This window comes from Maniola hyperantus, chromosome 9 (genome assembly GCF_902806685.2).
Source record: "Maniola hyperantus chromosome 9, iAphHyp1.2, whole genome shotgun sequence".
In the NCBI taxonomy this organism is placed as follows: Eukaryota; Metazoa; Arthropoda; class Insecta; order Lepidoptera; family Nymphalidae; genus Maniola; species Maniola hyperantus.
Genome location: NC_048544.1, coordinates 15,785,983 through 15,912,153, shown reverse-complemented (window position 1 = coordinate 15,912,153; position 126,171 = coordinate 15,785,983). Strand labels below are relative to the sequence as shown.

The window sequence follows — 126,171 nt, the reverse complement described above, 5'->3', positions numbered from 1 at the left end:
GCCGTTGTCCACGTGCTCCGAGAACAAGTAGTAGCCCAGCAGCGAGTACGTCGCCACGAAGAACATCAGCAGACCTGGAACCGAACGTCACAACTGTTGACACGCGTTCAAATGGTCGGCGGTGATCCAAAACGAAACGGATGTTCCTATGAGCCATCTGATACCCTGTCTGTCCGCATGACCTGCCCGCTCCCATCGATAGCGACTGCAGCCTGCAAGGTCAACGGCACGTTTAAGGACAGCATCTAAAATGAAGAACAAATACACAAACAGATAGACGCGTACCTAGCATGTCGATGATGGGCGGCAGCGACTGCAGGATCTGGCGGATGAAGCGCCGCACGCCGCCGCAGTGGCGCGTGTCCACGAGGAAGATGGGGCGCAGCGCGCGCGTCACGCGGAAGTGCGACGACTGGCGACACAGCACCACCACCGCTTCTAGAACCATGATCAGGAGGGTTATCCCCTGCAACAATCGAAACGATCACTTACTTCAGAAGCCTCGACAAGTCTACGCGCTCGGGGATGCGGGCGACTGAACCTACTCCCGATGGAATATTGTCGTACACTCACACAAAAGCCCCGAGGGGAAGGCAGTTGTCGGTTACGTAACGGTTATGTAAAATAAATTTTCAGTTTCAAGTTCGATCTGAAAGATTGTAACTGAAACAGTACCTAGGTAGTTGTTGTAAATATTTGGTACGAGAAATATGGAATACTTCCCGTTCACGTGATGTTGATTCAAGTAACTTCTACTAACTTGAACTTAAGTCGACGATGTACATCGGTATACCTTTAACATGGTCCTCTTGTGCTTGAGGATGGTCCCCCAGCCGATCCACTTCAGCTTGAGGTGCAGCTCGATGCCGATGACGGCCAGCGCCAGCAGCTCCACCGAGCCGTGCGCCCACACCGGCAGCTGCAACACTCACACCACTGCACACTTGCACACCACATCCACAACAATCGCCAAATTGTTGGCAGTCCACGCATGTCAAACAAAAGGCGTCCAATTAACATTTCTAGCGGTGGCTATTGGGGAACTGGGAAGCGAGCGTGATCTTTCAAAAATTGTGAAAAGGAACAATACCTATTGCATTTAACATCAGGGACATCTGGAGTATGCGGTACAATAGAGGTTGTTGCTGCTGGTCGCAACGGGTGAAGCAGCGGACGAGGGCCTTAAGGTCTCGTCGTAAGCGGTAGTCTCGGTTGAACAGCATTAGACAGTGAACAGGTCAAGGCCAGTACCACTTAACACGCCAGCTTGTTCTTTGGGTATCGTGGTTTTTTTTTGTAAGATGGGTTTACGTTAGGCAACGCTTATTATGCTGACGGCAATCCATGGACGGAAGGGCATTTCGCCGATCAGCGTTTCGGCAATCCACGGACGGAAGGGCATTTCGCCGATCAGCGTTTCGGCAATCCACGGACGGAAGGGCATTTCGCCGCTCAGCGTTTCGGCAATCCACGGACGGAAGGGCATTTCGCCGCTCAGCGTTTCGGCAATCCACGGACGGAAGGGCATTTCGCCGCTCAGCGTTTCGGCAATCCACGGACGGAAGGGCATTTCGCCGCTCAGCGTTTCGGCAATCCACGGACGGAAGGGCATTTCGCCGCTCAGCGTTTCGGCAATCCACGGACGGAAGGGCATTTCGCTGCTGAGCGTTTCGCGCGCGTACTTTAGACATCGATCACTTGAGGATATCAACAGTTACCGTTCTGTGACTTCCCCAAAGCACCGAACCCTACTTCTACCCAACACAAGCACATATGTCGTACGACAGAAACTCACTCTGAAGGCGGGCACGGCGGGGTCCTCGGTGAAGGCGAGCAGGATGAGCACGAGCGAAGCGAGCAGGTCGAGGCCGTGGTAGCAGGGGTTGTGCACGCGCAGGTAGGCCGGCAGCTCCTCGGGGCTGGACGGGTGCGAGTCGAACTTCTCGTTGTTCAGGCCTTCCTGCGGGGTGTAAACAACCGAGCCTAAGCATTCGTCAGAGATACTGACGACACCCGAAAGACTTAACAACAAAAATTCATGACACAGACGGGCACACCACAGTTACACTTTTATAATAAAATCCCGCAAACTATTTTGGACTTACCTTTGCACAAGTTTAAAAAATCTATTAAAAATATGCTCCTGAAAAAAGCATATTACACAATTGAAGATTATCTAAATGATAAAAGAGCGTGGATTTGACCTGCAGCTCGTTCCAGCAACGCACAAGACTGCAAATACTATTTTATACATGGCATAATCTTGTACCTATATCAAATATTTGAAAAGAGCAACCGCCGAGTTTCTTGCTGGTTCTTCTCGGCAGGAAAGGCATTCCGAACCAGTGGTAGATGCATCCGACTATTCGTAAGCACTTGTAAAAGTTTATACGAATAAAAAAGATTTTCATTTTCACATAGGCCTCAACACCACAGTGTCTGCGGCTTAACTACATAAACCGTGTACCGCCCGCCCGCCCCCAGTCCGCACACAAGGGCGGATCCAGGGGTCACGCCCCCCCCCCCCCTGGGCTGCGTCCAGGACCTAGGTGGACCACTAATTAAAATTGTTAAACATAATGTTTTTTATATTTTTAAATACCTAGATTTTATGTAAGTTGTCGAGATGTCACATTTCCTGTGCCGTGCCGTGTGATGTTCTTCAATGATTGAAGAACATCACACGGCACTTGCCCAGGGCCCACGATCGATTGGGGCCCAGTAGTCCCTGCCAGATCACCAAACTATAACAGACCAACCGATATTTTAATACCCAAAAACATATTTATTTCGATAAAATCAACGGTCAAAAAAGCCATCTCAAACAAAGGACCGCAGAGATGATTGTTAAATAGTCAAGACTGACTTATATCCGATCATTATTGTCTTTACTAATAACGATAGAATGCTAAGAAGATAGCAAATGATAGAATATTTCATTCTTTTTCACACTTTTTAAAAAATTCCCGACCGTAAAAACCTCTAAAAGTAAAAAATAATATGTATTATATACCTATAATGTATCGGTCGGATTGGTCCTTTACGTTTATTATTTATAGTAAAGTTTTTATTATCCAAGCGCTCGTTGCATCTGGGGACCCCTAAAGATAATAGAACTATTTTTTATACAACAGATGACTTTATAGTTTTTAGTACATTTCTGGCATTTATCTATATCGTAATACAATATTTCTGACATTTATCTTTTCTTTTTTTGTAAATAATGTCATAAATTTTGCGCTCGCTTACAAATCCCTTCCGAGATGCAAGCTATCACTGAGTAGTACCTACCTACCTACATTTGGCCGTGAAAAGTACCTAACAAGATGATAGACAGACAGAAAATTTCGCGCTCGCTTCGCTCGCGCTTTTGTTCTGTAATAGTTGTTGCCCGCCCGCAACCTTGTCCGCATTGATTTAGGTTTTCAAAAAACCGTAGGAACTCTTTGATTTTCCGCATAAAAAGTGTATGCAGGTTTCCGGGATGAAAGCTTTCTCTTTGTAGTACCGAAAAGATAGACCGTCAAATAGTTTCGATCGATATTTGACATTGACAATTGACAAGTGAACTTGAAGTTTGTGTGAATGAAAAATTCGTTATTCATGAGTCATTATAAGACATTCGTATCAGTAAAATCATCGTAAAAAACAGACAAATTTTGTGCAAATTATGTAGTGTGTGATTCAAACCAGTGTTTCAAAAAACGAACATTTAAAACTAAATTCAGCACGGGTAATTATAGTGTGAACAGTAACAGATAAGTAGATAGACACGCTTTCGCATTTATATTAGTACTTATGATTTTTTCGTAAATATATGAAAATTTCGCGCTCGCTTCGCTCGCGCTTTTACTCTATATTGGTTGATGCCCGCAACTTCGTCCACATAGTTTTAGTTTTTTTAAATTTCCGTGAGAACCCTTTAATTTTCCGGGATAAAAAGCCGTTTGCGAGTGTAAACTATCTCTGAATAGTACCAAATTTTGATTTAGAATATGGACTTTGAAAAGATAACAGATAGATAGAAACATTTGCATTTATAATACGTCTAGAACGTGACTTTCTTTGCCTATTCCAAGAAAATAGTACCTACTCTGTCAAGATCATAGGGGCCCCGTTATTCTAATGTGCCCAGGGCCTCCAATAGGTTAAAGACGGCCCTGCGTGCGGGTGTGCGGGGCGTCCCCCCAACCCCCGCTCGTCATACCCCGATTACCAACTCGACCTGTCGCAAGAGGTCGAGATGTTGTGACTTGACCACGACTATGTGACCCCCCCCTGGCACCAAAGCTGGATCCGCCCTTGTCCGCACAGGACTATATACCTCTAGGTAGATGGCGGCCTCGTGGTAGTTCATCTCCCAGTGCTCGTCCTCGGTGCATGGCAGGCCGCCGTGCAGCGACGAGCGGCTGCCCAGCTCCAGCGTGCCGTCCCCGCCTGCGCCGTCCACGCCGCCCTCCTCCGGCCCTGCGCGACTGTCTGCAACACACCGTATGGCGTGGCAGACTTGTGCGACGAGCGATCACCACCGCGACACAGCACAGTCGCCACTACAGGGGCGCAGCCCTAATGTTGACCTAGAGCATACTATAACTTTGCTCAGACTTTATAGTTGAAGAGAGCCAGACTTATACCAGACTCTGGTATAAGTCTGGCTCTCTTCTCTTGTCTATTTTTTGTAAAAAATCCATGTCCGCCATCTTGGTTTTGAAAATTAATGTCATCATCAAAATCAGCATCCTGGAAAACCCTGAAAACGACACCAATGTCTATTTTTTGTAAAAAGTTCATGTCCGCCATTTTGGATTTGAAAATAAATGTCACGTTTAAAATCAGTATCTTTGAAAAACCAGAAAACGACACCATGTCTAATATTTTGTTAAAAGTCCATGTTGGATTTGAAAATAAATGAAATCCCAGAAAAGTGCACATTCAGTTAACACTTGTTACACACGCAATATTATGTAGGTGTGACTCAACGGGACAACAGTTCTGAAAAATTCCCATTGAGTAACAGTGTTACTCAACGGGACACACAGACGGGACAACATTTCCAAAAAAATCTCGTTGAGTCACAGTGTTACTCACGGGGGTTTGACTCAACGGGAATTACCTACCTACCAAAGACATTTAAGTAAAATGTCTTTAATGTAATTAAGTACCTACAAAGATTTTTTCGAGGTTTATGAGACGATTTGCAATTTTTTTTAATCAACAGCTGAAGTTTCCGTGGTGGTCCCATAAAAATTTCTAGATCCAACTTAATCCTGATGCTGCAGGGTTACTGCCCGCCTGAGTTATCAAGATTAAGGACGTGTTAATAGTGTTTTAATATTGTAGGAAGCAAGCAACGACTCTATGTTTGAACTCAAAGTCCCAACTCTTCAACCCAGATGATGGAGGGTACAGCACTCCTAAATTACAGTGATTCAGAAACTGCGGATGATGCAATATTATTTAAGGTACCAAGCATAGACTACATCATCGAACTCCGGATCCCAACTCCTCAATCCTCATGCTGCAAGATACTGAACTCAGAAGCCGTGGGGATTTAAGAATTTCTGATGGTGAATAGATATTTTAGGTATCAAGCAACGGCTTCACGATGACACTCCCAGTCCGAAGTACTCTAACCTGATGATGCAGGGTACAGCACTCCTAAACTATAGAAATTCAGGAACTGTTCCTGGTGAATTGATATTGTAAATTCCAAGCATAGACTTTGTTATTGAATTCCAAGTCGCAACTCTTCAATCTTGATGCTGCAAGGTACTGAACTCCTAAGTCGTGTGGAGTTGGAAAGTTTTGCTGGTGAATTGATATTTTAGGTGCCAAGCAAAGACTAGGTAGGTAACTACTTACACTAAAAAGCTTTGAAAATAAAAATTGAATAAACTGATTTGTCTATATCAGGTAGGTACTTACCTATAGTGTTCATTGTATCTTGTAGTAGGTTCCTACCTACTTCACTATGACTAGGTATATGAAGCTGTTGGTACCTAGTTACATATCACAATAAATGTAAAAATAGATATCCGAGTGTCAACAACTTTCAGTTTTTAAACTCCGCTAATAAAATGGAAGTTGCATGGATGTAAGTCATTTCTGAATTCCGTACAACTTGCACCGACTACCTGACACCTGTGGCCTACGTTATCAATCTGTACAAATATTGACGGTATAAACTATAATGCTACCTAACTACCTAACTAATTACTAAATCAAGGATCGTAGGATCGTAGAGAAACTTTATAATGTGAGTAGACAGTAGGTAGGTACCCACGCCACACCTAGCTGTATAACAAGATATGTACCTACCCATCAGTCGTAAGTAACGCTTGAATTATTCATAAGTCGATAGTGTAGAAATCGAATATTTTTTTGTAATAAAGAAATAAAAAAACATTGTTTCTGCTTCGATTCTAAGAATACCACTAGCCCCTGGCTTTATAATTTGTTGATAATCATTATCATTTATTTCGCTCGAATATGGTAGGTAGGTACCTACATGTAGGTAGTAGGTCGGTAATTATATATTTACATTTGTTGTGATTTAATCGCCTGCATTGGATCCGTAATAAAAAGAACGGCTTGTTAGACATCGTACCTGTAGGTATATTTGCTAATTGAATTATCGTAAATACCGAGTGACTGCAGAGGCAGACAAAACAAAATTTACATTCATGTCACATTTCAGGTAGGTAGGTATATCTATTTATTCTTATAACTGAAATTTTTATTACAATCCTAGTCTACGTAATATTTGCGGAAACTAAAGTTATTCTATCATGCATTACTAAGATTAGCACAATGCATGTTCGTTGTAACTTAACTTAGGTACCTATTCTATCATGCATTAAAGATTAGCATGATGCATGTTTGGTAACTAAAGTTATGCTATCATGCATTACTAAGATTGGCACAATGCATGTTTGTTGTAACTAAAGTTATTCTATGATGCATTAAAGATTAGCATGATGCATGTTTGTTGTAACTTGTAGTTTACAACAAACATGCATCATGCTATGCTATGTTTAGTATTAAAGTTATGCTATCATGCATTACTAAGATAACTTTAGTTTCCGGAACGTTATGTAGAATAGGACTGTAATAATAATTATTACAGTTGCAAGAATAAATAGGTAAATAAATTCATGTAAAGTGTAAACTTTGATCTGTCTCAAGTCGATCAGTATACATATAGTATTTACCATAATTCAATTGGCAAATATACTGTTTCTAATTATCCGTTCTTTGCTATTAAATTTTACCAGGCGCGTGCACTAAGATTCGCAATTCACCACGTTGAAGAATATTTTATTTGAATTAATAAATACTAATTAAAATAAAAGTAATGCGCTCTTACCCATTGGTAAAATAATTCCTTGAGTTTCTTGAAGCATTTACTTTGAACTAGAGCTATAATACATTTATATTATTATGGTAATGGAAAAAGAAGACACGGAAGGCAGAAAACTCACAAAACTGTTTTGAAGAAAACGAAGGAAGAACTGAACAGCCATCTGAGGAAAGTAACATAACTAATGGGGATACAAAGGAAAAACCTAGATTCATATCTATTTTGTGCAAAACTAAGGACATTTTGCTGGGGGAAAAGTCGACAGATGAGAAGATTATTTCAGTAGTGAAACTATTTTTTGAGTGGATAGCATCATTTATTTGTGAGGTAGTAAGTAACGGAGAGATGATTAGTAAATTCTTTAACGGTTTGTTTAATGGGTAGTACAACCTTCAAGAATTTTGTGATTAATATAGCGCAATGGAATGCACAAAGTGTGTCACCAAAAAAGCAGGATTTGGAGTTATTATTAAATCGCGAAAATATCCACATTTGTATTTTGAGTGAAACTTGGTTAGAATCAAATAAATTGTTTAAACTTAAGGACTATAATATTTATAGAAAAGACAGATCTGATTGTTATGGCGGAGTTGCTATAATAGTACATAAATCTATAAAAAGTCAAAATATCCCAATTGATGTCAGTAATCCAGGATTTGAAATTGTCTCGGTAAGAATTTTAAACTGTGAATGTTTAAAAGTTGTTTCATCGATATATTGTCCATCATCCGTTTTAACATCACAAAGTGACTGGGATGATATATTTTTAAGGTTCCCGAGTAAATCAGTATTGGCGGGGGATTTCAACGGGCATCACACAAATTGGTCTTGTAAAAACGACACTAGGGGATCTCAGATATATGATGCATCATTTGACAATAATTATATTTCGTTAAATAATGGTGCGAGCACTAGGATCAAATTAGTTATAATATTCTACAAGCCACTTCACCAGATATCACTTTTGTTACTGCTGATATTGCTGTATATTTTAAATGGCAAATCACGAATGAAAATTTAGGTAGTGATCATATTTTATTAAGTATAGTTTGGAGTATGGAAGTAGAGCTACTTTTGTAAAACAAAGGAATTTTAAGTTAGCCAATTGGCAAGAATATCGACTTGCTTTAAAGAATAGTTTTGATCAGCCACCTGAAAGTCGTAGCTGTGTTCAAAGTATGTATGACTACTTTGTTAATGAGATTAATCACGCAGCTAGCAAAAGTATTCCCATGAAAAAAATATGTGCGGATCCTTTAAAAAAATTTCAGCCTAAACCCTATTGGGATCCATCACTATCACGCGCTATAGCTGAACGTAGATTAGCATTGAAAAATTTTAGGCGTAATCCTATTCCAAGTAATTACGATAAATTAACTTCAAAAATAGTAGAAGTGCGACGATTAATAAAACGTGCCGCAGCTAAAGACTGGCAAAGATATTGCGGAGAAATTGATGAAGTTACAGATAGTCCGACCATGTGGCGTAAAATGCGCTGGGTTAAGGGTGTAAGAAGCAGTCGTTATCAGGCCCCAAGTGACAAAAAAGAGGAACTTTTACGTTCTTTAGCTCCAGATTTTGTGGAGTGTCCGCCGCCTTTACTGATTTCTAATAACCCTACATTGGAACAAGATTTTTCAATTAATGAATTTCGGCATTGTTTAAAAAAAAAGGACACTGCCCCGGGGGATGATGGTGTTACTTACTCTATGATATACAATTTGCCTCTAAATGGTAAGCTGTACTTAAAATTTATAATCTAATTCTTGGTCAAGCTTCTATCCCAGAACAGTGGCGTAGTATTAAAATTATTCCTATTCCTAAAGAAAATCGAGATCCTAATTTAACTCCGAAGTTGAGGCCTATTTCATTAATTTCATGTATATGTAAAATTATCATTTGATGTTAACGAAACGATTGGAGTGGTTTGTCGAAAACAAGAAAGTAATACCATCATCGACTACTGGTTTTAGAAGAGGTCAGTCATGTATGGACTGTCTGACCCGTCTTGTGTCACATATACAGATAGGGATGTCAAAAGGTGTTTCCACACTGGCTTGCTTTTTAGACATTGAAAGTGCTTATAATAATGTCCTTATTGATAAGCTAGTTATGATTCTAGATAACCTAAAAGTGGGTGCAAAGATATGTAGATATTTATGGGAGTTTTTAAGTAAAAGATACCTAAAAATAGAGGATGACAGTGAAAAGGAGACATCTTTTATAAGGTGGGCTAATAGAGGATTAGCACAGGGAGACCCTTTAAATCTCCCTGCTTTTTCAACATAGTCACTTCTCAAATATGACAGGAATAAAAAATGTAAATGTTTTGCAATACGCGATGACTATGTTGTTTATGCACAACTGATAACTTAGTGTTAGCAATATTAATGTACAAAATGCTCTCACAAATATAGTGGATGAATGGAACAAATTGGTTTAGAATTGGTCATCCTAGTAAGACTAAATATTGTGTATTCACTAGAAAAAGAAGAATAGCCAATGTTACATTAGAAGTTAATGGTCTTAGGATTGATATGTAGATTGTCTCAATATTGGGAATATGGATCGATAGTCATTACGGTGGAGCAAGCATATCAATGAAACTAGAGAGGAAAACGATTGAAGACCTTAAATTTATTAAAAATATTAGCAGGCGCGTCGTGGGGGTTACATCTAAACATTGAGACGATTTACATTGCATTAATCCGTAGTCGAATTGATTATGGCTGTTTTCTTTTTGATAATGCGCTGAACACATTTATTGAAGTTATGATAGAGTACAAAATGCCGCATTGCGTGTTATTGGTAGTTTTCATTAAAACTACACCAATTCACGTAATGGAATGGGAACTATCCATTCCTCCACTTTATTTACGTCGTCAGTATTTAGCTACAAAATACTGTTTGAAAGCTAGAGCTCAGGTCTCATAATACTACTATTGATTTACTAAAGGAACTATCCAACTTTTGTCAATAGCTTATTGGGAGAGGAAGAGAAACAACCTTTATTGGTTAAAGTCTATAATAATGTTAGGGAGCAGAAAGTTTATTCATGTAATCCTCTTCCTATGTTTTTATTAATACTTGGACATCAAAAATTGATACAAATTTTATATCTACGAAATGAAGACGTAACAGAGTCTAAAGAGAATACTTGTAGTAATAGTTTAAAATATAAAACACTGGATATGTTACATACTAAATATAATGGGTGGCATAAAATATACACAGACGGGTCTAAAACCAGTGACGGGCTTGGAGCAGCTTTTTTTGATCCTGGTCACAAGGTGAAAGAAATGTTTAAAATAACATCCGATATCACAATTATGTCCACCGAGCTCTTTGCAATCTCGGAAGCAATTTCATATGCTACTAAGATAGGACTAAGAAAGTTCGTTATCTTAACGGACAGCAAAAGTGCATTGCAGCATATAGCTCGATGCGCCTCCTCTGGTGTAAGAGGTGTTTCGATAGCATATGATATTATTAGGAAATTCCTACAGCTTTCTAGCAGTGGTTTGTCTATGAGATTGCAATGGGTTCCGGCTCATACCGATGTGAGAGGTAACGAGGAGGTCGATAGAGTAGCCAAATGTGCTACTTTATCGGGAACTGAAGTATTTGTTATTCCAGATCACACAGAAGTACTATTAGAATATAAATTACAGATCTATAATAATTGGAAAAAATATTTTAACGAAACATCAATATCAAAGGGAGTATGGTACAAAACAATACAAAAGGAACCTCCTCGTATACCTTGGTTTGCTAATGTTAAGTTGCGTAGAAAATTGGTAGTGGTAAGCTCTCAGACTACGTTCCGGGCACACTCCACTAAATAGCTTTAAATATTTAATGAAGAAGGTAGACTCAAAAAATTGTTCAACTTGTGGTTTAATAGAAGATACCCACCATCTATTGGTGGAGTGTGTGCGGAGTGAAGAAATGCGAGCCGCAATGATGGACTCGGTTTTGCCTTATTTATCGGATGTGGGTATTTTCCAAAGCGTTCTCGCGGTGCCTTTTTCCACGGCCGCGAGAGCTCTTTTTAAATTTATTTTAGGGATAATAGAAACGTAAGAATATTATGGTAAGTACTAAGTTAAATTAGAGAGAAGTGTGATTGGGGTACTATGGATCTGACATAGTCACGTGGTGATTGAAAGATCCCAAAAAATTTAGAATAAAAAAAAAAAAAAAAAAAAATGGTAATGGAAGTGAATAACTCTGTACTTTCACATGATGGTGTCCACGAGTCGCTGGTGCTAATGGACTGGACACTATGGAGCAGAACGATGTGACGAGGACGAGCTCGCCGCGGCGCGCGGCGGCCGGCGACAACAATGACACTTGCACATTGAGATTCCTACCTACTTGCAAATTACCTATTCCGCTATTCCGCGACCTCTCATAAGTCTCGCGACACTAAAATCTAAACGCTCTCATTTTAATGCCTAGTACAGTTAGCTATGTAGGTAGTTACCTAAAATATTTGTTTAATTACCTAGGTAGGTACTTACAAGTCATTAAATACAGGTAATTTTAACATTACTTTTACACGTATGTACCTACCTAACAAAGAAGGAATAGCAGGTGAACTTGAACAAATTCATTATAAGTTTTAGTAAGTAGGTACAAACTCAATTAAATTGTAACAAAAACTTACACGATTTAAGCGTATACCAGTAATCCTGTAATGTATCGGGAAGTTGCACAAGTCTCATCATTGTGTTGTCACTTGTCACTGAACGTTGCAGTTGAACACCACGCGGCGCGCGTTACGTGTATCTCACTGTCTCAGTAAACTGTATCGCCTAATATCAGTTGCTCAACAGATTAACTTCTGATAACGGATAAATATGATTCATCTCAATTTATTGCGTTCTTCACACTCGAAAAATACCCTCATGTATTGCCACAAACATTTGAGTACTTATCTCGTATTGTCTACCACAGATTGTCTACGGAGTAGGTACGTAGGTATCTATTGTTTTCTTATGACTTCGAGACATTTTTAAAATTACTATTACCTACCTACCTTCCTACATAATATCATCAAAAATTGCGAAACCGTCAAATCAAAACAAACCAATCAATCTTTATTTGCTCAAATGTAGGTTTACAAGATGTTTTACAATTGACTTAAATAGTATCACTACATTTGCCACGCAATGGCATGTAAACATGTATTTACGTCGGGCTTGGAACACGTTATATGTATGTAGATTGTAGGTGAACCTGCGTACTTCATTACTTATACCTCGAAAAAGTAACATTACTATACCAAGTGGGGTATCATATGAATGTAACATTACTATACCAAGTGGGGTATCATATGAAAGTAACATTACTATACCAAGTGGGGTATCATATGAATGTAACATTACTATACCAAGTGGGGTATCATATGAAAGTAACATTACTATACCAAGTGGGGTATCATATGAAAGTAACATTACTATACCAAGTGGGGTATCATATGAAAGTAACATTACTATACCAAGTGGGGTATCATATGAAAGTAACATTACTATACCAAGTGGGGTATCATATGAAAGTAACATTACTATACCAAGTGGGGTATCATATGAAAGTAACATTACTATACCAAGTGGGGTATCATAATATGAATGTAACATTACTATACCAAGTGGGGTATCATATGAAAGTAACATTACTATACCAAGTGGGGTATCATATGAATGTAACATTACTATACCAAGTGGGGGTATCATATGAAAGTAACATTACCTATATACCAAGTGGGGATCATATGAAAGTAACATTACTATACCAAGTGGGGTATCATATGAAAGGGCTTTAACTGAACATTCTAAAACAGATTTTTATTTATTTTTATGCATAATGGTAGTTTTTGATTTATCGTGCAGAATGTCGAAAAAAATATGACTGTAGTACGAAACACTCACGAGTCTGACTCACACTTGGCCGCTTTTTAGGGTTCCGTAGACGAATGGCAAAAAACGGAACCCTTATAGATTCGTCATGTCTGTCTGTCTGTCTGGATGTATGTCACAGCCACTTTTTTCCGAAACTATAAGAGCTATACTGTTGAAACTTGGTAAGTAGATGTATTCTGTGAACCGCATTTAGGTTTTTACACAAAAATAGAAAACAAACAATAAATTTTGGGGTTCCCCATACTTAGAACTGAAACTCAAAAAAAAATTTTTTTCATCAAACCCATACGTGTTGGGCACTGTTGGGGTGTCTATGGATAGGTCTTCAAAAATGATATTGATGTTTCTAATATATATTTTTTTTAACTCAATAGTTTGCGCGAGAGACACTTCCAAAGTGGTAAAATGTGTGGCCCCCCCCCCTGTAACTTCGAAAATAAGAGAATGATAAAACTAAAAAAAATATATGATGTACCATGCAAACTTCCACCAAAAATTGGTTTGAACGAGATCTAGTAAGTAGTTTTTGATTTATCGTGCAAAATGTCGATAAAATACGATTGTACTATGGAACCCTCAGTGCGCGAGTCTGATTGGCACTTGGCCGGTTTTTATACATTTTTTTTTTAAATACACATAATAAATGAACAACATTTTATACCTACATTAAGTTTTAGTGGGAAATTAGATGAACTGATAAGTAAATAAGGATGTTAGATTAATACTTGTTAGTTTACACTGTGCGCCGTGCGGGGTTGTAAGTAGTTTACAGTTTACACTGTGCGCCGTGCGGGGTTGTAAGTAGTTTACAGTTTACACTGTGCGCCGTGCGGGGTTGTAAGTAGTTTACAGTTTACACTGTGCGCCGTGCGGGGTTGTAAGTAGTTTACAGTTTACACTGTGCGCCGTGCGGGGTTGTAAGTAGTTTACAGTTTACACTGTGCGCCGTGCGGCGTTGTAAGTAGTTTACAGTTTACACTGTGCGCCGTGCGGGGTTGTAAGTAGTTTACAGTTTACACTGTGCGCCGTGCGGGGTTGTAAGTAGTTTACAGTTTACACTGTGCGCCGTGCGGGGTTGTAAGTATTTTACAGTTTACACTGTGCGCCGAGCGGGGTTGTAAGTAGTTTACAGTTTACACTGTGCGCCGTGCGGGGTTGTAAGTAGTTTACAGTTTACACTGTGCGCCGTGCGGGGTTGTAAGTAGTTTACAGTTTACACTGTGCGCCGTGCGGGGTTGTAAGTAGTAGGTACAATATGTAGTGATTGTCAAATGAACTTGGGTGTTATGTTATAAAGCACTAGCTAGTGCCTGAGGCTGCATGGATTCAGGTTTTTAAAAATCCTGTGGACACCTGAGGATAAAAAGTAGGCTATGTTACTCTCCAGGTCTTTTTCTAAACTGATACAAAAACTCACAATGATTCATTGCTCGATTATGTCATGATTCAATTATTGTTAATCCTATCCTTACGCTTGAAGGAAAAAAATCTAGATACTTGTTATACAAAAGGAGAAACTGACTGACATAATATAGCTTAACCTACTGGGGAACTCCACATTTTGCTTGTACATTCTATCATAATAAAGATCTTCATTAAAAGGTTTTTTATAATATCCACCAAGTGAAGCTGTATAACAGGTTAAAAGTCTAAAATAAATTTCAAGCAATTAATGTGAGAGTGTGTGAGATGACATACCTACACAATACTATGTTAAGCAAATATAGTCCAAACAATTTGTTTTATAATTTATAAAGTGCTTATCATAAAATAAACTGAAACTTTTAAATTGTGGTCGCAGCACTGCTAGGATGTTACATCACTTGGGCCTACTAATTAATCTTATCTTATTTATATCATTCTCTAAAATATCATGTGCACATTGCTGGCATCATACGTAATCAACTAAGCCTTATTGCCTTCATTTAGATTTATTATAGGAAATCAAGCCATCACCATGGCGGCTGTGAACCGGACCCAGCCGGCCCGAGGGCACAGGTGCCGTACTATAACTACATACACATTAGGAATTCATTTTAATGCCATCTATTAAGGTCCCGTTTAATAAGAACAATGATTATTATGTTACGTGTGCGTAGAGGCTTTGTGCAAATCTAGAGCATGCGGGCAAGCAGCTACACATGCATATTGTGGTTTGTTATAGCCGCCTGAAGCCGGTCGACCGTTAGAACAATGTTTATTCCTTACATATTTAGGTTCATCGAATTCATGAGTCATACCTAGGCTACGTCATTATCCCTTTTATGGCACTGAACGGATCACTCTCGCAGCGCGGACATCAGAGAGATGATAAATAATTAAGGTAGGAAATTAAACAAATGGTTTAATATGCATTAGAAAATGTATTGTTAACAACAAAAGCGATTACATGTAGCGGTAACTACTGTGCAGTGAAAAATGTGAGCTTCTCGTTTACTTGTCACGTTGGAGCCGTAATTGTTGATGCTGGTGTTCGCGAAGTCATCACTGAACCTTTTGTAGCCGTCCGAGGGCGACGACGGGCTCCGCAACGAAGCCATTACCGATTACTGATTTTAATTTTACAAAACTCAAAAGCATAATTTATTAATTTGACAGTTGACACAAGACGATTGAGAGTTGAAAGGTCAGTGACCTCTTGACATTTCATAGTTCACTGTGGGCATGTGGGTTTCGTTCATAAATGGCTCGTAAAACATTATTATTTATTATGCTGACAACATGATGATTTTTTTTTGATTTCTCAAAAATGATTTTAATTTTTCGGTCAAAGTTTTACTTTTATCAGAACGATAGTGTAAAATAAGAATTTATTGAGGTATTATAAAACAGGTAAATAACGAAAATTTTACTTTTTAACACGTTCTTATTATCTACGACACCACTGACTTGACATCTAACGTCAGACAACCACTGCATCAATCATTATTGCTATCTCAATTGTTCCGATTGGCTGAATTTGTGCGATTCTTGTTGCAACAATGCATTGTGGCCAATAGTGAGCGAGCATTAACCAATCAGAGATGATTGCGATCGTGACATTGTAGCTGTCAAACAACCGCGGTAGGCTGTCAACCGGTGCTGTCAACTTCTCTTTCTTTTATTTGTCGGTGTTCTCTTTTTCGATCCCGGCTGAAGTGTGAGTTGTTATTGTGTATTTTCAAAATAAATCCATAAAAATAAAGATAATTAGTGAAGATTCGGACTTTTTCACGTATGAATATTCATTTTTAATTCATTAATAAGTGATACCGTGTTCTATTTCTATTCTGGGATGCATCGAGAGTGATATTTTACGGTAGAAACTTTGACGTGAGAAAATGTTTTGATGGTTTTTGAAATTAATAATTTTAAGTTATCGGGTGTCTTAATTTAATCGTTCGCAAGTATTTGAAACTTAATAGTGTTCGTTTACGCAGCTATATTGTGTATTATGAGAGCACCAGTCATAGATATAATATAACCTGCACAGTCAGGTGGCGCCTCAGTCTGAGGGTTGTTTTTGTTGTAGAATGGCTCCTCCCACATCCAAGGCGGCGGCCAAGGCTCCCGCGGCGCCCGTCGGCGGAGTCCAGAAGGCCAAGCTCGGCAAACCTAGAAATTATGACTTGGGCAATGGTGTCGTGAGATTCTCAAAGACCAAAATGTTCCACAAGAAGGTAAGCTTCCGATTTACGTTAATGTACCATTAGTCGGTAATCCAGAATTTATAAACGCATTCAAGTTCTACAGAAAGTAAAAATTGTGTCCCTCCCAACTCCAACATTGTAGGATCACTGAGAGGGGGCTTGTTATACTATCATTATACACTTTACTGATATTATCGAGCCAGCACGGTGGCAGGGTGGCAGGGATCGTTATCAGTGCCGTGTCTGAGTCTGTGAGGAGAGGTCCCACATACTTAAATCTAGAATATATATTTGTGTTTACTTAATGTTATTAAATAGTACACCATTGTAATGTAGCAGCAGATAAAGTGTGGGTGCACTCCCATTGCAGGCCAAGTACAAGTTCATCGGCAAGAAGCACCCCAAGGCCCCCACGGACAAGAAGCCCACGGTGGTGGTGAAGCCCATCGGCGGGGAGAAGAACGGAGGCACCCGCACCGTGCTGCTGGCGCGCCGCAGGTCCTTCTACCCCACACAGGACAAGTGAGTGCTGCTGTCCTTTGATCATTGATGACATATTCACGACGACAAGTTGCTAGGATACGATTGGCATTGCATTCAGTTGAGTCGCCCGCGAGGTAGTGTAGGAGCTGCATTGCTTATGTAGCATTAGCTTGTCTAAAGAGCACCTGAGGTTTTTGCCAGATCCTCTCTGTAGCACCTGATCTCCACACCAACTGTAAAGTCTTGACATCGGGAGTGGCAGAAGTTGTCTCTCTTCTTCATCGTAATATTCTCGGCAGAGTGCCAGTGGTCACACAAAGTGACGCAGATGCCACGCACCTACTTAGCATTGGCCACTTCTCCCTGCTGGCCGACAGTGGTACACTGGTGCCTGCCGGTACCCTCCACCTTGGAGTCAATGGAGTCACTCTCACACCAAGCCTCAAGTGAAGTAAATGTGTTTGACTTCAGGATCCGTAAGGTGGCGCACCACAAGACGTTCAGCAAGCACGTGCGGCGCACGCGCGCCAGCCTCACGCCGGGCACGGTGTGCATCCTGCTGGCGGGGCGCCACGCCGGCAAGCGCGTGGTGCTGCTGGCCGTGCTGCCCAGCGGCCTGCTGCTCGTCACCGGCCCCTTCGCCTACAACTCGTGCCCGCTGCGGCGCATCCCACAGCGCTACGTGATCGGCACCAGCACGCGCGTGGAGCTGGGCGCCTTCACGCTGCCGCCGCACCTCGACGACAACTACTTCAAGAAGAACAAGCGCTCCGCCAAGCGCAGCGTCAAGCGCAAGGAGGGCGAGGACATCTTCGCCACCAAGAAAGAGGTGAGTCAAGCCTTTCAACGTTCTGTATCTCTAAGGAAAGAATCACTCTGTTTTCTGTCTGTACGTTGAGACCCATCATAAGATCAAAACCTATAGGGTACTTCCCGTTGACCTATAAGCGGTGATAGCCTAGGGGTTAGGTTGTCCACCTCTGAGGTTGGGGGTCTGATACCTTTGGGAGGAAACCCGGAATATTGAATGAATGCCGGTAGTCGTTCTGAGATGCCGTAAGGTTCCCATGTCTGTACGAGGGGTCGGTTGTGTTGCAGAAGTACGTGCCGTCGGAGCAGCGCAAGGCGGACCAGAAGCTGGTGGACGAGCAGGTGGTGAAGGCCATCAGCGCGCGCCCCGACCGCAAGGCGCTGCGCGGCTACCTGCGCGCCGCCTTCGGCCTGCGCTCCAGTCAGTTCCCGCACCGCCTGCGCTTCTAGACACCCAATATACTGACTAACACAACCTGCCGCTGTTTCATTGCCACTCCTCGCGCTATATGTCCCATCGGGGTACGGTGTCCGATCATGGGAGGTTTATTCCCATTGAGTCACATACCCGTGTGTAACACTAACTCAACGGGAATTTTAAAAAAATAGTTGTTCTGTTGAGTAACACCTATATTGCGTGTGTAACAAGTATTGTATTGTATTTAACTTAGTGTTAACTGAATGTGCACTTTTCCCGGATGTCATTTTCTTGTGTCGCTTTCAGGATCCAAGATGGCGGACAAGGCCTTTTTACAAAAAATAGACACTGGTGTCGTTTTCGTGGTTTTCGAGGATGCTGAATTTGATCCAAATAAATTTCACTATCAAAATCAGTATCCTCGAAAACCACGAAAATGACATCCGGGAAAAGTGCACATTCAGTTAACACTTGTTACTCACGCAGCAATATGTAGGTGTGACTCAAAGGGAATTTTTAAAATAGTTGTCCTGAGTAACTGTTACTCAACGGGACAACTATTCCCGCTCCCATGGTGGGGGTACGGTATCCGATGGTATGCACGCGCCCCGAGGCTCGATTCACTGGGATGTGAGCAGCCTCGCGATCACCGCGTCTTCATCGGTCCTGCTGGCGAGGTCGCCGGCAGCCGCAGGGACTTTGCGATTTTGTATTGTGTTTGTTGAGTTCATTCTAAAAATGCTAAGTGATTAATTTTATTTAAAAAAATGATTTTCGATCTCTGAAATTTTAACTTAAGAGTTTCAGGAGCACCCCCTTTACTGCCCTCTATCCCAATGAACGGTATTGTATTCTATAGCAACCCCAAGAGCGGTTACGCACTTCATCCGATCCGTGAAAATACGTTCCGTCCGAAGTAGTCGGCACGAAACTAGATGTTAATAAAAGATGTTATGGTAGAATTTATTTTTTTTTTAGTCACCAGACATAGTGTATTACTTTACTCTATGATGTTAGTTTACGCACAAGAGCTGCCTTCCGCCATCCGAGTCTCAAATTCGGAAGAAATATTCGGACCGAAGTAGCCTCAGGTCAAGTGTCCCCTTTGTTCTTGTTTGAATAGGTAGGTACCTATGTATTCTAAACCTTTGTTCTCCAACAGCGCCCTCCTATCAATGTCATTCAAGTGCCAAGAGAGCCTTGTCGCACTGTAGGTACTGTTTGTACAAACGCTTTCGCATTACCTCGGATTTTCGGAGCTTGGATTTGGATCTGAGATCGGATTGGTGCGTAGCAACATCTAAGTTCGGTCCGAGTTTTTATATCCGTATTTTCACGAATTTAGATCATGCAGTGCGTTACCGCTCTTAGCGAGTGTACCATTTCCAGTGTATTACTGTACTCTATGGTGTTAGTGGATCATCGTGCGCTCCTAGTTTATGTTGATAGCTGTACCACTTCTACCGTAGATAGAATAATAGGTAGATGTAAGTACTGTGTAACCGCGTATGAGATAGCGATAGCACGACGTAACGATGAATGACACGACAATTATTACCATTGTTTAGTAGTTAGTCAATATTTGTATTAGTTAACCGATCAACAATATTTGTATTAAACGTTTTTTATGTGAAAACAAGTAACTAAATAACTCGTGAGAAATACAATTACGCCACGAATTCTCAAAGTTTGTTTCGCAACTAAAGTTGCATGCCTTGTACCCAGTGTTTCCATATGTAAATTGAGAATTACCGTGTTCAAGGGTTAAAATTACGGTGTTTCTAGATTAAATTACGGTGGATTAGCTAAAAGAATACCGTGTAAATTACCGTGTCATTTTTAAAAGAAAAAACGTCACGAATTAGCTTTTTAATCAACTATTAATATTATTCTGAATCTGACTCTCCTAGCATAGCAATATCTTTTTCATATACGGATTTATTTATAATAATATTTTGTTAAATCTCATTAGTTTTACATTTTACTCCTTCCTAATTGCTTGAATAAGGACGAAATACTACTATTACGCAGTATATTATGAATTTTTAACGTGATTTTGTATTACGGTGACACGGTCAAGGTAATGGCCATATTACCTTGACGGTAGATTAGGGCTGAATTACGGTGCATCTACGGTAATTACCGTGTACATGGAAACACTGCTTGTACCTATGTAAGTTGTATGTATTTTTGAAAAAAACCAGTTACACGCTAAGGGGAAAAAAATAGGTTAGCTGCGTCTCTGTTTATCACATTAGTAACTTTATCTGTGCCCTCTTTTTAGTGTGAATGAGAAAGCAAACGTTCCTGTATCTACCTTTATTACTCTATCTACGCCTTCGACTAATAAATTAGAGTGAGACCCCGGGTGGTATCCGTCCTCTCGTTCTCGCTCAGCAGTCGAAGCGAAAGGGTGAATTGAAACTCAGAGATGGGAGCACAGTGGGTGTATTGTAACTCGTACAAGCGACAACATCAGTTGCAGGGGCACGTTCACTTGTACTTGAGCGGCGTGTGCCGACGCGCGGCGCCGCGTGCCGCCCGCGCCGTGCCGCCCGCGCCCGCGCCGTGCCGCTCGCGCCACTCCGCCTCCAGCCGCACGAACGCGCCGCCTGTCACCACTACAACACTACACAATTGTTGCTGATGCTACAACACCTACCTTCTACTCTTGATAACTCCATCATGTCTCTATACTCTACACGGAAACATGTTAGTATGGGGATGGGCCTCTCTCTGTTACGTAATGCCATATAAATGACAGAGACGAAAATCTCATTTTGAGTCGACATAAATAAGATTATTCACAATCTAAGCCCCCCTACTAGCAAAAATTGTCTGTCAGATAAAGTTGAGACGCGCGCCCGGAAGCAGTCCGCTCGTACATTTTTGCACCACGCATGGCATTCACTAACCGACAGTTTGATAGATTTGTCTATTTTGCACCACGCATGGCATTCACTAACCGACAGTTTGATAGATTTGTCTATTTTGCACCACGCATGGCATTCACTAACCGACAGTTTGATAGATTTGTCTATTTTGCACCACGCATGGCATTCACTAACCGACAGTTTGATAGATTTGTCTATTTGCACCACGCATGGCATTCACTAACCGACAGTTTGATAGATTTGTCTATTTTGCACCACGCATGGCATTCACTAACCGACAGTTTGATAGATTTGTCTATTTTGCACCACGCATGGCATTCACTAACCGACAGTTTGATAGATTTGTCTATTTTGCACCACGCATGGCATTCACTAACCGACAGTTTGATAGATTTGTCTATTTTGCACTCAAGTCTGAGTAGTTCTCACGCGGCACAAGAGTTCATTCACCCCGCTCGGTCGAAGCAGGAGGCAGCAGGCAGCAGGCAGCAGGCAGGGGTGCCACACTCAGGGGCCTTCAACCGACTGCTTGTTAGTTACGCTCTTCACTTTTAATAACTTTTTTTACAGTTGACATTTCTCTACCATGTTGCAACTTGCAGTCGAGTCTTATAATAATATTTAGGACTTTGTACTAAAAGAGGATGCTTATTTTTTGTAATCGATAAACTTTGAAACCACTGAACTGATGACCAAAAGACTTGGGGTAACATTTTATATATAAATATATAACTCCGATAGAAGCTGGGCGGATCAGCTAGTATGCAATAAAAATACCTAATCATTCAACCCTCTCGGTAAAATCCGAGTAATCTCGCTCGCTTCTACTTTGTTGCGTTTTTGACATTGTCAGCTAGTGGGTAAGGGTATAGTTAGTAGGCACCGACCGGGATGCGCGCGCGTCTTGGACGCGTGGTGGTGGCGACGCACGAGCGCGGCGCGCATGTGCGTGGCAGCGCGCTCCTCGAAGCGGCGCTGGCCGTCCTGGTTGCTGCGCGCCGACTGCGTGCACAGCCACACGCGCCCCGACACGCGCCCGCCGCGACGCGCCCTGCACGCCACGAGCCACGCAACATACATAAGTTGTCAACGTCAAAAGAATCAAGTCAGCAACAAAGGAGGGAGTCTCACATGGTCCTGGCGGGTGGTGGCGGCGGACGCACGCGCGCGCGCGACTGGCGCGGCGCGTCCTCGTCGCTGGCGCCGCTGTCGGAGCTCTGGTCGCTGCGCTCGGAGTCGGACGGCGCCTCGCTGCCCGCGCCCTCGCCGTCCTCCGCGCACGCCGCGCCGCCGGCACCTTGCTTGGCACACAAGCCCACATCTTCAACACTACTTAGCACACCCAGTGCTCGACTAGTGACCGCACGATCTACTCGATGATGCAACTCTACCGTGGCAGGCTAAACGAGCTTTTACACTAATTCGTGAAGTGATAAGAAAATACTAATTGTCCAGACGGTAGACAGTACAACTATTGAGTTAACCAACTTTACCTACGAGAGATTTGACATATTTTTGCACGGCCATCTCCAAACCGAGAATCGCGAACTGAAGCAAAGTAAAGCTAAACTAGCCAATTATACTAATACTACTTACTTGAAATTTCAATTGAACTAAACTTAAGATTATGTAAAGCGTAAATGCGCATTTTAGTTTGGTCCTTCGAGCCGGACTCACCTTATTTTTCGGAGACTCTTCTTTGGCCGGCTTCGGCTTGCCCTCGCGCGTCTCGGGGGACGCACAAACGCCACTCGAGCCGCAGCCGGCCAGCGACTGCGCGGACGCGCGAGTCGTACCCAATACAGGTGAGCCAGGCCGCGCGTTCGCTGTGCATGTGTCCATTTTCACGGGATGCATGTTTCGACGCGAGTACTTTGTAACTATGGCTATTTTGCATTTGCAGCTAGGTATTGTACTAGTGGCAAACGCTGACAGTTGCTTGGCGAAGCTTTGTCGTTATTTAATCGACGATGAACCGCTGTGGTACTTACTGGGAAATATTTCCGATCTCTCCATGTTTCAAATTTTTTGTAAGCCGATTAATCGACGAGGTATTTTTTCACGAGCCTAACATTCGCCCCATAATATGGCATTTAAACGAAATTGTACAACTATGTACTTGAATCTGAAAACGTAATCATAAATCAGAACAGGTTTCCGCTAAACTCTTTGCAGTCAAAAGTAGAAGCCGCTTGCAGATTTTTAAATGAAAACATACTCATATATATGGGTATTATAGGTAGGTACCTAGGTAGGCACCAATTTTCGCAGGAAAGAAACTGCGTCGTGAAGAAAGACCTCGTATTCATAATTAGAATAGCATTTATATACATTAGGCCAATGTGGAGAGCGTATTTACAGCGGTTTTGAATTTTATTTTACGCAACCAGCGAGGGAGACGACGTGCTAAAGGCATAGATTCATTTCTTATCACGTATGTTTACGTCTATGGACTGCGACCGTTTTAAAGGTTAAATATTTAAGCTAAACATAAGCTGATTTATTTATCGATTGATTGAAGTTCAATGGTTTCGAGTAATAATCAATTGCTCAATCATAATAACATTTACTTTAGCGATAGCACATCGTCTAGATTCCTCTTAACAGTGGGTGTAAGATAGCGCCTAGTCTCACGGTTGAACTTGTTATTGCTGGTGTAGAGCTTCCCGAGCAGGCCGAGCGGCTGCCGCGGCGGCGCCAGCTGGATGCCCTCCCACCAGAACACCTCCTTGCACTGCAGCCGACCGCCTGACTCGTCACCCGAATCTGTTTAAAAAACATTCCTAAAGCAACAAAGCACAGAACAGATTATAGGACAGTACAGTATGTAGCTTTGTGGGTATTTTTGTGTTGGCTTATTGGTGTCCTCTTGACTGCCAAAATATTCAATCAACAAATAAGGTATCGTTGGCTTTGTTTTAGATGTCTGAGTGTCATCCACCTCAAGTCTCACGATATGATGAATATGACCTTAAAATATACGTCTGAAAAAATAGCGTTGTTTTATTGAGTTTGGTTTAAATGATTATGTATATTCCAAAATAATATATTATAGTTAACCAGCTGATACATGCACGCAACTTCGTCCACGTAGATTTTGTTTTTAAAATCCGTGGGAACTCTTTGATTTTGCGATATAAAAAGTAGCATACGTATGTCACTCTCCAGGTCTATATCCATGCAAAAACCACATATCGGATTCATAATATGGATAGTGATTTGTATACATACCCGGCTCGACGGACAAAAGAATAACACGAATATGAATCGTTCGGCCGTGGTGGTAGTTTTAAGAAGTAGTAAATTTAGATTACTAAGCTAGACCTCTGGGCACGAGCTTGGTGAGCCGCTCGGGGAACATGAGCTGTGGCGGGCGCATGGCGATGATGTCGCGGAAGCTGCCGTACAGCCCCAGCACGGCCGCGTCGCCCGCCAGGCGCTCGTCCGGCAAGTGCTCGCGGAACTGGCAACCCTGAGCAGATACACGAAGATCATACCTACTGCAAGCTGCAGTTGGTTTCACAACTAAACGATAGTGGAGGAGAGGCGTCTGCACACAAGTCATGGATGTTTCATCAGTTAGTTCGGAGAGGTCAGTCGGTTACCGTGTTCCTGGTGAGGGTCTCGAAGCGGTAGGCGCGCTCGCCGCAGCAGGCGTGGCGGCCGGCGGCGAGCGGCGCGCGGCCCTCGCGCGCGAACATGTGCGGGCCCTGCTCGTGGTGCGAACACCACTCCATCTGCACACACGAATCACTTCAATCCAGCGAGTACAATTATCATGGTTCATACGCTTTATGTCGAAAATCGGAAATCTTACTAGAACCGAGTTGCATTCAAGTGTACTTAAGAATTTTGAAATTCGATTGAACCGTGTCCAATTCTGCTGTTCAGGAAAGATTCTACTTATAGTGTACGAAGGTAGAATTAAAGGCATAAGAATTTTATGTGTACTCTTGCACGAACCTTCAAATGAGTAGCATGTCAGTTAAACGTACAATGCTATACTTACAGGAAACATTCACGGATAGTGTAGTGTGTCGGAGCATATCTAGGCTAAAGATTCTGTTGAAGGAATGTTATGGTCGCCAAGTGTTCTAGGACTGAGGAGGATTAGGTGGTGAGTGCGCCTGTCGGGCAGACACCACGGGCACCTGGTAGGCCGGGAAGAAGGAGTCGCAGAGCTGGCAGCGCAGGAAGTGGCAGTCGGCCCACAGGCGCCAGTACACGCGCCGCCACGAACGCTGCTCGCCGAACAGCCACGTGATGTACTCGTTCAGGCTCCACGATACATCCCTTGCATTTCCAATCACGCAATTATTTCATTTTATTACAACAATAACATCAAATAAGTTTGTTACAAATTCACAAATTTGAATAAAATTGATATTCTAAAATCGATATAATAATAATTTCGATGTGATATAGCTTGAGGATGTGACCAATGACCATAGTTGTGGAAAATGAATGGTTAGGTAGAGAGTTGATTCTGTGTGTTGAGTTCGCGTACTTGGTGTGCGAGGAGATGACGTTGCCGCGTCGGTCGATGCGCATGCTGGCGGGCTGGCACGGCACCTGCTCCGCGATGTGCCGCCCGAGGAGCTTGTTGCATCTGTAATCATTTCCTAATCAAAACTTTAACTAAAGCAGAGACTAGATAGGTATCTACGTACATAGAATGAAAACCTTAGAATTGAGATGCGTTGAATGTGTTATGACACAATCATTTTTGCAGTTAAGTGAACTTACTTACTGAACCTTAACTTTTCCTGGAATCGGAAAAGTTAAAGTTCAGGAAGTTAAAGACTAACGCCCCTAGAATAGCAAACATTGACTGTCGAACGCAGGAGTATGATAAGCTCGACGTTACTTGCTGCACTTGAAGAGCGTGGCGAGCGTGGCGTGGTGGCCGCGCAGGTTCTCGGGCACGAGCTCGGCGAGTGACAGGATCATCTTGCAGTAGAGCCGGGACTGGATCTTGTCCTTGCGGTCGCGGATCTGACTATCGAACGCAGGAGTATGACAAGCTGGACGTTACTTGCTGCACTTGAAGAGCGTGGCGTGGTGGCCGCGCAGGTTCTCGGGCACGAGCTCGGCGAGTGACAGGATCATCTTGCAGTAGAGCCGGGACTGGATCTTGTCCTTGCGGTCGCGGATCTGACTATCGAACGCAGGAGTATGACAAGCTGGACGTTACTTGCTGCACTTGAAGAGCGTGGCGTGGTGGCCGCGCAGGTTCTCGGGCACGAGCTCGGCGAGTGACAGGATCATCTTGCAGTAGAGCCGGGACTGGATCTTGTCCTTGCGGTCGCGGATCTGACTATCGAACGCAGGAGTATGACAAGCTGGACGTTACTTGCTGCACTTGAAGAGCGTGGCGTGGTGGCCGCGCAGGTTCTCGGGCACGAGCTCGGCGAGTGACAGGATCATCTTGCAGTAGAGCCGGGACTGGATCTTGTCCTTGCGGTCGCGGATCTGACTATCGAACGCAGGAGTATGACAAGCTCGACGTTACTTGCTGCACTTGAAGAGCGTGGCGTGGTGGCCGCGCAGGTTCTCGGGCACGGGCTCGGCGAGTGACAAGATCATCTTGCAGAAGAGCCGGGACTGGATCTTGTCCTTGCGGTCGCGGATCTGACTATCGAACGCAGGAGTATGACAAGCTCGACGTTACTTGCTGCACTTGAAGAGCGTGGCGAGCGTGGCGTGGTGGCCGCGCAGGTTCTCGGGCACGGGCTCGGCGAGTGACAGGATCATCTTGCAGTAGAGCCGGGACTGGATCTTGTCCTTGCGGTCGCGGATCTGACTATCGAACGCAGGAGTATGACAAGCTCGACGTTACTTGCTGCACTTGAAGAGCGTGGCGAGCGTGGCGTGGTGGCCGCGCAGGGTCTCGGGCACGAGCTCGGCGAGTGACAGGATCATCTTGCAGTAGAGCCGAGACTGGATCTTGTCCTTGCGGTCGCGGATCTAAGTATCGAACGCAGGAGTATGACAAGCTCGACGTTACTTGCTGCACTTGAAGAGCGTGGCGAGCGTGGCGTGGTGGCCGCGCAGGGTCTCGGGCACGGGCTCGGCGAGCGACAGGATCATCTTGCAGTAGAGCCGAGACTGGATCTTGTCCTTGCGGTCGCGGATCGCCTCGAGCTCTGCGTTGGTGTACATCGCTGCTAGTCTGCAAATATTCAGGAGCCAATACCTTTCAGACGTATTCATGGTTCGTAATGTTTTCTATTTAGTATAGTATTTTGTCATACCTGTTCAACAAGGCGTCGCTCAAGCAGGCCAGGTTAGTGGAAGTCTTGACGATGTCGTTCATGTGCGCGTGGCAGTAGATCAGACAGTCGTGCAACAGAGGCTCCATCTAACGGATTAATTCACTTAAACGCCCAAGAACAAATTAATAAAATATGCCGGGCCCAGCCAACAAATCCAAAATATAATTCCGGGGGAATTCTTTGGTTTTCCGGGATCAAAGGTAGCTTATGTTATTTCCCGACATGCAAACTCTCTCCGTCTCTTTTGTCAAAATCAGTTGAACATATATTCCGTGAAAAAATAGCAGACAGACAGACACACTTTCGGATTAATAATAAGTATGGAAGTATGGATATGGATAATTGGTGCGAAAAAATAATAAAACCCCACAATTGTATTGCGGCCCGCGCGCCGTTCGCTTGGCAACCCCTGTACTGTTTGACTACACAGACTAAAGGAAAAGATAGACAGGAAATAGGCTGTAAAAAATAACGAAAAACATAATGGAGTAAATACAAAAAAAAAAAAAACTGTCTTCGAAAACCACTACAAAGTAAAAAAAAATTTTTTTTTCTACACTTGTATGTAACTAACTATATTGAAGTCGGGCGAGCTTCACGCTTTGATTGCTAGTTTCTTTTATTATGTCGCCCGACTTCATACATACATACACGTGTACAAACAAAAAATATTTTTTATACTTTGTAGTGGTTTTGGAAGTCGGTTTTTAAATATTTTTTATTTTCTTTTAAACTTTTTAGTATAAGTAGTTGTGGCGAAACGAAACGTCTGTGACGCCAATGACGTATGTCATGTTTTGGCGGCATTCGAAAAGTGACAGATGTCAATACTGAGAATTATTCACGATTCGGTTTCCCGCGCTAGTCGTCACAAATATAATTATTGTTCTGAGAATTTAGATAATTATGTAGTATATTGTATATGTTAACCTGTGATATGTGAACTATAATTTGTACGTGCTATCTCGCTCATAATTAGCGCGTAATTTAGTACATGGCGCGGAGGCAACGACCAATAGGCGACGGACACGCGCTATGATTGGCCGAGTGAGATATTTCGCGCCATTCTAAAATAAGATCTTTGTGCAGGTACAGCGGCGTAACTTATAGTGGTATCTAGTACTGTAGATATAGAATTGGTTGATTGAAAAGCTGTGGCCAATAGTTACTCTTCGACGTCCTACTGCGGTGAAGTGGTCGCGGGTTCGGTTCCCGGCGGACTCACCTGCAGGAAGGAGGCGGACACGAGGATGGGCACGACGTTGTGCGCGTCCAGCAGCGGCCAGTCCGCCACCAGGATGCTGTCGCGCTTCACCCAGCGCATCAGCCACTCGAAGATCTGTTCAAAGCAATCTTTACAAATCATCCTCACCAGTATCAACCGTTAGACGTCCACCGCTGGACATATAGGACTTTCACACGCTACGGTCTTGTGCCACCTGAATCCAAGAGATCCATACGACTCGTTTCATATCCTTTGTCCACCTAGTGGGAGGGTTTCCTACGCTGCGTTTTCTGGTGCGAGGTCGCCATTCCAGCACCTGGGGAGTCCCACGACTATCGGATTTTCGAACTATGTGCCCTACAGTTCAGCTTCGCAACCCGTCGAGCTGTGTCGGTTACTCGTGGCTTTCCTGCGGATCGCAAATTACAAATAGTAGGTACCTTTTTAATCCAATAAACTTTTGCTCACATAAATTTATTCTCAAAATGTTTTTGAATACTCAAGCTAATCTACCGTCTCGGAACGTCTAGCTAGACTGAGAGGAATCAGTCCGAAAGTCGAGTCGCTCGGCCAAAGGTGTGGATTTTTCACAGCTAAACGGCTTAACCGGTTCTCATTCTAAAGTTTAAACATACCTAGCTAAGTATATTTTTATCATTAAAAAACCGGCCAAGTGCGAGTCAGGCTCGCGCAATGAGGGTTCCGTACTACAGTCGTATTTTTGCAACATTTTGCACGATAATTCAAAAACTATGATGCATAAAAATAAATAAAAATCTGTTTTAGAATGTACAGGTGAAGACCTTTCATATGATACCCCACTTGATATAGTCACTCACTTCGAAAGTTGAAAATACTAATTATTAGTTCATGACCACAATAGGCTACTTGACACTTTTTTTAAGTAGGTCTTAAATGGTTAATATTTGTCCTATTAGATCAAAAAAATTAACACTATATTTTTTTGCGCCCTAAAAACCGTAAAACTTTAATTTAAAAATATATTTTTCATAGACAGCTGAAAACACTGTCGGCCATGTTTGGCCTATTGATTATCTGTGCTCTGACGTCATGCATTTGTAAACAACAGCATAAACTTCCGTGACATAGGGATGACATTTCTTTGTTTACATATTTAATGACGTCACATCATGGCTGACAGCGTTTTCTGCGTTTCAAATAAAAATAAAAACTGTCTTTTTTAAAATTAGATTTATATATCCATCCTGCGTTTTTAATAATTGTTATTGATATATTTCGTTGTCTTAAGCAAAATACTATAATAAATAATCATTTATTGGACGAAATTAGATATGAGTCAAGTAGCCTATTAAATTTTTTGTGTGATCTAACCCTAAATTCACGGTTTTCAGATTTTTCCCCAAATGTCAGCTATAAGATCTACCTACCTGCCAAATTTCATGATTCTAGCTCAACGGGAAGTACCTTGTAGGTTTCTTGACAGACAGACAGACAGACAGTTCCGTTTTTCCTTTTGAGGTACGCAACCCTAAAAACAGCGGAACACCTCGTTCAGCCCTTTTCCTTCGAGCTGTACGATAAGTCAAGCTGCACATAGCCCGTGTACAACTGTACAGCACAGTACATTGAATATAATATGGTGTACAGTACTAACTACCACTTTTATATAATATAATATGGTGTACAGTGCTAACTATCACTTTTATATACGCAGTAGCCTGTATAAAGCGGTGAGCGTTGCCTGTATGTCGCAGTGCACGGAGATGTCCATGTCCTCGAGGCGCTGGCCGGCCGTCACGTCCGCGAAGTAGCCCATCTTGGACACCAGCAGCTTCTGCGCGCAGCGGAACTCCTTCTTCAGCCCCTTCACCTCGTCGCACACGTGGATCTCCACGTCCCCGCTAAATATCGACACGAAAAACGAAACTGTTCATCGTATAATGAGTTTTATGTTAACTGTGTTTTAGTTCGTACTTTACAAACTAAATCGAGTCAAAAAAGGTCGCACGTCTTCCGCGAAATGCTCGCGCGTTCTCGAGCATTCCCCTATAGCGGCTCTCAGCGTGGCATGTGCATTGTGCAATCCCGAGGAATCGCGCGGAAGGGAGGCGTCACAGTGCGGCATGAGCATTCCCCTATAGCGGCTCTCAGCGTGGCATGTGCATTGTACAATCCCAGAGGAATCGCGTGGAAGGGAGGCGTCACAGTGCGGCATGAGCATTCCCCTATAGCGGCTCTCAGCGTGGCATGTGCATTGTGCAATCCCGAGGAATCGCGTGGAAGGGAGGCGTCACAGTGCGGCATGAGCATTCCCCTATAGCGGCTCTCAGCGTGGCATGTGCATTGTACAATCCCAGAGGAATCGCGTGGAAGGGAGGCGTCACAGTGCGGCATGAGCATTCCCCTATAGCGGCTCTCAGCGTGGCATGTGCATTGTACAATCCCAGAGGAATCGCGTGGAAGGGAGGCGTCACAGTGCGGCATGAGCATTCCCCTATAGCGGCTCTCAGCGTGGCATGTGCATTGTACAATCCCAGAGGAATCGCGTGGAAGGGAGGCGTCACAGTGCGGCATGAGCATTCCCCTATAGCGGCTCTCAGCGTGGCATGTGCATTGTGCAATCCCGAGGAATCGCGTGGAAGGGAGGCGTCACAGTGCGGCATGAGCATTCCCCTATAGCGGCTCTCAGCGTGGCATGTGCATTGTACAATCCCAGAGGAATCGCGTGGAAGGGAGGCGTCACAGTGCGGCATGAGCATTCCCCTATAGCGGCTCTCAGCGTGGCATGTGCATTGTACAATCCCAGAGGAATCGCGTGGAAGGGAGGCGTCACAGTGCGGCATGAGCATTCCCCTATAGCGGCTCTCAGCGTGGCATGTGCATTGTACAATCCCAGAGGAATCGCGTGGAAGGGAGGCGTCACAATGCGGCATGAGCATTCCCCTATAGCGGCTCTCAGCGTGGCATGTGCATTGTACAATCCCAGAGGAATCGCGTGGAAGGGAGGCGTCACAGTGCGGCATGAGCATTCCCCTATAGCGGCTCTCAGCGTGGCATGTGCATTGTACAATCCCAGAGGAATCGCGTGGAAGGGAGGCGTCACAGTGCGGCATGAGCATTCCCCTATAGCGGCTCTCAGCGTGGCATGTGCATTGTGCAATCCCGAGGAATCGCGCGGAAGGGAGGCGTCACAGTGCGGCATGAGCATTCCCCTATAGCGGCTCTCAGCGTGGCATGTGCATTGTACAATCCCAGAGGAATCGCGTGGAAGGGAGGCGTCACAGTGCGGCATGAGCATTCCCCTATAGCGGCTCTCAGCGTGGCATGTGCATTGTACAATCCCAGAGGAATCGCGTGGAAGGGAGGCGTCACAGTGCGGCATGAGCATTCCCCTATAGCGGCTCTCAGCGTGGCATGTGCATTGTACAATCCCAGAGGAATCGCGTGGAAGGGAGGCGTCACAGTGCGGCATGAGCATTCCCCTATAGCGGCTCTCAGCGTGGCATGTGCATTGTACAATCCCAGAGGAATCGCGTGGAAGGGAGGCGTCACAATGCGGCATGAGCATTCCCCTATAGCGGCTCTCAGCGTGGCATGTGCATTGTACAATCCCAGAGGAATCGCGTGGAAGGGAGGCGTCACAGTGCGGCATGAGCATTCCCCTATAGCGGCTCTCAGCGTGGCATGTGCATTGTGCAATCCCAGAGGAATCGCGTGGAAGGGAGGCGTCACAGTGCGGCATGAGCATTCCCCTATAGCGGCTCTCAGCGTGGCATGTGCATTGTGCAATCCCGAGGAATCGCGCGGAAGGGAGGCGTCACAGTGCGGCATGAGCATTCCCCTATAGCGGCTCTCAGCGTGGCATGTGCATTGTACAATCCCAGAGGAATCGCGTGGAAGGGAGGCGTCACAGTGCGGCATGAGCATTCCCCTATAGCGGCTCTCAGCGTGGCATGTGCATTGTACAATCCCAGAGGAATCGCGTGGAAGGGAGGCGTCACAGTGCGGCATGAGCATTCCCCTATAGCGGCTCTCAGCGTGGCATGTGCATTGTGCAATCCCGAGGAATCGCGCGGAAGGGAGGCGTCACAGTGCGGCATGAGCATTCCCCTATAGCGGCTCTCAGCGTGGCATGTGCATTGTACAATCCCAGAGGAATCGCGTGGAAGGGAGGCGTCACAGTGCGGCATGAGCATTCCCCTATAGCGGCTCTCAGCGTGGCATGTGCATTGTGCAATCCCGAGGAATCGCGCGGAAGGGAGGCGTCACAGTGCGGCATGAGCATTCCCCTATAGCGGCTCTCAGCGTGGCATGTGCATTGTGCAATCCCGAGGAATCGCGTGGAAGGGAGGCGTCACAGTGCGGCATGAGCATTCCCCTATAGCGGCTCTCAGCGTGGCATGTGCATTGTACAATCCCAGAGGAATCGCGTGGAAGGGAGGCGTCACAGTGCGGCATGAGCATTCCCCTATAGCGGCTCTCAGCGTGGCATGTGCATTGTACAATCCCAGAGGAATCGCGCGGAAGGGAGGCGTCACAGTGCGGCATGAGCATTCCCCTATAGCGGCTCTCAGCGTGGCATGTGCATTGTGCAATCCCGAGGAATCGCGTGGAAGGGAGGCGTCACAGTGCGGCATGAGCATTCCCCTATAGCGGCTCTCAGCGTGGCATGTGCATTGTACAATCCCAGAGGAATCGCGTGGAAGGGAGGCGTCACAGTGCGGCATGAGCATTCCCCTATAGCGGCTCTCAGCGTGGCATGTGCATTGTACAATCCCAGAGGAATCGCGTGGAAGGGAGGCGTCACAGTGCGGCATGAGCATTCCCCTATAGCGGCTCTCAGCGTGGCATGTGCATTGTACAATCCCAGAGGAATCGCGTGGAAGGGAGGCGTCACAGTGCGGCATGAGCATTCCCCTATAGCGGCTCTCAGCGTGGCATGTGCATTGTGCAATCCCGAGGAATCGCGTGGAAGGGAGGCGTCACAGTGCGGCATGAGCATTCCCCTATAGCGGCTCTCAGCGTGGCATGTGCATTGTGCAATCCCGAGGAATCGCGTGGAAGGGAGGCGTCACAGTGCGGCATGAGCATTCCCCTATAGCGGCTCTCAGCGTGGCATGTGCATTGTACAATCCCAGAGGAATCGCGTGGAAGGGAGGCGTCACAGTGCGGCATGAGCATTCCCCTATAGCGGCTCTCAGCGTGGCATGTGCATTGTGCAATCCCGAGGAATCGCGTGGAAGGGAGGCGTCACAGTGCGGCATGAGCATTCCCCTATAGCGGCTCTCAGCGTGGCATGTGCATTGTGCAATCCCGAGGAATCGCGCGGAAGGGAGGCGTCACAGTGCGGCATGAGCATTCCCCTATAGCGGCTCTCAGCGTGGCATGTGCATTGTACAATCCCAGAGGAATCGCGTGGAAGGGAGGCGTCACAGTGCGGCATGAGCATTCCCCTATAGCGGCTCTCAGCGTGGCATGTGCATTGTACAATCCCAGAGGAATCGCGTGGAAGGGAGGCGTCACAGTGCGGCATGAGCATTCCCCTATAGCGGCTCTCAGCGTGGCATGTGCATTGTACAATCCCAGAGGAATCGCGTGGAAGGGAGGCGTCACAGTGCGGCATGAGCATTCCCCTATAGCGGCTCTCAGCGTGGCATGTGCATTGTGCAATCCCGAGGAATCGCGCGGAAGGGAGGCGTCACAGTGCGGCATGAGCATTCCCCTATAGCGGCTCTCAGCGTGGCATGTGCATTGTGCAATCCCGAGGAATCGCGTGGAAGGGAGGCGTCACAGTGCGGCATGAGCATTCCCCTATAGCGGCTCTCAGCGTGGCATGTGCATTGTACAATCCCAGAGGAATCGCGTGGAAGGGAGGCGTCACAGTGCGGCATGAGCATTCCCCTATAGCGGCTCTCAGCGTGGCATGTGCATTGTACAATCCCAGAGGAATCGCGTGGAAGGGAGGCGTCACAGTGCGGCATGAGCATTCCCCTATAGCGGCTCTCAGCGTGGCATGTGCATTGTGCAATCCCGAGGAATCGCGTGGAAGGGAGGCGTCACAGTGCGGCATGAGCATTCCCCTATAGCGGCTCTCAGCGTGGCATGTGCATTGTACAATCCCAGAGGAATCGCGTGGAAGGGAGGCGTCACAGTGCGGCATGAGCATTCCCCTATAGCGGCTCTCAGCGTGGCATGTGCATTGTACAATCCCAGAGGAATCGCGTGGAAGGGAGGCGTCACAATGCGGCATGAGCATTCCCCTATAGCGGCTCTCAGCGTGGCATGTGCATTGTGCAATCCCGAGGAATCGCGTGGAAGGGAGGCGTCACAGTGCGGCATGAGCATTCCCCTATAGCGGCTCTCAGCGTGGCATGTGCATTGTGCAATCCCGAGGAATCGCGTGGAAGGGAGGCGTCACAGTGCGGCATGAGCATTCCCCTATAGCGGCTCTCAGCGTGGCATGTGCATTGTACAATCCCAGAGGAATCGCGTGGAAGGGAGGCGTCACAGTGCGGCATGAGCATTCCCCTATAGCGGCTCTCAGCGTGGCATGTGCATTGTACAATCCCGAGGAATCGCGCGGAAGGGAGGCGTCACAATGCGGCATGAGCATTCCCCTATAGCGGCTCTCAGCGTGGCATGTGCATTGTACAATCCCAGAGGAATCGCGTGGAAGGGAGGCGTCACAGTGCGGCGTCGAGCGTCTCCCACTCTCCGCGAGAATGCGTGAGCAACGCGGGAATTCCGGCGCCTTCCCGCGCGACCATTCCCTTTCAATGTAAACTATTGAGGCTTACTGCCAAAGTGATTTTTCTAAAACAAAGTAGGTAGTTAGGTAAGTATAAAATAAAAATATTCTATAATTTGGTGTATTTTTTAATATTTCCGAAAGCTTACTCTTGTTTCTGGTTGGCGCGCTCCTGACTGGCGGCGACGGACGACTTGCGCCGCCCGAGACGATCCCTTGATTCCTTTTCATTGACGAACCCTTTGAAAATCATGTACTTATTACTTAGTCTAAGCTGGAAATATACTAGCGTGTTGTGACTCGTGACGCGTCAGAAGTATATCGGTTTCATACATATGGTATGGTAAGAATAATGAAATACCTAATAGGCTAGTTGACACTTTTTTTAAGTTGGTCTTAAATGGTTAATATTTGTCCTATTAGATCAAAAAAATTAACACTATATTTTTTTGCGCCCTAAAAACCGTAAAACTTTAATTTAAAAATATATTTTTCATAGACAGCTGAAAACACTGTCGGCCATGTTTGGCCTATTGATTATCTGTGCTCTGACGTCATGCATTTGTAAACAACAGCATAAACTTCCGTGACATATGGATGACATTTCTTTGTTTACATATTTAATGACGTCACATCATGGCTGACAGCGTTTTCTGCGTTTCAAATAAAAATAAAAACTGTCTTTTTTAAAATTGGATTTATATATCCATCCTGCGTTTTTAATAATTGTTATTGATATATTTCGTTGTCTTAAGCAAAATACTATAATAAATAATCATTTATTGGACGAAATTAGATATGAGTCAAGTAGCCTATTTATTTGTTTAAATATGGTTTGACAAGGAAAGACACGACACGAGGCGTCACTAAAGACCATTCACTATAACTTGTCCCCTGACGTTATGTTGGCACCATTACAAATCACACAATAATAAACCCTAAATCCTATGGAATAAAGCAAACAAACCAATGGTGCCAACATGACGGCAGGAGACGGTCTGTACACGCCACTCCACTCTAATGTAACGATATGCTGACGCGTCACGACACGCTAACTAGTATTGTTTTACATTAATTCCATTTGTGTAGTGTACAACACGGGCAAACCTCCGAAGCTCGCGGGTTTGTTGACGTCGGCGGAGGAAGCGGGCGGGCTCTTCTTGATGGTGGGCGCGTACACACTCGTCGTCTTCGCCGGCTTCTTGTAGCCCACCAGGTAGGGCAGAATGGAATCTAGTATTCCTTCGTTTATCACCTAAAGGTACAACATGTTTTTAAAATATGTATAGGTAAGTACGTTTTTAGGTAGGTATGAATAGCTGAAACATTTTGTGATCAAATTGGTACCTATACTAACTATGGCCGACAGCAGCGGCTGCTCCCAACTACTACAGGAATTACTTACGTCGTTAAGCTTGCAGTTGAGGTTGGCCTCCGTCCACACGCCGAGCATCTCCACGCGCGCCTCCCGCGGCAGCGAGCGTCTGCGGGCTTTACCTGCGAGGTGCAACTTCAGGAATTACTTACCTATTAAAATATTTTAATGAAAAGTTCAAAAATGACATTATTTGCAATAATTTAAAAAAAAAACATAGGGAATCGAAGTTGCGTGGAGACTATTAGCAAAAATTGCATCGCCACGCCGTGTTTGACAGATGAACACTTGCCCTCGATGTCAGTGCAGCTGTACCGCTTGTCGGCGCGCTCCGCCTCGCCGCCCGCGCCGCGCCGCTGCAGCGCCGCGTCGCTGCTGCTGCACAGCGCGCCGCGCGCGCCCAGCGCCACCTGCTGCAGCAGCTCGCGCTCCTGCTGCTCGATCACGTGGTTCAGCACGGTCAGCTTCGTCAACTCCTCCCAGTCTATCTTGGATCCCTCGTCTTCCTCGCCTTCCAAGTGCTCGTACACTTGGTAGGCAGTCTTCATGAAGTCGAAGAAGTCCTTCACGGTGATCACCTCGGCGGGGAGACTCGGTTTCGCGAGAGAACTTCTTCTCGATGCAGATTCGGACCGTGGCGTCGGACTGTTTACCCTTTTGCTGTCACTGTCTGCTCTTTGCATGAACATAGAAGCTGGATCAGTTTCGGGATTTGGACTTGCCATTTTTACAAAAAAATATTTATTCCAAATAGTCTTAACATTTAATGTAGGTACATGGATTCGTATCGATCTAACAGTTCCCCGTCCCACGTAGTGATTATATTATACTCTTTGCCTAGAAACGACTTTCTATTACAATATTACTGTGTAGGTACCTACTGTTCCTATGGTAGGTACCCAAAGAGTAAGTAGATAATCACTATGATGGTTAAAATGGCGCGTGAGGAGATAAATTTATGAGTTATACGCTTTTTGTATCTGAAAAATAATTCAAAATTCAATATGTTGATATGGTTTTCACTAAAGCAATAATCTCATGGCGAAACAATAAAAATTCAATTCAATTTAGTTATGATCTGTGCACAGACTACAGTGAAAACCATATCAACATATTGAATTTTGAATTATTTTTCAGATACAAAAAAGCGTATAACACGTAAAATTTATCTTTTCACGCGCCATTTTAACTTTTCCTGTCAAATTTCATGTCAAAACTACGATTTTAATCCTTTTGACAACTGTCCGTATTCAGACATTGATTCTTTCTGAGATTACTGGACTAGGTCTGTGCTTTCTGAGTGTATATTTTAAAGGGGAACCGTTGGGAACCGTTTACTAGAGTTAAAATGGCGCGTGAAGACTCATTTTGTACGGATTAACGGGATTAACCGTCAGAAGGTATTATAATATCTGTGATTAATTGTCAGTTTTCTGTCATTTTATGTGACGTTTGCGTTTATATATTAAAAAAATCTTGTCTTTGATCAAGTGATATGTCATAATGTCATATTGAGACATTGTATTGAGAGGTTTCGTATAATTAGTGTTGTTGAAAGAAGTAATAAATCGGTGGTAATAAATATGTCTCTAGCTGTATGTTATTATGGAAAGCGCCGGAGCCGAACATGACAAGAACGGATCGGTGGCTGAAACGTTCTGGAGGACTCCGCAGAGGGTGCCGGGCAGGCCTCGGACGGTCGAGCGCGGCGAGGTTATGTCGAGCTCGTCGTACCAGCAGTTCCAGGCGTCCGTCAACGACGCCTGGGACCTGGGCGACGACGACGTCGTCTCCGGGATCGCGGACGCCAAGATATCCAAGGCCATATCGCAGACGGCGGCCCTGAACGTGATCAACTCGCATCGGAACGCGACCAAGGCGAGCGAGGCGGGACAGCCGCGCGCGGAGGTGGCGGCGGCGCGCAGGCCGGGCGGGGCCCCGCTGCGCCACTACCCGGGGCGGCCGCGGCCCGTGCGGCTGTCGGCGCTGGCGTCGCGCGACGACAGCAGCGAGAGCAAGCTGGAGCGCTTCCAGCAGCTGCTGCACAGCGCCGTGCTGGACCTGGACGAGCTCAAGCAACTCAGTTGGGCAGGAATACCCACTAAGGTGAGTCTCGTATTGTTGGGGGTTAGCTAGAGTGAATATTGAGGATGGCTGGAAGCAGAAAAGGGTCAGGCAAAGGTAATAGTGCACCCAAAACTAGTAGTCCAATCTGAACATGAGGCGTATGACTGTACGTTGTACAAAACATGTGTATGTAATCCTTAGTGTATGGCATCCTTAGGGCATTAACGAGGATGGTGAATGCCAATATTTTCTTTTAATATACATTCCAAAATGTCTTTCTAAAAGTAGGCCTGTAGAGGTTTTAACCACCATTCCTTAAAAACTTGATGCATGTGGAATTAAGATCGAAAAATAGACCCTACAATTTAAAATAATATATTATATCAAAAATTGTGGACCAGCAGGAATCAAACTCCTGGGATCGCGCCCGACGCTCTGACTACTCCACTACAGCACGCTTGCTGCAAGTGACGTCTGTGATATGTATGTTCACTCAGTACTGAAGCAACTTTTAATGGCCATCCCAGGAGGCGCAGGTTCCATTCCTGCCAGTTTGCAATTTTTGATATGTATTTAAAATTATTTAGAAATTTCCTTGAAGTGTAGACAAAACACTATAAAAGTTATAAAAATATAGATTGTATATCTTTAGATGAGCAAGCACATAGATAGGAGATTTTATAATAAGTAAATAAGTAAATTAATAAATAAAATGTTTTTAACTCAACCAACAAAAGGATCATATTGGTGTTGGTGAAACTTAAACCTATTTGTTAGTAAAATATCTATATCTACTTAAATTAGGACAGCATCAATTTAGTCACATTGACGGTTTATTCTTTTAAATAAAAGTTTTTTATTTATTTATTTATTTATTTTTATTTTTCATGTACCAAAATTGTAGTTACAAAGTAATAATAAATTAATTTTTAGCAATATCACCAAGATTGGAACGTCTACAGTCTACACTCACCAGTGGACTCTGATTGGACAGGCCCTACAGTTCACTGTGTTGTTGGCAGGCGCGAGCGGTTACGTGGCGTCTGCTGGCCGGCTACCTGCCCGCCAGCGCGGAGCGGCGCGCCGACACGCTGGAGCGCAAGCGCGCCGACTACCGCCACCTGGTGCGCCAGTATTACGACGCGGAGCGCGAGGAGGACACCTACCGCCAGATCCACATCGACATCCCGCGCATGAGCCCGCTCGTGGCGCTGTTCCAGCAGCCCACCGTGCAGGTGAGGAGGCTCACTGTCAAACCAGGAGCTAACCAGTGGAATTTCTGGAAATCCTTTTGATGAGGGTCTACATTAAAATGAATGCATATATGTGGTTTGGGCTGTATGTCGAAATCTCAGTCAATTTCTTCTGATGCGAATTAGATGAAAGGTCATATTATATTATTATGGTTACAAAATAATATAAATTGAAGATGTGTTAAAATAATTGAATAGTAGGTAGGTTGACTCAAAATGATTGTTTGCAAAATGCACACTACACTTTTCTTCTGAAAGCAGGTGTCATTGATTCCCAGGTAATGTTCGAGCGCATCCTCTACATCTGGGCGATCCGGCACCCTGCGTCGGGCTACGTGCAAGGCATCAACGACCTGGTCACGCCGTTCTTCATGGTGTTCCTGCAGGAGGCGGCTCCGGGCCAGGAGCTAGACAACTTCCCGCTGGACAGCCTGGCGCCACGGCAGCGTGACATCATCGAAGCCGACTCCTTCTGGTGCCTGTCCAAGTTCCTCGACAGCATCCAGGACAACTACATCTTCGCCCAACTCGGGATACAGTACAAGGTGAGCCAGTTATGTGCATATTATTCTTGTAATCTCTTCTATATAGAACTGGACAACAATGAAAAACTAAAACCTGACTTCTACTCAAAATTCCAGGATAGCAAGAAAGATAGGCTTTGATCTAATTGATAAAAAAGTCATATCGGAATTACCCAATAGAGGTATTGTGTTCCTCACCATTTTGTTTTATGGCATTATTCATGTTGGCTGCACTGTGCATGGTCTCACAGATTATCATACAGTACCTGTGACATTAAAAATATGTGAATAAATTGTGCTGCACAGGCTTATGAAGGAACTCTGCTCAAGATGTATATCATTCCAGACCATCAATTTTTCTTCCGGCAGCATCATGGAATTATAGAACAGATACACACTATACAGGGTATGCAGAACTTTTAGAGATGCAATGCTTGAACACAAAGAAAACTGCTCTTCTGCATTCCTTGATGTAAAGCAAGCGTTTGATAATGTGTGGCATACAGGACTACTGTTCAAAATTAAATCAATATACTACCTCATACATTCTTTGTATTATTGAAATTTTACCTGACCGATAGGATATTTCAAGTCAAGGATGTTGAATACACCACTTCGGTCCGCCCAATCACAGCTGGTGTGCCACAAGGCTCAGTCCTAGGTCCTTTACTTTACACAATCTAGACAAGTGACCTACCACGATGTCACTGTGGCTACATTCGCGGATGATACCGCTGTTGTTGTTCGCGTTAAAAATCCTGACAAAGCTATTTTGCAATGTGGTCTAAACGAGATTGACAAATGGCTGTCGAAATGGAGAATAAAAAGTAGCGGTACAAAGTCAGTCCACACAACATTTACTCTTCGTCGAGGAAACTGTTCTCCAGTCTTACTGCAGAACAGTCAGCTTTCGCGGAGTGACAAAGTCGGGTACTTGGGCTTGGGCATGCACTTAGACTGAAGGCTCACCTGGAAGAAACACGTTCAAACCAAGAGGGATGAGATCTATCCCCGACATAGAGAGCTGTACTGGATGCTCTCAAGGAACTCCAGACTTTCCTTAGACAACAAGCTCCTGATATACAAGACAATAATACAGCCAATATGGTCATATGTTGTACTAAGAGCTCAAAATTATATTTTGAAACAACTATCCAAGGCGACTATCCAACTATCTAATCCATGATCCATATCATCACAATAAAGGAAGACATTAGAAGCTATAGTTGCAACTACAAAACACCATCCAAATCGCCTGGCAGTGCAGTTGACAATGCTGCAGGCGATGCGTCGACTGAACTCATATACTGGATAATTAGCTGAGACTTGTAGAGTTTTCCCGCTGGGGAAGTTGTCTCCAATCACGCCAATGTGCTCATAGTCCACCGACTGATCGCATTAGAAGTTGTCTCCAATCACGCCAATGTGCTCATAGTCCACCGACTGATCGCATTAGAAGTTGTCTCCAATCACGCCAATGTGCTCATAGTCCACCGACTGATCGCATTAGAAGTTGTCTCCAATCACGCCAATGTGCTCATAGTCCACCGATTGATCGCATTAGAAGTTGTCTCCAATCACGCCAATGTGCTCATAGTCCACCGACTGATCGCATTAGAAGTTGTCTCCAATCACGCCAATGTGCTCATAGTCCACCGACTGATCGAATTAGAAGTTGTCTCCAATCACGCCAAAGTGCTCATAGTCCACCGAGTGATCGCATTAGAAGGCACAACAGTGAAAAAAATACTTCAAAATATGAAATTTGTTTAAAATAAAGAATGACTGCTAGTAATGAGTGAACTCCTTGGTGCGTTGCAGGTGAACCAGCTGAAGGAGCTGATCGCGCGCATCGACCGGCCGCTGCACGAGCACCTGCAGCGCCACGGCGTCGACTACCTGCAGTTCTCCTTCCGCTGGATGAACAACCTGCTGACGCGCGAGATCCCGCTGCCCTGCAGCATCCGCCTGTGGGACACCTACCTCGCCGAGTCCGACGGCTTCGCGACCTTCCAGCTGTACGTCTGCGCCGCCTTCCTGCTGCACTGGCGCGAGCGCCTCGTGCTGGAGAGAGACTTCCAGGTGCGTTCCCCCCTCTACTCACCTCGCTGTAGTATCCGTCTGTTCTAGCTGTAGGTACGTCTGCGCCGCCTTCCTGCTGCACTGGCGCGAGCGCCTCGTGCTGGAGAGAGACTTCCAGGTGCAGTCCAGGAAATGGTTGTCATTTTCAAAAAATATATGCTGGGTATGCAATGGTTAATGTAAACATTTTTTTGGCAAGTGTAGATTGAACTGTAGACCTTTGACCCCAACCCATGGCAGGCGGTCGAACCTTGACTGGCCAGTATTAGAGAGGACAATTGCCTAGGTAAGGAGCCATCACAATGTCGTCGACTGCGCTCTGTTGCAGGGGCTGATGCTGCTGCTGCAGAACGTGCCGACGCACAACTGGACGGACTCGCACATCGGCGTGCTGGTGGCGGAGGCCTACCGCCTCAAGTTCGCGTTCGCGGACGCGCCCAGCCACCTCACGCGCCCCGCGCCCGCCGCGCCCGCCGCTCCCGCCGCGCCCAGCAGCTGACCGAGCGTCGCCGCCCCTCCCCAGCGCTGGGGGACGCGAGTGGAGGTGAACATCCTTCATCCTGGATCTATGAAACCAATATGAATTATACACAAGCGCGAAACATCCGAATGCGCTCACTCACATTTGCATCGCCCTGACAGAGCCTCGTGGATATGTATAGTCTGCGACAGGTTGAGATGGCAACCGGGATAGGAGGCCGCACGTCACTCGCACCGGGTCAGTGCGGAGGCTGTGCGGGGCGTTCCCTCCCCGGTTGTCATCTCGATACACGATCAACGATAGACTCCCGGACTCGTTTCGCGTAAGATATTATGATTTCAATGTCAGAACTCGGAGCACGAGAATCGCACGAGCGCTGTCCGGCCGAGAGTTGGTCGCGCACTCGTATGTAAAAAGATATTCGATTATTATTATTAGATGTTGTAACCAATTTTAGTTCTCGACCTTAAAACTAGATGGCGCTAGTAGAATGTTACTTCGCGCTACTCCATACCGTGGGGCCGGGAATATATCGGCCAGCTTAATGGATCATAATCAACCTTCGCCCGGTACTCATACGAGCAACGAACTCTGCATCCACAGTCCACACCTGCTGGGGCTGGGACAGAGTTTAACGCCAGTTTTAGTAGTACCGAAAAATTCTGCATCCACATCTACTGGGACTTGGGAGTTGGGAGTTGGGGCCAGTGTTTCCAATTCCATATGTAAATCGAGAATTACCGTGTTGAAGGGTTAAAATTACGGTGTTTCTAGATTAAATTACGGTGGATTAGCTAAAAGAATACCGTGTAAATTACCGTGTCATTTTTAAAAGAAAATAGTCACGAATTTGCTTTTTAATCAATTATTAATATTATTCTGAATCTGACTCTCCTAGCATAGCAATATCTTTTTCGTATACGGATTTATTCATATTAATATTTTGTTAAATCTCATTAATTTTACATTTCATTCCTTCCTAATTGCTTGAATAAGGACGAAAATAGATTGCTGAGATTTGATGCTTAAACCGAGAGCAAGAGAAATGTTGCCATTACGAAATATGCTAAGGTGACTGAGGCTGAGATCTATAGAGCGCACTCTGACTTTGCTTAGGCTTAAGACCGAGTTAAAACGAGATAGAGCTATATCTCTCACATAAATCTGTCTCGTTTTAACTCAATCTTAAGTCTGAGCAAAGTCAAAGTGCGCTCTATAGATCTCAGCTTGAGATTCGTACTCGTATTACGGAGTATATTATGAATTTTTAACGTGATTTTTGTATTACGGTGACACGGTCAAGTTAATGGGCATATTACCTTGACGGTAGATTAGGACTGAATTACGGTGCATCTACGGTAATTACCGTGTACATGGAAACACTGGTTGGGGCAGAGTTTTACGCTAGGTTTAAGTGAATCAATTGTTATAAACTGTAATAGTGAAAAATATATATTCCTCTTTTCTTCATCGCCTGAGAAACCCCCTCTACAACGTTATTTTTAATTCGGGTTTATGTATTTTAATTTTTACGTAAGTACGTTTCTTTACTTATTATTATTATGAATAAAGCACTATTTATAAAGTTAAGCCTTATGAATAAATGAAATATAAATGTAAAGGTGTTATTTTTGTGTTCCTTCCTGCGCGGCGTGTTCAGTTTTTGTGTTCCTTCCTGCGCGGCGTGTTCAGTTTTTGTGTTCCTTCCTGCGCGGCGTGTTCAGTTTTTGTGTTCCTTCCTGCGCGGCGTGTTCAGTTTTTGTGTTCCTTCCTGCGCGGCGTGTTCAGTTTTTGTGTTCCTTCCTGCGCGGCGTGTTCAGTTTTTGTGTTCCTTCCTGCGCGGCGTGTTCAGTTTTTGTGTTCCTTCCTGCGCGGCGTGTTCAGTTTCTGTGTTCCTTCCTGCGCGGCGTGTTCAGTATTTTCAGACAGTCCAGGTACCTACTTTCTCAAAGATACCATATAGAAACATAATATTATCCTGGGTAAAGTCGGTATGTAGGGAGAGGGACACATGCACATGTGACACGACGCTTGCACCTGACGGCGGATTGTCGCCACTCGCCGCCACTAGGAATATGTTTCATATTTTGTACCTCACTCCATACTCAGTTCACTTATTGGGAACACGTCATGTGAATAAATGTGATATTAAGGGAAGTTGGTATTTCCTTCCTCTTGTCCTAAGGACAGGATTACCCTAAAGGTACATCCAAACTAATATTATAATTAATGCGACTGTGTCTGTCTGTCTGCTAGCTTTTCACGGCCTATCTGACTACAGACGTAACTTGCATCCCGGGATTTCATTATCCCGAAAAATAAGAGTTCCTACGGGCTTTAAAAATATCTACGTGAATGGCGTTGTGCGGGCATCACCTACCTACTTACATGAGGTAGCCCCTACTTGAGGTACAGAGGTAGCCCCTACTTGAGGTACAGAGGTAGCCCCTACTTGAGGTACAGAGGTAGCCCCTACTTGAGGTACAGATGTAGCCCCTACTTGAGGTACAGAGGTAGCCCCTACTTGAGGTACAGAGGTAGCCCCTACTTGAGGTACAGAGGTAGCCCCTACTTGAGGTACAGAGGTAGCCCCTACTTGAGGTACAGAGGTAGCCCCTACTTACTTGAAGTACATACAGAGGTAGCCCCTACTTATTTGAGGTACAGAGGTAGCCCCTACTTGAGGTACATACAGAGGTAGCCCCTACTTATTTGAGGTACAGAGGTAGCCCCTACTTACTTGAAGTACATACAGAGGTAGCCCCTACTTATTTGAGGTACAGAGGTAACCTGCATCTGCACACTAAACACGGACATAACTAGATTACTTTTTATTCTGACAAATTAAATATTTTGTCATAATCAAATATATTGAGCCTCGATAGCTCAACGGTTAAAGGAGCGGACTGAAAACCGTAAGGTCGCCGGTTCAAATCCCGCCCGTTGCACTATTGTAGTACCTACTCCTAGCACAGTAATTGAAGAGGAAAGGGGAATATTAGTCAGCAACTTGGCTAAATACTCTTGAAATAAGTAAAAATAGTTTCCACGGGGTTTTTAAAACCTAAATCCATGCAGACGAAATCGCAGGCATCATCTAGTTCAGTAGTAACTAGTAAGTCGTTTTAAATTCAAAACCAATCAGTTTTTTATTGATTCCCGAATAATTATTCTAACTTGTAGTGGCTTTTGAAATGTCAAATGACTGACCGGAGAATACATCGGCAAGCGAATTGCTGTTGCATTGCACCAGGCGCGACTCGCTCCTGACATTCGGTAACATTGACCCCGTCCCCGCGCTGCGCCTGCGCGACCTGTGACCTTGACCCGCAGTCTGCGCGCCACTCGCCAGCTACAACCTCGCTGACAGCTGAGCGCGTAAACAAAGCCGCGCCACGCGCCGTGTGGTCCGTGGGCCCTTCTCGTGCCTCTCGTGGGTCAACTACCGTGTGGCAGATCATTAACGTTTCGATAGAAAAGCATCGTAGCAATTTATAAGATCGTCAATCTTGCCACCATTCGTTTTTATAAACTCATTGATTCCTACGTGGCAGTGGGCGAAGTACGAACACGTTGTGCGATACAGTTTTGCTGATACACTGTAGTAGGTGCTTAGGTATGTACCTAGATAATTTGTTAATAGAAGTCTCCCAATAATCTAGAAAAAAACCTTGTACCTAAGTCCACTAGTTATTGTAGAAAGCAGTCGCGCTAACTACTAACCTAAAGCAAGGTACCTATTTGTCGTCCTTCATCGAATGTTCTCCTTACCTATGTACTTTACCTAAACCAGAGTGAGACTGTAACTTGACTATAAATAAACATGACAGCGTTCCTAATATTGATACTCCAATGCCGTCACGTCATCAGCAAATGCGTGTAAGATGAAGGAAAACCGCAGGAGCGACTAGCCCGCGGTAAACATGGACAATAATAACAATGTGATTGGTATGATGGATTGCTTTTAAAATAATTTATCCTATTTATTTGATGTAGGCTCAGATTAATTATTCTGTAAGTATATAATTAATCTAAGGATGTATGTATGGTAGAATCCACAGAGAAATCAACCTCAAGAATCAAGAGTGCGCGTAGCATACACAAGGTTTTGCATGAAAAGTGAAAACAAAATCGTAAAATGTTCGGCGGGAGACAGGGTTGAATACTTTGTTGTGTTTGGTGGCTCTTAAGTCACGTAATCAAGACAATGTGCGGAATGAGGGTAGGGAACGGGCGTGGGCCGACTTTTATGAAGCAACTGCCTAAGCTTGGCGATCGGGGGTGTCTGGCTGTTAGGCGTCTATAGGTGGTGGTCTATGGCCAAGCCTAAACCTTTATGCTAATTATGCCTAAACTTGACGATTGGGGGTGTCGGTATAGGGAGTCAAGAAGGCGCCCCGGGAAAATGCCAAGAGCAAGTACCGAACGGGTGCCCTCCCGCGATTCGGCCCATATAACCGAGAGGTTATATGTGGCCATGGGAGGTGGAGGGTTGTCCCAGGATTGGGGGTGTCGATAGGTGGTGGTCTGTGCTTCTTCTTCATGTGCCTCTCCATTACTGAAGCTCAGCAGTGAGCTGTCTAAACTTCTCCATGTCCAAGGCTAGACGGCATAGTTCTCCGACTGTTTCTACTCCAGCCCACTCCCTTATGTTTCGTATCAATGACTTTTTCCTAGCCCCCTTTTTCCTGTCGCAAACTATGGCCAAGATACAAGATCTTATGTTACTCGACGGTCTGCTTCTGCATTCGGGCAAGAAACATCTCTAGCCGTCCTGCAACTTATGCGGAGCATCCTGCGATACGTCCACATGTTAGAAGCTTCGATCTTTTTCCGCAAGTCCTCCACTACGGTCCATCATCCATCATCCTCATCACCACCATACAAAACCACGGGTCGCATATATATGCCAGCACTGTAGGAGTCTATGCGGAGTTGTAGAGAAAGTTGGCGACCACAAGAACTTTGTGCATCGTACAACTATGTGCGATGACGATGCGAGCGGACTTCAGTGGTACGTTTCCACGAGTCCGTTAGCCATGACCTAAGACGTTTGTATTTGCTAACTCTCTCCTAGGTGTTATGTACGGTTTGTATTGCTTAACTTATTTATTATAATTTAGACACGAAATCCTCTTATTCTATCGTACTGTTACTTAGAGCTAGTGGACCCGATCTAAAGGGGCGCAGGTACGAATCTTGGTCAAGCAACTCTTGCTATACGTGGTATAAAAGTTATTTAATAACTAAGTACCTACATAGGTAGATATAAGTAGTACAAAATAGAGGACCGGCCCCGCGGCCCCACGGCCCCACGGCCCCACGGCCCCGCGGCCCCGCGGCCCCGCGCGCGGCCGCGGACGGACTCAGATGACCTTTCTGTAGTGGAAAGAAGATGGTTCTATACACAACCTACAAATTGCAAAATTTCAAGTTCCTATAACGGTATAAGTCAGTCAGTTTTAATCCTCCCAAAATTGTGCATATTGAGTAGTTCTATGCTTTTACGTTGAAAGAAAACTTCGTAAAGACACCTGCATCTCTTAGGCTAGAAGACATTCTAAAATACTGAGCGGAGGAGGAGATGTTTGCCCAGCGGTGGGCCGCTGTTCACGAGTCCCGCGTGTGGTGAGTGATTGCGGCGGAGTGGGGAGCGGTATCGGCTCCCTTCCGGCGAGGTTTCCTGCAAAGCCGATAACAGCTATATTTCGTTGAAACGCTAGTGATGCCGCATTATTTACTCATTAATACTTAATTAAGTGCCTACATTATTTTCATATATTTTTAAATTACATTTCGCCAATAGTTTTCCATTCCCATTGAATTTGCTCCCCTTATACCTACGCGGCGTTCTCCTCTCACCGTCTCCGTCGTGAGCTCCTCTGAACCTAACCTCCGCTAGAATGTAGGTTGTAAGTCTTGCCACGAAGGATGGTTCGCCATGGTCCACGGTACTCAGTGTAGCGCTGATGCTGCGCTCTTGGACTTTGTTATCTTACTTTACTTTTAGTTATCTCTGTTCAGAAAGTATGAGCATCATACTATAAAGCTTGGAGGCACGCAGCGGCTGATGGCATCACATCCGTAGGTGCAACCAGAGCAACTGACGTAGCTCGGTGGGCACGTCCCACCCCCAACAACTAACGAGTGGCACGGAGCCGCTGGAATCTGGATTCAGCAGATAGTGCAAGCTGTTAAAGATAATGAAAGAATTGATTTTCTAATATTTAAAAACCGACTTCGTTACACAAACACTAAAAATTGAAAAATAATTTAATTTATTACCGAATATATTATGTATACAAGAGTTAATATAGTTCCATAATAATACTTTTTGGTGCCGGTGCCAATTAGCTTTAGCTGCGCGAATCGTCTAGATTTCATATTTTTATGGGACTCCACAATGGCACCTCATTGGCACCGACCCCAAAAAATATTATTATGGAACTATATTAACTCTTGTATACATAATATATTCGGTAATAAATTAAATTATTTTTCAATTTTTAGTGTTTGTGTAACGAAGTCGGTTTTTATTTTTTTTGTAAAAAATTTTAATTTCACAATTTTTAGTGGCCCCATGGAATTATGCTATGACTGGTTAAAAGTCTACTGTTTACTAAGCTATTACACTGATCGCGAGCAATTTACTCTTATCCGTTGAGGAGTTCCAGTATCTATCTTCGAAGATGTTCATCAGATCTTCACCAAATTGAAATGGGACCAACTTTGAAGTATACCCTTTCAAACAAAAAAATAATTTTCAAAATCGGTCTAGGCGTTTTCGAGTTATCGGGGAACATACATAAAAAAAAAAAAAAAAAAAAAGATTCCGACGAATTGAGAACCTCCTCCTTTTTTTGAAGTCGGTTAAAAATAGGTAGTTATGTACATGACTGTTGTTGGCACGAACGAGACGAAGCTCTCCACAAAGTGCTGACAGTTGACACCATCGCGAGCGCGTTGTACGAGTGGGAAGTGCAGGGTTCGAGCCCGGCTCGCACTGATGGCCTGATTTCAACGAATAAAAAATAATTAAAAAAAACCGACTTCCAAAACCACTACAAAGTAAAAAATAACTTTTGTTTCTAGTTTCTACACGTGTAGGGTATGTTGAAGTCGGGCGAGTTACACGCTTTGATTTCTAGTTTCTTTTATGTTCCTGAATCACTATAGTTTAGGAGTGCTGTACCCTACCTCATCAGGGTTGAGGAGTTGGGACTTGGAGTTCAAGCATAAAGTCGTTGCTTGGTACCTACAACATTAATTCACTATAAACACTTCCTGAATCTTGACAACTTTGGCGGGAAGTAACCCTGCAGCATCAGGATTGAAGAGTTGGATCCGGAAATTTAAATGGTACCACCACCTTAACATCCTCAGCTGATTAAAAAAAATCGATGTACATAAAAAAGTCGAAAAAAAACGGGTGGTTAAAAATAGAGTGGTAGCAACGGCACGGATGGTCACATCTACTCGGTGGTCACATCTACTCGGTGGTCACATCTACTCGGTGGTCACATCCCTAGCGGCCATATCTCGGTGCGGTTTCCCCCCGGGTGCGGCGGGTGCGGCGGGTGCGGCGGGTGCTGTGCGCAGCCGCAGCGCCCAATTAGTGTCGGCCATCAGCCGCGCGCGGCTTTCCTGCTAGATAACCCGCTTATAACCCGCGCCCGCACACTGCGCTCCGCACACCGACTGCCACTTGCCATCGAGTGCACCGGTTCTATCCGGTTCCTGGTCTGCTCCGGCGGGCGCAGCAGCGAGCAGCAGTCAGCAGAGCAGAGGTAAGGTCTAGTCATTAACTTAACATAAACACTAGTATAATCATACTTACCAACATTTTATTGTAATTGTATTGATAGTATAGTACGCGACAGGTCGAAATGGCAAACGGGAGGGAACGCCCCGCACACCCGCACACCCGCACCGGGCGAGGCGGGTGACGTGCGGGGGCACCCCCCGATTGCCATGTCGGACTATAGGTTAGCTACCTATGTTCTTATGTGTATTGTGTAAGCTAAATGTGTTGTATTCCTAAAGTCTGCCCGCCTTGCCTGGGCGTGGGCGTGGGCGTGGGCGTGGGCACGTGTACCTGCACTACACCATACCTAGTCTCTACGATGATCATCATCTGTCATCATATTGTGTCAAGGAAGACATGAGTGTCAGCGCAGCTTATGGACCAGCGCATTTAGCTTACTACAGTTGGCAACAGCTAAACAGAATTCTGAACTTCGACCTGCGCAGTGGGTGATTTATCATCTATGTAGTGGTACGACTGAGGTGATTTTCATTTCACCGCGCTATTGGTTCGTCAGTCAACCAAAGAACCTCTTCACTTCCCGCTTCTGTACTGTAGAAAAGTACGCGACAGGTCGAGACTCGAGCTAGCAATCGGGGTATTATGAGGCGGGGGGACGCCCCGCACAGCCGCGCTATCCCGCACTGGGTTAGCGCGGAGGCTGTGCGGGTGTGCGGGTGCGCGGGGCGTTCCCTCCCCGACCTGTCGCGTACTCTACCTATATAATGCCCGCGCCACGTCACTGTCGATGTCGTACACAGAGCTGTTTGCCTGACGCCCGACGCCCGACGCGTGACGCCACTGTACACTGGCATAGCGTGTAGGCTCTACGTAACTGAACGTTAATAATTGTCATCAACAATTGTGAAGTAACGCTACAAGAAGAGCAAGAAGAGAGAAGAAGAGAAGAGAGTCAGAGCGGGAAGATGTGACTCGTGTTAGTTGCGGCTCATCGTAAGGCAGTTTGCTTGTGACTCGCCAGCTGCCTAGCGAAGGGCAACAAGTTACCGAGTCGTCGACGAAGTTGCCGAGTCGTCGACGAAGTCACCGAGTTATGTAACAATTGATGTAACATGTTTGTTATGTATCTACACAATATGTGTACCTACATCTGACAAACCACCGCGGCCGGCCACTGTGGCAGTTGAGGCCTCAATCAAAAGCCTAACTTTCCACCTTTGCCTCACGAATTGTCACTAGGATGGGAAGGTTTGGCTTTTGATAGCTTCTCTACTTAATTGTAATGTGAACTGCGGTCTGCGATAAATATAGTGCGTTCCTGACGTGACGTGTATATCAGTGTAGCGTTGTTGTAGCTAGTTGTCAGACAGGGGCGGAGCCCGGGAGCCCGGGGGCCCGGGGGCCCACTGCCGGCAGAGAGGACGGCAGTGCCAAGTGCCAACACGAACATCCAGTTTACTTTTTATTACTGGGTACCTAAGTAGGTTCTTTTTTAATAGAGATAGCAGGCGGGTCACCTGATGTTAAGTGATTACCGCCGCCTATGAATATTTGCAGCACCAGAGGAACTGCCGATGCATTAACGGCCTTTTAGGGATTTGTAGGCAGGTTTTTCTCTTGTTAATCCTGAGAAAGACGTCATCATGGTGTAGGATTAGGATGTAGGATATTTACCATAAAACCCCTTCGGTGACCACTCGAGCAGCGCATGTTGCGAGGCTCCGAGATCTCCTACGTCCCCCTCTTACATCTCAGGGTCCCCTTGCGCGGCCCCATTGGCCCCATTGGCCCCATTGGGCGAGCCCTCACTACAACTATTGTACTTATTTTAGCAAACAATAATTCACATTGGCAACACAATTTTACTTTTTCAGTACCCTTATTATACATGCAAAAGTGTGTTTGTTTGTTGGTTTGTCCTTCAATCACGTCGCAACGGTGCAACGGATTGACGTGATTTTTTAGGAAGTCCTGGAGAGTGACATGGACTACTTTGTATCCCGGAAAATCAAAGAGTTCCCACGGGATTTTTAAAAATCTAATTCCACGCGGACGAAGTCGCGGGCATCAGCTAGTTTACTTATATATTCTTCGGTTAGTATTCCCTGGCTTACGGTCTATGCGTGCACGTGTTTCCTCTCTAGGTGTTCCAGGCTTATTGAATGAAGTAATCGTGTCCGTTCAGCCGATGCAGTTGCAATAATGAGAATATACCTACTGGTTCATTATGATTGTATATACATATGTGGGCACTGGGCAACTGCACAGTTTCGCGCCGCCGCACAAGGCCGCGCCGCCGCACAAGGCCGCGCCGCCGCACAAGGCCGCGCCGCCGCACAAGGCCGCGCCGCCGCACAAGGCCGCGCCGCCGCACAAGGCCGCGCCGCCGCACAAGGCCGCGCCGCCGCACAACGCCGCGCCGGGAGAGCAACACGATGGTCAACGAGCAGCGCTCACTGTCAATGCCGAGTGCCAACCCTACCTAATAAATACCTTTACACGCACTTCGAAAAAATTGAACGTACCTACCTACAAACAGAAATACTTACTCGTAAATTATATCTAATTTTTCTATTATTTTCCCATCAGAAAAACTTGTAGGAAGGTGCTAGTTACTAGTTAGTACCCAGTCTCACTGCGTGTTCAATTTGTTCTTCAGTTAATGAATACAATGCTTGACAATGTACCTATGTGTAAGTATGTACCTATCTACTTAATGCTACTTAGTCTCGTTTTGCCAAAGTTAAAGAATCGAGGCTAACGCAAGTTCTATTATTTCTTCCAAACCAACTTAGCCTAAGTAAATAAGTGAGGAAAATAATATTTCAAAATCCCAGTAAAAAATTCAAAATGATGTAAGTATATACCTACCTAATGCTGCATTTAGATACTACCCGAGAGATTACCAAGTTAGGTGCTACATGAACGTTTGAACTTTTACAGTTACATTTTTTTTTTTAATAAATATAGCGAGCAAAACGAGCAGGCGGGTCACCTGATGTTAAGTGATTACCGCCGCCCATGAACATTTGCAGCACCTGAGGAGCCGCCGATGCGTTGCCGGCCTTTTAGGAATTTGTTGGTCCGCCCCTTGAATAACCCGATGTTATAATCTAGTGGGAACACCGCCGATGGGAGTTGGTTCCACAGTTTGCACGTGCGTGGAAAGAAGGATCTGGCGCAGCGGACGGTCGAAGTGCACCAGACACCCAGATGGTGAGGGTGAAATTCCTTACGGTGGCGCGCGGTGCGCGGTGCGCGGTGCGCGGTGCGCGGTGCGCGGTGGTACATTTGTATAGTAAGTGACAGGTCTAGGTGAAAGCAAGTAGGTACAGTTTATTGGTTCGTGTAGGGACCGTTAGTTATTGGCACATAGACGAGCGCTTGCCGGCGGCGCTGGGGCCTGGAGCCAAGCCAACATGTCACAAGTTGGACTCCGAGCCATCACAGAACAGTTATAGCACATAGTCCTGCACTCGGCCCACTTAGGTTACCGTTAAGGTAGTATTTAGCGCCAACAAAAACCACATTTGACCCATTTGAATTTAATTTATAGAAAATAGTTTCATATTTGTGCCTTTTGGGGTGGAGACCATGGGTTCGTGGGGCGAGGATGCTAGATCCTTTTTTAAGGACCTTTCATCCCGTCTCTCGGAATCCACGGGGGACCGGAGGGCTGGCAGTGACCTCGGTCAGCATATCAGTGTGGCCATTCAACGAGGTAACGCTGCCAGCGTTCCCAGCACCCTGCCTCGTTGCGGTGGTTTAGATGATATTTTCGATCTGTAATTTTTATGTTCTAGAATAAGTTTGGTACAGAATTACTACCTACTCATTTATACGGGTAGGCATACTTGTACAAATATTATTAATTCTATTATGTTCCAAAAATAACATATTTTAAAGATATTTTATCTACTTACCTCATTTGACCAAATTAAATGGGTTTGGAAGGAGGAAATAAGCTGCATCTATTGTTTGTGCCTTCTATTAACTCATATTTTAGTGACTGATTACAATATTATTTACTTAATTTAAATTTAATTACATCGCATACTTACGTTTTCCTGTTAATTAACAGTATTATACTGAATTTATACTTTGTTTGCGCAGTGCGCAAAGTTTTTGTCAATTCCAAAACCTACAGTAGAAAACAAAGGGTAGGCTATTACAATGAAGGATAGGCTATTACAATAAAGGGTAGGCTATAACAATGAAGGGTAGGCTATTACAATAAAAATACATACCTAAGTAGGTATATAAAATAGGTCAAAAGATTTCCAAGCAATAATACAAAACTTATCTATTTACTACTTATTTTTGTGACATAGATCGACGCGAGCTCTCTGGCGATGCGATGTGGCGCGTGCAAGTCACTGTGTGGTCTTATAAACGGGAGGTCTCGGGTTAGACCACGGGGCACTCATGTGCAAAGCTTCGTGGACTCAGTCCTCAGCATCGAGAGCGTTTGGATTCGACGGCCCCGTTCCCTTCACCAGCCATACTCCAATCCTTTCCAAGTTATGTGCCTCTCTTCTGGCACATCTAAATAATTCCTGATTTCCGTAAAATATATGCACAAATACTTATTTAACTACTATATTGTGTAAACGCCACAATCATGATGTATTTTTTTTTTAAATTATTAGCCAAGTTTATTATGTCGACTAATATTCCCTTTTTCCCTCCAAGTAAGCATAAAGCTTGTGCTGCTAGCAGTAGGTACGACACTAGTGCAACGGATGGGGTTTGAACCGGCGACCTTTCGGAATTCAGTGCACTCCTTTAACCGTTGAGCTATCGAGGCTCTAACGAGGATTAAGTAGAGTAGGTAATCTGTCGTTTGCCAGGCAGACGCAGCCTGGCTGACTCTCGCCTCACGAAGACAGACTCATCACGTTTGTCATCTCGCAAGCCGAGCTTTGTCGTACATAGCTACGTGCATTGTGCATTCTGAATACCAGAAATTATTGATGCATAATTACTGTACAGCTAATTATATACAAATATGTAAACTGTATGTTGAAAACCATTTTCTCATTGATTCATCGCTTGCCTATGTGTGTATGCCATGTGATGACGGACGCGCGCCACCCCTTGCATACATAGCTATAGACAATATACATAATATACCTAAGCTTCATATTATAAATGCGAAAGTGGTTGACAGTCTGTTACGTTTTCACTGCGCGTCCGCTAATCCGATTTAAAGAAATTTTGTAGAGAGATAGCTTTGTATCCCGCTACGGACGGAAGTTAGGTACCTACCTACTTGTATCCCGCTGACGGAAGTTAGGTACCTACCTACTTGTATCCAGCTGACGGAAGTTAGGTACCTACCTACTTGTATCCAGCTGACGGAAGTTAGGTACCTACCTACTTGTATCCCGCTGACGGAAGTTAGGTACCTACTTTTAAATCCGGAAAAATAAATTGAAGAGTTCGCACGAGATTTCTAAAAGCCTAAATCCTCGCGGATAAAGTCGGTACATACCTACTTACACAATGTATTACAAAATTATTTAATTTGACTTAATTGGGTATTTTTCACCAGAAAGAGAGATCTCCTGAAGCGGTTGTTTGCTCGCGAAGTTCGCGGTTTGATTCCGGAGAATTGAATATTTGCATAGTTATAGTACGCGACAGGTCGAGATGGCAATCGGGGTGGGGACACCTCGCATACCCGTACAGGCACCGCGTCTCCCGCCTCATATCCCGATGCCACCTCGACCTGTCGCGTACTAACCTACTCTAGTGGCACACTAATTATTCTATCCATATATTATTTCCATATATTAGAGCCTCGGCCTCGAAGCCGCCGTGTCACAGTGCCACAGTGTGACAGTGTCACAGTGTGACGTGGTGTGACGTGGTGACGTGGTGACACCCAACAACAATCTACTGCCACCACCATCCACAAAACGGGTTCAAGGTAAGTGTTGCGTATCTACGCAGCATATGTTTTTAGGGTTCCGTACTCAAAGGGTGCCAACGGAACCCCATTACTATAAGCCTCCGGTGTCGCCATACATCCGTCCGTCTGTCTGTCAGCGGGCTGTATCTCGTGAACCGTAATAGGTAGAGTTCAAAATTTAACAGAATATAACAAAAGTAATACTCAGTTACATGAAAATTAAAAATTGAAGTGTTATTTGTTGTACAATGGTACAGAACCCTCCGTGTGCGAGTCCGGCGCACAACCGATTTTTTTCTCGATTCATTCTATACTACAGTCATAGTAGGTAGAAACATATTTACATATAGCTATAGGTTTGTTTACTTACTATGTTCATTTCAGCGGAGCTCATTTACGTACATTATGATTTATGATAATTCTCTACGTACAAGTAATTGCGAATTATCATGAGCGCCCATTGTCATCGCAAGTAGCTAGGTAGCTAGGTAGCTAGGTAGGTAGCTAGGTAGGTAGCTAGGTAGGTATGTAACTACGTTTGCAGCCGGTTTCTGTCGGACATTGTTCAGTGAGAACATAGCTTCAAGATCATTCATTGAACACATGCGATAGTCTAAGAGTCCACTCCACTAGCAATAAGTATGTTACACGATTTCCTTCGACTAGGTAGTTAGGGAGGTAACTACTTGATCATTTTTATATTTATTTTTATCCTTCGAGCCATAAAGAGGGGTGTTATGAGGTGTGTATCTGTGGCATTGTAAGTAACTCTTAAACGGATGAACTACGAGTTTAAAAAGATGATTTGGTTGAGAGTGTTTTACTTTAACTATGATCCAAGAAAATCTGTTCAGTAGTTTGAAGATCACCAGCTCTTTTGGAGAATGGTCTCAATGAATAGGTTACAGATAGATAGCTAGCAGGCTCTGTGGATGGAGCAGGAAAAGTTATTACTAGTTACATATAAATAACTGAGGAATTCTGAGCTAAATAATGGATTTGCCCAAAAACTTCCAGTAACTACTTCTGTCATACCACGTCACAGCTACTATAGTCCGCGGCAGGTTGCGGGGCGCACGGCCTCCGTGCTACCCCGGTGCGGGCGAGCGCGGGTGACGTGCGGGTGTACGGGACATGCCCTCGCTTCATACCCCAATTGCCATCTCGACCTGTCACGTACTATACATAGTCTGCTACGCTGGCAGCCAGCAGCTTCACCGCTTTACACACCTTTGAGAACATTATGGAGAGCTCTCAGGCATGCAGGTTCCCTCACAATGTTTTTCTTCACCGTTAAAGCAAGTGATATTAATTGCTTAAAACGCACATAACTCTGAAAAGTTATAAAAGCGTGTCTGGGATTGAACCCTCGATCTCCGAATAGACTTTCTAACTTCTTAAACTATCGTTAAGCAACTTAGAGTAGGTGCCATCCAATCTTTTACGATTTGTTCATGAATAGACAAACGTATCGGTGGGCTCTCGCACTAGTACAGGTGCAAAACTGACTAGACACCACTCAGGCCAATAAACTGCTAAGCAGCACGGCTCTCAGTCAGTTTCCGACGCTCGACCAAACATCTCCTTTAACTCACCAGTCACCTCGCTACACCAAGCATTATTATTGATTTACTATTTGCATTGAAGAACACACGAGGCTCTCAAGTCGACAAGTTTATTATCAGTCGGGAAGGATCTTGTTTCGTATCAGATCCTGAGTCATTCCGTCGTCGCTAGTGATCCTAGGTCGTGTATATAAGCCGCGCGGCTGTTCCCGCAGGCTCGTCGTGCGACATGGTGCGTGCGCGCGCGTCGGCGTGCGCCGGGAGCGCCGCCATGTACCGGTTAGTGGCTTTTTACTCTTTTCTACAATAAATAACATCCGTTTACCTACGAGTGCAGCGGAGTGCAAGGCCTTGTAAATAACAAAACCAATCGTAAGGTTAAACTACCTAATAGTAAAACATTTTTTCTAGCGTGTTTATTGATAAGCGAACATTTTTTGCGTTGAGATAATGTTGAGAGTTTAAAATTAAGTATAAAATAAATATTGTTCTTATTGGGTAATTTTTCAAAACGGTTTAGACCGGATGCTGTAGTTATTGTCGTTAGATAACAGATAATGACGAGACGTAATGAGCAGTTCAAATATCTTGGAGAGACTACACATGAAGCATTTCTTTTAAAAATTCTCAAGATTTTATCTTAAAAAATTAGGCACTTAGATTTACTTTAACATGTACCTACCTACCTACCTACCTACCTACCTACCTACCTACCTACCTACCTACCTACCTACCTACCTACCTACCTACCTACCTACCTACCTACCTACCTACCTACCTACCTACCTACCTACCTACCTACCTACCTACCTACCTACCTACCTACCTACCTACCTACCTACCTACCTACCTACCTACCTACCTACCTACCTACCTACCTACCTACCTACCTACCTACCTACCTACCTACCTACCTACCTACCTACCTACCTACCTACCTACCTACCTACCTACCTACCTACCTACCTACCTACCTACCTACCTACCTACCTACCTAGGCAACACCACGGTCTAGATCACAAGAACAAAACAGACATACCTAACAGATATTACACTTATAGTAGATACAATATTATTGAGCGGTGATAAAGGTTTATGAAATTAACTTCACTCGGGAGGTCGGGGGTTCGATGCCGGGCACGCACCTAGAGTAAATTGTGCGTTTTATTATTAGCGATCGGATATCACTTGCTTTAACGGTGAAGGAAAACATCGTGCGGAAACCTGCATAACTGAGAGTTCGCCATAGTTTGGTAATCCGCACTGGGCTAGCAACGTGACGGACTATGGCCTAAACCCTCATTTTAGGAGGAGTCAAGGAATCAAGCGCTGATTGATAGACTTCACCTTAATTGACAACATTAATGAATCGAGATCTCTCAGACATGCGGGTTTTCTCACTTTGAAAAGCAAGAAGGTGTGTGCCTGGAATCGAACACACCTCATTTACATTGAAGTGGTAAATTAAAACTACCTGATTATTCATAAACACTTGTAAAAAGTTTACATGAATAAAAAAACATTCTATTCTATTCTATTGAACCCCGGACTGCCCGACTAGAAGACCGATGTGTTCACCACTAGGCTATGAGCGCTAGAAGTCTACTTCTATGTATTATTCTAAAGATTATCTAATAAGACATCTTCGATGTGAAGTTGCGACCTCGTTTAGTTGGAGCCTTGCCCGGGGCCACTACTAAACACTTTCGCGATCTTGTAATATAATGGACTAAGAGCCAACGCGAGCCAGACCTTTGTTATTTTATAAAATTCTGGCAATTCATGACGTTATTTCTAATATTACTCCGAAGAAAATGTAAAAGAATTAGACTTTATGCTTGGACGCAAGATTTTTTACACCTTTCTTACCTCTTGTCTCCCAAAGCCATCATGATCCAAACAAACGTTCCTCCCTGTGTAGTGTGTTGGGGACAATTATACACAGAGAAACTTTTAGCTTTTATAAATAACAAAGGTCTGGCACGCGCTGGCTCTCTCTCTATAATCGATAGCGAAATGTGAAGTGATACAATACAACAGCTGTTACGGTTGTCTTCGGATACGTCATACGGCGACAGAATACCGAAGTGATAGACATTCAACGTGCTAGCGAGACGGACTGCCCGTGCGGGCTAGTGCGGATGTGCGGGCGACCCCCCCGCCTCATACCCCGATTGCTATCTCGACCTGTCCCGGACTACATAATGTAGGTAGTCCGGGACAGGCCACGGCAGCCAACCTTCGCGGAGATTAGCCAACTGTACAAGTGTGTGTGCAAACACAGGTGCACCCCTCCGTTCCCTCACTCTCATAGCCCGATGGGGTGGAAATCCGACACCGGCGGCTTTACGTGCTCACCGAGGCACGGGGCTGAAACACCGCCAACTTCTTAACTCCAAGCTATTGAGAGTTTCTTAACAGTAAATATAATACTTATCTAACTTTGGCCTGACCCGGGAATCGAACCCAGGGCCTTCTCCAGTCCCTGCAGTGGACTGTGGAACATACTAATGCTAACCTCTCTAGACCGATGAGGCAGCTACATACCACAGCCAGCGGGTGTCGGGTCGGTTCCCGAGGTGCGTGTCGCATTTTTTATTTATTACAGAATATTAGCCAACTCCTTTCCCCTCCAACTAGTGTTAAGCTTGTGTTAGTAGGTACGACAATAGTACAACGGGTGGGGTTTGAACCGGCGACCTTTCGCATTTCAGTGCCGTGGAGCAATTGAGGCTCTCTACTCATTGGTCGCAGCCGGCGCGCGGCGATCCTCACAACGACACACTTTTTGCTAATGTCGCGTTTACTATTCAGCGGCCGATCGATGAATATTCAATAGTTATGACATATTTATTGTTATTCATCATGATCAACACCTAGTCCTTAGCCGGCGCACTACTGAGCACGGGTCTCCTCTCCACGCATGGCCAAGTGCAGATTTACCAGAATTTGTCAAGGATCTATTTTAATGTAAGTAGATAACGGATAGATACATACCACACGATTAATTTGATGGTTTTATTTGTCGATATTTCTACCCGATTGCACGCGTCGTCGTCACGAATGAAATATGTACCCGTTATCTACATTAAGATATGTCGAAACCACGATAAGCTTCAAATCAATGCCAACGAAGGTGGTGCCTACGTAGGTAGAGAAACAGTCACAACTAATTATGGATGCTAGCTGTTACCTACTACCTAGGCAAATAACAAATCTCAGGTAGTTGTCATGCAGCTTTCGTTTTTACAAAAGCTATATAGATAGGTACCTAGACAGTCATGTTGAGGATGTTATGTTAATAATCTATTATTAAACAGCATAATTTTAAAAAATTACGTCGTTAGAATACCTGAGAAGGTCAGAAGCATAGGCGGAGGTATTCAGCAAATAATTAATTAAGAATTGCGGCATGTTATCGTAGGAAAAATTTCACTGATTCGTTTATGTTTTGCTCATTTCGAACCATATTTACATATTAATACTATTATTATTAATTGGCTATATAGGTATTTGTCTTTTACAAATTGCCGAATCAATGTAGACGAAATGTGGCATAAGTAGAGATCAGAGATCAGATAGCTACACCTAGATGAATTATAATCATTATCTTTATCTTCTGTATATAAAAGGAAAAGCTGACTGACTGACTGACTATAAACTATGAACACACAGCTCAAACTACAGAACGGATCGGGCTGAAAGGCATGTACTGCACATAGCTATTATATAGCGTAGACCGTAGACGTCCACTAAGGATTTTTGAAAATTCAATTGTAGTCCACGCAGACGAAGTCGCGGCCATAAGGTAGTTTTACTATATTTCTTACCTACTTTGTATTCATTCATCAGCTGCGAATCATGTCAAGGTACCGGGTTCGACTCCCGCGTCGAGTCAACAAAGAAGTCATATCTTCTACTCTAGCACGGAGTCGAAAGTTGGTAGTGTTATACTCCCGCGCTGGAAAAGAATGTAAAGGCGCCTGTTATTCCTGTGCCTGATCTCTCTCCGGTAATGTCGCGTCACCGAGCCATCGTGCTGCGTAGTCGGCTAGTTTCCGTGGAGGGATGCCACCGCAGTGGCTAGGAACAACGTTCTGATTTCTGAGCAACAAAATGTTATTTTAGCTCCGCGAGACAGACGGTCGTACCGGTACCAGATTTGTAATGAAATAAACAAATTGTAAATATACTGTTTAACTTTTTCAGGTTAATATTGTCGCTGGTGGTGTGCGCCTGCGCAGTGGCGGGCGCGCCGCAGGACTCCGGCGGCAAGAGCCCGCCCCTCGCGCCCGACGCCGCCAGCTTGGAGGACAGCTTCGGCAGCACGGCGCCCCCCAGTGCCGACACCACCGCCTTGGAGAGCGGCGAGTTCGTCCGCCACGCCAGGCAGGGCTCCTTCACCCCGGAGCTGGAAGATCCCGACACCACGGAGACGGAGGAACTGGCCACGGACGCGATCACTTCGCCGCGAAGCAGCCCCGGCCGAACGTTCACGCGACCGGCCAGGCCGACGCAAGCCAGCCCCAGGTTCATATCCAAGCTCAGCTACTTCGACAAGCCCAGCGCTCCGAGCGGCGTCGCCACCAACCTGCTGGAGAAGCCCGACAGGGGGTACCCGGGGTACGTGCGCAAGTTCGTGAGCAGCTGCCGCTGCGAGAAGATCTGGAACTGCCGCAACCTGCAGATCACCACGCCGCGCTGCCCCAGCGAGTTCTTCATGTGCTGCGACTACAACTACATACAGAAACTGACTTGATATAGGTACCTACTTAGGTACATATATTTTGAGTTGTAAGACGTATTTCGGAGCTCTTATTTATAGCTGATGTCACATATTATAGTAATTAGGAAACGCTGTACAATGTATTCTATCTCATTCTAGCTCTCTATAGGATGTACTTAGGTATAGTACGCGACAGGTGGATATGGCAATTGGGGTACGAGGCGGGCCGCGGGGGGGACGCCCCGATTGCGATCTCGCCTTGTCGCGTAGGTACTATATGTGTTTCTCTTTTTCGTACCATCGAGTTTCGAATCACAACTTCAAAAAGTTTCCAATATTGAGCATGCACTTGTACTTGAGGAGTGTCGGTTCCATGTGGTGCTAGTGGTTGCGGTGACGGCGGGGGAGGAGGGAAATCCTCTGCGTACCTCTGGCATGCCGGACTCCGTTGGGATGCAGCCCAACGGCCTACGGACTAAAAACCTCTTCCCCTTCTTCGCTCTACCTTTCAGGTCAGACCTTTGCATTGCATCTGAAAGATGGCTGTTTGCTGCAAGCTGCAGCTCCGAGCAGTGCAGCCATACAGCTCTTTTCACGTGACACCGACTGTAGTCAACGCTAGTAAGCGAATTATTAAATAAAGCTGGTCGCACATCACCACGCGCGCCGTCCGTTCGTTGCGGCGAATGTTGTGCTCGTGGGTACTTACTAATCTTGTAGATTCGAGCTCGTCCCACCGACGACGACCGAATATTAGTATGGGTCATTATAATTAAATATAAATATTTTAAAACAGTTCACAAAATTCGCTGGGCGCGTTACAAATTAAGTTAAAACCTGTCTACTTTAGCTGGAGAGATAGGTAAGTATCATGTTTCTCTGGAGTTCAAAGTGTCTGTAATGGTTTTTCTACGAATGTAAACACTTGATATATCCAGTAGTTAAACTAGGAAAAAACATTATTCTACAGTAATTGTGGGAAATGGCCGAAAAGTGAATAGATTGGTAGCTAAGGCCATCTTGATTGTTATCCACGTTTGTGATGCGTACCAACAAAACACAACACGGCAAATGAACGTAGGGTTGTCTTAACTATTGAAATACTTTTTTTGTTTCAAGAGAGTTTTTGTTTGTAAGTGAACTTTTGTTCTTTTTGTTTGTAAGTGAACTTTTGTTCTTTTTGATAAACTAAACTCATTAAACTTAAGAATACCTATTACTTACTTACCTAAGAATTTTTACTATTTTTAAGGTTTTTGATGTAAAATTAAAAAGCTCTGTAAAATATATAATTTATGTGGTACACAGTTAAGTAAATAAAAGTCATTATTATACGAATTATTGTCGTTTATTAATAAAAATAGAAAATAGTTAAAGGCAAGTTGTTTAATTTTGCTTACAAGAATATATGCGTCTACCAACTAACTTCTCCCTACCAACTAACAATAATATTATACAAAATTATATAAATTATCTTACTTTTTTCTAAAACAATACAAAACAAAACAAAAATAATATTATACAAATTAATTAAGATTATCTTACTTTTTTTATTAACTCAAGACAAGAATAATATACCTACCTAATTTAATCACAAGTATCAAAATAATTTTTTAGGCTACGATAAAAATAATGTATGGAGTGAGGCGCCGCAGAACATCATGCATTTAGTTAATTCGAGACATGCATATATTACATAGAGCTCTCATATAGTTAACAATAAATAGATTTACTAAAACAAGATCAATAATAATTATATTAGAACTTAGCAGTCACTACTGTATTAAATACACCACCTCCGAAGAACACGGCGCCGTTACATAACAGCGTGAAATTTTAATTTGTTGTTCTATTTAGTTTTTGCAACTAAATGATTTATAAAAATAAATGTTTTAATATTTATTTGATACTAGTTTATGCTCGCGACTTCATCCGCGTGGACATTGTTTCTCATGTTTTCAAGTTGCCGAATATTTTTTGTTTATTACAAAACAAATTATTTCAAAACAAATCAATTTTATTTTTTAATATAATTCTGTTTCTTTAGTGGCATTCCTCCTGAGGGTAAATCGTTCTGCCACGTAAAAAACCATTAAAATTTCACGCTGTATACACATTATTTCGGACTGTACAACCCTTCGGCCTTGCCGTGATCGGGTTACGGGTGGCTGTAGGGATGGCCTCCATCCTTCCTCTATAAATACGACACAAAAATAACATTATCAACTAATATTTGATTTATCTACTTATTACTTAGTTATTTACGTGAAATAAAGCTGATTGCACATCTGAGCGCATCGAACGCCCCGCATTCAACACGAGTCGCGAACATCGGTCGATCGCGGAAGTTGTGACTACCACAAATAATGTTGTGCCTGTTTCAATTGTTGATGCACTTCCTGCAATGGCATTTCAGCCAATAGTAAAGCATCATACAAAGCTGCGCGAGCGAAGCGGGTACGTCCCTCGGCATGGCGCCGCGTCCGCACGCGTCTGTCGAGCTAAGTGCGAGCGAAACAGACAGATAACTCGACGACTCAGTTTAACATGCGTCGACTATAGTAATCGAGTGACCTGCAACTCTGCACTAACAAAATGAGGTTCACGATTCGCGTCGTGACGCGCAAGTGTGGCCGTATCTTTAGTGTCGACTGTCGGCCGATCAGGTAATTGCGATCGTCACTGTTGCTTTCAAACTACGGCCATCTACTTCAAGGATGCATCGAGAAATAACTTTAATATAAAATAAATAATTTAATCTTCCAACTAGGTCTAATTTATTAATTCCCATAGGTATGTATTTAAAAAGCGATTCAACTCGCAATCTAAATGAAACTTTAAAACCTGTATAATATATTTTGTTTTTATATTATTATCTAATAGGACGAATTTGTTTAAACACTAACAAGGTCGAAGTTGTGATAGAAAATAATTGTGATTTGTTATGTAATAATTAATATTCGCAGTCGCAGAGGTCGGCTCTCGGCTGTCGGCTCCGCCTGATGGCGGGTGGACTCACTGGAAAAAAACATTAGCAACTAAAATTTAATGTAATTTCGTCCGTTCTGTCGTATTGGTGATGAATTATTATTGTAGACGTCATGATTGACTTCCAAGTCCTGATGCTGCAGGGTGCTGCATTCCTAAACGTGGGGATTTACGAAAATACTACGAGTTGAAGTTTTCACAGAGTGTGTATTCGTGCAAATACTACGAGTTGAAGTTTTCACAGAGTGTGTACTATGAGCGATATAGTTCTGTCCGCACCGCAGTGTCGTATAGCCATCTGCCTTTGTACCTTGCACACTGCACAGCATATGGTTGTATTCAGTACTCCCCCACCCCTACCCCATACCGGAACTGCATATAGCATTAAGTGGCTCAGTGCCATTGTAAGCCGATCTGCCTTCTCCGATACTTCCTCAGCATGCTTGCAGAAAGTTAGGCTTTTGTCAAACCATACGCCAAGGTATTTTAATTTATCATTAGGTTTTACCCTGACCCCTTCCAGCAAGAATGTAATGGGCTTAAATTGTCTGCGTCCACTCAGCATAATAACTTCAGCCGCTTTCGCGCCATCCATCCGCTTATATTTGCCAGTGCCTCGTTTGCCTTTGTCATGAGATCGTCCTCCTTCCTTTAGCTACCTGCGTCTGCGTTACTGCCAGCGGCCTCGATGTTTAGTTAGAAGCTGTCTGTCTGTCTGTCAGTAACTGTCGTGAACTGTGGTTCAGTGGACACGGTGCCTGACGGCGCGGAGTGTGCAGTGGGTACTCACCGCTGGGCGCTCAGTCGGGGTACAGCAGCTCGGCCTCGCGCCCGCAGCGCTCCTGCGGGAGAGGACAAACACTTACTACGGGCCGACGCACGACGCAGGCGAGGGACCTTTGTCCACGGAGGACACAAATCCTCAAAGCGTAGGCAAAATGTCCGCCGAGACCTTGCCGCGGACTCAAATCCGTATAAATCCTGCAAATTGCTATTGCGCTGGAACCATGTCTCATTAACATCGAATTGACGTCGTTTTGATATATAGTTAAGTAAAAATATACCATCAGCTCGAAACTTCAGTCTAGTACTGACGTCACTAAAATGGCGGCCACGCGCATTAGCAATTTGCCGGACTGATATCCAATACAGTTGTACTCAAGTAAGGAATCTGTTTTGATGGACAAGAAAGTACCTCAAGGATTGTCCCTCGCCTGTGTACGTATAGGCATCTAGCATCTAGTGTATTAGACTAAAGGCCTGGACCAAAGATCAAAAAGGAAGTCTAACATAATATTATAGATACCTTGCCTCTACCATTGCCATGGCCATTGGGCTACAACGGCCTCGGCAAGAACATTATAGGCAGTGTCACTCGGGGTGATGTAAGGACTCTAAGGAAACATTCAAATCTGTTCAGGCATTTAGAAGTTAAAGTGGAATAAAGACGCTTATATACATGAACCCTGAAAACATGATATGTACTCCTTCTTTTAGAAAGTGTCGTAGAAAGTTCGAGCTGTCGATCGTGCTCTATGTGCTCTGTCACGCTGCAGCAGCTGCCGAGTGAGTGTCTCACAGCACGGTGCTCACGCACCTGGTGCTCGCTGATGAGGTACACGGGCAGCGGCGCCGTGCAGAACTCGCACGGGATGACGGGCGCGGGCGACGCGGCGCGCGACGACGTGCGCGACGACGTGCGCGACGACGAGCGCGACGCGGGCCGGTACTGCGTCAGGTCTGGCCGGCATCCCGTCTGACAACATGTGATAAGAACCATCAGGTTCTGCTGTTGCTCTTATTGTATAACTAGCTTATGCTCGCGACTTCATTCGCATGGACTGCACAAATTTCAAACCCCTATTTCATCCTCTTAGGAGTTGAATTTCCAAAAACCCTTTCTCAGCGGATGCCTATTGCGTCATAATAGCTATCTGCATGCCAAATTTCAGCCCGCTCCGTCTAGTAGTTTGAGCTGTGCGTTGATAGATCAGTCAGTCAGTCAGTCACCTTTTCCTTTTATATATTTAGATTAAATGGTATTGTCGGTAATACAACAATCTAAAAACCAAAACAGTCTACCAACTGTGGCATTTAAGCAGAGCAATCGCGGGGAGTTACGAAAGGGATCGATCGCCTCAACTAACTACATTGTTTCTTCTAACGTTTAACCTCTAATGTTTGGGTTAGTATCGTTTTTATTACACTACAGTAATACGTTACATTTGTAGATACAGAACAAATGTGTCATTTAACTTTATAGGAGCACATCATATTCAAGCACAATATCTTGTCAGTATGGCCGTGTCAGATTATATTTTACAAAAAGAATATTATCGTGAAAGATACAATAAGTAATTTAGACTGACCTGATGTTGCACCAAGTCATCGGGCAGCACGGGCGCGCCGCAGAACTCGCACGGCAGCCGCACCGACTCGCTGCGACAACAACACGTTATACTGCAGCACATAATATGAGCGACCTTTGCCGCAGCACAATGTCGACAAAATAATGCCAAGTAATAAAACTTTAAAAGTGAAAGGACTTCAAAAGCATTTAAGTAGGTTTTGAGGCGCCGCGCTGCTTGGCACAGCACAGGTGTAATAAGCTCAAGGTGCGACTTACTTGTGAGTGGCGTCGTTGGCGACGTTGGCGTTGTACGGAGCCGTGACCTGCAACCAACCAGCGCGGCGTCATTACGTACAGGCGGCGAGGAGCGGCCCCGCTGCCAATTGCCTTTACACAGAAAAAGCATGCAGTGCGACAAGGCTATCTTGGCGCGTGGCGAAAATCGGAACTAACGTTGCCATCAAGTGTCCCCTTTGTTCTCATTTGAATAGTCTAAGCTTTTGTTCTACAACAGCGCCCCCTTGTCAATGTCATTCAAGTGCCAAGAGAGCCTTGTCGAACTGTACACAAGGGGAAGATTATAAAAAGTAGTAGATGTAGAGTTTAGAATTTTTGATGATTCAAAAATTTGAACGTAAAATCTATATATCTCTATCTCAGTCGGGACGGCTACCTCGTTGAGGCCCCTGCGCAGCTCCCGCAGCGACGACTTGATCTGGCTGAAGCGGTCGTCGGCGGCGGGCGGCTGCCGGCGCAGCTGCAGCTCGCCGAAGCGCTGCGCGAACTGCTCCGCCGACATCGGCGTCAGGTTGCGCAGCTCGCTGCGCCGCCGCTCCGCTTCCGCGTCTGCGAGCGACATCGCGGTTACCAAAGACTACCCAAGACACGTTGTAGGGGCTGACTAGGCATTGTTATAGGGACATTACTCGGTAGCTAAAACAGAACGCGTACTGGATAGTCAGTCGTGGAGCGAACACGCGCGCACAAATAAACTGTGATCAAAAGGTTCCAAGTGTATAATTAACTGTCCCAAAACTCCCCAACACATCGCAACAGTAGTGAAGACCCAAACCTCACAGTGATGACCCCGACGTGACACTTCTACGAGATGTACCAACTTCGGAGAGTGGGCTGAGGAATTATTTGATCCAGTTCCCCCTTGTCAGAGGCATCGCAAAGGTCTGCACATTTTCCAATACACTAGAATATGGAATGCCAGAAGGGCTTCTGTTTTCCCCACCTATTTCAATGTCAGAACCTTCAAAAGTAAAGTCAATACGAGCCTTCTAGGTAGGCGCGCTCCACCTTAGACTGCATCATGCTGCATGCTATTTGGTGTGACTGCAGCCAAGTCACCGAGCTTGCAGAAAACACTTGCGAGGTGCTTCGACAAGTCCCACAGGGGGGCTGACAAGTCCCACCTCTGAGTTCGGGAGCTGCGCACTCGCCGTTGGACGTGCCCAGCACGTGGCCCGCGGGCAGCAAGTCGGGCGCGCGCCACACGCGGCCCTGCAGCACGCCCCTGTAGTCGGGCTCCTCCGTGCCTCTGGTCTGCAGCGCGTCCATCTTGCGCAGCTTGTCCAGCTTGGCGGCCGCGCTCAGCACGGGAGGCAGGCCTGCAGGATGTTCTAATTCCATCACAAGTTACCGCATGACTGCCGTCACATTCATCGCTTCTAGCGTCGAAGGCCAAGATTGAATCATGACATACAACTAATGTAGCGCCACCGTGTCTACTCACCGACGGATAGATTGTAGGCGCTCTGTTCGCTCCTGCGGTTCTCCTCCTCCTGCAGGCGCAGCATGGCGCTCTGGAGCGCGTGGTCGCGGCGCGCGTCGGGGGGCGGCGCCCGGGCCGGGGGCTTCGGGGCCGGCCGCTTCTTGACCGCGCCGCGCGACGCCCTGCTCGGCGAGACAAGGAACATAAGCTTCCACAAGACATTGGAGTGTCATGAGAGTCTCAGCAACTTCAAAGTTTTTGTAAAACGCAAACTTATAGAAAATCTTCTTACAATGTAGAGGATTATTTAAATGACACGAAAGCTTGGTTGCTCGGAGCGTTTTGATAGTTTAACGAGTTTTAAATTATTTTGTGAAAGGCGATAACGGGACAACAAAAACACTCGGCCGAGTTTGTTGCTGGAGTTGTGTGTTGTGTCAGGCCGCAGGGCGCATTTGGATCCTCGTAAGTTAACGTCATTTATCATATTCATCAGCGTTACGTCCATTGACATGTCAAATTCAACAATAATTGTACAACATGATCAACACATTACTTGAACCATGAGTTCGTATTGGCTATGTACTTGTTCGTGTATGTTCGTTTGCCGCTTTTTGTTCGTAGCATTAACTGCAGATACCTACTGGGGTGTAAGTCTAGTTACAAGTTGGCACTCACCACAAGTCCTTGTTGACCTTGTCGGGCGCCGCCGCGCTGGTGTTGACCTGCGGCTGGTGGTTGCTGCGCTTGGCGCGCGCGGCCGCCCCGCTCCCACTGCCGCCCGCACCGTTGACGGTACCCCTCGAGTTGGACGGCCCGTTGGCAACATTTGCCCCTTCATTGGCTGCCAAGTTTGCCACCTCATTTGCTAGTCTACTGGAATTGGCCAAGTTGATTGGCCCATTTATTTGTCTATTGGCTGCCAAATTGGTGACCGGCCCGTTTGTTTGAGATCTTGACGTGTTAGGGCCGTTTGATAGATTCAGAGGTTTGGAAGTATTAGAAGTGTACCCTGGCTCGTTAGTCTGAGGTCTGGAAGGGCGGGGACCCATCGAAGATGCGTTTTGAGGTTTGGAAGAGGTAACGGCATTCAATAGGTCGGTCACGTTGAGGGGCTTGGAACTGCTAGGGGCGGAGAGAGCGGGAGGAGTGAGGCGCCGTATCTCGGTGAGGGGACGGGTGAGATTGCTCCTCGGGGGGATGAGATCCGGTTTGGAGGGTTGGGTGGAAGGCGCGAGTTTTGGCACGTTCAACGGTTTTGGCACATTGGTCGTTTTGATGGCGTTCTCGGTTGGCACTGGATCTGGAATATTACTGCAAAATTACTGTCATTCAATTGGAAAATTAGATAGAATAGACGCCAAACTTGTATATTTAGACAATAAGTCTACATTACTTCGCTTCAAAAAGTGTTGGTGCACTCACCTTCGTCGAGGCGTATGAAGCCGTGGTTGGAGTCGAGGTGCAGCTGGCGGTACTTGTGCATGACCCACTCGCCGCACTCCCCGCAGCGCTCGGTGCGGGCGCCGCAGTAGCGCTCGTGCGCGGGCAGCTCCCCGCGCCGCAGCTCTATGGCGCAGAACCTGCCCGCAGTTCTCGTCGTTAACACAAACTACGGCCGGTATGCAGGTGATGCGCCAGCTCAGTGCTCAACACAATGATAGCCACCAAACACATTGGACATTTATTTTTAATCCATTGAAGGTTTTCTACGAAAATCTATTTTACTATCACTCTGTGAAGCAGTAATGTAGGACCACTCAAAGTCCAATGAATTTGATCATTTGCTCCAAACAGATAATACTCTGTGGCCCCGGAGCCTAGTTCTATTCTGTGACAATGCACAGGTGGCATTATCTCACACCTGGAGAGTATTGCTGAGAGCATGCGTCATCTCCAAGTGAGTATACACCATTACCACTTTTATAAGTTGCACCCACATAATTCTGACTAATGAAATACAGACTTTAATGTGTTAGTTTCTGATTGTAAACACAACAACACGCAGACTCGCAAGTAGCGCGTAGGCAAGTACCAACCTGCAAGACTTCATGGTGTGCGCGCACGAGTCCCTCACGTGGTCCTCCAGGTCGGTGCCGCACACGCTGTCGCCGCACTGCGCGCACGGCACTGCCAACCAAACACACCTCATAAGTAACGCTGAGCTGGACTCCAACAAGGATCAGTTCTATGAAAATAACTGAATGAAAAACTTTAATGCCATTTTCATTTTTTCGTATTCATTCTGGAGGGAAAAGGTACTGTGTGTGAACAATGCCTAGTCAGCCTTGTAGGTTTGTCCTTCACTCACGTCACAACGGTGCAATGGATTGACGTGAATTTTTGCATGGGTATAGATAAAGACCTGGAGAGTGACTTTTTATCCCGGAAAATCAAAGAGTTCCCACAGGATTTTTAAAAAACCTAATACCACGCGAATGAAGTCGCGGGCATCAGCTAGTATGGTAGTATTGGGGCCGATTCTCTAGTACACAATCTCTAAACTAAACTAAATTAACAGGTCTAAATCTAGTGCTTTCCTTTTCCGCAAGCAACATTATGAAAGGGATAGCAATAGATTTAGACGTGATATTTTAGTTTAGTTTAGAAATTGTGTACAAAGGAATTAGCCACATTATGTCAAAATTATATTATGTCAAAAACTTGTATGGATCCAATTCATCCACTCCTCTGACAGCCATGTTTGCAGCCACTGTTGCATTTAGTAGCAGCTAAGTATATAGCTATATCTTAAAAACATTTCTCTTAGCACAGGCCTCCTCTCAGAATGACAAGCCTTGAGAGTTGTCCCAAAGATGTATGAAGTCTACCAATTCACATTTGGCCAGAACGGAGGACTACGGTCTAATCCCATCTCATTCTGAGAGAAACCCCCTTTGGACAGTTACAGTGCGACAAGGCTATCTTGGCGCGTGGCGAAAATCGGAACTAACGTTGCCGTCAAGTGTCCCCTTTGTTCTTGTTTGAATATTCTAAGCCTTTGTTCTCCAACAGCGCCCCCTCTGTCAATGTCATTCAAGTGCCAAGAGAGCCTTGTGGCACTGTGAGTGTGAAGTGTGCACATGTCCTCACATAGCTTGTGCATGTCGTCGTGGTGCGCGGGCAGGTCGGCGAGCGGCACAGGCTCCTTGCACACGGGGCACATGCGGATGTTCCTGGCGCAGTGCACCGCGTGCGTGGTGAAGTTCACTGCCGGGATCTCCCGCTTGCTGACAACAGAACAACACTAGCTTGTTGTTGACGTATCCACAACAACTGGCAACATGACCCAGCTCAAACTTTCAACAAGATCACTTTATACTCTACGTGTTGCAGTTCAAGACAGTTGCCTTGTGTAGACCTAGACAAGCTGTCAGGCACAGACAACAGCTAGCTCCTAATATTTCTATATTAGCTCATGGATTTGGATTTCGGCTAATTAAAGAGCCTTTGAATAACAAAATATTGGTTCATACAAATACTTATATTTATTCCAAGATATGCTTTCCTCACAAAGTTTTCAGAAACTGAAAAGTATGTGCAAAAGGTAACACCCAATTGTCAACAATCTTGTAAGAAATCTAAGGATATAAGGATTTACAATCTGGGTTTCTTTAAACAACAGTGAATAGGCATTTTCTAGCAAACATATCTCATCACTTCCCATCAGGTGTGATAACCGTCATGTGTACCACACTAATATTATAAATGCGAAAGTCTGTCTGTCGCGGACATCATCTAGTGTAAAATAAACGGGACTTACAGGGTAGTGATAATAACTGTTGTTTCCAGAGAATGAGACTAATTTCTTTTGTTTTGGTGATCACATACTATTTTAACTGGTAGGGTAACACATGGAGGTATAGGAAATATTATGAACAAATAAACTAAACTAATACCCCACTGAAACCCAAAAAACATTTTAGCACAGAGACCAGTAGGCTAACTAGACTTTTGTATTGAGTTCAGTTAACTCATTGTTGGTATTGTTAACTGAATCAATCAGTGCCTTGGACTATTGACCTGGATTTCAGCGCTGCCAACAAACTTTCAAGATTGTTGCATAACTTTAATTGAATGTACGTTTAACTTACCCTTAATAAATAAAGCCATTCAATAATAGCATTAACAAATTCAACTCAATATGCATACATGACACAGCTCGTTATAATAATATATAATCAAGATGAGGGTAGAAAAAATAATTGAATTAAGGAAATCAAGAAATCATAGAAAAGGCGGAAGAGGAAAAGGACGGCGAAATAATTTGATGAAGAGGTAAACAACCGCGCGAGCAGCGTCCGACACATGTAATTTGCTCCATTTATCCAAAAATAAACTCACATGAACATCACATCGTATGTCTCTAAAAATAGCGCAATTATTGACACAACATCGCGCTGCACTGCGCCGCAGGCCCACTCACCAGTTCTCGCAGGTCTTCGTCTCGGCCTCGTCCATTATGCAGCAGGAAATGCAATTGTAACAATTCAAGTGTTTTTCACAATAATTTTAGAACATACTTTGCTGATAAAGTAGCTTCCTGGCGTTATAGTTAACACTTATTCGTCAGTACACTGGCGCTTCCGATAGACGATATAAATTAAAGCAAATTCCAATTATTTAAACAAACAGAATATATTATTTAGTATTGTTAAATAAATTTTTAATAAATCGGTGAATCCCGCTATGCCAGATTTTTGATGTTTTATTACTAATGTTGCCACTTGCCAGTTTTTAAAATCATCTCTTGTCACAAATACCTATCTTTCCTGCCTATTTTTCAGTGTATTACTTTACTCTATGCTATTTTTGTCTATGGAGTTAACCACAGATGAATAACTTAAAACAAAACTGACATTATACTTAGGCAGACTTAGGCTGGGAGCAGATGAATCTTGTAAGTGAACGATTATAAAATCGTAAATCGAATAATCGATAGAAATTTTAAACCTATAAGGCGTAAGCGTATGGCGGATCAGACTAACTGTGTAAGTATGCTGAAGTATGCGATCAATAAATTCAACAGTTTTAGCGTGAGTGAACGTCGACTAAACACGTGAGTACAGCCGGGACAGATATTATTTATAATTCAACAGTTGGCAAGTTTCTATTATGGAATGGAATAGGCCATAGGCGGTGATCGCGTTTCTAAAGTTACCCGCCGGTTTCACTGTAGAGCGACGACAGGCCGGAGTTCCCCTAACTCGGGAGTCCCAGGTGGTCAGGGCAGGACCACCACCATGCTGCACAGTGCACTCATCGCAACTAGGTGGGGACGCCCCGCACTAACGCGGTACGGGATAGCGCGGTGTCCTCCCGCCTCATACCCCAATTGCCATCTCGATCTGACGCGTACTATATATAGCCTAAATAAAGCCTTGCGAAAGGTTCGTTGGTTTGGGTAAGAATAGCTATTAATAAAAATACAAAAATGGTTTTAATATTTATTTAATTTTTATACACAATGCAAAAGTAGTGAACTTTGCTAGTTAGCATAAATGAGTGGTACTTATGGAGCAAACTTACCAACTATGGGCCGAAACACATAAGCGCGTTGCGGCGCCGCGCCGCTGAAATCGGCAGTGCGCTATAGCGGTGCGGCGCCGCAACGCACGACGTGAATTCCAGCGTTATGACGTCATACTTGTTGACAAGGATGCAGTTTGTTTCTAACACTCTTGCAAACAACACGTGTCAACCGAGAAGCAGTTTTAAAATTAAAATGTCTGACGTTGACGTCGATCTGTTTATATCTTCGGTTCAGGAACACCGTTGTTTGTGGGATACTAGTGACGAAACCTATAAAGACAAATTTATAAAACAAGAAGCATGGAAAAGCATTTGTGAGATCGTTTATGTTGATTACAAGGAAAAAAACTCAACCGAAAAATCAAAACTGGGTAAGTAGTAACATATAGTCTTAGGCAATGATATTTTAAACTAAAGATAAGTTACGTTCATAGTAATTTACGTTTTAAATCTGTTCCTGTGTTTAAATCATTACCTCCCAGCAATCCAAAACTGCACACATTTGCAAGTTTTACTGATTAGCAAACCAAAAGATATGAAATAAAACGCAATTGAAAGAGATAGCTATAATTTTAATGGTTGCACTTCAAACGTTTCTTGTGCATAGAGTAACATTTATAGTCGTAGAGTGGACACTTGATTCAAAACTATTCAAAAGTACATAGATAAGAAATAAAACATCTTACAAAAGTAAATCACATTTATTGAAAATTTTAACAGTGAAATAATTAATAATGAAAGAAAAGAAATAAAATACACATTTTTAACCGACTTCAAAAAAGGAAGAGGTTACTCAGTTCGACCGTATATATGCTTTTTTATGTTTGTTCACAACATGTTAAATAGTTTGAATCAAATGTATTAAGGTATTATTTGTATTTTGAACTGAGTAGGTATACGAACATTCATATTTTGTTTAATTGCCAACTTAGGGCGCCAACATCACTGGAAAAGTAATTACAAAAATCATTCCGTATTAGATGTGGGCTTAAATTATTTTCATTTGCTGTGGGCAAATGCAACATTTGCAGATCAGAATCATCAAAGATAATGTCATCGGTCGCTTGTACTCCATCTCGATTCAAAACAAAGTTGTGCATTACACAACATGCCTTGATAATGTCTGTCGCAAATTCGTATTGCACATTCATAGATCGATGAAATATGCGCCATTTATTGGCTAGGATGCCAAAAGCGCACTCGACATATCTTCGGGCACGACTCAGTCGATAATTGTAAACTCTTTGTTGTACCGACAAATGTTTTCCTGAGTAAGGGCGCATGACGTTATTCGAAATTGAGAATGCTTCATCTCCTACAAAAACAAATGGAGTTTCATTTTGAGAACCTGGTAAAGGCTTTGGTACAGGAATAGGTAATTTGCGTGTCATAATCAAATCATAAAGTTTAGAGTTCTGGAAAACGGTGGAGTCACTTTCCTTGCCATACGCTCCTATATCGACAAAAATGAATCTATATCTAGAATCTACAAGAGCTAATAAAACTATTGAATTATAGCCCTTATAATTGTAAAACAGTGATCCACTGTGCGCAGGACATGTAATACGGACATGTTTACCATCAAGAGCTCCTATGCAGTTAGGAAAATTTGCTTTCTTGTCAAACTCAATAGCGACATCTTCTAGAACCTGTTTTGTTATAGGAGGTATATTTTGACTTGATAGATGTTTCCATATGGCGCGACAAACTGTCCTTACAATTTTTGCTATTGTACTTGCTCCTCGGAAGTAATTCGTATGCATGGTTTTAAAGTCACTGCCGGTTGCTAGAAATCTAAAATGAAATAATAATTAGTAGGCAAATAATAAAATAATACAAATGTAGGTATAATCAAACTCAAACCGCGCAGGTAATAGTGTTGCTAAAGGAATAGATTTTCAAAGATAGACAGGTAGTTTTTCAAAGAAGTACTCAATAAATATTTTACATTATGGTTGTTCTAGGCAAAGTCAATCAGTTTTTAACTTGCCTAAGTCAAGAAAAAGCAGAAAATTATTCTTTTTCGGCGGCCAGCCATTTATATGAAATTGGATGGACCGAAAGTACTTATGAAAGTTATATCAAATTTTATATGTAGTATAAATGGAATCTAGGGAATTTTAGTCTTTATTACTATTTTTCACTTGTGAAGTTTTTTGTTGCAGGTAATGATTTAGTCAAGAAGTGGAAGGCCATAAAAGATAATTTTGCTAAATATCAAAAAAAACTAAAAGATGCCAATCGATCAGGAGCTGGAGCTGCAAAAATTAAAGAATATCACTTGAATAAACAATTACAGTTTTTGAAAAAGGTTTCACAAAATGCAACTGATTCCAGTTTATGCGTAGCGGAAGGAGATATTGAGAATGAAATAACGGCATTGCCTCGTTATAAAAGTCAACCACGAAAACGAAAGGCAGATGATAAGGATGATATTGAAGAAGATTTATTGGCAATATTAAAAACACCGGAGAATAGACATTTGCATTTTTTCAAGGGGATTTTACCATCTCTACAATCGTTAAATGAGAATCAAACATTGATATTTCAAAGTCGGGTGCTTCAAATATTAACCGACATTCTTCAACCTTCAATTCATCAAAATACACATCACGGCTATAATCAAGAATATCAGCATCAGGGTTACAATCAAGGATATTCAACTATGAGATACGATAATACGGTTCAGAGTGGCTACCACACTTCTACTCCTGGAAGTTCGATTACTGAACAGAGGACTACCTCATCATCAAACCAACAACGTCCAATAAATTCACCATTTTTACTGGACGAAACGTCAGCTACTTCCTATGTTTCACAAGATGAGGAGTTTGATTTTTCTTAAATTGATCATTACATTTTTTAAGGCCTATTAAAGTATTCTTAAAGTAAGAAAATTGTATAATGCAAAAAGCTTAATTTGATTCTGTCTTGTTTCATTTGAACCTGGCTTTGTACCACTAGGTACCCCCAAACCATGAACACTAGTGATGCAAAATTTTTATCGACACCCCGCTAGTACCACAGGTGTATAAAGCCAGGGGTACAAATAAAACTAAACATTTGATTCCGAGTGCCATAAACATCAATAAAAAAAAATAAGAAACCTATTTGTTTTACCTTAAAGTTAAGCCCAGCATTTCCAAAGCAGTAACTGGTTTTCTTCCTTTATTTTTTTTCTTCTGTATATATTTTGATAACTCGCTTAATAGCTCTTCAAATGATGATATACTCATTCTAAAGTAGGCAACAAATTTTTTTTCGTCTATCTTTAATGCTTCGTATTTTTTAGAAAAGAACTCGCCATTTGGATTCATACCCTTACTTAATGGATGTATCCAGTATCTTCTTTGCCGTATTTTTAAGATAGAATAATGTCTTCTTAATAACAAATAAGCAATAAGTTTATTACGATCCATCGCAGAGAGACGTCTATCCACACTCAAAAATCACGAGAAAATGGTTGCCCTACCATAATGCCCTGTTTCGCGACGCCGCAACGCGGCAACGCAACTGCCGATTTTGGCGTTGCGGCGCCGCAAAAATAAGCAGTTTGCGTTATGTGTTTCGGCCCTATAGGAAAATAAACACTGACTACGAGCGAGGCAACGTTCAATACTTTTACAACAATGATTTACAACTCTTGAGAGCGCTCATATCACACAAAGCTTTAATTAATCATATATTTTGTTTTAGAAATACATATGTAACCAAAATTACTTTTGCTAACAAAACTGCTGCACCCCTAGTACCAAGTTTTGACAGTATTCCAAAACTAAATAAGATTTCAATTTCTTTAGCAAAAACTTCATGAAATATTGATGCGTCACTGACATCTGCGTGGATTTAGGTTTTCTACAACTTCCATAGGAACTCTTAAGATTTTCTAAGTAGCCTATAGCCCTTCCTGAGATGCAAGCTATCTCTGTACCAATTTCATCAAAATCAGTTAATCAGATGGGGTGAGACAGACATACTGCACTTACAAACACTTTCGCTTTAATAATATTAGTATGAATTCACAGGTAAAAATTAATGTAATGATTTTAATGATTTTAAGCTTATTTCGAGGTTCGACGACGAGGTTTTATACATTAAAAAATTAATGTAATCGAAACTTGACGAGATTTGAAGATTTACTCTCGTAATAGGGGTGCTTTAATGAAATTTAAAAAAAAACAAGACGCCTTTACGACGGATAAACTAGTACCTATTTAGTTATGTACCTATAGTTAAGAAAAATTTGTATTTACAAACTGACATTTCAAAGTGACAGGCAACTATGAAAACATAATTATATAAATTTTAGAATCGCTATATATCACACACTTAACAAAAGTATCTTAGACATGTACACAAAATAATCGTTCATACAATAAAGTTATCATTACAACTAGGTAAGAAATAGTTCGGACGTTCGACACGCGACATGCGACATGCCACATGCATGTCAGTCTATATATCATATACACACACTTCACCAACCTAACACACAGCTGGCTCCATTATTTGATAGTTCCAAATAATCGCGCATGTTGGAAGCCCACATAACAACATAAATACACACACGTAGTCCACGACAGGTCGAGATGGCAATAGGGTGAAGACGTCAGGCACACCCGCATTGCCCCCGCGCCCCGCGCCCCCAACCCCGCATCCCTGTTGCCATCTGGACCTGTCGCGTACTATACATTCAGTAAAAGAAACATTAGCTCTTTAGTCCTAGTACGAGCTTTAAGTTTACGAAAACGATCTTCGATGTCGAGTTACTTCATAGCTCTACAGTCTTTAGGTATTACTTTGCGAAATTAAAATTTATAGTAGATAATCATTATCATTATCAACCGATAGTCCTGCGCCACTGTCATTCCGAGTGAGCGGCGATAGCCTAGTGGTTAACATGTTCTATTCGGGAGGTCGCGGGTTCGGTCCCGGGCACAATATCATTCGCTTTAACGGTGAAGGAGAACATCGTGAGAAAACCTGCATGCCTCCGAGTTGTCCATAATGTTCTCAAAGGTGTGTGAAGTCTGCCATAACAATTCTGAGAGGAGACCCGTGCTCGGTAGTGGGTTGACCATGATGGTGATCGTACCGGAACGCTAACACCTGGCTGCCAGTGTAGACCGCAGCGGGTAGGGGTACTCTAGAAGTTCCCCCGCTGGAAGCCCAGGCCGACCCCCCGCATGGTGTGCGTGGTGGCGCGCGCGACCTCGTACTGCGCCTGCATGGCCTGGAACAGCTCCTCCTGCTTCTTGTTGGGGTCCTGCGTGGCGTCCACCGTGTCAGCCTTGCAGACCGCAGCGGGTAGGGGTACTCTAGAAGTTCCCCCGCTGGAAGCCCAGGCCGACCCCACGCATGGTGTGCGTGGTGGCGCGCGCGACCTCGTACTGCGCCTGCATGGCCTGGAACAGCTCCTCCTGCTTCTTGTTGGGGTCCTGCGTGGCGTCCACCGTGTCAGCCTTGCAGACCGCAGCGGGTAGGGGTACTCTAGAAGTTCCCCCGCTGGAAGCCCAGGCCGACCCCCCGTATGGTGTGCGTGGTGGCGCGCGCGACCTCGTACTGCGCCTGCATGGCCTGGAACAGCTCCTCCTGCTTCTTGTTGGGGTCCTGCGTGGCGTCCACCGTGTCAGCCTTGCAGACCGCAGCGGGTAGGGGTACTCTAGAAGTTCCCCCGCTGGAAGCCCAGGCCGACCCCACGCATGGTGTGCGTGGTGGCGCGCGCGACCTCGTACTGCGCCTGCATGGCCTGGAACAGCTCCTCCTGCTTCTTGTTGGGGTCCTGCGTGGCGTCCACCGTGTCAGCCTTGCAGACCGCAGCGGGTAGGGGTACTCTAGAAGTTCCCCCGCTGGAAGCCCAGGCCGACCCCCCGCATGGTGTGCGTGGTGGCGCGCGCGACCTCGTACTGCGCCTGCATGGCCTGGAACAGCTCCTCCTGCTTCTTGTTGGGGTCCTGCGTGGCGTCCACCGTGTCAGCCTTGCAGACCGCAGCGGGTAGGGGTACTCTAGAAGTTCCCCCGCTGGAAGCCCAGGCCGACCCCCCGCATGGTGTGCGTGGTGGCGCGCGCGACCTCGTACTGCGCCTGCATGGCCTGGAACAGCTCCTCCTGCTTCTTGTTGGGGTCCTGCGTGGCGTCCACCGTGTCAGCCTTGCAGACCGCAGCGGGTAGGGGTACTCTAGAAGTTCCCCCGCTGGAAGCCCAGGCCGACCCCCCGCATGGTGTGCGTGGTGGCGCGCGCGACCTCGTACTGCGCCTGCATGGCCTGGAACAGCTCCTCCTGCTTCTTGTTGGGGTCCTGCGTGGCGTCCACCGTGTCAGCCTTGACAGCCGCTGTACAAAGAAATATTTAAAATAAGTATTGAAACCTGATATATCCGAGACATGGTCGCTAACTATGGGCCTCATAAGATAGCTGAGAGTCACTCAGCGGGCGATGGAGAGAGCTATGTGCGGAGTTTCTCTACGTGATCAATGAGGAAATGAGGAGATCCGTAGGAGAACTAGAGTAACCGACATTTAACTTAACGGGTTGCGAAGCTGAAGTGGCAACGGACAGGCCACACAGTTCGTACAACCGAGACATTGGGGTCCCAAGGTGCTGGAATAGCAACCCCCCACTAGATGGATGGACGACATCAGACGAGTCGCAGGGACCTGCTGGATGGCGGCGGCGCAAGATCGCCTTGTCTTCCCGGTGTGTGCTCGCCGAGCCAGCCCTTAGGACAACTTGGAGATTCGGCTCTAGGGACAGTAGCATAGAGACATTATATGTAGCACAGAAGTGGGAGGTCTCGGGTTCCATTCCTGGCACGACCAATTTAACACTGCATAATTTCTAAATTTAATTGTCTAGTTACCGGTAAAGCTGTGTCGACAAGCGATTTAGCGTTCCGTTACGATGCCGTATAGAAACCGAAAGGGTTGGGTGTAATAAAACTGCCATACCCTTTCCATCGTAGTATGCACCATCACTTACCACCAGGTGAGATTGCAATCGTAGGCCACTAATAAAAATACAAGGAGAAAATGGACCTGGATCTTTGATGCCCATGAGACGCATGAACTTGGAGACCTGCTTGCCGTCCGAGTCCTGCGCGAAGCGCGCGCCCGTCCACTTGGCGGCTTCGGCCTCGGCCGCGCCCGCCGCCTTGTTGCCCCACAGCAGCTTGCGCTTCTGCACCTGCCACGCAACATTACATACATATATCCTGGAGCCGTCCGTGGAGTTCGTCCGACAGTAAACATATCCAGCCACAAGTTAACACAAAGCTATTGAGGAATAACTTCACTTGTGCCCGTATACGAACCCTTTACGTCTGTCTACACACTTGCTTTAAAACCAGATTCAGACGAATTGAGAACCTTCTTATTTTTTGAAGTCGGTTAAATATGCAATACGCCTAGAACAAGATTTTTTATCTTTATATATTCTTTGAACAAGTCACAATTTATTTAAATGCAGTCTTTTACACTTGTAAGGTAGTAAGCTTTTGTGATAATATGCGTAGATGGCTACTCTGTGGTAGCAATGAGCGATTGTTATTAAAAAGAATCGCACGAATCGATAACAATCGATTGTTCAATTCATTCGATTGTTAAGTTTACGAATGCGAAGTGCACGGTCCAACGGACCAAATACATACATCAAAAACCTAGTTCAATTGCGCAATTGCATTCGATTTTCGATTCCTGCGTCCCAGACCCGCGCGCTAAGTAACATTTGAACAATCGAAAACAATCGATTGGTTTTCGATTGTTCAACTGTTATTCGAATGAATCGACCATGGCTACCACGTGTCGCCGTGCGGCGTGGGGCTCACCTGGTCGAGCGCGCGGTGCGATTGTACGGCGTAGGCGGCCTGCGCGCCCGCCGGCGCCGCGGCCGCGCGCAGCTGCCGCGCCGTCGCCATCGAGCCGTCGGGCGTCTTGATCTGCAGACCTGCCGCACCACAGTACCCTCATACAGTACAGCATACTCATGTAAGTAAAGCTAGTTCAAGAGGCTATTACATATAGTCCAGGAAATGAAGCTAGAAAAATGGTAAAACCTCGCAATTTTTTCGTCTCTTGATCGATCTTATTTTGATCATAAGTCGATCAATTTTCATGCTAGAGACATTTTTTTCTTGTTTGTTTGAAAGCTCTAATTAAATACTTTAAAAAAGATTCTATGAGCTTTCTTTGAAAAATGCAAATTTTTCTCGTTATTTCGCTTTAAATCTTCCAATTGACGAAAATAGCTAAGCATTAATTTGCTGTATCTAAGTTCGTATTTGTTGTAGAAAATTATAAAAAAGCATTGTTTTTGATTTTTTAAAAGCTAAAATTTAGCTTTTTCCACTTTTTTTGATAAAATGCATATTTTTAGAGTTATTCGCAAAAAACCACTTAAAAAGGTCAATTTTTCGTCAAAAAAACTGTTACTTTCAACTTCGAATAACTCAAAAAATATAACTTTTACGAAAAAAACGTATAGAACATTTTGTTCTTAGAATTACTTTTTCCGTCGATTCTTATAGTTAAAATGTAATAAAAAAATCCACCCCCGAGATGGGGTGGCAACCACCCCCAAGGCTCTAGCGTACAGCGGCATGATAAAGAAAATGATCCTTGAGCTATTCCCTACCTTCTGTGAACATTTCAAGTAAATCCATGCTGGACGAAATAATTGCGAGCCAAAATGCTTCATTGCCTGGACTAATGAGCCAGTAAAGTTTTACATTTAAGTTTATATACATTTTGTAAGGGAGTCCAATTCTAGTAACAAACACAATCATGACGAGACGCTATCAAGCCTTGTTTTGTGTTCATTTCTTGATAGCAGACCCACTGCACTTATATTGGAGTTGGTCCACATTTTGATATTTCTTATTGTCTGTATCACAAGCACGTATTATAAATCTGTTTTGACTGTATTCGGTTTTGGCAAGTGGAATGGAAATCATTACTTTTACGTGTCTTACGCTTACTTAATTTAGGTACGCAGTATTTTACGGTTCATCCGTTTAACCGATTTTGATATGGTAGAGTTATCTTACATCACGGAGACGGGATTATACCGGAAAATCAGAGTTCCCATGGGATTAAAGTAAAAGCACGGCGACGAAGTGGCGGGTATCGGCTAGTTGGACGTACCCATCTTCTCCATGACCTCCAGCTTCTTGTTGACCTTGTAGGAGGAGGGCCTGTAGTCGCCCGAGGGCGGCGAGCCGCGCCGCTCCCTGTCATTCGGCCTGCCGAATTATATCAACAATCACTCAATTATTATAAGTCCCATCTGTACGAAAAAGTGCAAAATACGGGATTTAGTGAGCAACAGATTTCCTTTGGTAGGATTGATGGTTGATCCTTAGTATCCTAGGAACGATTTAAGAAGTGAAGCCATATGGGGAGGATTGGAGGGTGGCAGTAATTACCCGGCATGGTGCGGCGGCGGCGGGAAGGCGGCGGAGGGGCGCGGCCGGTCGCGCGCAGCGCCGCCGCTGCTGGCGCCGCCGCTGCCGCTGCCCGGCGCCCTGCAGCCGACAACCAACCCTCGTTTATATAATGCTCGCAGCTCGTGTTCAACACGGGTAACGTCAACTAACACAGGCTTTATAAAAAGCTTAGATTTTTCCCGGACGGGGAATGGAGTCGCGGGCATCAGCTAGTACACAATAAAGTACAAATGAGTAGTCAAATCTGAAGTTGCAACATGTCGGTCTGCTCAGATCAGAGCGGACTACTAGTTGAGCGCGCACTCACCGTCCGTCGTCGGAGCGCCTGCTGGGCCGGTTGTCCCTGTCCCTGTCCCGCTCGCGCTCCCTGTCTCTGTCGCGACGATCGCGTTGCTCCATGAATCTGCAAATGGTCACGGAACCCCTTTATTGTTAACTTGCCACGGACTCGACGCACACGGTGTCTGTTCGCCGGAAGCAGTGAAGCCTGCGTCATCCTACAAAGAAGTCGCTGTACCATGCTACGCCTTACTTCTTGCAGAAGTGGCATCCACAGCGGTGCGGCGCCGCAACGCACCAGGAACGCATCGTGGGGCCTCAGTGTAAGTGTCGAGCTCGACGCGGCACAAATCCATTGTGTGTGTCTTTACACCAAAAAAGAACTTCTTTATTATAGCAGAAATCACAATAAAAGATGTGCTTGTGAAAATAATTGTTCTTAGTTTTAAACATTCAACTGATTTTGTTGTTTTGATGACTGAAACTTTTGGCACTCAGATATCTGGAACCGTACAGACAATATATGAGAAAATATATTGACTCTGTATTCTATTTACTGTGGGTAAATAGAATGATATATATAGAATGTGGTGATAGAATACAGATAAGATATTAGCCTCCTATTCAATATTAATTAAATAATAATAGGTATTTTTCAGCATTTAGATACCTGTCACTTGCTGTAACGGTGAAGGAAAACATCGTGAGGAACTGGCGTGCCTGAAGGTGTGTGTGAAGTCTGCCAATCTGTATTGACCAGCGTGGTGAACCATTGCAAACCTTTCTCACTCTGAAAGGAGATCCACGATCTATTACCTGGGCGAGACGGCGTCGCGGGCGTCGGACGCGCGCGCGCCGGGCGCGGGCTGGCGGAGCAGCGGCTGCGGCTGCGGCTGGAGCGGCATGGGGCCCTGCCGGACACGTGCACAAGTCAATAAATAGGGCTCCTTAACGCAAACTGGCACTTTCATATCGCGTATTACGTTAGGAGCCCAATTTATGGGTTCTCAGTCCGAGTCTGACGCAACAAACTGCAGGGAGTAAGATTAGAGCTTGAGCGTGCCCTGCAATAGCCAAATCTGATGTGATGTGGCGCTTTGCACAAGTCTAAGGATTAAATACTCAAGCCTGGCCAATTGTGGGACAGGTCATCATATCGTCTCACCCGGGCGTCAATCCTGTGGTCGTCGGGGTGGTCGCCCAGCAGGCCGCGGCGCGGACCGCGCCCGTAGCGCTCGTCCCTGCGCGGCGAACGGCGTTCGCGCGAGTTGCGGTCGCGAGAGTTGCGGTCGCGAGAGTTGCGGTCGCGAGAGTTGCGGTCGCGCGACCGCTCGCGAGGCCGGTCGCGGTCGCGGTCGCGGTCTCGCCGCTTGTCGCCGCGCCGCTCCGCCGAGCGAGAGCGATCGCGTTCTCGGTTGTCATCTGATAAACATGGACACACACATGACACTTGCATTTGTACCACAGAATTGTTGGAAACTACATCAAGAGGCTAAAGCAGAGCAAAAATGTGAGGATAAAACTCACTGTAGCGTACCGATTTCCTCGCTTCTGGCTTGAGCAGTTTCAATGTGGTTTTAAGGAAAAATAATAAATTCAAGATTTAGATTGCGATGGGCCATTTTTGCAACAAAAAAACGAATGTATCGAAAAATTGACTGTCGATTTATTCGTCGTCACAAAGAAACAATTGAATAAAAATCGACAATAGATTGTTAAATTTTTCGATTGTTACGTCTACGAATGCGAAGCGCACAGTATAGAACGAATAAATCCAAAATCTAAATTAATATTGCGCAATAGCATTCAATTTTCGACTCATTCGTCCCAACCAAACACACGCTTTAAAAATTAAACAACGAAAACAATCGATTTTTTAATTTTTATTCTATTGTTATCGAATAATAACAACAATCGAATAGTTGGATTGGAACGAATCACCCATCGTTATGATTGTACTCACTGGACTCTCGCCGTTGTTCGGCGGCAGGTTGCGTCGGCGGGGGCGGCGCGGCGGGCGGCAGCTCGGGCTCCGACTCGGCGCCCTGGGACTCCTGCGGCAATGCATTCACACCTTCACTTCTGCTGTTCTACGAGTTGCACCGATGGAACCGTCTTACAGGAGCATCCTTCGGACTTTAGTTAGGTCTTTACCATCCAAATATAAATTACTACATATTTATATTTCAACGAGTTTTACCGATATTTAACCGACTTCCAAAAAGGAGGTGGTTCTCAATTCACTCCATTGAATTTTATAAATGTATGTAAACCGATTTTTTCGAGGTTTCTGGACCGATTTGCAAAATTTTTGGGAATATGCAGTAACTTGGAGTTGTGCATTTGCAATTACCAAAATTGTGTAATACATCATTTCTGTTTTACAGCAAGTAAAGGTGTTTGCACACTACACAGACTCGACGCGGATTCCTCTCCGACTGGCCTCACAGTAAAGCATGGAAACGTGAGCTTTATATCGTGTTCCGGAATTTTCGTTTTGAAAGAAGTGTGCGACGCGTAGACTTCTTTCAATTACTACCCTTATTATAAAAGCGAAAGTGTTTGTTTGTTGGTTTGTCCTTCACTCACGCCGCAACGGTGCAACGGATCGACGTGATTTTTTGCATGGGTATATTTAAAGACCTGGAGAGTGACATAGGCTACTTTTTATTCCGGAAAATCAAAGAGTTCCCACGGGATTTTTAAAAACCTAAATCGCGGGCATCAGCTAGTACGAAATAAAGCTCACATTCCCATGCTTTATTGTGAGTAGAGTCAGAGTGGAATCCGCGTCGAATCTGTGTAATGTGCGAAGACCTTAATATGTCTTCATGCGCTCCATTGATACCAATATCAATGACCCACGCCAGTACCTCTCGCTCTCACACAATATTTCATACAATTTCTTATTAATTGTATTGAAGTTGCAGTAACTTTATGTATGTAAGCAACTATATATTTGTTTCTACCAAACACATTTGCAAACTGCTTGCTATGATGCTATAGTTGAAATGGAAAAAAATTTAATAATTTATTTTATAAAATTAAAGAAGGCACAAATTTTTGATTTAAAAATTAAAAAACCGGCCAAGTGCGGAGTCAGGCTCGCGCAATTAGGGTTCCGTACTACAGTCGTATTTTTTCGACATTTTGCACGATAATTCAAAAACTATGATGCATAAAAATAAATAAAAACCTGTTTTAGAATGTACAGGTGAAGACTTTTCATATGATACCCCATTTGATATAGTCACTCACTTTGAAAGTTGAAAATACTAATTATTTGTTCATGACCACAATTTAATTTTTTTTGTGTGATCTTACCCTAAATTCACGGTTTTCAGATTTTTCCCCAAATGTCAGCTATAAGATCTAGCTACCTGCCAAATTTCATGATTCTAGGTCAACGGGAAGGAGCCAGACAGACAGACAGACAACAAAGTGATCCTATAAGGGTTCCGTTTTTCCTTTTGAGGTACGGAACCCTAAAAAAGAAAAAAATTGTGCCTTTAAAATTTTATTTTATAAATTTAAAGTAGGCACAAATTTTTTGCTTAAGTAATTTATTTCTTTTTCTACATATATATTTTATGATATTCTCAAACTCCCAAAAAAATATATATTTGAAAAGCCCATAAGCTGGAAACAATACATGTAATACATTACAGATATAACATATGATAGTAGTGTATACATGTACATCAACTTTGCCCCAAAATGAACAAATGTTATATTATGTTGCAGCAATGAAAAACAAATTTGCTAAATATCCAAGTTCAATGAACCTGCCCTTTGTAAAATTGCATTAGAAACTAGATAATGCCCGTGACTTCGTCTGTGTGGATTTAGGTTTTTAAAAATCCCAAAGGATCTCCTCGATTTACTGGGAAAAAGTATCCTATGCCCTTCCCCAGGATGTAAGCTATCTCTGTACCAAATTTCGTCAAAATCTGCAAAACAGGTGGGCCGTGAAAAGCTAGCAGACAATCAAACAGACACACTTTTTCATTTATAATATAAGTATGGACAAGAACAAACAAAAATATTGTTCGATCATATCCTATGTTAGGAGAGATCGTTGTTGACTTCATATTATATTGCACTGCATTGATTGTTTTTCATGCTGCCCCAAGAATAGCAAGACACAGCTGAGAGGTATCTTGTTGGACGCCCATCCTCTACGCGACAGGTCGAGATGGCAGTCGGGGATGGAACACGGGTTGTGGGACATCCCCCCGCCTCATACCCCGATCACCATCTCAACCTGTCGCGGACAAGTAATAAACCACTGATAGAATATTTAAGTAACTTGTAGTTAATAATGATAACCGTAATATTAGTTACCTCTCCAGCACATTAAATACTAATACAATATGAACAGTTGGTCTGTGACGCTGTGTCGTCTTAAGGCTACGTACTCACATGCTAGCAGTAAGGGACGGCCGCATCGGTCGCGCGTCAGGACACCACGGCGGGCAGTATTTGACTTTTGTATTGTGTCAATTTACAAATGGGTAACATATAAAATAATAAAAGTGTTAATATCATCGTTGAAAACAGATGGCTTTTGTGGTTTTAATTATTTTTAAATGAATTTATTTTATATGATATTTAATATTATTACTTGTTGAAGTATATTTATTTAATATAATATTTAACTACAGATACAGAGTCCCGTGTTATAATATACTTTGTATAAACTAAAGTATAATAATTGATAATAACATATAGTTGGTACAGAATCAAATATGAAGTAATTTTAGTGATCACAATATGCTTTAAATATCCCCAGAATATAAGTGAGCACCCTCGCCTATAAACTCCCAGGAAGCCTAATGTCCCCTTGTCACAAACAAACACAAGTTCAAGGAGTTTTACTGAGAAATATTGCCAGATAAGTTACTTTGTTTCAGAATAGAAACCAAACATTGAACTGAAGTATAACATTTAACAACAACTAAGCTCTGATAGCCTAGTGGTTAGGACGTTCGCCTTCTAATCGGAAGTCAGGGTTTCGATCCCAGGCACACACCTCTAACTTTTCGGAGATATGTGTGTTTTAAATAATTAAATATCACTTGCTTTAACGGTGAAGGAAAATATCGTGAGGAAACCTGCATGCCTGAAAGCTCTCCATAATGTTTCAAAGGTGTATGAAGTCTACCAATCCACATATGGCCAGCATGGTTGAATATGGCAGAAACCTCTCTGAGAGGAGACCTGTGCTCTGCAGTGAGCTGGCGATGTGTTGATCATGATGATAACATTTCAAGGCTAGAGTGAATAGGCATCTCCTAGGCAAGAGCGCTCTAGCCTCCAATCTAGACCTCATCATTGCTTTTAATTGGGCATGATTGTTGTCAAGCCCAAGCCTATTTGAAAATTTTAAAAAAACCTATAATTATATGATAAAATGAAAAACAATAAAAATTATTTTAATTAAACTTTTATAAATATTTTTGATTTGTCAGCTGCATCTACCTCTATACATATAGTACAGATATAAACTGTTTTTTATTTTGTATACTTAAAAAAAAGTTAAAACAAACAACATTTTAATGACACTTTAGTAATTCTTTGTTCCTAACTTTACTGGTAGGGGCCACAAACTACACTTGAGCTAACTTGGATAAAGAATGTTTACTCACAAAGTTGCCTAGCAACCTATTGTGGGCCATAAATGCCTGACATATTATGTTTCAAGTATAGAGGACCTGTATTGTGGGATCAAACAAGAGTAGTCGTAAGAGCCTATTAATATCTCATTTAAGGGCTAAAACCTTTTCTCTGATACAAAGGGGCAGAGTACTAAGGCTCCTTAATAAGGTTTTAGTATGATGTATGACATGCGGAAGATGAAGCCTAGAATATAATATAGTTCAAGGTAGAATATAGAGTATAATTTAACTAACAATAGTGAAAATCTGTGTTAGTAAAAATAACTTATCTGAGAACATTTCTAACAACCCTAAATAAAAAATAGGGGATTTGACTACAATTTTTTTATTACTTTATTATAAACTAGAATAAAAATAATGACGTAAACTGAAAAACTAATTAAATCGATCAAATAACAAAAAAGTTATACACATTTAAATATTTCTGATTAGACAGAGATAGCGATACAGCAGTTTGACGTCACACCTACTAATGCCATAGTAGCTTCGTGCGGTTCCATACAAATTTTCGTTTTGCGAGAAAGGGATAGAAGACCCTCCCACTCCAAAATTAAAATGCCTGTAACTTTGTAAATCTGGTAGATTTAAAAAAAACTCAGCGTATGTCATTATTTTTATCCTAGTTTATAATAAATAATAAAGTAATAATATTTATCAAATTCAAAAGTAGGCAAATACCCAATTCTTGGCAATTGCTGTAAATACTAAATACCAAAGAACATCTATAATTTACAATACCCCTTGCTTTTCAATATTCAGGGTATCTCCCAGCTCTACACCTGACATACACGAGTGCTAGTCTAGTAGTGTACACGTGTAACAGATAGGACTCACCTCGCTCATGTCCATGTTGACGTCGTCGTAGTTAGTGTCATCCTCCCGGCGGCGGGCGCCTGCTCCGCCACCCTAGAATACCAGGCTATTGTCAAGCAGAGAACACTGATTAATATCTGTTTCTTACTTACAACACTAAACATATTGCCCCCTTAGCACCAGTTGACAGCTACCGGGCAGCGAGCACGATCTATGGATTGACTGACACTCATTACAGGCTAGAATGCAGTTGCAGTAACAAATCCATTAACGCTATATTTACAACTTTCGTGCTAAGAGGGCAGTTTTATTACAACAATTATACCAAAATTCTTAAGTATTATCTCAATAATATAAATCAACAAAATAAAGCTGCATCTAGACTCAACAAGAGAAAAATATTCCAAAATGTTAATTGTGATGTGCCGACTCTAAAAGCAGACATTAAAATTTATGGCACCCATACACAAAAGGGTGAGGAATTAAACGAAATAAAATCACTTTGTAATGTTTAAAATTAAAAGCTAGCATGCCTGCTATTTAAGCAGAACTAATTGTACAATTCACTTGGACAATAATTATTACAAAAATTTAAGGTTGAAAGTACGTACCGATGAGTGATATCCGTAGCGACCAGATTCTCCATCGTCGTCGCTTCCGTAGCCAACTAGAGAATCCATAATTGGAAAGGTTTTTCAAATTATGATTATTAGGTAAACGATTTCTCGTTTATTTGAATGTTACACAACACCAAATTAATTTCTTGATCAAAATTCACAATCCAAATTTTTTGATTTTTTTTATAAATAAAAACAATATGGAGGACAGACCCATAGATAACACACTATATGACAGACCATAGAGTATGACTATGGGACAGACTATTATCAATCACAGACGAAGGGTTCCGTTTTTCCTTTTGAGGTACGGAACCCTAAAAACGTTTAATATAAATATTGTTGATCGGTTTAATACAAATATTGACAACCAAACAATATCTCTATGGATAATATTGTCGTGTTATTCATCGTTACGTCCTGCTATCGCTAGGTATCTCAGACGCGGTTTACTCAGTCTACGGCACAGAACACATTTACTCCAAGGAGAAGAACCCCAACTCAAAGAATTTGCAAGTACTACTACCACAGATTAATAGGGTGACTATGGTGACTAGGGTGTCGATGGCCCAACTACATAGGTACATACAACCACCTACAAATAAAGTGCAGACGGTGCAGACCATGCACCGTCACGCCATCTATTAGTGGTTCCATAGGTCTACGGGTATATGCCGATGACGGTTATTCTGCGCGCAGCTCACGCCTATGCGCAGAGCTGAGAAAATTGTCAAAATTGACTTTTCGTTTTGTCAAAATTGCGAATCGATGTGAGCATGCGCAATAGCTATATTTCGGTTACATTGACTAACATATTCTAGTTATTTGGAAATATTTAAATACAACTTCAGATTTAGTCTCTTAATAGACCTCAATGGTTTATATCAAATATTTACATACTAAATACTATATTTTTGAATTGTAACTGTCAATATAATGTTTTACGATAAAGAATAAATTTATGAATAATGTAAATGACGCCACAGCAGACTAAAGTAACCGAACGGGTAACACTGATCTCTTTCTTTCTCTTTTGAACATTTTTTAATATGGCGGAAGAATTGACCGCCGTCAGGTCGTCTAGTTTTTATCAAGTGCAAAATAAGAAGTTTTCACAGTTTTAGATGTGCGTGTGATGTTATTGTGAGGGTTTTTATTAATTCTCAACAATTAAAGATCAATAAACCATCGCTTTTTACTCTCCAACGACTAATTCAAGGATAAAAATGGTAATGATAGTTTTTTGTTTTGATACTTTTTTAGTAACTTTACTTTGTTCAATTTTATATTTTTCGTTTAATATTCTAGCTTAACATAAGATTTTTACTTTTTAAAACGTTTACTGCACTAAGGCCTTAGTGTGTTTTTGGAATGAATCTACTTTTTACGCGATTTTTTCATTGTTTTTAAGATTTCTAACCAAAAAAAAGCGTCATGAGGCAATGACAGTCTCACATGTGATAATATTTTTGTGTTTTATTCCAAAAATTGGTATGTCTTAGATAGCGTTAGCATTTAATTATGCAAGTTGGGTGTGGCTGTATTGATTTTCTCGGAAGGTTCTAGCTCTAGTGTTAGAATACGTCCCTAGAATGCACTTTACTTAAGCAGTGTACACTTGCCTTTTGCTCTATGAGAGCATTAATTTGGCTAAGTTCTGCTTTGATTTTCGTCTTACAACATGATTTTTAACGTACAGGAAGGGTATTCTGATATTTTATATATATTTTTGTTGTGGTGGGACCAATTAATTAAATGAAAAATTGTCAAGAATGAACCAATGTACCTACCTACTGAACTTAATGCAGTAAATCCTTTATGTTTCTGATTTCGTTCATGCCATGAAATGTTGGTTGGTTGGTGTTGCTTTATGTTTGGCTTAGCAATGCAATAGTATTAAAATGCATCATAAACCTGTGTTATCAGTTACATAAGTACAATGCAAAGTTGTGCAGTTGCCAGACGCAGAAACACACAAATGGAAAACACTAAGGTGCCAAACCATTCATTTTTATTGCCCTAATCATAAAATGCATTCATGCTGCAAGCTGTTTCATGATAAAATAAGAAATAACACAAAGTAAACTGTGTAGGTACTCAGAATGTTTTAAGCTATTGAACTTAATTATTCCTGTTCACTGTTCAGGTGGTTATTTTTAGTATCACATGGTTAAATTTTAGTTTAAGTTTGTTTGTTTGTTTAAGTTTTATTGCAATTTGAAACAAAAATAAACTTGTGTCTCTGTAAAATGTTAGGTATAAGATTGGTCTTAATGAAATGATTTATAAACTTTTGTATGGTATGGTCTCATTTATTCAATATTATAAATGCCTGGTTTGCTTTTAGTCAAAACGGCCAGCGTTTGGCGACCACAACCCGTCAGACGATGACTCCGACTTTGATGATGATGAAGACCCTGACAATTTGGAAGTGCCAGGTCTGTGTGTGCTTTATAATACAACTAGATGATGCTCGCGACTTATTCTGCTTGGAATTAGGTTTTTAAAAATCCTGCGGGAACTCTTTGATTTCCCGGAATAAAAATAGCCTATGTCCTTCCCTATGATGCAAGTTATACCTATACCGAATTTCATCAAAATTGGTTGAACGGATGGGCCGTGAAAGGCAAGCAGACAGACAGACACACTTTCGCATTTATAATATTAGTATGGATAAAAAGTTATAGTATAAGTTATCCTAAGATAATACAACACCATAAGTAATACTAACCATTGTAAGCTTATTTCGTGGTTCAACAACATATTGGCTCCGATTCTGTTTTTGATCTTTTTCTAAACTATAATCAGAGTATCTGCATCTTTTTCTTTTTAATATTGCTACTAAGGGACAGAACATGAATTTTACATTTAAAGACTGTAAATTTTAGTGCAGCCTACAAATTTAAACATTAGCCTCGCGACTGCCAGCTAAAGTCACGAGGTTAAACAGCTCTAAATTAAATTTAAAACTGTCAAATTGTGTCTGTCCTTTTCATATTACATTAGTAAGAAAAGGATGCAAATACTCTAAAATTTAGGTGTACTCAGAATCAGTATAATTGTATAGTATAAAAACGTGGTACATGTATATCATCTTATACAATACAATAGGCAATACATAGTAATGATTTCACATTGTTGTGTAATAAAATGTGTATTAATCACTATGTACACTATATTATGGCCGTGTTTATCTGTTGCAGTTATTGTAGTCATTTTGAATACTATTTTGATTGTTTTAAGAAGCTGGTTCATTTTCTGAGAAATATGAAAATTTTATCTGTTACCATTTTGTACTTCTTGTAGTTGTGTTTTTACAATAGAATAGTGTGGTTTTGAATGTGCAAATGCTTTTGAATCATCAAAATAATGACCACTGGTTCAGAAGTGGACCAGCAAAAAACTCAGTTGCTCTTTTCAAATGTTCATGTAATAATGTAAAGCCGTACTGTGCAAGCACTTGCAGCCCCGTGCATTGCTAGAGCGAGTCAAATCCATGCTTTGTTTAAATTGTTTTATCATATAAATATGCAAATTAAATGAAATCTGCCAATCCACACATGGCGTAGTGGACTATGCCCAAACTCTTCTCATTTAGAGAAGAGGCCTGTGCTCAGTAATTAATATGTAATTGGCACCGGCACCAAAAAGTATTATTATGGAACTATATTAACTCTTCTATACATAATATATTCGGTAATAAATAAAATTATTTTTCAATTTTTTGTGTTTGTGTATCAAAGTTGGTTTTTATTTTTTTTGTAATTTTTTTAATTATTTATTCAGACAAAATTTAGCCCTTGACTGCAATCTCACCTGGTGGTAAGTGATGATGCAGTCTAAGATTGAAGCGGGCTAACCTGGAAGGGGTATGGCAGTTTTTATTAAACCCATTTGGTTTGGTTTGTTTTCTTTCTTGCCGGTAGGGTGGTAACTAGCTACGGCCGAAGCCTCGCACTAGATCAGATCAGAAATTTAGAAATTATAAAATTGGAAACCCCTGCCAGGAATCGAACCTGAGACCTCCCACTAATAAGACCACAGTGTTTACTATTACGCCAGGGAGGTCTGAAATGCAACAATGGTGGTTTTATTAGGTGGAGGCAAGACCCTGGCGGCGGCCGCGCGCATGGGCGGCAAGGCGAAGCCCCCGCACACCCTCATGCCCGTCACGGTCCGGGCCACCACCAATCCATTGGCAGGTAAGCCACTTTCTCAATTGAAATTTTAACAAACAAAAAAATTCGAATTTAAGCATTTTAAAGTAAAGGTGAACGCACAGTTACCCGAGCCTAACGCGTCGAACGAGTCGAACGAAACGAATTTTAGAATTCTGTATATGAAATGTCATGAAACCTCGCACACTTCTCCGCGTCGAATCGTCCGAATCTGCAAGAACCCCAGAAATCCCAGACGAATTCGGATGACGTCATCAGATTCGGCGCGGTTTATGCGGTCGACTCGACCGATGCCCTCGCATTCTATCAGTTGCGTACGACAGAGCAACGCGGGAGTACTTTTTCTTCATTGTTTTAAACAAGTACGAGTCAGACACGTGCAATGAGGGCTCCGTACTACAGTCGTATTTTTTCGACATTTTGCACGATAATTCTAAAACTATGATGCATAAAAATAAATAAAAATCTTTTTTAGAATGCACAGGTGAAGACCTTTCATATGAGATACCCCACTTGATATAGTTATCTTATTTCGAAAATTGAAATAATACTAATTTTAGTTCATGACCACAGTTTAATTTTTTTTGTGTGATGTAAACATAAATTCACGGTTTTCAGAAAACTATGATGCATAAAAATAAATAAAAATCTGTTTTAGAATGTACAGGTGAAGACCTTTCATATGATACCCCACTTGATATAGTCACTCACTTCGAAAGTTGAAAATACTAATTATTAGTTCATGACCACAATTTAATTTTTTTTGTGTGATCTAACCCTAAATTCACGGTTTTCATATTTTTCCCCAAATGTCAGCTTTATGATCTACCTACCTTCCAAATTTCATGATTCTAGGTCAACGGGAAGTACCCTGTAGGTTTCTTGGCAGACCGACAGACAGACAACAAAGTGATCCTATAAGGGTTCCGTTTTTCCTTTTGAGGTACGATATGTGTGTCTTCGATTCGTTCGACGCGTTCGGCTCGGATAAGTGTGCGTTCACGTTAAAGCAGACTTTTTTAAATCTGACATTTGTAAGGAGCTTTTATAGATGACTTTAAGTGGCGGCTCCATAGTCACAACTCACTACTACATTACTAACTACTCAATCTCATTATTGAAGCTTAAACTAACATTTTAGGGAATCTCTAACACATTCATACCCAGCCTGTTTAGGGTTCCGTAGTAAACAAGGAACCCTTATAGTTTCGCCATGTCCGTCCGTCCTCGGTTAATCTCAGAGACTAGTAGTGCTAGAGATCTGTAATTTGGCATCGGTATAAATCACGCCGACAAAGTAGTGAAAGAAAATGTTGATAAAAAATTTTTTTAGGGTAGCTCCCCTACATGTAAAGTGGGGATGAATTTTTTTCGTCTACCCCATAGTGTGGGGTATCGTTGAATAGGTCTTTTAAAAATTAAAAATACTGTGGGTCTGGGAACATCATTTTTTGATTACTAGATCCGTTTGTAAGATATGATGTTTTAAAGTGCTAATTTTTATCAAGTGTCAAGTGTCCCCTTCTCCCCTCTATCAGCCAAATGGTAGTATATAGGAACGTGAAAAAATTTACAGCAGTAGTAAATATAATCAATTTTAAAAGAAAACTATAATGGCTAAGTAGGGGGTTCACAGGTTAAGGAGTTATATCTGTTTTTCGAGGATTGTGCCTACGGAACCCTACACTTGTTATTTGGAAGGCGTGTGAACTTGGTGACCAGCTTCAGGTCACGTTGTCGGTATACGCTGTACTGTATATTGGCACAACTTTGAAAAGAAAACCTTTGAAAGATACTTTATGGAATATTTCCCAACATTTTCCGCCTCGCGTCCATAATAGGAAACCTGTAAAACAGGTAAATAAGTTTGAATGAAAACTCACGTGCGGCCACAGCCGAGCCACAGTCGGCGCACTGTGGAGTCAGGCTCGCGCACCGGGGGGCTCCGTATTTTATCGACATTTTGCACGACAAATCAAAAACTTATGCATAAAAATAAATAAATTCTGTTTTAGAATGTACAGGTAAAGCCCTTTCATATGATACCACACTTGGTATAGTAATCGTACTTTAGAATAGAATAGAATGTTTTTTTATTCATGTAAACTTTTTACAAGTACTTATGAATAGTCAGGTAGTTTTAATTTACCACTGGTTCCTACCGAGAAGAACCAGCAAGAATCTCGGCGGTTGCTCTTTTTAATTTTTCAATTTACAATGTTATTATACCGTACTATACAAGCCATTGCAGCCCCGTGCATTGCTGGAGCGAGTCAAATCCAATCCAATCCAAGTAACGAAAGTACTAATTATTTGTTCGAAACACTTTTTAGTTTTTTTTTGGTGATGTTACTACAAATCCATGGGTTTCAGATTTTTCCCCTAATGACAGACAATAAAGTGAAACATAAGGGTCCTATTTTTCCTTTTGAGGTAGATTTGCAATGGCAGTAAGATATAGTTTCTATCGAGTGTAGAAGGATGGTGTGTTCTGTGCGATCAGCCGTCCAGATAAAGAAACAATATTAATTGAACGCAAGTGTTATCGTTTTCTAGGGTTCCGTACCTCAAAAGGAAAAACGGAACCCTTATAGGATCACTTTGTTGTCTGTCCGTCGGTCTGTCAAGAAACCTACAGGGTACTTCCCGTTGACCTAGAATCATGAAATTTGGCAGGTAGGTAGATCTTATAGCTGACATTTGGGGAAAAATCTGAAAACCGTGAATTTAGGGTTAGATCACACAAAAAAAATTAAATTGTGGTCATGAACTAATAATTAGTATTTTCAACTTTCGAAGTGAGTGACTATATCAAGTGGGGTATCATATGAAAGGTCTTCACCTGTACATTCTAAAACATATTTTTATTTATTTGTATGCATCATAGTTTTTTAATTATCGTGCAACATGTCGAAAAAATACGACTGTAGTACGGAACGCTCATAGCGCGAGCCCGACTCGCACTTGGCCGGTTTTTTTAAAGAATATTAGCCATGTTAAATGACTAATACTCCCCTTTCCTCTCCAACTAAGCGTCAAGCTTGTGCTAGGAGTAGGTACGACAATAGTGCAACGGGCGGGGTTTGAACCGTCGACCTTTCGGTTTTCAGTCCAGTCCTTTACCCGTTGAGCTATTGAGGCTCTTAAATTACTATCTACTAATTAACACTAGCTGATGGAATTGTTTGATTTTTCGAGATAAAAAAAAAGATTCCGACGAATTGAGAACCTCCTCCTTTTTTTTTTTGAAGTCGGTTAAAAAGTAGCCTATTGTGTAAATTGAGGGTACAATCTATGTCCATTCTAAGTTTTAGCCAAACCCGTCCAGTAGTTTGTGCTTGAAAGAGTAACAAACAAACATACACACAAAGTTTCGCCTTTATAATATAAGTGTGATTGAAGTAAAGTAACACGTTGTAGTCGCAAACAGGATATGATTTATCCAAAGTGTTTCAACTTTCAGTCGCTTGTAGCACATGTAGTGGCGGTCGTGGCCCGGTTTGATCACATCTCGTCTTGCGTTCAACGATACCGGGAAAGGGGGTGAGGGTGTAGGGAGGGAGACCTCCCCCCCCCTCTCCCGAGATACTTGAGCCTCTCTGCATATTAGGGCGGGATGCACTTCAAGGACCTATAATATACTCGACGCATATTATAAGATCACCCCCTTTGACGATCCCGCTGGTGCAGTGGTTTTACGAGTGGGACTTCCCGGGTTCTATTCCCGGCTGGGTTAAGTGGACGTAGCAAAAAGGATCCAAACTAGATCAATTCACTTTTCAGATAAATGGCAATATGAAGTTTGATAGTGTATTGTCAGTTGTCACCAAAAACAAGCAATGTAATGTTGAAAGGGTTCATGTATGTTATATGTGAGTTTGTTTATTCCACCATAGCTTCTAAATGTCTGAACAGATTTGGATGTGTGGGGTATCGTTAGATTCCTTATATTATTCCGAGTCACACTCGCTATAAACTTTAAAAAAAAATTCAAATTGGGGCAGTTTTCTGGTGCCATTTTAATATGTAGAAATTTTACTTTTGAGCTAGTTTTTGACAGGCTGTCGTGCTTTTCAATTACAGCTTGTTTTATTTCATATCTGATAAATGGTATTAATAATGCAGTTAGATGTATAGTACGCGGCAGAAAGTAATGTACATCGACACTTAGAAGGAGATAGCGGATTTGTAGAGCATTGTCTCTGTTGTTCAGACCGGCAAAACATATAGGTTTGAGTGACAGAGACAACGCTCTACAAATCCGAAATGTCATTCTAAAGGCCGATGTACATTACTTTTGGCGGCGTACCTACTGTACGTATACGCGACAGGTCGCATAGCCTGCACTATACATATAGCAAGTTGTTTAAGCTGCAGATCAATATGTAGGCCGGCGCTGCAGCGCTGCAGCGGAGCGACTGTGTCTCATATTTACCGACATTCACCTGACGAACTGTCGTCTTCGTCTTCGTTGAGGAAACATCCAGAAGGAAAGGAAAGGAATACGGTTTGAGCGTTTATGTGTCTAATGTGTCAAATGTTAGAGCCTCAATAGCTCAACGGGTAAGGGAGTGGACTGAGAGCCGAAAGGTCGACGGTTTAAACCCCGCCCGTTGCACTATTGTCGTACCTACTCCTAGCACAAGCTTGACGCTTAGTTGGAGAGGAAAGGGGAATATTAGTCATTTAACATAGCTAATATTCTTTTTTTAAAAACAAAACAAACAAATCTTTTTTGCAAATAAAGATATTATTTATTATTTATTTATTTATTTTTACTGATAAAATGAAATAGTCGATGTATTGATTGGACTCGTGCCGAGCTCGAGTTCGGTCGCCCACGGAGCGCTGCAGACAGTTGGCAGGCAACACTGTAACCTGTGAATATGTAGGGCTTGCATGAAGCCACAGAGTACTATGTACTGTGTACATAGGATATTCACAGAGTACAGCGTTGCTTACTTTGCAATTTCATATCCGTATTTTGATGAGATTCTGGTGTACCTACGCCTACGTAGAGCAGCTCGATGCATTCGGTGATTGATGACGAAGGGCTGGTCAATTCTAAGCTTCACAAGTCTGGAACATTGGCTCAAATTCGCCCTTGTATCGGTATTGTACAGGTTATTGCGAAGCGATTTGCTTCCTCGTTTCTAATTCGACCCGCTATACGGAACGCTGTGCTGGCATCAGTTTTCCCTTGCACTTTCATCTTCTAGGCAAGCGCACTCCATCTTAGGCGGCATCATCGCTTGCCACCAGGTCTGATTGCAGCCAAGCGCTAGTCTATAAATTAAAAAACTTGGTTCACAAGGTTATGGAATGAAATAACGCACGCCGGCCATTAAAATATCTCGTAAAATGTAAAAATAATTCATAATTGTTACCATCATTTTGATTGATAATTGAAAAAATATGGTTAAAATAACACATTATCAAACATAACCTAACCATGGATTTGAGCCCATACATTTCGATTGTGCAGTTGTCACTGAAGGTAATATATTCATGTAACAAATGACACAAATTCGGATCTTGTAACGGTTCATCATTGTCTGGGCCCAACGATGTATGGGAGATGGTCGGTCTCCTCCTCCGAGAGGAAGTCCGCCTGTGACGTGTATAGTGTGTACACTTCATCGTGAGTTAGTGTTTATGTACAGTGTACACCACTTCTGCTTTCTTTGATTTTTATAATATCCTCTACCCTAAAGTTGCGTGGAAGAGATCGCTGTTCTAGCGATAAAGCCGCCTATTGTACTTACACTAAAGAATATTTGACTTTATGATACGATGTTGTGTGTTGTGTTGCAGCGGCGTCGGGCGTGGCGTTCGGGCAGGCCGCCAACGTGAAGCCCATCAAGATCGCCGCCAGCGCGCTCGCCAAGCCGCTCCAGCTCCCCCTCCCCCTCCCCCTGTCCAGGGGAAGTGAGTGTTACCTACATCCTACACTAGCCCACCTATACCTACCTAAACACAATACAATACCAATACTTGTAGTTTTAGTGATTTATTATTCTTCAAACCAGCAATGTATAGCGCGCAAAACTTGGGGTCAATGCCGCGTCGTAGGCGGCACCTATCTACGCAACGTAGTCAGATGTGTTGTTTGCAATACATTGCGAACTTTTAAAAATACGGGATTTTTTTTATTAATTATTTTCGCGTTTTTTTGTGAATCTCTTAGTATCATCATGTTATAAGTAATCATCAGTACTATCGCCTGTCTTCGTTTTTGCCATCGTTCTAATTACGCCCAGTATTTAGCGGAAATTTGCGAACGTAATCCTTCTTGGAGTTTTGTCGCGCGATGGGATGGGATATGGCGCGTCCCATTTATTTCAATGTAGTACATTGCAGCGGAATTCCGCTATACTCTATCCACTGAGAGGAGTTAGTATAGGTGTTACGTAATCCCATACAAATAACAGAGATAAAAACTCAGTACGCATTAACCATTTTGACTCACCGTCCACTCACAAACGAAACTACATAGTGGAAAACATTTTCGAATTGAATTGCGAATGTTTTTGTCTCAATTCTTCTGCAGGATACAAAAGTAGGTACCAATCAAATTAATAAAGACATGATTTATATAGATAACACCTACTTCATAAGGATTCATTGAATACTTAAATATTAATGAACAACTTTCTCGAGTCTAAAAACCAAAAACTTCGCAGTAGCTTCTCTGTAGTAAAGACTGTCACTAAGAAAGGATTCCCAGAAACTCGTGTCGAGCGCAGCCGGGGGGGTCAACTGGTGTACTGGCATTAAAACGGAGACATATTCAATAGACCAATGAGGTAGTTGTCAGATGACGCGATCATATATCTACCACGTTATTTCTCATTGATTTGATTGGTCAAAACACACGTCTGCGTTCCGCTTCGCTCCAGTGGAAACGCACTTTACGGCGGTCACACTAGCAGCTAGGTGGTCGTGAGGTGTGAAGTCGGACATACACCAGCGTGTCATGTAGTGTCGTGACGCGTCACTATTGTTAGAGAGGGACGCAGGCGCTAAGCAAAGCACGTCTGTTGTAGCGCTCGCGGCGCGCGGCGCGGCCGCCGGCTCGTCCGCGTACAGCGCCGCCTCGCTGCTCGCGCAGAGTGAGTACTCCCGCCCTCCCCGCCCTCCCCGCCCTCCCGCTCCGTCTTGTCTGCCTCTGCGCGTGTACCTACCTCCACAAGTTTGCACAGTTACAGTGCGACAAGGCTATATTCGCGCGTGGTGAAAATCGGAACTAACGTTGCCGTCAAGGGTCCCCTTTGTTCTTGTTTGAATATTCTAAGCCTCTGTTCATCAACAGCGCCCCCCCTGTCAATGTGATTCAAGTGCCAAGAGAGCCTTGTGGCACTGCGTGCGGCCTGCGGATAGCAACACGGTAGCTCGCGCAAGCCGATGACCTGCTGAATATTGGAGAACACAGTTTTCGGTTTGCACCGATTTTCTTTACGCTCAAGAAAACTGTCCTTCAAGTCGCACTTTAGTCCAGCACAAAGAAGACATTCGCCATATTTGCTCATGTGTCAAATGTCATGTCAAAAGTACTATTTAGTGGTAAATGATACTTGACACATACACCAAATACGCTGAGTCCTTTATTAAAAACGCACTATAATCTGCAATAAAAATAATGTACAGTGCGACAAGACTATCTTGGCACTTAAATGACATTGACAGGGGGGCGCTGTTGGAGAACAAAGGCGTAGAAAATTCAAACAAGAACAAAGGGGACACTTGACGGCAACGTTAATTCCGATTTTCGCCACGCGCCAAGATAGCCTTGTCGCACTGTACGAAATAATTAAGTTTTTACGCGAGCTTGCTTGTGCCATACCGCGTGCAATTGCGCGACAGGACGGACGGACGGAGTGCAGCTTCACGCTTGACAGTGGCCCTTGTGACTTGCGACCACAGCACTCGCAGCAGTGCTGCACACTACACAGTGCAGGAGATTATCTAATCATGCAGCAGAGCGACTGGAAGCTAATCATTTATACTTACGAAAAAATGTTATGGATGGACTAGCTTATGCTCGCGACTTCGTCCGCGCGGACAACACAAACTCCTATTTCACCCCCTTGGGGTTTGAATTTTGAAAAATCCTTTCTTAGCGGATGCCTACGTCATAATAGCTATCTGCATGCCAAATTTCAGCCCGATCCGTCCAGTAGTTTGAGCTGTGCATTGATAGATCAGTCAGTCAGTCACCTTTTCCTTTTATATCATATTTAAATTTAAATAGACTAGTACTAAAATTTGGGATCTCACATTAGTGATCGTCAAATGCGAAATATATTTTAAGGCCGTGAGTTGCAGAGCGGGTCAGCTCCTATAACCATATAGTATCGTGTCGCTTGTCGTGTCGCACAGCCGAGCCGGGCTGAGTACTAAAAACGAGTCGAATTCAATAAGAAATGACAATTTATTTTTGCGAATTTGCTTTCAGGATTTTTATACCAGTTTCTAAACTGATCAAAATTATATTTACAAAATGTTGCCCTCAGCGACGCCATTGTGAAAAATATTTTTATTTTCTAGTAAAAGCATCTCACATCCACAAAGTTGCAGTAGTACAGTACGCGGCCGAAACTAATGTACGTCGAACTTTAAAAGGAGATAGCAAATTTGTAGCGCACTGTCCCTGCCGTGGAGACCGACAAAAAGTCATATAGGTCTGAGTGACAGAGACAACGCTCTACAAAGCCGAAATGTCATTGTAAAGGCCGATGTACACTGCCTATACAGCACATAGTAATATGTAAAACAATTGACTCTGGTGTTTAGGGTTCCATATCCGAAGGGTCTGTCTAGCTGTCTTTCAGCGGGCTGTATCTCATGAACCGAAATTTTCAGTGTACTTCTATAATGCCGCCATAACAAAAAATAATAAAAACTTCAAATAGGTAAATAAAAAGATAATCATAATCTTGTACGATGGTGCGGAATCCTTGGTGTGCGACTTCGACTGGTCTGGTGGTGGACTGGTTTTTGTAATTGGAAACCTGTCATAACTGTTGTCTTGTTTCACAAATGCAAAGCCCTTTTACATGATCCCGATGTGAGGTTGAAAGGGCATCCTTATTATCATATCAATCCTCGCTACTCTTACAAATGAGTCCTAATTTAGAGATATAACATACTTATATAGCCTAAGATGACATAGTGTAGCTGGTTTGCTAGCTGGTAGTATGTCAACGTCACATTTGTGAGCACAACAGAACCAATACTAATTTATCCACTGCATCACTTTTATCTCCTTTCCTATACTAGAACATGGCTATTTCCCTATTGTTGTGTTATTTGTAATAGAGTGTAACGGAAGGGGCGTATTTGTTGGTGCCTATTAGCTCATCTTTGTACGGACATATTGTACGCGTACATCGATCTTTAGAAGGAGATAGCAGATTTGTAGAGCACTGTCTCGGTCGTTGAGACCGATAAAACGTCATATGGGTATGAGTGATAGAGGCAAAGCTCTATAAAACTGAATTGTTTAAAGGCCGATGTTCATCACTTTCAGGCGCGTACGGTACGCACACTTTGTCTTTCATTCTAACTGAATGCGCGAATCGAAGCGATCATAGAGCAGCCATGTCAAACTCAAAGTCACTGGGGGCCAAAACCATAAACATCACAGACTAGGTGGGCCGCAAAACAAGCACTAACTACTGAATAGTTCAACGGAAATAACTACTATTGTAGGACAACTATATTTATTAAATTTCCAGTAAAAAGGACATCACAAAAAGTACAAACATTAACTTGTTTTGCTAAATATTTTGTCTTTAATTGTCTGTTTGTGGCGCGATATATTATGATTCGGGCCGCAGGAAGTGCGAAGTGGGCCGCACGTTTGACATGACTGCTATATCGGCTTAGCCGCATGCGTCGCTGTAAAGAGCATATACGCGCTGAAGATTGAATGATATGTCTCGTACGAACACGCACAAACATTTCCGAACTTCAAGTGGCTCGACGTCAAGCACGTAGTTAGGGTTTGCTCGATCAAGCAACGTCAAGCACGTAAATGTTTGACTCAAGCATTGAGCAAATATTTAGAACGTTCAAAATGCTCGGCTCAAGTTAAAATGTTTGTGCTTGACGTGAAACCGCTTGACCGTCTCGGAGGCCTATAAGACGCGCAACTAACGGTTCCCCGTTCCTAGTGGAGATGGTGGGCATGCAGAGCATGAACTCGTACCTGCTGCAGAACCTCAACCAGATCCTGGCGTCGGGCATGGGCGGCCCGCTGGCCGGCATGCTGGGCCAGTTCGCGCAGGTGCCGCCCTGGGCGCAGAAGGGGCTGTGGCCCCAGGACAAGGTACGTACAACCAATGCCGGATCCTGGCGTCGGCCATTTACGGCCTTTTACGGCGTTTTTATTTTAATTAATAGCACAACAAATACAGGAAAACCCGTAGCCGCGTATTTCCAAGGTACAGTATGACACGTGCTGCTATCGAAAGTTCCACGTCCATTTGCTAATTAACAACGAGCTATGTATTTTGGAGATATGGATGTAACTTTTGTTGTTTAAGTATGAATTGTTGTAGCGTATAAACTATGGTGAGTGATATCCATTATAAATTCCTGTCGGTTGAACTCACGTGCTAGTCGCATTATGCCCGACTAGCTTCGAATCCTTCTGGGGTCCTTGTTCAATGGGCCTCTGCTCGCGATGCGTCTCATCAGTCTCCTGGCGCCGCGTCGCGAGCAGAGGTCCGTTACAGACACTTATGTTTACGAATTGATCACGATCTGATACGGATTAGATTTATTTATTTATTTTATTTATTTTTTATTTAGACAAAAAAAAGCGAATAATTCACACCACACTTCCAGACCAAAGCACTAGACAAAAAGCCGCGACTGGTGTTGGCAGTTTGCAGCCCAAATAGACCGTAGTCTGTGCTAGGATCTTAGATTGGATCTTAGATTTGAAAATGACGTCAATTTTCAAACAGATACAAGAATTTTTCTGTTGTTATGTACAACGTGACGCACTTGCAGATGCCCGGCGAGGAAGAGGAGGTGGACGACGAGGAGATGGGGGTCGCCGAGACCTACGCGGACTACATGCCGCCCAAACGTGAGTTTGTTCTACATTTAGCTCTCAAATCATTGAAGCGACCCGTACATTCAATTGTAACTCTATCGGAGACTATGTAGAAAGTGTCTCTCGCCGCGACGCCATCTTGTTGTCTATGGAGGGACGCCGACAGCACGACCACAGACGTAGCGACCAGCAGCGAACGTGAACCGTGGTGTTGCCGATAACTTTTTATTTTTTTATAGAATAACGCTTGGCTGCTATCAGACCTACTGGCAAGTGACGATGCACCCTGAGATAGAGGCATCATTTATATTCGCATGCCTATACGATGTGTACGAATACACGCCGATATTACTAAATGGGCTTGCGCTTGACTGCAAGCACACCCAACAGGAGATGATGCTGGCTGAGGTGGAGCGCCTGCGCGCCCAACCAGGAGGTGCCTATCCACTCTTCTATTGAACGTACCAATACTGTAGCTAGCGAGAAATATGTTGAGATTTGCACGTTCCACGCGTGTGCGCAGTGAAGCTGGGCCGCAAGCACCCCGACCCCGTGGTGGAGACGGCGTCGCTGTCGTCCGTGGAGCCGGTGGACGTGACGTACTCGCTGGTGCTGCCCGACGACACCATCCGCAACGGGATGCTGTCGGCTCTGCAGCTGGAGGCCGTGGTGTACGCGTCGCAGGCCCACGAGCACATGCTGCCGGACGGCACCCGGGCGGGGTTCCTCATAGGTGAGATTATGTCGCTGTCGTCCGTGGAGCCGGTGGACGTGACGTACTCGCTGGTGCTGCCCGACGACACCATCCGCAACGGGATGCTGTCGGCTCTGCAGCTGGAGGCCGTGGTGTACGCGTCGCAGGCCCACGAGCACATGCTGCCGGACGGCACCCGGGCGGGGTTCCTCATAGGTGAGATTATGTCGCTGTCGTCCGTGGAGCCGGTGGACGTGACGTACTCGCTGGTGCTGCCCGACGACACCATCCGCAACGGGATGCTGTCGGCTCTGCAGCTGGAGGCCGTGGTGTACGCGTCGCAGGCCCACGAGCACATGCTGCCGGACGGCACCCGGGCGGGGTTCCTCATAGGTGAGATTATGTCGCTGTCGTCCGTGGAGCCGGTGGACGTGACGTACTCGCTGGTGCTGCCCGACGACACCATCCGCAACGGGATGCTGTCGGCTCTGCAGCTGGAGGCCGTGGTGTACGCGTCGCAGGCCCACGAGCACATGCTGCCGGACGGCACCCGGGCGGGGTTCCTCATAGGTGAGATTATGTCGCTGTCGTCCGTGGAGCCGGTGGACGTGACGTACTCGCTGGTGCTGCCCGACGACACCATCCGCAACGGGATGCTGTCGGCTCTGCAGCTGGAGGCCGTGGTGTACGCGTCGCAGGCCCACGAGCACATGCTGCCGGACGGCACCCGGGCGGGGTTCCTCATCGGTGAGATTATGTCGCTGTCGTCCGTGGAGCCGGTGGACGTGACGTACTCGCTGGTGCTGCCCGACGACACCATCCGCAACGGGATGCTGTCGGCTCTGCAGCTGGAGGCCGTGGTGTACGCGTCGCAGGCCCACGAGCACATGCTGCCGGACGGCACCCGGGCGGGGTTCCTCATCGGTGAGATTATGTCGCTGTCGTCCGTGGAGCCGGTGGACGTGACGTACTCGCTGGTGCTGCCCGACGACACCATCCGCAACGGGATGCTGTCGGCTCTGCAGCTGGAGGCCGTGGTGTACGCGTCGCAGGCCCACGAGCACATGCTGCCGGACGGCACCCGGGCGGGGTTCCTCATAGGTGAGATTATGTCGCTGTCGTCCGTGGAGCCGGTGGACGTGACGTACTCGCTGGTGCTGCCCGACGACACCATCCGCAACGGGATGCTGTCGGCTCTGCAGCTGGAGGCCGTGGTGTACGCGTCGCAGGCCCACGAGCACATGCTGCCGGACGGCACCCGGGCGGGGTTCCTCATCGGTGAGATCGTACAAACAAAGTGCTCTGATATCTGTAACATGTCCTCTTTACACCATTGGTTCCTTAAAAGAGATCGCTAGGTAGCAATAAGCGTTCACGGCGCAAGTGCAATGTTAGCGGTTTCTCGCTGTTCTATAGTAGAACACTGAAAGTCATCAACAGTCCTGAGCACATTCTCTAAAGTATCCAATGAGAGTATGTCAAGCAGGCGACATTGGCTCGGGCGCGGGGATATGTCCAGTCTCATGCGTGGAGTTGGTACTTGGCAGAGCGAACCAGAGCCTGAGGGTGACCAATCAACATTGACCTATGCTGTGCTATACTCTAACACTCCTCCTACATTATAATGAAGGTACAAACAAAACCCGCTGCAAGCACTACGCGATACGTGCTGACTCGCTTGTCCACCACACCAGCTCTATGTTGATTAGTCTCCCTTACGAGGATCTTGTACAGCTGTTTGATGCTGTGCATGTGGCAGGCGACGGCGCCGGGGTGGGCAAGGGCCGCACCATCGCCGGCATCATCTTCGAGAACTACTTGCGCGGCAGGAGACGCGCGCTGTGGGTGTCCGTGTCGAACGACCTGAAGTACGACGCGGAGCGCGACCTGCGCGACATCGGCGCCGGCAAGATCGAGGTGTACTCGCTTAGTAAGGTGAGATACAGGCCTCGATTCCTAAACTAAATTTAGAGTATCTGCATCTTTTTCTTTACAATATTGCTAAAAAAAGACAACATGACTTTTACATTTAAAGACACATTTTAGTGCGCTCTTCAAATTATCTAAATATTTGTTTGCAAAAATTACAAAAATTGACATGTTCACATAGTGCAAAAAACTGACTCCTATAAGAAATTGCGAGAATTTGCTAGTGCAAATATATGTGCCAATAATAGGTCGCGTCCATCTGCTATTGGTTGTTGCCTCTATACGCGTGAATTATGAGCGAGATAGCACGAGTCTGTTGTTCTTGCGTTCAGCAATAAGCTGTTATTGGTGTAAGTTCGGTTGTAGTCGGTTGCCGATGCGACTTAGTGACGTGAAGTTGGAGCTGACTACAGCTACTAAGCAGCTCCAAGTTCACGTCTCGCGGTGCGTGTGTGGGCAGCTGAAGTACGCGAAGATCTCGTCGGGCGTGAACGGCAACGTGAAGAAGGGCGTGGTGTTCAGCACGTACAGCGCGCTCATCGGCGAGACGCAGGCCGACACCAAGTACCGCTCGCGCCTCAAGCAGCTGCTGCAGTGGTGCGGCGACGACTTCGATGGCGTCGTATCCTTTGTGCATACTACACACCCACACCCACACCAGCCAGTGAACTTTACTTGTACTTGTAACTTCCCTTCGATCTCTTGTTCGGGAGACTGTAAACGCTTCCCAAACGTACGCCAAACTCTGCCAAAAATACTTATATTTTTCTGTATCTTGTACTGTTTTTCTGTGTATACGTCCTCCTAAGAGCGCCTCCTGTGAGGCTGACCGGACCACAGCTTAGGATGACGTTGGGATGGATGGGTTGATTGGACTTGGTTAGTCCGTGCGCCTCCGAGGCCGTCGCGTGAGTCCGCGTCCGCCGGCGAAGACGCGCTCGCCGGCGGACGCGGACCGTTGAGGACGTGCTTAGGGCATCTTATCAACCGGCACCAATGAAGTCCTGAAGTGCCGCATCAGATTGTGTTCGACGAGTGTCACAAGGCCAAGAACCTGTGCCCCGTGGGGTCGGGCAAGGCCACCAAGACGGGGCTCACGGCGCTGGAGCTGCAGAACAAGCTGCCCAAGGCGCGCGTGGTGTACGCGTCCGCCACGGGCGCGTCCGAGCCGCGCAACATGGCCTACATGGTGCGCCTGGGCATCTGGGGCGAGGGCACGCCCTTCCCCACCTTCATGGACTTCATCAACGCCGTGGAGAAGAGGTAACCTTCATCATTTTGGTTTACTCGTGGTGGTCAACATTTCAGCGAATTCTCTGGTAATTAGACCAATCCAAAGAATTTGTAGAATGTGATTCAGATACTTGTGACGACATTGCTTTGCTGTCCAGGGAAATTATACAAAAAGACGTCTCAACTTCGGAAAATTATCTGAAAAGCTGGATTTTAGGATGAACTTCAATAGGCTAGTTGACACTTTTTTTAAGTAGGTCTTAAATGGTAAATATTTGTCCTATTAGATCAAAAAAATTAACACTATATTTTTTTGCGCCCTAAAAACCGTAAAACTTTAATTTAAAAATATATTTTTCTTAGACCGGTGAAAACACTGTCGGCCATGTTTGGCCGATAGATTATCTGTGCTCTGACGTCATGCATTTGTAAACAACAGCATAACCTACCAACGTTTAATAAACATGACTTCTATACTAGTTTACATGAAAAATATAGTAATTATCGTTATTGTATCATCCGAGAATGTAAAAACGCATCGATAAAGACCACAGGAAAGTTGTGGATTAGAGTGCCCAGTGAAATAAATATACGTAACACGCGAAGACTTGCTTAAAGGGATCCTATATGACTAACGACTTCAACCCAAATTTATTTTTGCAGAGATCACTTTGTTGTAAGTCTAACTTAATAACTTATTCAATTTATAAAGAGAAAACGATAATTTTTTACGTTTACTATGAGTTTTTAGAAATATATAAAAACTAGCTTATGCTCGTGACTTCGCCCGCGTGGACTTCATAAATTTCAAACCCCCATTTAACCCACTCAGGGGTGGAATTTCAAAAAATCCTTTCCTAGTGGATACCTTCTCTTTACCTACAAAGAACACACCCACCAAATTTCATGTATCTAGAACCAGCTGTTTAGATGTTTAGGCTGTGCGTTGATATATAAGTTAGTCAGGAGGACTTGAAATTAACTTATATATATGGATACTACGTTAGTCAATAGGGATGACATTTGTTTGTTTATATATTTAATGACGTCACATCATGGCTGACAGCGTTTTCTGAGTTTCAAATAAAAATAAAAACTGTATTTTTTTTAATTGGATTTATATATCCATCCTGCGCTTTTAATAATTGTTATTGATATATTTCGTTGTCTTAAGCAAAATACTATAATAAATAATCATTTATTGGACGAAATTAGATATGAGTCAAGTAGCCTATTGTTGTTCTAAACGAAATATCAACTATCTCCTGGTTTGAGTGCCGCCGAATTTTTACAAGAAAATAGAGATCAAAGGTCACTAAAAACGGGGTTTCGCGAATATTTCGGTAATCTTCGTAATTTTAAGAGAAAAATTAGTGTCATCAAAGTGTAGCTTTAATTATCATAAATTCATAGAGATTCGCATATCCAACTCAGTAAAATTACACTTGAGCGCTTATTTCTTTCATTTCAAACTATCCTTACAGTGCCCGGCAACCAACTTGAACGTTGACGCGATTGAATGGCGGGCGCACGCGATGCCTGTCATTAGTTGATAAGTCGAGCCTTGCTTTGCTTTCCCCAACAACGCCGCTTCAAGCTCAAGTTGTTTGCGGCAGTATACAACGACACCAGATGAACAGCTTCAAGGCTAATGGGGTGGTGTGTGCAGGGGCGTGGGCGCCATGGAGATCGTGGCCATGGACATGAAGCTGCGGGGCATGTACATCGCGCGCCAGCTGTCCTTCCACGGCGTGTCCTTCAAGATCGAGGAGGTGCCGCTCGCGGACTCCTTCCGTGACGTGTACGACAAGTCCGTCGCGCTGGTAAGTCTGCCATTTCTCGTGGGTTGGTGCTTGGTGCTTGGTAGGGCCTAGTTGGGATGAGATGTATTCGTTGGTTGCAGTGGGTGGAAGCCATGCAGCGCTTCACGGAGGCCGCGGAGCTGATCGACGCGGAGCCGCGCATGAGGAAGACCATGTGGGGGCAGTTCTGGTCGGCGCATCAGCGGTTCTTCAAGTACCTCTGCATCGCTGCCAAGGTACGTACAACCGTAATATGTTCCCTTCACGGATTATTCTTAGATTAATATAATAGAGTAACACGCGATTGAAAACTTAACCAAAGTCCATCCAAATGTACAATCTCATCAAAATCTGGGGGCAGTTCTGGTCGCATCACAAGGCTGGAAGTGGTTTTCAGCCTTAAATATGCGATTATACGTTGTTGTGCCACCACGCAGGTGAACCAGGCCGTGGTGCTGGCGCGCGAGGCGGTCAAGTGCGGCAAGTGCGTGGTGATCGGGCTGCAGAGCACGGGCGAGGCGCGCACGCTCGACCAGCTCGAGCGCGACGACGGCGAGCTCAGCGACTTTGTCTCCACCGCCAAGTGGGTCACCGCCACTCTCCACTGACACACGCCCCGTCACGTGCCACCACGCAGGTGAACCAGGCCGTGGTGCTGGCGCGCGAGGCGGTCAAGTGCGGCAAGTGCGTGGTGATCGGGCTGCAGAGCACGGGCGAGGCGCGCACGCTCGACCAGCTCGAGCGCGACGACGGCGAGCTCAGCGACTTTGTCTCCACCGCCAAGTGAGTCACCGCCACTCTCCACTGACACACGCCCCGTCACGTGCCACCACGCAGGTGAACCAGGCCGTGGTGCTGGCGCGCGAGGCGGTCAAGTGCGGCAAGTGCGTGGTGATCGGGCTGCAGAGCACGGGCGAGGCGCGCACGCTCGACCAGCTCGAGCGCGACGACGGCGAGCTCAGCGACTTTGTCTCCACCGCCAAGTGAGTCACCGCCACTCTCCACTGACACACGCCCCGTCACGTGCCACCACGCAGGTGAACCAAGCCGTGGTGCTGGCGCGCGAGGCGGTCAAGTGCGGCAAGTGCGTGGTGATCGGGCTGCAGAGCACGGGCGAGGCGCGCACGCTCGACCAGCTCGAGCGCGACGACGGCGAGCTCAGCGACTTTGTCTCCACCGCCAAGTGAGTCACCGCCACTCTCCACTGACACACGCCCCGTCACGTGCCACCACGCAGGTGAACCAGGCCGTGGTGCTGGCGCGCGAGGCGGTCAAGTGCGGCAAGTGCGTGGTGATCGGGCTGCAGAGCACGGGCGAGGCGCGCACGCTCGACCAGCTCGAGCGCGACGACGGCGAGCTCAGCGACTTTGTCTCCACCGCCAAGTGAGTCACCGCCACTCTCCACTGACACACGCCCCGTCACGTGCCACCACGCAGGTGAACCAGGCCGTGGTGCTGGCGCGCGAGGCGGTCAAGTGCGGCAAGTGCGTGGTGATCGGGCTGCAGAGCACGGGCGAGGCGCGCACGCTCGACCAGCTCGAGCGCGACGACGGCGAGCTCAGCGACTTTGTCTCCACCGCCAAGTGAGTCACCGCCACTCTCCACTGACACACGCCCCGTCACGTGCCACCACGCAGGTGAACCAGGCCGTGGTGCTGGCGCGCGAGGCGGTCAAGTGCGGCAAGTGCGTGGTGATCGGGCTGCAGAGCACGGGCGAGGCGCGCACGCTCGACCAGCTCGAGCGCGACGACGGCGAGCTCAGCGACTTTGTCTCCACCGCCAAGTGAGTCACCGCCACTCTCCACTGACACACGCCCCGTCACGTGCCACCACGCAGGTGAACCAGGCCGTGGTGCTGGCGCGCGAGGCGGTCAAGTGCGGCAAGTGCGTGGTGATCGGGCTGCAGAGCACGGGCGAGGCGCGCACGCTCGACCAGCTCGAGCGCGACGACGGCGAGCTCAGCGACTTTGTCTCCACCGCCAAGTGAGTCACCGCCACTCTCCACTGACACACGCCCCGTCACGTGCCACCACGCAGGTGAACCAGGCCGTGGTGCTGGCGCGCGAGGCGGTCAAGTGCGGCAAGTGCGTGGTGATCGGGCTGCAGAGCACGGGCGAGGCGCGCACGCTCGACCAGCTCGAGCGCGACGACGGCGAGCTCAGCGACTTTGTCTCCACCGCCAAGTGAGTCACCGCCACTCTCCACTGACACACGCCCCGTCACGTGCCACCACGCAGGTGAACCAGGCCGTGGTGCTGGCGCGCGAGGCGGTCAAGTGCGGCAAGTGCGTGGTGATCGGGCTGCAGAGCACGGGCGAGGCGCGCACGCTCGACCAGCTCGAGCGCGACGACGGCGAGCTCAGCGACTTCGTCTCCACCGCCAAGTGAGTCACCGCCACTCTCCACTGACACACGCCCCGTCACGAACAAGAACTCGTCGTTCAAGTGGCCACGTTTGCACACAAACACATCTACACTCTCCTAGGAGTTCATTCATACACACGCGAAACGATATCGTGAGCTCCATTGCCATGTCACAGTGTAAAGAAAGACGCCTTTAATGTCGTGGTAAATAACGACCACGACGACTTCTCGACATAGAATTCTAGCTACATCGGCCAGCTGGGGTCGCTCCTTCGTCCCACACTTGCCGTGCGATTGCTCCGTCTAGACGGCCTCGTCGAACCTCTGCATGTATCATGATATCCTTACTCTCTGGTCACGTAAGACCTAACTCCAGCTGACACGCGCGTGTGGACTTGGTGTCCTGGAAAGATTCCTTCGTCTCCCTTGCTGAATGAGACATTCGTACTATAACATTTGACATTATTGCCGACAGAGGCGCACGCACACGCACTACTGCTATTTTTGTGCGATTGCATGTCACTTTCTATTCCCCCGATACTTGTGAGTTTTGAAATGTCAAAAAATTTAAAAACCAGGTACTTGTTACCATGTATGTTTTAGTTAGATTACGCAATATTCTGTCGACAGGGGCGTGTTCCAAACCCTAGTGGAGAAACACTTCCCGGCGCCGGATCGGGAGCGAATCAACCGGCTGCTGGGACTGGAGGCCAAGACGAAGACTGTGGTGCCCATCCCGGTCGTCACTCCCCTCAACGGCAAGAACGGCCTCGACGACACCAACGCGGCCAAGAGGAAGAGTGAGTACAACTTGCTGGCTCTCATTTGGGCAATTCGTTGTCGTATCGAAGGAGTTGGAGCTGACAATGTCACGACGTTGTGAGCTTCCAAAACCAAGGCTCTCAATTAGGCTCGCTTTGTTTTACCGAATTCTCTGAGGCTTTTGGACCGATTTGAAAATATTTTTTTAATCAACAAATTTTCTGAGATGGTTTCATACAAATTTCTCGATTCAACTCTTTAATCCTGATGCTGCAGGGTTACTGCTTGTAAGTTATGAAGATTCAGGAACTGTTTATGGTGAATCATTATTGTAGGTACCAAGCAACGATTTAATGATTAGATTCCCAAGTCCCCAGTTCCTCAACCCTAATGATGATGTACTCCTAAACAATAAGGATTCGGGAACTGTTGATGGTGAAATAATATTTTAGGTACCAAGCATAGACTACATTGGAGTTCAGGTCCCAACTCTTCCATCATCATGATGCTGCAAGTAGTGAACTCGTAAGTTGTGAGAGTTCAGGGGTTGTTGATCCGCTCCTTGAATAACCCCATGTCATTTGTGTGGCAGTGACGGCGCGGCAGCAGGCGAACGCGGCGGCCAAGCGCATGCGCGGCGGCTCGTCCTCGGACGAGTTCATCCGCTCCGACGACGAGCTCGACGCCGAGCTGGAGGCCGAGGCGGAGGCTGAGTCGGAGCGCGACGAGCGCCGCTCTGACTCCGACCTCAGCGACTTCAACCCGTTCCGCGCCGGCAGCGACAGCGACGACGGTGAGTGCGGGTTGCGGAGCCTGGTCGATATCGACCATCATGTTACGTGAGTTTGGAGAGAGTACTTACTTATTTGACTGACTTAGTGACCCAAAGAAGTTCTTGACGTCCGACATAAGAAAGACACTTTGAATTCAAAAAAAATTTAACTACGTCGTTGATGAATATGTTGAAAAAGAGAGGACCCAAGTGTGATCCTTGTGGGACCCCCGAAGTTATGCTCATGAATGTAGAACAGAACCACTTTATGGCAACTGCCGGGCTCCTATCACGCAAATAGGATTCATCCCAACGGAGCAGGTCACCGCGAATGCCAAACTTTAAAAGTTTTTGTACAAATGAATCACGACAGATATTGTCAAAGGCTTTTTAATAGTCTAAATTTAAAAATAGTTAAAATTTATGGATTGGTACAACAAATGATCTCTTATAATATATGTGCCATAATATCCATCTTAAGTGATAAGTAAAACAAAAATGGTAACGCAACGGAAACATGGTGATGACATTCCCGAGGGGGTACCCATCTGGACCGTACAAGTCCTTTAATTACATCCAGTTTTTAAGATCCAGATATTATCTGAAAAATGTGCCTTTCAGTCCCAGATCTTATTCTCTTTTAGAGGTTTTCATCCCTGTGTTTTCGAAGACTAAGCCTGAATAACTAATTCAAAAAATTAAATTTAGTTCAGACTATGTTAATTTACTCCTTCACAGAGCCGTGGGTGGGGCGTAAGAAAAAAGTGTCAAAAAAGAAAAAGGTGCCCGCTGCGAAGAAGAAGACGAGCACTCAGGACAAGATCGAGACGATGTTTTCGCGCAAGAGCCTCGCGCCTCCCGCGCCCACCGTCACCGTCACGTCGGCGGGCCGCAGCCTCACCGGCACGCCCGTCGGCACCAACGGCCTGTACCTGGGTGAGTAGCCCAGTCATCGTTTGATCCTCTCTCCATCGTTTCTTCATACCTATTTGGAGCCATTTCCACTTGTAATCTTTCATCGTCATTGCGCTTACGCCCTCTTTGAAATCCCTTACATCAAGATATTCATGCCTCTCCCCAGCTAATCTATCTCGATACCTTTCCATCGCTTTGTCAACGTTTTATATGCCCATCATCATCATCATCATCATCTACAACTGATAGACATATGTGGACATATATAGCCACTTTTCTCAAATTAGTTCTTTTCGCAAATCCGCCACCGTGTCGCGCCGCCTTGGCACGCACCGCCCCGCGCGCCAAGGCCCCGCCGCGACTTGAAAGTTCACTGCGTGCAGTGTACACTGTACACTGTTCACCCGCAGGGAAGTTTGGCATATCTACCTACTCATATTTTTCATTAAAATCCTCTTTGATATAGGTAATTCAATCCACGAAGACGCGCCCCACTCTTTTCCGCAATCGCTTACAGTGCATGTGTGCAATGAAGACTGCAAGAATGTGAGTTGTATTACCACGCAGCGACTAGCTATGTGGGCACTCGCACACATGCTTAAATAGCAGAAAATTTCGTAATTAACTGGAAGTATGCTCTACTTCATATATTCACCTACTTTAAAAAATTAAATATAAGACGTAATGGTCCTGCATATGATAATGAATTAATTATGTTATTGGCATAGACATAGTATAATACTAGATATTGATTGGTAATAATATTCTTATCACAAGAAATAATGTATGTATTGATAATATAAGTGTCATCATCATCATGATCAACCCATCACCGGCTCACTATAGAGCACAGGTCTCCTCTCAGAGTGAGATGGGTTTTGGCCATAGTCTACCACGCTGGCCAAGTGCAGATTGGCAGACTTCACACACCTTTGAGAACATTATGGAGAACTCTCAGGCATGCAGGTTTCGTCACGATGTTTTCCTTCACCGTTAAAGCAAGTGATATTTTAAGATTTTTAAGTAATATAAGTGTAGGCGTCATATACAGGGTTACAGGAAAATAGGACACGATCTCGTTTAGGGGTTGTAGTACAGGACATTAGCTATCAAACGAGCCCTAAAGTGCTTATGCGAAAGTGTATCGTTTTCGAGTTATTCATTTTTTATTTTTTTCTTGGTAAAGGGGTGTTTGCCCACTTTAAAAATTAATAAAAAAAAGGAACAATGTATTTCATCAGTTTTTTTTATTTCTTGCGAGTACATATCCTTGTTAATAATAAACAGTTATAAAACAAAAAAAAAATCTTCAAGCATTTTAAAATTACAGCCCAAAAGCTGTACAAGTTTTCGATTTTTAAATTTAATTCTTTGAATAACTTGCAATTTTTTTGTTTAAATTACTATGGCACTTATCCTGCGGATTATTTTAAAAACATCTACGTTTCGTTAGCTATCCATTGGTACAAAAAAGTAAAAAAAAAAATCATAAAATCAAAAAAATAACACAACAAAGAGACCAGATAGAAAATTCTAACAAATGCTATTGCCAAAGAATTAAATCACAATCAATGTACAAACAAGTTTAATGCAAAATCGCTAAAGATTATTTTTCAATGAGGTCAAAAGGTAGTATAAAATCAGTCAAGTGCGAGTCGGGCTCGCACACGAAGGGTTCCGTACCATCGTACAAGAAATAACACTTTTTATTTTTTTTTAATTTTTATGGCGGCCATTTTGTAATTTTTGGTATTTGTTGTTATAGCGGCAATAAAAATACACATTCTGTGAAAATGAAATGAAAAAAAATGAATAACTCCCCGCACCCCGCGGTTTCCCCTCGCTATAAATAGTGGGGCGCGTCTTCGTGGATTGAAATATCTATACCTAACTTGTGTTCATTATTTATATTCGTATTTTACTATAATAACCGTAACATAAAATACTATTCTATTTTATTCAGGATAGAAATTCATTTATTTGACATACACAGTAAAAAAATAAGAAGAAAAGTAAAACAATAGCAGCGCCTGCGGGTGTACCGACACTATGTTGCCGCAGGTCCGTCGCGCGCCGTGGCGCCGGCGCGGTCGGCCATCGAGCGCGCCTGCAGCATGAAGGAGCAGCTGCTGGCGGCCGTGGAGCGCCTCGGCCGCCGTCTGCCGCCCAACACGCTCGACCAGCTCGTCGACGAGCTCGGCGGCACCGACAACGTCGCCGAGGTACTACACAGACACTTGCACAACACTACTGTCCTGTGAGGACTCTTCCACTGGGTGCAGTTCTTGTAGAGGAAGCCTATGGGATACTTGCACATTCAGTCAACACTTGTTATACATGCAATATGTAGGTGTGACTCAACGGGAGCATGTGACATATTATTTATTGAAATGAATAAGCATAGTTTAGAAACCCTGGGTCAGTAAGTGAACCTTTCTCCAGATGACGGGCAGGAAGGGCCGCGTGGTGCAGACGGAGGACGGCCAGATCCTGTACGAGAGCCGCTCGGAGGCCGACGTGCCGCTGGAGACGCTCAACCTGACGGAGAAGCAGCGCTTCATGGACGGCGAGAAGGACGTGGCCATCATCTCCGAGGCGGCCTCCAGCGGCATATCGCTGCAGAGCGATCGCAGGTGACTAGTCACTCGTCACTCTAAAGTAAAACATTGAGTTCGTATGATCTGTATCCGTGCTGTAAAATGCGTATACATACGCATTTTACAGTGAAAGCCATTTTAACAGCACTAAAACATCAATGGCAACTATTTTTTTGACTACAATTTCCTTTTGACACATGGAACCCCAGATATCGATTTTGAAAGAAATCAGCCCTCATTGCCAAATAAATGAACATTAGGGAACAATAAGGCAACTATTAGGATTTTTTCTCATTTTACTCCTCGGAAGCTCATAACATGCCAAAGGAAGCTTAGCTTCAAGAATTTAGTCATTCATGCCGCCGGAATTAACTAGGAATAAACGAATATTTTTGTTATAATTATGTATGCTTACTAAGTAAGTACTTACTGTAATTAATGCATTAATGTTGTTTTCTGCTATAGAGGTTTCCAAGGCTGAAAACTTAGTATTTCAAACTGAACTACTGAAGAAACAGTGTTTGACATTGAGTTTGACCGTTTCAGAGCGCGGAATCAGAGGCGGAGAGTTCACATAACGTTGGAGTTGCCGTGGTCGGCGGACAGAGCTATACAACAGTTTGGTAAGCCTCGAACACTTTCGTGTTGTTGTTGATTGGGTGCGAGGAAAGTTTCTGCTTTGGCGCAAGACTGGGTAATGTTGTGCGAGATTGGGGTTTGTGTTTACGTAAGTTCGAGCTTACATGAGAAGTTATCAAGTAATAAAGCAATATGTTCGTGGGCAGGTCGCACGCACCGCTCGAACCAAGTGAACGCGCCCGAGTACATCTTCCTGATCTCGGACCTGGCGGGCGAGCGGCGCTTCGCCTCCACCGTGGCCAAGCGCCTGGAGTCGCTGGGCGCGCTCACGCACGGCGACCGGCGCGCCACGGAGACCAGGGACCTCAGCCAGTTCAACATCGACAACAAATACGGTAAGCACTTGATGTTGAAACAGCAGCAGTCATCAGACGATATCATTAGAACAGATCTGCGCTGAATCTGCACATTCAACTTTCGGGTGTAGTACTTCTTACTCTACTCCACTTCTACTTGTAGCAAAAATTTTGATGTTTTCAAGATCTGTTTTTAAGGTATTTAAAACTAACTTGATGAAGCCTCATGACTTCGCATGGATTTAGGTTTTTAAAAATCCCTTGAGAACTCTTTGATTTATCAAAGTCCTTAACTTGATGGTGTTTTTGTTGTGATCAGGTCGCACGGCCCTGGAGGCGGTGATGAAGGCGATAATGAAGTACGAGACACCGCTGGTGCCGCCCCCGAGCGATTACTCGGGGGACTTCTTCCAGGACGTTGCCTCTGCGCTCGTGGGCGTCGGCCTCATCGTCAACAGCGAGGCCGCGCCCGGCATGCTGGCGTTAGACAAGGTAAATGAAACTTTATTCTCTTTCGATAGGGTTTTAATTCAAAAGAAGGACCTTTATCACAAATTAAATTTTTGGGGCATTCCAATTTTCGTAGTGAATTGAGGACCTTTGTCGCTAGTAACTACTTGTGGTAATCCAAATCTAGGTAATGATAAAAAGGATTTCGTGTATACTATATGAGTATAATTTGTATTGTTGCAGGACTACAACAACATGTCAAAGTTCCTCAACAGGATACTGGGCATGCCTGTGGACCTGCAGAACAGACTCTTCAAATACTTCACCGACACACTCGCCGCTGTTATGGAACAAGGTATGGCGGGTTGATATAGTTCACATTACATGAAAATCGGTCGGGGGTAGAATTTCCAAAATCTTGAAACAGTTTTTTTTTGAAACAATTTCTAACCAAAAGTCTAGATGTCAATTTTCGTTGATATAACTTTTAAAATGACGGCCCTAAAACTTTCATCCCCTATTTTTCCCCCCTTAGGAGTGAATTTCCTAATAATCTTATTGAGCGATAAAAAGGATCTGCTGTCAAAATGTTAGTCTTTAAACCCATTGGTTTAGACTGTGTGTTGTAGTTGTCTAGATATATATATAGACTGAAGTTTAGTGCAGGAGTAATGTTTGTTGTTTGTTCAGCTCGTCGCAGCGGGCGGTTCGACCTGGGCATCCTGGACCTGGGCAGCGCAGACGAGAGCGTGCGGCGCGTGCGCTGCGTGCGCTTCCTGCGCCGCCACGCCACGGGGCAGGCGCCCGTCGAGCTACACACCGTGCACTCCGAGGTACGTGTCGGAGTCTCCTGTTCCACCTGTTGTAGGTACAGTGAAGTTGGTGGTGTAAGGCCTAAGTGATGCTGTAACGTTTCAGCGCGGCCTGGAGTGGTCGGCGGCGCTGGAGAAGCTGTCGGAAGCCAGCTCGCCGGAGGAGGGCTTCTACCTGTCGGCGACGCCGCGCAACGGCAAGCTGACGGCCGTGCTGTGCCTCGCGCACGCGCCGGCGCGCCCGGAGCGGCGAGACCGCCTCGCCAAGAAGGAGCGCATGTTTCAGATATACAAGTGAGTACAATATACCCGGTATATAATACTTGGTACAGGCAGGCGCCGCACTCACTTCACTTTGACGGTTTTTGAGTTAGTCTCATCTCATAAGATAAAAAATTACAATTGCGATACACAGAGAGGCGTTTGTTTTTAGACTGCAGGGCCTTAAAACCGCCCTTATTGATTTTTGAAAATGGATGTGATTTAGTATAGCATGAAATGATCGATGTGGTGTGGTGGTGTGCGCAGAGCCAACACGGGGCTGCAGCTGCGGCTGGAGTCGCTGGCGGAGCTGGAGAAGAAGTTCCGGCGTGTGGAGGCGGGCGACGCGGAGAGCGCGTGGCGCGCGCAGCACGCGGCGGCGCTGCGCACGTGCGCGCACGCGTACTGGCGCGCCGCGTGCCGCGACCCGCACTGCGAGGTGGGGCTGCGGCGCCGCACGCACCACGTGCTGGCCGGCTCGCTGCTGGCCGTGTGGGCGCGCGTGGAGCACGCGCTGGCGGCGCGCTCGGCCGGCAAGATGCAGGTGGTGCGTCTCAAGACCGACGACGGCCTGAAGATTGTAGGTGAGCATACAAGAACTGCAGCTTCGCTACATGTTAAAGTGTCAAACAACACTTTATAGTATGGTAATTGGCAGTTATCTAATATATATCATTCCACACGATTCGAATATTCACGACATAAGATTTCTGCTGTCGATAAGAAATTCTTTAACAAAGGCGCCTGTGACTCGACCGTAAAAAGCGATGTTTATTTTTTCAAGGTACCCTCATTCCAAAGAACTGCGTGGAGACCCTCAAGGAGACGCTGTCGTCGGACGCCGTGTCCGTCACCGAGCAGACCTTCGAGTCGGAGCGTTAGGCGCGCGCCCCGCCGGACAGAGCACCCAGTGGGGCCCTAGGCGAGGCCGAAGCGACGCGCCGACTGCGTGTAGTGTTGAAGTGAAATGGAACGCGCGCGGGTTTCCATTGTTGAAGATCTGCGCAAGGGTTTTTATCGTGCCATGTAGTAAGTGAAATCTGTGCCACTAACTACTTGGTACTTTAAAACACTTCGATAAGAGATGGCGACCTTACAGAAGCTGTTCTGTTTGGCGGCCGTCTTAAATACGGACGGAATTAACGTCCGAAATGAGATCTGAGCTCCTCTCGCGTCGCGCCCGAAGTGTCACTTCAACAAGTCAGAGCTCGTATGGCTCAGTAGCTCGGCGGCGCAGGTAGCGGCCTGACGTCCGAGCGTCGTAGGTTCCCACTCCCGCGCCGGTAGCGGTAAATGGCAGGATAACGCGTGCCAAGCAAGAAACAAATCCAAAATGTTCCCTCCCGCTCGCACACTGTACTTATGTCATAGTGTGTAAGCGGGACGGCATGATTACCGCCGCTTCGTTTTGATTCGTTATTTATTGGCACGCGTCATACGCGCCTCACTCGGGCCCTGGCGCTTCGTTGGAAGGAAAAGTGGAATAGATGATATTAGTCATGTTACTGATGAGGCTGTACCCTTGCCACTGCGCGGCGTACACTTGTTGTTGTCGCCTGTCGCTCGAACGACAAGGCGGTCGCCCGAACTTAGTCAATTACGGGCAATACGAATGGTTTCCTTTCCGAATGATACCAAATTGAAGACGTACGTTTCAGTTGGAGAACGCGGGCGGCCATTCGGATGTACTGATTTATATTGATACATATATCATATTACAGTTATATCGTGCTTATTAAAAAAAGATTAGCTATAATATATTGCAGTTTTAATCCTGAACGATATGTAAATGAATAATTTATCGTTTTGATTAAAACTATTCGCGACAATTTGGGGCAGACCTGAGGTACAGTTCACGACGGTCAAGGAACTTGTAACAAAACATCGAGGCTTCGACGTCACTGGCAGGCGTCAAATGTTACTACATTTGAGGCAGAGAGCCCTATTTTTCTTTGATTTTACGTTGACATATCGTCGATTCAAGATCAAACCGACAGTTCCCTCCCTCTAGTTCACTCAGCCCGAGGTGTTGACATGTCTTTTTTTAATTCGCACGAATCGTCTTATTCCTAATGAAAATATTCGCTGACCGATCTCGTTGGAGAGGGTTTTGTTTTGTGATAGCTAAGGACTGTGTCCACTCAAGTGAATATACTTGTGTTCCTCTTGTATGTGTCGGTAGAGACAACTGGTGAGTGTATATGATAGAATGTTTTATTTATTTTACTGTAATCAGAACTAAGTCTGCCCGGACGAACTTGCGCGACCTTAGCATTCTATCAAGCTTTGACGATATCGAACAATGCTTTGAGTTGAGGCCAACCGTACTTTGGATGCGTTTTCGTACGAATTTGACTCGTGCGACCTTCCAAGTACTATGGAAGCGTGAGTCAAAATGACGCATGATCATCTTTAAAGTGACCTTTAGGATTATGAATGTATTAGGATATGGGAGCGCGCAGACTGGGCGTGAGGTAGTCGTACTT

General features: G+C 44.5%; 9 protein-coding genes and 1 long non-coding RNA gene across 22 annotated transcripts in view; 5 read left to right on the top strand and 5 right to left on the bottom strand.

Moving 5' to 3' along the window:
* LOC117985332 (two pore calcium channel protein 1-like) overlaps positions 1-16,172 on the bottom strand; it is a 17,298-nt gene extending 1,126 nt beyond the window's left edge. Inside the window, exons 1-6 of the mRNA XM_034972019.2 lie at positions 15,722-16,172; positions 4,325-4,479; positions 1,796-1,960; positions 794-919; positions 286-466; positions 3-74 (exon numbers count right to left, since the gene is read on the bottom strand). Of these exons, the coding sequence (XP_034827910.1) occupies positions 3-74; positions 286-466; positions 794-919; positions 1,796-1,960; positions 4,325-4,479; positions 15,722-15,824 (802 nt within the window). The 5' untranslated portion in view covers positions 15,825-16,172. The remainder of the gene's footprint in view (positions 1-2; positions 75-285; positions 467-793; positions 920-1,795; positions 1,961-4,324; positions 4,480-15,721) is intronic.
* Positions 16,173-16,269: 97 nt separating this feature from the next.
* Positions 16,270-18,683, top strand: RpL6 (ribosomal protein L6). Of its 3 annotated transcripts, none has more exons than XM_034971776.2 (5): positions 16,270-16,423; positions 16,796-16,943; positions 17,284-17,435; positions 17,868-18,225; positions 18,495-18,683. In XM_034971776.2, exons 2-5 carry the CDS (start codon positions 16,797-16,799, stop codon positions 18,654-18,656), a joined length of 819 nt encoding a protein of 272 aa, XP_034827667.1. In that variant the 5' UTR covers positions 16,270-16,423; position 16,796; the 3' UTR covers positions 18,657-18,683. The 3 variants fall into 3 exon arrangements, with proteins under 3 accessions (XP_034827667.1, XP_034827668.1, XP_069357165.1); XM_034971777.2 differs by having other exon boundaries at positions 16,348-16,498; XM_069501064.1 differs by lacking the exon at positions 16,270-16,423 and adding an exon at positions 16,443-16,596.
* A 2,406-nt stretch (positions 18,684-21,089) lies between these two features.
* LOC117985331 (SANT and BTB domain regulator of class switch recombination) lies at positions 21,090-38,043 on the bottom strand. The gene is made up of 17 exons (XM_069500571.1): positions 37,410-38,043; positions 37,154-37,239; positions 36,856-37,003; positions 35,898-35,988; positions 30,742-30,901; positions 29,019-29,132; positions 27,773-27,879; positions 27,526-27,690; positions 26,026-26,127; positions 25,670-25,811; positions 25,124-25,255; positions 24,843-24,990; positions 24,153-24,284; positions 23,196-23,344; positions 22,650-22,819; positions 22,406-22,569; positions 21,090-21,245 (listed from the first exon to the last, which is right to left on the bottom strand). The coding sequence occupies exons 1-17, from the start codon at positions 37,846-37,848 to the stop codon at positions 21,118-21,120; spliced, it is 2,577 nt and encodes an 858-aa protein (XP_069356672.1). The 5' UTR covers positions 37,849-38,043; the 3' UTR covers positions 21,090-21,117.
* Positions 38,044-38,616: 573 nt separating this feature from the next.
* Positions 38,617-112,397, top strand: Tbc1d22 (TBC1 domain family member 22). 2 transcript variants are annotated; one of them, XR_011237127.1, is made up of 6 exons: positions 38,617-39,229; positions 40,213-40,425; positions 40,722-40,988; positions 42,789-43,049; positions 43,378-44,255; positions 112,234-112,397. XR_011237127.1 is itself a non-coding variant. In XM_069500916.1 (5 exons), exons 1-5 carry the CDS (start codon positions 38,729-38,731, stop codon positions 43,546-43,548), a joined length of 1,413 nt encoding a protein of 470 aa, XP_069357017.1. In that variant the 5' UTR covers positions 38,617-38,728; the 3' UTR covers positions 43,549-45,151. The 2 variants fall into 2 exon arrangements, 1 of the variants encoding a protein (XP_069357017.1); XM_069500916.1 differs by lacking the exon at positions 112,234-112,397 and having other exon boundaries at positions 43,378-45,151.
* Positions 44,075-64,838, top strand: LOC138402751 (uncharacterized). The gene is made up of 3 exons (XM_069500641.1): positions 44,075-44,233; positions 50,974-51,317; positions 62,984-64,838. Exons 1-3 carry the CDS (start codon positions 44,075-44,077, stop codon positions 63,531-63,533), a joined length of 1,053 nt encoding a protein of 350 aa, XP_069356742.1. The 3' UTR covers positions 63,534-64,838.
* Positions 65,497-75,302, bottom strand: LOC117985396 (uncharacterized). Of its 5 annotated transcripts, none has more exons than XM_034972098.2 (13): positions 74,985-75,301; positions 73,652-73,788; positions 72,598-72,688; positions 71,984-72,141; positions 71,237-71,861; positions 70,580-70,740; positions 70,260-70,454; positions 69,512-69,684; positions 69,115-69,161; positions 68,858-68,927; positions 68,086-68,244; positions 67,279-67,330; positions 65,497-66,518 (listed from the first exon to the last, which is right to left on the bottom strand). In XM_034972098.2, the coding sequence occupies exons 1-12, from the start codon at positions 75,017-75,019 to the stop codon at positions 67,289-67,291; spliced, it is 1,893 nt and encodes a 630-aa protein (XP_034827989.1). In that variant the 5' UTR covers positions 75,020-75,301; the 3' UTR covers positions 65,497-66,518; positions 67,279-67,288. The 5 variants fall into 5 exon arrangements, with proteins under 5 accessions (XP_034827989.1, XP_069356997.1, XP_069356998.1 ...); XM_069500896.1 differs by lacking the exon at positions 74,985-75,301 and adding an exon at positions 74,903-74,963; XM_069500897.1 differs by lacking the exon at positions 74,985-75,301 and adding an exon at positions 74,653-74,884.
* Positions 76,323-79,196, top strand: LOC117984876 (uncharacterized). The gene is made up of 2 exons (XR_011237092.1): positions 76,323-76,461; positions 78,256-79,196. It is a non-coding gene; the product is annotated as an uncharacterized lncRNA (long non-coding RNA).
* LOC117984874 (uncharacterized) lies at positions 76,777-79,666 on the bottom strand. Its single transcript, XM_034971537.2, has 2 exons — positions 79,211-79,666; positions 76,777-77,884 (listed from the first exon to the last, which is right to left on the bottom strand). Exons 1-2 carry the CDS (start codon positions 79,507-79,509, stop codon positions 76,996-76,998), a joined length of 1,188 nt encoding a protein of 395 aa, XP_034827428.1. The 5' UTR covers positions 79,510-79,666; the 3' UTR covers positions 76,777-76,995.
* LOC117984877 (arginine/serine-rich coiled-coil protein 2-like) lies at positions 79,670-93,141 on the bottom strand. 6 transcript variants are annotated; one of them, XM_069500659.1, is made up of 12 exons: positions 92,912-92,966; positions 92,322-92,393; positions 90,232-90,295; positions 87,773-87,863; positions 86,975-87,231; positions 86,626-86,720; positions 85,838-85,933; positions 85,510-85,608; positions 85,229-85,326; positions 83,914-84,032; positions 83,126-83,273; positions 79,670-82,423 (listed from the first exon to the last, which is right to left on the bottom strand). In XM_069500659.1, the coding sequence occupies exons 3-12, from the start codon at positions 90,255-90,257 to the stop codon at positions 82,097-82,099; spliced, it is 1,356 nt and encodes a 451-aa protein (XP_069356760.1). In that variant the 5' UTR covers positions 90,258-90,295; positions 92,322-92,393; positions 92,912-92,966; the 3' UTR covers positions 79,670-82,096. The 6 variants fall into 6 exon arrangements, with proteins under 6 accessions (XP_069356760.1, XP_069356763.1, XP_069356761.1 ...); XM_069500662.1 differs by lacking the exon at positions 85,510-85,608 and having other exon boundaries at positions 92,912-92,967; XM_069500664.1 differs by lacking the exon at positions 90,232-90,295 and having other exon boundaries at positions 82,135-82,423; positions 92,322-92,406; positions 92,912-93,141.
* Positions 93,972-124,711, top strand: sno (strawberry notch). The gene is made up of 27 exons (XM_069500962.1): positions 93,972-94,146; positions 95,265-95,355; positions 97,015-97,119; positions 102,910-103,023; positions 104,142-104,207; positions 107,271-107,425; positions 108,115-108,193; positions 108,684-108,893; positions 110,614-110,789; positions 111,244-111,405; positions 111,805-112,046; positions 113,686-113,839; positions 113,920-114,054; positions 114,256-114,401; positions 116,812-116,981; positions 117,536-117,736; positions 118,454-118,651; positions 120,692-120,852; positions 121,073-121,263; positions 121,774-121,850; positions 122,013-122,201; positions 122,482-122,654; positions 122,856-122,967; positions 123,303-123,445; positions 123,531-123,718; positions 123,953-124,269; positions 124,470-124,711. The coding sequence occupies exons 1-27, from the start codon at positions 94,144-94,146 to the stop codon at positions 124,565-124,567; spliced, it is 4,056 nt and encodes a 1,351-aa protein (XP_069357063.1). The 5' UTR covers positions 93,972-94,143; the 3' UTR covers positions 124,568-124,711.
* Positions 124,712-126,171: the final 1,460 nt, after the last annotated feature.

What these genes read in the sequence shown, in the direction of transcription:
- RpL6 (XM_034971776.2), top strand. Translation starts at nt 16,797, where the DNA reads ATGGCTCCTCCCACATCCAAGGCGGCGGCCAAGGCTCCCGCGGCGCCC. An exon ending in CCAAAATGTTCCACAAGAAG is followed by an intron (nt 16,944 to 17,283) that starts GTAAGCTTCCGA and finishes CTCCCATTGCAG; the next exon opens with GCCAAGTACAAGTTCATCGG. An exon ending in TCTTCGCCACCAAGAAAGAG is followed by an intron (nt 18,226 to 18,494) that starts GTGAGTCAAGCC and finishes GTTGTGTTGCAG; the next exon opens with AAGTACGTGCCGTCGGAGCA.
- LOC117985331 (XM_069500571.1), bottom strand. Translation starts at nt 37,848, where the DNA reads ATGGCAAGTCCAAATCCCGAAACTGATCCAGCTTCTATGTTCATGCAA. An exon ending in CAGCAATAACAAGTTCAACC is followed by an intron (nt 23,345 to 24,152) that starts GTGAGACTAGGC and finishes ACACATGCACAG; the next exon opens with CGAACGCGCGGCCTGGCTCA. An exon ending in CAAGACGCGCGCGCATCCCG is followed by an intron (nt 21,246 to 22,405) that starts GTCGGTGCCTAC and finishes GTAGTGTTGTAG; the next exon opens with TGGTGACAGGCGGCGCGTTC.
- Tbc1d22 (XM_069500916.1), top strand. Translation starts at nt 38,729, where the DNA reads ATGGAAAGCGCCGGAGCCGAACATGACAAGAACGGATCGGTGGCTGAA. An exon ending in TCCAGCAGCCCACCGTGCAG is followed by an intron (nt 40,426 to 40,721) that starts GTGAGGAGGCTC and finishes ATTGATTCCCAG; the next exon opens with GTAATGTTCGAGCGCATCCT. An exon ending in TGCTGGAGAGAGACTTCCAG is followed by an intron (nt 43,050 to 43,377) that starts GTGCGTTCCCCC and finishes GCTCTGTTGCAG; the next exon opens with GGGCTGATGCTGCTGCTGCA.
- LOC138402751 (XM_069500641.1), top strand. Translation starts at nt 44,075, where the DNA reads ATGGATCATAATCAACCTTCGCCCGGTACTCATACGAGCAACGAACTC. An exon ending in CTTGGGAGTTGGGAGTTGGG is followed by an intron (nt 44,234 to 50,973) that starts GCCAGTGTTTCC and finishes GGTTAAAAATAG; the next exon opens with AGTGGTAGCAACGGCACGGA. An exon ending in CAGCAGTCAGCAGAGCAGAG is followed by an intron (nt 51,318 to 62,983) that starts GTAAGGTCTAGT and finishes TAACTTTTTCAG; the next exon opens with GTTAATATTGTCGCTGGTGG.
- LOC117985396 (XM_034972098.2), bottom strand. Translation starts at nt 75,019, where the DNA reads ATGGACGAGGCCGAGACGAAGACCTGCGAGAACTG. An exon ending in CGCAGCTCCCGAACTCAGAG is followed by an intron (nt 69,685 to 70,259) that starts GTGGGACTTGTC and finishes TGTCGCTCGCAG; the next exon opens with ACGCGGAAGCGGAGCGGCGG. An exon ending in ACCTCATCAGCGAGCACCAG is followed by an intron (nt 67,331 to 68,085) that starts GTGCGTGAGCAC and finishes CCTCTCCCGCAG; the next exon opens with GAGCGCTGCGGGCGCGAGGC.
- LOC117984874 (XM_034971537.2), bottom strand. Translation starts at nt 79,509, where the DNA reads ATGGATCGTAATAAACTTATTGCTTATTTGTTATTAAGAAGACATTAT. An exon ending in ATGCTGGGCTTAACTTTAAG is followed by an intron (nt 77,885 to 79,210) that starts GTAAAACAAATA and finishes ATTTCATTTTAG; the next exon opens with ATTTCTAGCAACCGGCAGTG.
- LOC117984877 (XM_069500659.1), bottom strand. Translation starts at nt 90,257, where the DNA reads ATGCGGCCGTCCCTTACTGCTAGCAT. An exon ending in CGAACAACGGCGAGAGTCCA is followed by an intron (nt 87,232 to 87,772) that starts GTGAGTACAATC and finishes CATGTTTATCAG; the next exon opens with ATGACAACCGAGAACGCGAT. An exon ending in GGAGGTCATGGAGAAGATGG is followed by an intron (nt 84,033 to 85,228) that starts GTACGTCCAACT and finishes GTGGTGCGGCAG; the next exon opens with GTCTGCAGATCAAGACGCCC.
- sno (XM_069500962.1), top strand. An exon ending in ATCAACGCCGTGGAGAAGAG is followed by an intron (nt 112,047 to 113,685) that starts GTAACCTTCATC and finishes TGGTGTGTGCAG; the next exon opens with GGGCGTGGGCGCCATGGAGA. An exon ending in GACTTTGTCTCCACCGCCAA is followed by an intron (nt 114,402 to 116,811) that starts GTGGGTCACCGC and finishes TTCTGTCGACAG; the next exon opens with GGGCGTGTTCCAAACCCTAG.